This window comes from Sinohyriopsis cumingii, chromosome 5 (assembly GCF_028554795.1).
Source record: "Sinohyriopsis cumingii isolate HCF-2022 chromosome 5, ASM2855479v2, whole genome shotgun sequence".
NCBI lineage: Eukaryota > Metazoa > Mollusca > Bivalvia > Unionida > Unionidae > Sinohyriopsis > Sinohyriopsis cumingii.
The window spans coordinates 121,251,690-121,395,868 of record NC_142965.1 but is presented as its reverse complement, the minus strand read 5'-3'; the positions used below and the strand labels follow the sequence as shown (position 1 = coordinate 121,395,868).

At 37.1% G+C, this 144,179-nt stretch overlaps 2 protein-coding genes across 2 annotated transcripts; one reads left to right on the top strand and one right to left on the bottom strand.

The window, feature by feature from the left end:
- Positions 1-23,261: 23,261 nt before the first annotated feature.
- Positions 23,262-37,673, bottom strand: LOC149800086 (toll-like receptor 6). Its single transcript, XM_089957189.1, has 2 exons — positions 37,193-37,673; positions 23,262-26,439 (listed from the first exon to the last, which is right to left on the bottom strand). Exon 2 carries the CDS (start codon positions 26,413-26,415, stop codon positions 24,217-24,219), a length of 2,199 nt encoding a protein of 732 aa, XP_089813315.1. The 5' UTR covers positions 26,416-26,439; positions 37,193-37,673; the 3' UTR covers positions 23,262-24,216.
- A 33,901-nt stretch (positions 37,674-71,574) lies between these two features.
- Positions 71,575-123,277, top strand: LOC149800085 (ras-related GTP-binding protein A). The gene is made up of 8 exons (XM_089959653.1): positions 71,575-71,725; positions 80,371-80,470; positions 82,744-82,810; positions 93,811-94,033; positions 105,652-105,747; positions 108,894-109,016; positions 117,377-117,584; positions 119,852-123,277. Exons 1-8 carry the CDS (start codon positions 71,714-71,716, stop codon positions 119,962-119,964), a joined length of 942 nt encoding a protein of 313 aa, XP_089815779.1. The 5' UTR covers positions 71,575-71,713; the 3' UTR covers positions 119,965-123,277.
- The last annotated feature ends 20,902 nt before the right edge of the window (positions 123,278-144,179 follow it).

The window sequence follows — 144,179 nt, the reverse complement described above, 5'->3', positions numbered from 1 at the left end:
GTATTTCTGACAACACCATCCGATGACGCCTCGTATCCAGTGATCGTTGGGTGAGATTTAAACTCGCATGTCATTGTTGTTTCTGGAATTACTGATTTCAGACTCATATAGTAATATCTATATGTTTAAATCGTTATTTGCTTTGAATCGATTAATATAATCTTCTTCGCATGTTATGACCGACGAGGATCTTTTTTCATAATACGGCCGCAATTCCCGATAATTTTTTCCTCCACAAGCCAGGCACAATCGAGTTTTTCCTCGCGTGCCAACTTGGCAAACTAAGCAACGTTGTGGTCCTTTACTGCCACGCCGAATCGCATGTATGTGAGCGCCGCAATAATCGCCTCTACAAGATTTATCACAAAATTTTGTTGAGCCGATTAATATCCACTTGCATTGATTCATTATAATTTAAACGTATGTCTAAAATATAATCATGGATGTATTTGATCTTGATGAGGCAGAATATATTATTCCTGAGGTTGATCGAGCTAAGAAAGAGTTCTTCGATGATGGAGCTGTTCACACTTGGTCGACCTGGAAAACAAATTCCATTGATGCTACGATGAACCTGGAACGAGCCAAGAAAATAATCGAGCATATAAAAACCAAGCACAAAGAAGAGCGATTTATCTTTGGAATAAAATTTATCGCACAAATGCCTGATGATACTTGGATTATTCGCGATAAACGAGATCCTGTGCGTGGTGGCAAGAAAAACGTTGTTCTCGATAAGAATTCTAAGCCTGGATTGTTACTTGGAATCGATGGCCCTTATTATGCTAGATCTTACCCGGCCAGCGCTGTTGTTTATGGAATTTATCGGCTAAATAACAACCCGGATGTGAAAAATCTACCTGCGATGAAAGAATCACCGATGATAAATTGCGTGGCCGAGCGTATTATCGAGCACATGAAAAACGCTCGACGTGGATCTGGTTTGACACAATTAAGGCTAGATAAAATTAACGCGTGGGCGAAGACTGTCGCTGATGGTGCATCTGTGGACGATGTAGCTGCGTTGAGTAAGAAACTTAAATTTCCTATCACGGTGAAAACATTATCGGGAGAAATATTATACTCGTCGCCGTATAGATCCCGAGGAGCACCAATCGAGATTGTCGATCACAATTCCCATGCGTGGTCGCAATCGGTGATGATATTTCCGCGAGATCGTATGGTCAAATTTTATTCTGTAGATGCTGCAAAGGATAATTCCGATGATATGTTCAGATTTATCAAAAAATTAAGCGCATCTGATCCAATATCGATATGGTTATTTTCGAGCGAGGAAAGATACGATCAATTTATCCTACCATGTGGCGACATTTACAGAAACGAAATACTACACGAGTCGATGAGAAATCTTGCGGTGAAATATTCGTCGAATCCCGACCAGTTGCTAACGAATTGCTTTACAGTTACGTCTGTGGCCGCTCATGCCGCTAGAGAGAAAAACTCGTGGAAGCCTACAAGGAACGAATATCTTGTTGATATTCAACTTAGTTGTATCGAATACGGCCATGGCGGATTGTGGAATACCAGGTATGATTTCGAAGATATGATCTCCGTTGACATGAGCGCGTGTTATCCTGGAAGTTTTCTTGGATATGGCGATTGTGCAGATTATTTTGCTAAATTCGGTCATCCTACCAGCGAGATGACAAGAGTAGCAATTAACGGACCGTTGCCTGATTTTGTCATGACAGGATTCGCTTGCGTCACGTCGTTTGAGTTTGCTGAAAATTTACATAAAATCTGCTATATTTGGTTCGGCAAGCATTTCTCCCAGCGTCGTTGGGTTCCTACGGTGTTATTGAGATATATGCTAGATTCGTCGATGTTAGTGTCGTTGACAGTGAGCGAGGCGATCATATCGTACAGGAGACAAACAGATGTGTGGTTGCCAACAGATTGTGATAACGCGAAAGATATAGGAAGAAAGATAATTGGTAAATTTACTCAGGGCGGATCTGTTGATCACAAACATCGACACGCTAGATTATTCATCAACGACGCCGAGATGGATTTTATAATCGCCGATACGGTATCACGAGGAATATTTTGTAACAGAGAGAATATTATCATTGATGGAGCAAAGTTAGGTACCGTAATTAGCTACCTTGATGGAGAATCAGCGCAATATACACATTTGCGATCATCGATGCTCGCCTATGTTAGTATAAATTTGCTGTCGATGATAAACAAATTTTCTGATATCGCAGTAAGGGTCGCGACGGATTCATTTTATATCGATAAAAAATACCAAGATAGGTTGGGAAACTTAATTACCGACGGTAGCTCATGGGGAACGTGGAGGATAAAAAACGAGGATATCCTAGATTATTGTGAAGACGCCGATGTTGAAGATTGCGATGAATTCCACCGAGGTAGGTTTGGAGAATCTTCGACAGCCGCATCTGCGTTCGATCCAATTTCACGCAGCAAATTCGTTTACCTAAATGGGCCTGGCGGTAGCGGTAAAACAACGCGAGTAATAAATTTATTTGCGAATTCCGACATGATTGTATTGACTCCGACACACAGATTAGCGCGAGAAATAAAGCAACGTGGCGTTAATTCTTGCACGTATCATAGCTATTTCAAATACAGCGGTGGATCATGGGACTCGGCACGCATAGGTGATAAATATATCAACAAGATCATTATATTTGATGAAATTTGCATAGTGAATTTAGATATATTAAAATCGATCTTGACTTGGCTTGGAGGAAAAAATACCGCTGTGATAATGTGCGGCAATCATGGCCAACCTAATCCGATTGATGGTGAATCGCCTCACGAATGGCTCAGAAACTTCGTTGATTATTACGAGGAAATCGACGCTGATTATAGATCTACAGATATTTTGTTGACCGAATTTAAAAAATTGATTCGATTACAGCCGGATAAGATTCAGTGTGACGTCATGAGGAAAATAATCGACGAAACTCCGATGAGCGATTTTCTAAATTTGTGGCGTCCCGATCATCTGATCGTTGCTAGTAGAAAAATTATTCGTGATATTATTCAGGAAATGTTATTCAAGCTGCATTGTGAGAAATTTCCAACACTGCAGGTACCGTTATGTTATAGGCCCGCTAATACTAGGCTACAAAATATCAACGTTACTCTGCCATGTGGAAGGGAAAAAAACTTGGTCCTGAACGATATTATCTTTGTTGATATCAACCTTATTAATGAAGCGCTAAATGCAGAAAAATCACCGTGGAAATTAGGTTACGCAACAACGATACATTCATCACAGGGATTGACCGTGGATGGTCAAGTTTGGATCGTCGATGATAGAATTTCTTGGTCAAATTTGGTATATTTGGCCGTGTCGAGAGTAAGAAAATTATCTCAGCTAGGACGAATTCGAGTAAACTACATTAGTGACGCTGGCGGTAGTTGAGTATCTTCGGGTACTATTTGTAATTCTTCTTTGGTAAATCCGCGTTGTGGCGCTAACGAATCTAGGATATAAATCGCTGGTCTTCCTGACGATCTTGTTACGGCGGATATTTTATGTGTTGTAACGCTCCAGGTTGGGTCGGTTGCTCTTTTTCTGCCTCCTTCGGCCTCGCCTTCTTTATATAAATATCTGACTGTGACGCTACCTAGTACAGGTTGAATTGTGGAATTTCGCTTTAGGGGTATATTCGATTTTGTGATTGCAATTGCGGGTTTCATTGCTATTGTTCGAGTCGTCTCATTATTCAGCGCGTTGATTACATGAGGCAATCTTGATACCCAATCGTGAGATCGATTATCTTGAATAAATTCACGCGCGTATTGGTATCCAAATAATCGTTCTGCGAGCGTTTTGTGGAATCTTTCGACGATAGCTTGATTGTGATGAACACCTACAATACCGCGACGGATTTTAACATTATTCTTTTTCATCAATGAAGTATGAAGTAACCGCGCCAAGAAATTCTCGACCCGGATCAACCTGGAGAAGATTTGGCCATGTTAACGGGGATCGAGAATAAATTTCGTTAAATGCCTTAGCAATTTCCGTTGCTGTTTTATTCGATAATGGCTCTGCTTCTTTATACCTGCTAGCGATATCAACGATGGTCAGGACATACTTGTATGTGACGCCGTCGACGGTATCGTGAGGAAGAAACATTAGATCAGCCTGATGGACCTCGTTGGGGACGCTGACGGTGAAACTCGCGTATGGTATTTCTTTAGGCGGAGGAAGATATATTTGCCAAATTGCCTGTTTTGATAACCATGATTCAGCGACGGATTGTTTTACTTTAGCGGCTTTAGCGAGTTTGGCAATCGCTGATTTTCCTCGCCAGAATCCTCGCGGAGAATAATATATCTGCTCCATATTATTTACCAGCACCGAACACTAATTTGCCTTTCATCGCACCTTTTACCAGCCAGGTTGCTAATTTCTCTTTGAAACGTTTATTAGGAATCGCGTCTAATGCGTGAATTAGCTTGATATCAGCGAGATGTCTTTGTTGTAAATCTCCGCTGCGATATGCGAGGTCGTGGTAGTAACAAGCTTTATCGATTGCGTTTACCGGATCTTCACCTTGTTTTGGTTGGTTATTATCGTCGAGTCTGATATCGAGCCTCGTTCCGGGTCCACAATAATTATACCCTGGCAGATGCTTTTCTCCGGGATATTTTGCCCAGGGGGTCCCAGGTAGATTTGTCAAGGAGGCTGCGATATCTCCTCCGGTTCTTCTATTTTTTTTTTTACAAATCTGAACTTGCGTGTCTTACAAACTTCGCATTCTCCTGCAATTGCGTTTCTGTTATTGCGTGTAACGATTTCGGTTGGATTTATCGTAGCTGTGTGTGTGCGACACTTAACACAATATAGATCCATGTATTTTAGTAACATGAATGTAATTGATTTTTCAGCCACGAAACGACGCGAACAAGTGAAACATCATGCGGTATTACCGAATTCGATCAGAATGATAATCATTGGTCCATCTGGATCTGGTAAAACGCAATTGTTATTAAATTTGATCATGCGATGGCTAAAATGGGACAAGTTGTATTTGGTTGCACCATCCGTGGACGATCAACGTTGTTATCAAGTGTTAAAGGAATTTAGCGACAATACCGACGAAGGCACAATCGAATTTATCACAGACATCAATGAAGCTCCAACCGTGGAGAATTTGGACGGTGATATTAATAATCTTGTTGTTTTCGATGACGTTATGCTGGACAAACAAACTAATCCGGCTAGGATATTCTCGCGTGGCAGACACAAGAACACCGATGTTATTTACGTGACACAGAGATATACGCAGATTCCAAAGGTGATTAGGGACAATTGTAATATTTTATCGGTGTTCAATGGCGTAGACACGCACACGTTGAGAAATATCCATCAGACCTGGTGCAACGGTGACATGGATATAAATAAATTTAAAAATTTGTTCAGCCGCGCTCAGTCAACGCCGCACGGTTTCATCACGATAAATCTTCATGATCCACGAAGTCGGTATCGAATTGGTCTTGATCAAATTTATTCATGAAAATGCAGCCCCACCATGCAACAAAAAAAAATAACACAAAAAATTATTCCCTGATTTTTATTTTTCCTGTCCTTAACGCTATATTCGCTAACACACACGGCACGACCACCCGATGCATTCGGTCTGAAATGCATGAAAATTGATCTCCGTAGAAGGCTTTATTTCTGCTTTCTGAGGCTTCTACGGAGAAAGTTCGCGTAGGAAGGTTTATTTTGGCTGGAAACTCTGGTCTGTTCAACTTCCCTGCTGCTAGAAGCAGAAGAAGAAGAAGAAAAACCAAAGGCCCTTTTCAGGGCCACCCATATTTCTCGAAAAGAGAATGACTTTTCAATTGCGTACCCCTTTTTTAAATTTAAATTTAAATTTAAATTTAAAAAAATTTTTTTTAAAAATAAAATCCCATGTTCAATTCCCCTTGTCCCTAAAGTAGTTTTTTTTTTTTTTTCTAACGTTCAATACCCCTTGTCCCTAGACAGACCCAAACTCTATTCCCCATGTTCAATTGCCTTTGTCCCTAGAATCGATATTTTTTTTTCCATTGTTCGAATGCCTTTGTCGCTAATCTCAATATTTCCTTTTTTTCCTTTCTCCAATGTTAAATTCCATTGTCGCTAATCTTACCCAGGGTTTTTTGCCCATGTTAAATTTCCATTGTCGCTAATCTTACCAGGGTGGTTAATGTTAAATTTCCATTGTCGCTAATCTTACCCAGGGGGTGTTTTTAATACTAATTCCCATTGTCGCTAATCTCACCCCTTATACTACTCAGGATCACCGATTGAAATTATTGATCATAACTCTCATGCCTGGACTGATGCAGTTACAATATTTCCACGAGATCGTGTTGTAAAATTTTACTCGGAAAACATATTTGATGTTATTTACACGCTGAGTAAAACCGACCCTGTGTCAGTGTGGTTATTTAAGAGTTCCGAAGATGGCGAATATGATCAATTTGTAAAACCCAACGGTGAATTATACCGGACGGAGTCGTTGCAACAACAAATGAAAAACCTCGCAGAGAAATATGATTTTAAAAACACTGAGCAGTTATTGGTTAATTGTTTTACAGTTCCAAGTGTTGCAGCTCACGCCGCAAGAGAACGAAATTCGTGGAGACCAACCCGAAGTCAGTTTCTTTCGGATATACAATTGAGTTGTGTCGAGTATGGACATGGCGGGTTGTGGAATACCCGGTATGACTACTGGGATATGATTTCCGTGGATATGATTGCTTGCTACCCAGGAAGCTTTCTCGGGATGGGCAAGTGTCGCGATTTCTTTAAGCGATTTGGACATTCCACGAACTCGATGACACGAGTTGCTATAAACGGTCCTTTACCCGACTTTGATTTGACAGGATTTGCTCGTGTGACTTCGTTTGAATTCGCAACGAGACTTCATCCGTGCTGTTATGTTTGGTTTGGCAGACACTTCAGTGAAAAGCGCTGGGTACCAATAGTGTTATTGCGATATATCCTTGACAGCCGAATACTGGTATCGTTGACTGTCAGTGAAGCAATCATATCATATCAACCACAGACCTCAGTTTGGTTGCCAACACCGGAGCGTGTCAGTGTAGATGAAGTTATTAGCGAGTATGCACGAGAAGGTCCAAATACCCCGATGGATGTCATTGTCGGTGAGGCTCCTAAAGTTCTCAAGATCAAACTTAGCAATAGTGAAAAAACAGCAAAAGATCTCGGACGAAGAATAATTGGTAAATTTACTCAAGGTGCTGCATATGATCACAAACTACATCACTCGCGACTGATTATCGATGATGCTGAATTGGATTTTATAATTGCTGATGCTGTTGCGAGAAATATATTTTGTAATCGGGAGGATGCGTTCTTGTCCGACGGGAAAAAGTTGGGCACAATTGTAAGTTACATCGACGAAGAATCGCCTCAACACACACATCTAAGATTTTCAATGCTGGCTTATGTTTCTATAAATTTGCTATCAATGATAAATCGATTTCCTGACACCGCAGTTAGAGTTGCAACGGATTCATTTAATCTAAGTAAAAGATACTTAGAATCACTGGCTTTTACAAGCAACGATGAATGGAGTTCGTGGAGAATAAAAGCGGAGATGTTACATGAATATTGTGAATCCGCTGATGTTGTAATTAAGGATGATTATTGTAAATTATCAGAAATGTCTTCGACATTGACAAAGTCAATGTTGCCATCTGTGCATGATCCAATCACCAGACACAAAACTGTTTATTTGAACGGGCCGGGTGGGTCTGGTAAGACAACTCGAGTGATTGAATTATTTGGAAAATCGGATATGATTGTGCTAACACCTACACACAGGCTTGCCAGGGAGATGAAACAACGAGGAGTCAATTCTTGTACTTGGCACAGCTTTTTCAAATACAGCGGCGGTGTGTGGATGTCAGATCGAATGGGAACAAAATATATTGTAACAAGATAACCGGGTGGGATATTTCGGATTAACAACAGAACACGTTTTGACGACACAGATATATGGTTTAATGTGGCGATTTATATGAGTAGTGGATGATGAAGATGTGTGCGTATTTATAATCCAAATATTGGATCTATTTAACAAAACACGCACAGTTTCAAAGATGAAAAAAATATACAAATAAATTTAGTTCAGTAACCCTAAAATACAGGATAAATGATTTCACAAATGATTCAATAATGGAAAGATGAATATAGTTCACTCAAATAGTAAACGATGTAAGTCTTTACACATAGTAAAAAATGTATTCGCTCAGGTAGCGAAATTATGTCCCTAAACAAGAACGGATATACAATCTATCCTTCCAGTCCTGAATAATACACTGGGTCTTACTAACCCAAAATTAGCATACAGCTAAAAATACATGTGTGGAGATGCACTCCGTCACCCGTGCACCATATCCGCTCCACAGCTCCTCCGAATCAATTTCACAACCAATATAGACTCCGGACCCTCGGAATACTATGATCACTTGAAACATTAGACCCTCCGGACACTTGAAATATCAGACCCTCCGGACCCCCTGGTCCTTTGACGGCTCTACAGCTGGGTCACCTTAGTCCGTCTGGACACTCCGGACGCTAGACATTAGACGCTCCGGCACCTTAAACGCTCCGGACACACGGACGTTTCTACACTCTGACAACACCGGACACCCCGGATATTCCTACCATCAAAAACTCAGCCCTACAGCTGGAGTTGTGCGAATCCTTTTAGCAGGCCGCTTGCTGACATATATTCCCGAGAAAATAATTTGGGATGAGATATGTACGGTGCCCTTGGAAACGTTAAAAACATTTCTTGATTGGCTGCTAACGAAAAATACTGCAGTGATAATGTGCGGCGATCACGGTCAACCACCTCCGTTTGTCGGCGCATCTCCACATGATTGGGTAAAAGATTTTGTTGATTATTACGAAGAAGTGTCTGATGATTATAGAGCACTTGATGCAACGTTGAAAGAATTTGAAACATTAATCAGATTACAACCGAATAAAATTCAATGTGAAATTATGCGCGAGATGATTCCTGAAACTTCGATGAGCGACTTTTGGGGCGTGTGGAAACCAGACGATTTGATAGTGCAAGTAGAAAGATAGTCAGAGACACACTTCAACGGCAGCTATTTCAATTACAACAAGAAAAGTTTCCAATGTTGCCAGTGCCGTTATGTTATAGACCAGCTGATACGCGGTTACAAAATATAGATGTTGATATACTGCGTCAGAGTCAGGGAAACAGAATTTAATATTGAATGATATTGTGTTAGTTGATATTAATGCTGTCAAAGACGCACTAAAAATGAATAAATCCCCGTGGACGCTAGGATATGCAATGACAATTCATTCATCTCAAGGACTAACTATCAGTGATACAACTGTCTGGATTGTTGATGATCGAATCGAATGGTCAAACCTAGTCTACTTGGCTGTGTCCAGAGTCAGAAGAATATCTCAACTGCGAAGAATTGTCTTGAAAAATCCTTCGGATTTTGAGTCAATAACTGATAAAATTAATAATGAAAACAACAGCATCACCGATGGTGATGTAATAAAAAGAAAACTCGCCGGTTACAAACAGAGTGACAAAACAAATAATCGCGATTTCGACCGTGATGTTGACTTCGTTGTTGAGCTGAAACAACAGCAGAATAATCACTGGGCGAGCTGTAACTGTATAATGCTATGGCAGTATTCGAGTAATAATCCAAGACAATTCACCGTAGACAGAAAGGATAACAATCGCGGTCATACACGTGATAATATCATGTTGACCTGTCTTGAGTACAATCGACGTAGAGGCGCTAGCGCTAGTTAAGTGATCGCGGTAGTAATTGTGTGTCCTCGGGAATTACTTGTAATTGCTCACGTGTGAATCCGCGTTGAGGAGCAGTTGAATCCAACCTGTAGATTGCTGGTCTACCAGTAGATCTTGTCACGGTGGATATCTTGTGTGTGGTAACACTCCAGATAGGATCAGTCGCTCTTCGTTTACCACCTTCAAGTTCACCCGGTTCATATAAATATCTAACTGTAACATCACCCAGTATTGGTTGTGCTGAAGAATCACGTCGTACGGGTATATTTTTTTGAAAAACACCTTGTGTTTTCGTGATCGCGATGGCAGGTTTCATGCTGGTTGTTTGGGTAATTTCATTATTTAGCGCAGCTATCACGCTTGATAATCTTGCAACCCATTCGCGCGATCTCGTATCTTGAATAAATTCCTTCGCGTACTGATATCCAAATAACCGCTCAGCAAGTGTTCAATTGAATCGCTCAACAATTGCCTGACCGCGATGAATTTCAGTATGTCCTCGTCTGATGGTGACGTTATGTTGCTTCATCAACGATGATACTGCACCCTGAAATTCTTTGCCAGGATCAACTTGTAATAGATTTGGCCATCGCAGACCACTCTGTGGTCCACCACCTCGTTGATAAATTCGTTTAAACGCAGAAGCAACCTCAGATGCTGTTTTAGTGGTTAACGGTTCAGCATCTTTGTATCTACTTGCAACATCAACTACAGTTAACGCGTACTTGTATGTTCGGCGACGAACGGTATCGTGTGGCAGAAATAATATATCAGCCTGATGAACCTCATTTGGCACATTAACATTAAAATGTGCAAAGTGAATTTGTTTAGGACGCGGCAGATAAATTTGCCATATTGCCTGTCGGGATAACCAATTTTTAGCAGTAACTTTTGTAACTTTTCCTGCTTCAGCGAGTTTACTAATTGCTGCGCTACGTCTCCAATATCCTCTTGGGGAATAATAAATCGACTCCATTATAATTAATTACCAGCGCCTAATACAAGCTTAGATTTCAACGCAGATTTTATTAGCCAACTAGCTAACTTTTCTTTGAAAGATTTATCAGTGATGGCATTTAACGCATGAATTAATTTCACATCCGCGAGATGGCGCTGTTGCAAATCCTTACTTCGGTAAGCTACATCGTGAGCATGACACGCCTTATCAATAGTATTTATCGGATACTCACCTGGATTGGGCTGATCCTGAGGATCAAGTCTGATATCAAGTCGGGTTCCTGGACCACAGTAATTATATCCTGGAAGATGTTTTTCTCCTGGGTATTTAGCCCACGGTGTTCCTGGTAACTTGGCTAAATTGGCTGCGATATCACCTCCCTTTTTTTAAAAATAAATTTAAACTTTTTTATGCAACATCGTTCACACTTGCCTGTAAGCGCTTGTCGATTATTTTTTTGTTGTAATTGTTGTCATATCCGCAGTTGGGGTACGTGCTCGGCATTTCACACAATATAAATTCATATTATTTTTATGATATATAAAAATGTCAAAGATATTTCAAATGGAGATTACTGACTTTTCTGCGTCAAAGCGACGAGAGCCAATTAAACATAACTCAGTGCTACCAAATTCTGTCGAATGATTATTATAGGTCCATCTGGGTCGGGTAAGACGCAGTTGTTACTTAATTTAATAATGAAGTGGATGAAGTGGGATAAATTATATTTGATAGCACCGTCAGTGGACGATCAGCGATGCTACAGCGTGTTAAAAGATTTTAACGAAAGTGCAAAATCGATAAGTGAAGAAGATGTTGTTGATTTTATAACTGATATTGACGAAGCACCGGGTATCGGTGATATTGATGGGAGTATTGATAATTTAGTTGTGTACGATGATATCATGTTGGACAGACAATCAAACCCTGCCAGGATATTTTCACGTGGACGACATAAAAACGTTGATGTGATTTATGTAACTCAACGATATACACAAATACCAAAAGTGATCAGAGATAACTGTAACGTTCTCGCGGTATTTAACGGCGTTGACGCACACACGTTACGAAATATTCATCAGACTTGGTGCAGCGGTGACATGGACATAAATAAATTCAGAAATTTCTTTAGTCGTGCTCAGGCAAAACCACACGGATTTGTAACGATAAATTTACATGATCCTCTGACACGGTATCGAATAGGATTAGATACAATTTTTAGTTAAAAGTGCTTGCACTTTCAGAAATCCTAGGATTAGAAACGCTAGCGTTTCCAGAAATGCAAGCATTAGAAATTCTAGAATTAGAAATGCAAGCATTTCGAGCAGCAGAGAGACTGAGCCACCGAGTGTTTCGTCTAGTAGACCCTTGTATCGAGAAGTAGTTATATAGGTAGATATTTTTCATGAGATAACCCTTCTGGTCAGCGAAGAAAGCCTATTTATCAGTGTTTTCTGACTAGAAGGGTTTATTTGTGAAGACAAATCTTCTATCAAGAGTGTTTTCGATAGAAGGTTCTGTTTGACGAAATAGTTGGTGGGCTCAGTCTCTCTGCTGCTAATGTTAAAGGCCAGCACCATATACACATATCCAAAACAATATGTTTTGAATTTCATTCAAACGTTAAGAAATCTCGTTGATTGAAAACTGTTTCTCCTCTCACATCGTTATGTATCGCAACCTTCAAATTAAATAACTACCTGAGTTCTTTCTGAGTTGTCATACATCACGTAAGTTTCAAAACCTCCCGGTTTTCCAGTCAAAGGATAAAGGTATTATACAAGCTAAATACATGTACATTTATTTTCCAAAGGAAATTCACAGATAGTATAAAGCTTAATATCTAATTAATTTATTTTAAAAAGACGAATACGTTATGTAAAACTAGTGATATGAGTTCCAGACGTTTATTTGTTCGATGGTGTAAAGCAAATGGATTGCTACGGTAATAGTGTACGTCACTCTGCCGACACTTTGGGTATAACACAACGCCATCACTTTGAAAAGAATGGTCCCCTGAAAAGAAGGTGAATTTAACATTAGCATGGCACTCTGGCGACACGGAAAAGCGAAAAGTTAAAAATGTCAAGGCACTCTGGCGAAAAAGGAAATTTAATGTTACAACACTAGCTAAATACGTCCAATTTCCAATTATTGGAAGAGAGTAATATTTTGATCACTACCGTCTTTCTTTGCTCCTTGATAGTTTTTCTCTGTGTAAGCATATCAATATCTAGTAAATATGTTTATTGTGTGAAACGACATGATGCTAACACTGTTTACATTATGCCTATAGATAGAATATATGAATAAATTATCCTAGTATTTCAGAGTGATAAGTTGCAAGAAGTTTATTTGTTTAATGCTTCACGGCACATTTGCGCATGAAAAACTACATCGTGCAGTGGCAAAGGGAGAATAACAAACCTTTTCGTGAAACAAAGTATCGGTGTCATTTCTTTACTGTTCTCCGTGTATTTATAAACAACCAATGTCTAGTGATCTAAACAATACATACAAAGATACGTTGTGATTAGTAAATCGATACAACATAATGTACACAAATTATAGTACTTGCTGCATATTTACATGGTACCACAGATTCGAGCTAATAAGTAGTAGCAGTAGTAGTAGTAGTAATAATAATAATAATAATAATAGTAATCATAATAATATACACTTACCAAGAACCAGATTCTCCAGCAATCGAATATAGAACTTCTATCCTGAAATGATGTTGATGTATGTGAATAATGGAGTGGGTTTTAATTCAAGCTCTGTTAATACGAGGTTCTCTCTAATATTTATTTATTATTCCACGTGTAACAGTCGAAAATATGCCCAGAATATGGAGGACACCGAATTCATTCAACAAGAGTTGCAGTGAGAAGGTGGAATATGTTAGTGATTTTTTTAGAATGGTTCATTCTACGTAAAATTCTCTCTCTCTCTCTCTCTCTCTCTCTCTCTCTCTCTCTCTCTCATTTGTTAGAGAACGGTAGAGTGTACACTTCATCAAATTTGTTTTGGGCATCCGGGTGTTCTTGGACTTTTTTCTTCTTCTTATATTGAAGAGTTGTTCCTTCTTTCACTGTCTTTCCACTATCCTCTTTTTGAATATTGCATCTCTCTCTCCTTCTCCACTCTCCCCCCCCCCCCATCCATCTCATATATTGTAGGTATATATCTTAAGCAATCATAGATGCTTTGTCACGATGTGCCAAACACTCTGCATGACTTGCATATCAGTTTTCGGGACACTGATGCACATATCGTCATGCAGTTTCATGTATATATATATATATATATATATATATATATATATATATATATATATATATATATATATATATATATATATATATATATATATATATATATATATATATATATATCACTTCTGTAACACAAGTAGAAAGTTAATTGAGGTTTTAATGACCCACGTTTCTTGCTAAAGTTCTTCTACTCTTTCGGTTATACACAATATAAAGGCAGCCAAGTAAAACGTCAACATAATTTCCTGTTGGATCATTCTTTGGATCATTCTTTGCAGAGACTCCAAATTTTTATCCAGTTCTAAGCGTATAGTATTTAACCTCCAACAACACGTCAAATCGCTGCGAACTGCGCAAAATCAGGCTTGAGCCGCATCATGCGCCAGCAAAACAAGTTCTAAGATGTCTTGTAAATATTTTGATTGACCATTGCTTGCAGATGAATTGGAATCATATGATTTCTGATTTTGTCTTCATATCATTTCCTTTAATAAACTATATGTAAATATTTATTTCTCCCTACGAAGACATATATTTGATTTAACCTGCTTATTTCATTTGCATTGACCGCTCCGGTGGCCTAGTGGTTACAGCGTTCGCCTCGGATGCGGAAGGTGGTGGGTTCGATCCCCGACCGACTCATACCAAAGACTTATAAAAATGGTACTAACAGCTGCCTTACTTGGCGTTTAGCATTAAGAAGTTAGTGTTAGGATAATGTGACTGGGTGAGACATCATGCTACATGTCTGCGGCATGATGCCCCAGTGCTAGACATCACTATAAACTGACACACTGCAGACATCGTAGCGATATGACTGAAACATTGTTAAAGCTACGTTAAAAATCCAAATCACAACAACACAACAGCATCATTTGCATCGATCTTCATCTACATGCACGTGTCGTTCTGTTTCTTACTGTATTGTATACTGTACGCTATTGTTGATGATACCTTGTTGTTTATTGTACATTTTACTATCCGCCATTCAATTCGATTAATGGAACCAAATGTATCTACACAGTCAGTTTGGGTTATTTGAATGAATAATGACTCTTCGTCTTATATTGGGAAACGTCCGTCAATCTTTCCAAAAGCCAGTTTATGCCTCCAGCTGTCTTTCACTGATTTTTCCTTCTAATATTTATTCCATATACACCGTTTAAAGTACGTGTTTGTATTCATTTGGTGCTAGAGGATGATGAGAAGAAAATTACGAAAGTATCGTATCCTGTCATCATGTTGCAAGGGTGGAGAGTGTAGTGTCACCAGTCACTAGAAAGCTATGGTTTTACTTGTTATTTTAGTTTTAGATAGAAACTTCCACCGTGTTAATATAAAAGGTTGATCTGAGAAAGTTCCAACTCTCGTAAATATAATAGTATACGATGGTATTATTAAGGTGCGTATTTTTATACAACCGACTTGAAGATAAGTTTGGTTGTTAAAAAGAACGTGTTTTGAAACGTGGTTCAGAAGCGCATCACAAGGTATTGTGTGAGGGTTGCGATCAGGTGAAGAGTTAGGACGAAAGCAGTGAAATAAATTTTTTTATATATCCAGCTATATAATTCACTTTTAAGACAAATAATTTACGTTATAATCTTCCTTTACATATCAGAACTGAAGCATTTTATATAAAAAAAGGACAATTAGCTTGATTCAAAACATTATCACGTGGCTTTTAGTAGTTTGCACACTAAAATGAACTGTTGGGAATGGTTTTCGCGAAAACAAAATTAAAATGATGTGAACATTTTGCATTTTGCCAAAGATTGTAATATAAATTGGAGGAACATGTTAGCACAATATACGTTTATAATAGAGGTCAACACATACGCAATATAAAAGCACTTTATGTGAAGGAGGGAAAGTTCATGCTTATTGATAAAGGTTATTTCAGGAAGAAAAATCAAAGTTATAACAAGAATTAGCGACTGTTCCAGCTCTGAAACACCGAGGATCAACAGCAAAACTTTTGGCAAGTCGAAATTATACCCAAAGTTGTTTTATTTCAATTTCATCTACACATTACGTTGCCCAGATCAAGAACGATTTTCACAGATAAATTCTTGTTTGTATATTTATAAAGATATGCCAATAAAGTTACTCTCTGTACCTCAGACTAATTTCTGGAATACTGTTATAAGTCAAGTTACTCTAGTTTTTTCAGTAAACATGATGTTGGTTATTTGGGTCATTTAGGTCACCTGGTTAATGTGACCTATATTGCAATAGTTTATGAACTAAAAATGGGAAAATCAAGAATCTTTGGCTACTTATAAAAATATTGTTAATTCCAACAAAACATTAATCCTTTATAGATTTTGACGTACAACACTATAACTGAGTTAAAGTTTAGTATATTCTAATTAAAATATCAACACAAGAAAACTGGGAAGTAGAGTGCGCAATAGCCAAAACCGTTCACTGGACAACAAATTTTTACAAAAGTCATGTTACTGAAATAAAATTAGTCAATTCTTATCAATTTTTATGTGCTGAACACGAATATGACAGTCAAATTGCAAAATTGGCTCTAGTTTTTTTGTAATCTGCAAGAAATTAATGTTTACATAACGAAATGCATTCCAATAGTAAAAGGTCAACTGTAATAGCCTACCTATAAAAAATCAAGTCATTGACTACATCTTAGATTTCTTCGCCTGTCTCTTGTACAGCTGTTCGGGAGCATCTCTGAGGAGTGTCCAGCAGTAGTCAGCCAGCATTGTAGTGGACCATTTTCCCTGGTATCTTTGTTCCATTGTTGCGATATCTTGATGAAAACGTTCGCCGTGTTCATCACTAACAATACCACAGTTGCTAGGAAAGAAATCCAAATGGGAATGAAGGAAGTGAATCTTTAGAGACATATTGCAGCCAAGTTTCTTATACTTCATCAACATGTCTTCTACTAGTTCCTTATAGTTTTCTGCCCTAACATTTCCGAGGAAGTTTGTAGAAACTAGGCGAAAAGCATTCCATGCTTGTTTCGCGTCACCTTCCAGCAAGTTGTTGAACCGGTCATCTTTGAAAAGCTCTCGAATCTGAGGACCCACAAAAACTCCCTCTTTAATCTTTGCTTCGCTGAGTCGAGGGAATTTTTCATGCAGGTATCGGAATGCTGGCAAAGTCCGGTCAATGGCTTTCACGAAGTTCTTCATCAAACCTAGTTTGATGTGAAGGGGTGGTAGCAAGATTTTCTGAGCCTCAACCAGAGCTGGGTGTTGGATATTCTTCTCTCCAATGGCTACATTCTGCCTGTGAGTCCATTCCTTCCTCATGTAGTGCATTTCCCTTGCTCGGCTATCCCACTCGCATAAGAAACACATGTATTTTGTATATCCTTGCTGCAGTCCCATTAAAAGGGCAACTACCTTCAAATCATCACAGAGGTGCCAGCTGTACTTGTTATACTCAATGGAATTCAGTAGCTGCCTTAAGTTATCGTATGTCTCTTTCATGTGGACAGCATACGCTACTGGAATAGATGGAAGAATGTTTCCATTGTGCAAAAGCACAGCCTTGAGACTCAGTTTCGAAGAGTCCACAAATAGTCTCCATTCTTGTGGGTCATGAGTGATTTTTAAAGCATTCATGAGGCCCTCAATATCGGAACAGAATATCAGATTACTTTCCTTTCTGAAGAAAGGCTCCAATTGCTGGTGGCGCTTTCGATATGCAGTAATTGTGACATCTTCTTCTAGAAGATTCCATTGTTGGAGTCTTGATCCTAGCAATTCTGCCTTGTTCTTTGATAAGTCCAAATCACGAATCAGGTCATTTAGTTCTTCCTGTGTTATTCTGTGTGGGGTTGATGATGCACCACAGTGAAAATCTGGATCACTGCATGCTGATGGACCAGGAGAAGAACAGGTCGACTCACCTTTGTCTTCGTCAGATGAATCAAGAGAATATTCTGCTGGAGGTTCTGGAATAGGAAGTCCCTCACCATGTGGAACTGGTCTCAATGCAGACGGAATGTTTGGGTAGACTATTCTCGACTTCTTTCGCTTCGTTATTCCGCCGGAAAGAGGAGGAACCAAGCAGAAGTAACAGTCATTTAGGTGGTTGCTTGGCTGTCTCCACACCATTGGGACTGCAAACGGCATTGATGACCTTTTGCAATTCAACCACTGTGAAAGCTGTGTTGTACATGTAGCACAGCATATATGCGGAGCCCAAGGCTTGTCTTGGTCACCAACCTTGCATCTGAAGTAAAGATGATATGCCTTCTTCACTTGAGAATTGATACTTTTCTTCTGGTTGGCAAATGTCACTTCCCCACAAATATAGCAAAAATTGTCCGCGGTATTAACACACTTTCGAGGCATTACTGTTCTTTATTGTACGTAAATGGATAAAATAATAAGTTTTATGTAACAGTAGCTTGAACTGTCTCGCACAACGTCTAAAATATTTTAAATGCTGAACCTATCTGATTGGGCTTTATATAGTACACTGCTTACGTCAGCTTCAGCAGCCGCCTGGCATTAGTATAATAGGCCTACACATGTATAGTACACTGCTGACGTCAACTTACTTCAGCAGCCGCATGGCATTAGTATTGCATTGCATCAGAAAATGATGCAATCAACTGTGGATGATGTGAGCATGATGGTATTATGCAATGTTACATCATTATTCCGGATGTTGCTGCAGTCCTACTGGAGAAATTTACACAGTGAAACATAGAAAATGAGGTATATGAATATCTTCAAAACGAGAGCCAATACAAATTTTTCACGGTTATATTCGTGTTCGGCACACCAAAATACTACAGATTAGGGCCTTTTCAAGTCAGTAATGATTTCACTGTTGACCAGTGTAAGTTGGGCAACATGAATGATCGTAATGGTACATTGCTGTGGTGGTTATGCAGTTGAGCAAGTTAACCGTTGGTCCAAAGTTTAGTTAAAACTGACTATAAAAAGAACGGAATAAGTTGATCGTTGTCCAAAGTTTAGTTAAAATTGATTATAAAAAGAACGGAATAAGTCGATCGTTGTCCAAAGTTTAGTTAAAACTGACTATAAAAAGAACGGAATAAGTTGATCGTTGTCCAAAGTTTAGTTAAAACTGACTATAAAAAGAACGGAATAAGTTGATGGTTGTCCAAAGTTTAGTTAAAACTGACTATAAAAAGAACGGAATAAGTTGATCGTTGTCCAAAGTTTAATTAAAATTGATTATAAAAAGAACGGATTAAGTTGATCGTTGTCCAAAGTTTAGTTAAAACTGATTATAAAAAGAACCGAATAAGTTGATCGTTGTCCAAAGTTTAGTTAAAATTGATTATAAAAAGAACCGAATAAGTTGATCGTTGTCCAAAGTTTAGTTAAAATTGATTATAAAAAGAACGGAATAAAGTTATATTTCCCATATAGATATATGTATTGATTCGTCGTTGCTTCTTCACACATAGAAAATAAAATATTGCAAACTACGGTCATTAGACAGTCTCTCAATCTCATAAACTGTGATTCTGACATTCTTGTTCTTTATTCGCTCTATATAATGCTTGTCTACTTTCCCAAAATAACACCAAATCACGACATTAAGACCAGAGATAAAAATATCAACTTTAGCTTCTGTTGCTTTCACACACATGTATCCACTTCATCCGTCTTTAAATACAAGACCAAATAAAAACAATTCCACATAAACCACCTTACAATATACTGCAAATAACATGCTTAGACCAGATGAATGCTCATCCATCCGCATGTTGACTTTGTCAAAAAGAGGATGAAGTGCTGGTTTATAATAACACACCTTGGCTGGATCGTGAATTTTCCTGCATAAATCGTCTACGACGTAATTATCTTTCATATTAAATAATTAATTTTGTAATTATGTTTTTCTAAGCATAAAGGAAAACAGATTTTTTTGGCAAAAATAGGAGTTACATAAAAATGAGGCATTGGAAAATAAATCGGTTTCTCAAAGTAACTGCATAGGATCAACGTTCTTGTTACACTAAAAAGCTCCAAAAAGCAAGATCCCAAGTGAAAATAAAGAGACCATTATTAACACACATAACAGTATATAAACAATGGAGCTGATCAGACCAAAGCTATTAATTGGCCATCAACGTTAATGGGAGACTGTTCATACCAGATTGCATTGGAATATGTCGATAGGTTTTTGAGCTGTGCAGGTAACAAGCAACATCTCATGTGAAGATACAAAGTTAATTTTCAGTGACTATAGCTCCTTCTAGATAAGATTGGAGGAGACCTGTAAAGAGGAAAGCCACAAGAATAACATCTACTTGTAACAGGCTATTCACCTACCAAAGAGGGCCCGAGAGACGGAAATTGCGATTTCATATCGGACATAGAAGACGCTTTATTTTGTGAGCTATGGAACCAAGCTATGTGCGATGATATGTTAAATACCGTACTGAAATGGAAAAAAAATCGTTCATGGGCTGAAAATAATGACCAGAATAATTAAAGTAATTCTTCAAAAGAAACGTGTGCAATGGTAAAGTGTACTCATTAGTAGGTTTGAACCCACAACCATTTTTATTTTATCGCTGTAGCCGTACAGGAACCACTGAATGTAAACTAGAGGATCTGAGAGGGCATGAGTTTTATAGTGGTCACCTAAACGAGAATTGTTTTTCTAAAAGTGGCACCCAGTATATCATTCTCGTGGATTTAAAGGTTTCCACATGAATATAGAATTCATAAGATTTAAGCATGATTGTCTCATCTTGCCACAACGCATAGTAATTTGGACAATATAGGCAGTATGTGGGTAAAGAATGACCACTTATGTTTAATATCTGCATACAATTCGAGGTCAAGATTATTTCTCACGCATTTTCAAATTTTTAAAACTCTCAACTGTAATATGTATATGTACGTCATACCAGTGCCTTCTCATATATTAACAAATTAATTACTGTACAGAAACTGCTCAAAATTTTCCCGTTCATATTTGTCAAATGTTGACATAAAGAAAAATTATAAAGAAAAAATAACTCATTCAAAGATAAAATGGATATTATGCCTATGAACAGAGGAACTTAATAAATTCAAGCTGTTTAACTTGAATAGATATCGCATAACTCCCTGGTGCTCTATCCCCAAACATTTATGACTAATGTCTGAAAATAATAAAATGATAATCCGGAAATACATAATGACACGATTGGGTGCGTCGACTTAGATAGCTCTACTGGTAGAACACCCTTGTAAAGTTTTGTTTTTCCGTTATCAAGTTCCAGTTGGGCTGTTCATTTTTTATTTTATTTTTTGTCATTTTGTATTGGCGCTGCGAATACGATTTCACAGTTTTACCTTCAGTCCGGCTAGGAAATGTGCAGTTAAGTGTAAGCTGGACTCGGAGAGACAACAACGTATCTCACAACGGCAGGAGAAAAGTGTAACGGGTAGGACTTGGCGTTTTGGCTCAGATAACTCAAGCGATATAGCGCCCGTTAGGCTCTGCATTTATCCAAATCTACATGTACACGAAAACATAATGCGACGTATGTTTGAGACTAGTAAATTTGATCATCCGCAGACACTGTGTGGAAATAATGCTGCACTTTACACTTAAGATCAATCACAAAATCCTGATATTCTATGATGAACAGTAAAAATGAAAAGAAAGCAAATCAGACATTTTGTATATAACTGTGCCTACTACAATCCTTATGGGCATGACCTTCACTGGCAAATATTTGACTATTTTCCGGCTTGAATTAGTAGCAAAACAGTCCAGTATCTTTGGTTTTGATTTTCGTATCCTAAATTGTTAATTTTGTACACATTTAATATTCTCAAGAGCATGACATCTACTAAATTAATCTTATTTCAGCATATTACATAGATAAATGGATGGGGGATAGGACAGCTCAATGGCGGTCACCATCACACATCATTGCAATCCAACACCCACGTTTGTCATACGGGAAAGGGGCGAATGAGATTGTCACCAAAGCATATAACTGTAAGCACCCCCACACAAACATACTGAAGGTAGGCGATAGATAATTCGCTGGCAAAAGCAAATATTTGTTTTTTTAATAGTTTTAAAAGTCAAACAACTGGATACAATAATCGACATATTTAATAATATTTTCTAACCCCGGCCGAGTCATACGAAAGACTTAAAAAAAAATACTAGCAGCTGCCTCGCTAGGCGCTCAGCATTATGAGGTTAGGACTTGTCGGTCTGGTGTCAGGATAATATGACTGGTGGGACATCATGTTACATTTCTGTGGCATGATGCCTCATTGCTAGACATCACTATAAACTGCCACACTGCAGATATCATAGCGATATGACTGAAAAATTGTTACAGCTGCGTTAAAAATCCAAATCACCAACACACAATAATAATAGTTTTAACCAGACGCTTAAATTTTGATTATATCATTGACAAAACAGTATCGTCCTAGTAAGTAACAAATTAAATAGAAGCAGTCACACACACACACAAACACACACAACTAAGCAAACTAACTCACTTGTAATCAGCCCAAATCAAACCTCGCATAAACAATCTAATATGTAATTATCTATTTTTATGTTTCTAATTCGTCTTTGTTTTACAATATTCGGAAAGCGTATGGTGAATTAGGAGAAAATCAAATAGCAATTCAAAGAATTCGATCCTGAAAACATTGCATACATAATGAATGATGATTTAGATTCATTAGCAAAATAACAAACATGCAGTGTATATGTGATGTGCAAATGTTTTCCTTTATCTGATGAATTGACTGACCATAGGTCAATCTCAGTTGCAGTTGAAATATATAATAGCGGGGAAATATAAGAAAGGAAATAAAAAGAAAAAAAAATTCATCTGGAAACTAATAACGGTCGAATAATACATGTAGACCCTTTTAGCTGATATCATCGGCTTTAATATAACATGATTGTTTTAAAGACATTGTTAACACATTATTGGCTCTATCAGTCCGGGGGAATTGGAGCGAAGTATTTTCCCAAAGACACTCTGTAGCAATTAACCCGGCTTGACCTAGGCGAATATCGAGTCCTGGACTCTTGTAGTCTGACGCTCATTTAACTCGGCTACCGCTGCTCCGTGAAATATTGCAGAATAACTCGTAGATTATCTTTAAATTTACATGTAGGGCTTGAAAGTTGAAATTCATGATTTGAATCTCAAGCAAATTTTACAAAACATACAACAGTAGAAAGAAATAAAAGTATGACCTTTATTGAAAACGTCAATCAAACGGAAAAACTTATATGTTCTAATGACCCTATCAAAATCACACAGTTTAATTGGTTATATGAAGAGGAACACAATAAACAAAAGAGAAAACGAATGATTATCAAAAATGCATGTGTGCCTGTATCCTCCATAATTTTTCGGAACATCTAAGTTCACATAAGAATGAATACATTGATAGAAATTCGATAAAAAATTTTACAAAGCTCGTGTTTTCGAACGGCCTCTATTTAAATCTATCAATGTACTAGCTGGCGACAAGTTATAATTTTCTTGTTTGAAAGTAGACGGATCTTATTACAATTAAAACAATAATATTTTCAAACTTAAATTTAAAATTTAATTCTGATCTTATTCAGGTCAGCAACTATGAAATGCTCATGAATCTGCTATATAGCCTATACTACTGTCTATGAAGCCTATTTTAATGTAAATAAAGCCCATTTATGTATGTGAAACCTGTTTTCTGCAGCAGAAACATAAAATGAACAGTATCGTTACATCCGAGTGGTTAAGTCAAAAAATGATACATTTCTTAATGAAACAAACTTTAAATCAATAGATGCCGCTAACTCCCACCAGGACCCAGACTTACAAACCAATATATCTTCCATCCAAAGCATTATCTCTGACTTTCACGAGCTTGGTAGCCTAAAACGGCTACAGTATTTTAAAACCAGTGCAGACATATATATGACGACAAAATAATACATTTTATCATGAATGATCTCGAGAAAGAATTAGACTGGTCACAAACACAGTGTAGTTTCTTACTGGTTAAGGTTAAACCATCCAGTTCACCTCTAATGCTTAAAACTTACTGATCCTTTTGACAAAACTGGGTTCAAGCTGGATAGGCATTAAAGGAAATACTTTCACTCATATCATTTTTAAATCTCGGTTTATTCAGGCATTCTGAGAAGCTTACCCTGCATCCCAAGACTCATAACGTGTCTCATCGAAATCAAGCTTGATTTCTGCATCCAAAGCAGTCTTCAGTTCTGACCAGAACAGCCTGTTCTTTGTGCTTTGTCGTGCCCACTCGATTGGTTTTGAGGTCCGGAAGAGATGCCGCACGGATTTCTTCATAAAGTTGGTGTCTATTCCTTCCAAAAGGACCGGAATGATAAAGTGTGGACCTAACTTGACAGCTCGTGTTTGGGTCACATTTAATTGGTAGTTACACCATTGGCATGTCATAAAGTTCTTGGACAAGACAAGGATGACTGTCTTGCTTTTATAGATGTTATCAACGATCTCATCACATCTTGCCACGCCCGGGACAGAATAGCGATCTCTGATGTAAACATTGTATTTAGCTTCTCCCAATTCTTTTAAAAGTTCGTGGATGACCCAGGCACTGTCTTTTTCAGCATAGGCCACGTAAGTGTTGTATTCGAATTTGCATGTTAGTGGATGGTATCCATCATGCATTTTGTGTCCCATCTTGTGACAAAGGAATTTGATTTCCCATCTGTAGACGTAAGCTACAACGAGGAACACTGTGAAAAACAAACAAATAGTGGCCGAACAGGCAACGCTTATGATATGTTGATAATTGTTATTATTGCATTGTTCTGGTTTAGCATCTTTCAAAAACGTGTGATACAACAGCATTGGCTTGTAACACCAATACCCATTAGGGTATCGAGAGAATAGATTTGTTTTATTGGGGTCGCTTAGCACATCGTTTATCCATTTCTGCAATTTGACTATCTCGCAATCACATTGAAAATAGTTGTAAGCAAAGTCAAACTTTTTTAGGTTCTTTAGCGTGGCTGGATGGAAAAGTGGTGCTGGGAAATTACTGATGAGATTGTCAGATATGTTCAAAACCTCTAACTTTGTGACATTCTGAAACGTATTTGCCGAAACATTTTCAATCTTATTTTTATATAAATCCAAATATGTCAGATTAGGAAAGTAACCAAGAAAATCATCTGGTAATAGGCGAATACTAGCATCTCTCATAATAAGTGTCTCCAAACGGGATAAGACAACTAGTTTTCTAACGCTGGAATTGCCAAAATCATTTTCAGACACATCTAATGACGTCAAGTTAGGTAAATAACGAAAAATATCCTCTGCAACAGCCATACCGTCTTCGAAGTTCAGATCATTTCCGCTTAGATCTAAGTGTTGCAGTGATTCACTTTTCAGGACATCGTTTTGTATTCTTCTCAAGGTAGTACTCATTTTGCTCAGGATTAAAGATTTTAAAGAGGTCAAGTTTGCAAAACTGTTATTCTTGCTGATGTCTTCCATGTCATTTTGGCTCACATTTAAGGTTTCAAGTTTTTTAAGACAGTTCCAGTTCAGGGAATAAGGAACAATTATTTGATTCCAGGACAAATCAAGAATCTTGAGATTGTTGTAACGTGTTTCTCTAGTTTTGTGGTCACAGAAATTTGGAGGGAAGATATTAATCTGGTTGTGAGAAAGGTTGAACAGTTCTAGCGTCTTAATTCCTGAACGAAGATTAATCTTGTTTATCCAATTGCCCTGCAAATCAAGATGGACGAGTTTCGTGAAATTTTCTAAAACTTTGTCCTCGAAATATATTATTTGGTTTTCTCGAATGCTGAGGTGGGTAAGGTGTCTACCCTCGAAGTATTTAAAGATTTCCTGCAGTCCATTCTGAATCCAAAGACGGTCTAACATTAGTGTATGAAGCGGAGCTCTGTTAAGGCTGCCAAGGGCTCTTTGAATTGATTGGAGATTTTCCTTCTGGTTGAATTTGTTGAAACTCAAGTCTAGAACTTCCAGCTGTGTCAGATTCATAAACACATCCTCCTCAAAATTCGCAATTTTGCAGTGCCTCAGCCTCAAGTGTGTTAAAGTTTCAAAGGAACATGTAAGATTTTTTACTTCATTTGTGCTAAGTATATTTATGTTACAGTTAGAGAGATTTAAAAGTAGTATCCCACCAGGAATGTTTGGAATATATGTTAGATTCCCATCGTGGCAGTTGATACTTCTATCCGTGCAATTGCAGTTTGCTGGACACGTAACATTTTCGCAGTCTCCTTGGTAAGGATTGACCTGAACGTTTGCACACTCTTTCACAATAACAAGAATGATTGTGGCAACCAGAGATATGAAAAAGAACAGTCTCTGGTCCATTTTCTACTGCTGATAGAACGGTATCTGGAAGAGAATAAAATAGTTTCGAAATGGATATTTGTGATTAAACTTCTGGTAAATTAGTAACCAATATAGATATTACACTCAATCAGTAACAATGCAAACTTTATGAAACGAAAACATAATTTGGATCAGGTTCTTTTGCATCTGACTCGCTCCCACATACACAATTACGAATGCATATTTGCATACTTCCTTTGTTGAAATAAACGCAATGCCAAAAGTATTTCGTTATTATACTGATGATATGATTCTTCATAAAAGTCTAATACGGTTTGTTCATTTGCTAGTTGGTTAAAAACTTTAATCTCAACTTTGTGACGAATTGGTCTTCATCATACCAATTTGCCAATAAGTCATCGTGCAGAAAAGAAAACTTCAAGCAGACATAATATTCTGCCAAATTTTGATAGAACATCTAAAACAATTTCCCTCCTTAGTCTTCAAGTATGTCATGTATTAGTTCGCAAATCAAAAAAAAAACGTTTCGATTACGAACTTGACAGAGAGACAGACCTTTATACATGCCCTTTTTGTGGTACATTTGAGAAGGTGTGTGTATAAAATAAACCTTTACATAAATCAACTTCGCTCGTTGAAACTAAGAACTTGATTTTAATTACAATATGTAAACATATTCGGGCACGTTTTCTTAGATGTCAAAGGAATATACTGAAACAAATGTTTACCATCCTACTGACATGTATTTGAGGGCCATAATAGGTTAGTTGTATTGCTATCAAATTAAACATCACTCGTATTGTTTGTCTTGTTTGTCCTTTAGTTGGTACGTCTATCACTCTTATGAATACAACAACCGAAAATAAAGTACTCCTTTGTTATAACGATGTCCTTTCTAGACACAGAGCATACAGACTTATAGTAAGACCGTCTTATAATGAAGTACATGACTCATAATTTTACTGCCACTCTCAATGAAATGGGATCCATTACAACACTCGCCTTATAAATGGAACCGTGTTATAATTACGAGACATATACTGCATGACTGCTGTAATGGGTAACTAACCAGGATTTTAACATTAATCTACCAGCCATATTTCACCTAAGAATTACTGGTGTGATATTTTTTAAAAACAGGAGAAGAAAAATATTTTGTTCTAATAACATATGCAATATCTATTGAACTGTTTGAGGTACCAATGGATTTGATTACAATTTTTAAATGTAGTTGGATCGGTAAAACTAAAAAGGTTTAAAAGATATGTACTGATAGTCCGATCTACATACATGGATCATTTTATTCCTTTATTCAATACATGAAGATCTCCTGGAAAAACCGCCTTATTACAAATGAAAAAGGATTTTGGCAGGATACGGTTACAAGATAAGTTCGAGGAAAATATTGACGTGACTGTACGGTAATGTGAAATGATTGGGAAGCCACACTCGCTTTTGATACACGATTTGATACACTTTTCCTAAAGGCCAAATGACGATTTGGTGTGTGGCTAAACGTACAATCTTGTGCGGTTCGCAGGTGGTCACTCTAAAATTTCGATCCTCTCCACACTGCAAGGATTCTTTCAATACCTCCAAAGTTCACCACTGGACTGATGCGATGATTGAGAGTTAATCCTTTCACTTTACACTCGGTGTGCACTTCTCCTGGTGGGCTCGGAATTTGTAGCCGTAATTAGGACCGCTACTAGCAAAACTTAGAATCTTGTCGTCGGGGTGCTCGTCCTCCAGGCTCCTAAACAGTCTCCCTCAATGAAAGGGTGATAGTGACCAAGGCGATCGATGTAGATTCAACTGTCCGTGTCAAAATACAGCACACGATCTCCTAACAATTCTAAAGCTTCGTACAATTTTAGAGAGCATGGGCTGTCACGTAAACTGCAATGATGACATTTCCAAATGTGTCGGCTTCCACAAAGTCTAGTTCTTCTTCGCAACTGACTAAGATCAAGGTCTCACGAAGGACGTCCACGTATTTCATGTATTTTGTTTTGTCGTCAATCATCTGGAAGTACCGGGAAGGTTCTGTCAAATACTGCGTCTTGGGTAAACACGGTCGTTGTGCCATTTTGCCACACAAGCAATTTAACATCATTTTGGCAAACAATCGTCTTCCTTCGCTTTTCTCGATGTGGCCTAAGTGATGCCTTCCTGCTCCCAGTATTTCTCTTTGAATTTCTTTTGGTCTTCGGGACTATGGCACCAGGAAGTATAGCCATTGGCTTCTTGTTTCAGTTTGAAAAAAGCATCCACGTAATCTGCAAAAATGCCTTTCGGAGTCTCGTTGGCCTTGTGGTATTTGTCTCTCTTGGGAAAGCGGTAAATTTCGTACACTTCTAACAGCTGGTATCCCAGGTCCAGAGCTTTAAACAATTTCACACTGACTGACATTCCTGTCAAGGTGCGTTCTTCCTGGGTGTGTTGACAAGGTCGGTCTTGGTTGCACGTTTCATCACAAGTACGGCACAAAGGAATCGTCAGTTTTCCTTGGCAATAGTGAGGTAAAACGGGATGGTACAAGTCCGTGGGAGGCAAGACTTTGCACTTAATCAATCCTTCGTATTGTCGAATGTTGTCCAGGTCGATGTGTTTCGTCAGCAATTACGGGTGCCCTGCGGACAAGTGACAATATTTGCACACGTAAGGATCCAACGAACACACGTCCAAGTATTTTATTTCTTCTTTGCACTATTCTAACTTCGAAAGCCGCTGACAAGTAGCCTTGTACAAGTCTTCCATGGTCCGTTGTGAAAACTGATCTTCGGTGTCACGTTGAGGGTAACAGATGGGACATCTGTGAAATAAGCATCCATTATACTTGTACACGATCTGGGGGTTTTCAAAGTACCAGCTATCCACCGAATACTTGTAGGATCCATTTATCTTCCTTGTCACACAAGTAATGTAGCTAGCGTAGGGCTTTGACCGAGTATTGACGTTTGAGAAAGTTTTGTCGTTTGAGGGCAGTTGACAGCCATTGTGTTTTCGGGCATGAATCGTTGGCGGTACACTTAGGAACACGCTTTGGTGATGGTGCAGGCTTCTTTCAAAAGATCGATACCTCCGTGCTCCATAAAGAATTTTCGAAATTTGTAAAAGTAACGCCGCAAAATGTCCAAGTCGGAACGACAATACTTAAACATTTCTTCCTGAAAGTTGTTGGGGTCCGAGGCGTGAGTGTGGTACCAAGCGTAGAAAGCCTTCGTTATTCTGTACGCATCTGGTCGGGGTCGTAGTAGTGAGTCTCAGGCAAATGAGGTAGAACGGCATGTTGATTGGCTTCGGTGTTGAAATAACCTTCGACCATTTATGTCATATGCATTCGACTCAAAGGTATGGCCAAGTAACTCATCGAACTTTTAAAATTGCACTTATCCCACTTGCATGGAAATGATTTTGGCTCCGTTCAAAGTCACTTTAGAACGTTCGGTACTTTGTTCCGTATAGTATCTGAGAAGAAACTGCCATTGTAATACGAGAAATTGTGAGCCATCACCGTTGCATGGCGATGACAATCTCCGTAACGTTCGATGTCATCTTGGCTCCACGTCTCTTCGATGGCGTCTAAGATCCAATGGGCGAAATCGGTCGATGTGCTAATTCCTCAAAATATTTTTTCACGTCCTCCAGGAATCTTGCTGAAGTGACGACAATGACTAAAGATAGGCTCTTGGATGCACTTCTCGCACGCTCGGTGAGCCACGCAGAAATTAGTAATGTGAATACCGGTCCCTTGGATACATTCGAAATCGAAAAAGACGAAATTGCCTTTCTTCTGGTCATCTTCCCCTTGATGTTTAGAATGGTATTTTCGAATGAAGCATTCGTGCTCCTAGTCCACGATTTGGCGACAAACGTGACATTGTTTTTTTTTCCTGGATATACCTAAACCTTGTCATTATTGGTATGTATGCCTTGTCCACAAGTAGGGCACAATCTCAGGAGTTGACAAGCACTTTTCCGCTGTAAACCTTGCGTCTTCAAATATTGTTGGTAACAGGTTGGACTGACAAATGTGTGCGCTGCCAAACTGGGCAATGCACTCGTTCTAGTCCTTCGTCAAGACAGGGTTTAGGGGCCAACTACCCCTCACATTTCGATCCGCAATGCTTGTGTTGCTCTCAGTTGTTATAACCGTAGTAACATTTCTCACAATACTATCTGTATCCAAGGAATCCAGTGATACTGGTAATGGTATACAATGTTCATCGTGATGAAAAACGTGAACGTATTTTCCGTCTTAGAAATTTTTGCCTCGAAACAACAGAGGTCCACGCACTTCTTGATGGTGCATTTTCAAGGTATCACGTGGAGATAAGACGTGTTGCAATTTTTAGCATTTCAGAAATGCCATAAGGTGTGTCTTTGGATAGCCCCGCTTCCAGTAACAGGAGTTCTGCTTCTCTTTGATGTTTGGCTCGGTCCGATTGTTAAATAATTTTCCAGGCTCTTTTCCATTCTGCCATGTCGTTCTTCTTGGTGTACGTTCGTCCCACGACGATAGCACAGGCTAAACACACCCAGTCTTGAGGATTTTTAATTCGGACGAGGCTCTTTTTGGTGCTGGTAAGGTCGTCCACCAATAACACCTTTTTGCGTCCTGTCGCTTGGGGAAGGGAAACATGGGTCATGTGCAGTGTTGCTTTTCCGTCCGTGATGTGAAACGTGTCGTTGGATTATTGCACATGTTGAATCTTGTCGATGACTTTGTAAGTTGTCAGTTCTAATGAGCTGCTAAACTCGATTCGAACAGGGGACTTCAAACCGTTCTAATCAATGGAAAGTGTCAAGCGATCGTCTTCGTTGCATCGGCGTCGTCGTTTCAGTGTGGTTAACAAAGAATCCCACAAATCTGTGATGAACCCTTCTTCTTTCTACAACGGTACGTCTGACTTGAATTCTTTAAACTTCACCGTGTATTTGTAGGCCGTAGTTCTAAATTGTCTAAAGGAGCGTTTCTCCGTCTCTGCAATGTGGTAATAATTTTCGCGTGATACTGGTGGACTTTGGTCTGGAATAGGCTCCCTCGGTCTGGTCGCAGACGTGGAAGGTGGTGGCTCAGGTTCGCTCATGACTTCGATTTCAGCGAACACTTCTTTTAATGTGTGAGGCGATACGTCACGTCGCTGCCTCTTACGTTCTTCATCTCTTTTACTGAAATTGTGCGATCGTTTCATCTCTCTCTCTCTCTCTCTCTCTCTCTCTCTCTCTATATATATATATATATATATATATATATATATATATATATATATATATATATATATATATATATATCCAGCACTACCTCTCGTTGTGACGACGACTTGGTATATTTCACAAGGGCAAGTAAAAATGCAACAGTTAGGAACCCTGGCTGACTTATGCGATCGACAATGGTGTGTATTAAATACCCCATGCATCTTGACGACCCATCGATTCAAACCCTACCAAAAAAGAACAAAGTTGCAAAATAAAACACCCCAGGCAGAACTAGAGACAGTACTGTTAGGTCACGTACGTACTCCAGAAAACCACGCAACTTGACTACTTTATCGTTGACCACTATGTCTACCAACCCTGATTTAAAACACATTTTTCCTCATTTCATATTTTGAAAAAAATACTAAACCCGTTTTTAAAAGAACTACCCTTTATAGACAGCATCGATGATGTCTGCTCCTGCTCTTACCACTCTTGCTGCACATACAAAGGTGATCTTTCCTAAGACCAAATTATGAGACAGAGCAACTAAGTTGTGAAGTTGAGCGGAGGTGTCAAAACAACAACTATCAAGCTCATATGGTCTAGTTCTGTTTGTGATAATAATTTGCGATCCTTCACATTTTCAAAAGTGGAAATGTTTACAAGCCGTACAAAAGTTATGCGACTTTAGCATTTGACACTTGCACAGACTATTCACTTCGTAAGTGTCACGAGAAAAATATCTATCCGAATTTGACCATTTTCCAAAACATACACACGCTTGCGATGTGACCAGAATATGTATTTCTTTATTTGTGGATATCCCACAGACCCGTCCCAGCATATATAGCTGGTTAAGAACTGCGGAATTTCATGCCGGTATATCTCGATGAAAGGTCGTTCAAGTTTGCTGGGCCGGCTAGTAAGCGGCTACCCCATGCCGACACCATCTGGTGTCGGCGAATTCCAGCTTTTCGATAGGGAATGGACACTGACCTAAGCTACACCCCAACATAAATGTCCAAATATAAAAAATGGGGTGGAAAGGATCACAGGAAACTCAGACTAACTTGAATTATAAACAAACAATGCGTCACTCATTGTAAGTGACTTCACTGGTAGCCGATATTTTCCACCGCCTTAGCTTCAAATGGGTTTCAGTTGTTATTCACAAAGCGAGGTCAGACGTGTTTTTCTGTACCTGTCCACTAGTCACTTTACAAACAATAAAACTAATGCACAAACAATCGTACCATGGGTGACTCGTGGAAATCTCAGTCTTATTGCGAAATACATCACGGCATGTGTTATTCCTACTTTTGAAAATATCACGATTTTTATGTTTATATTGTATTTTTCCCTTACGAAATTTCAAAAACACACCTCTCATTAAAATAATTACTCCTATAGGAAAAAAACGCTATGTAAATTGTCACAAGAGTGGATTTGAGACATAGCCTACTAAAATCATTCTGTCAAACACGTCATGTGAAGTTCTCACAGAACAGTACATCCCAACATGTCGTGATATATTTCACTCCATGTTACATTTCCCCATGTTAAGTTCCCCTTGACGCCAAAGTGCCCACAACCTTTTTGACTGGGATCTCCATTGACGCCGAAGTTTCCCAGGACCATATTGACTGGGATTTCCATTGACGTCAAAGTGTCCCACGACCATTTTGACTGGCATTTCCATTGACGCTAAAATGGCCCACTACCTTTTTGACTGAGATTTCCATTGACGCTATAGTGGCCCACGACCTTCTTGACTAGGATTTCCATTGACGTTATGGTGGCCAACCTACTACTTCTGTTTCTTGAAATTCAGTAGCTTGACGAGTACCTCAACCAAGCATTATATCTGCTACTGAGTTCTGTATATTTAAGTCTAAGTAACACCCTATTTGTATTGACAAGTCTTGGTACACGTGCATATTTGTGTGTGTCTGACGGTGTGTATGTGCGTGTGTGTATGAGAGAGAGAGAGAGAGAGAGAGAGAGAGAGAGAGAGAGCAAGCTTGCGGTCAGGACTCTGTAACAATTATGTATAACACCCGAAACACTGTGCCAGATGCTATTAAAGCGAATCTATAAGAGCCTAACATGTAAGATTATTTTTTATAATAAATATAGTAAAATTATAACTATTACACACACACACACACACACACACACACACACACACACACACACTCGACTCTGATAAGGGGAGTATTGTTCATACATATACAAACCATTATACTTATATACTATAGTGAAAGGAGAGGATAAGGTAGGAGTGCATACACCTGTCAAATATATTACTACTCCTGAAAAGTGTAGAAATATTCAAGTACGCCATACATTCAATGATACATATATACTATCATGCACCGAGTAAAATCAGAGAAAAAGATACGCGTGCTTACAAATATATATAAACATACTGACAGACTTTCACACAAGACCTAATGGTGGGCTTTAAGGTTCGGTTTGAAAGACATATAAACAATACTGCACACATAGTTTAACATGTGTAATACTGGTTTCGTTTTTCTTTCGTCAAAAGATTGATATCAATCACTAAAGAGCTACAAACGTTTTGCTTCAATAAATACTGGCAGAACGTTTGTCAAAAAATATTTAATGTCAATTTGTTTAACTTTGTGATAAATGATTTTGTAGCTGTACTACGGTACTCCATTGCTGCTGATGAGAGGCAACATAAAGATTGTCACACTATCCAACTACGTCATATTTTTGCGTTAAGCTTAGATTTCTCGTACTGTAAGGGTTTGACATCTGATTTTAATTATCAAGTGGCATGCATGCAAGCGAACAAATCAATAAATCGTTTGCAAAGATATTCTGAACATTCAAAGTTTAAGAATAACTTGCCTGCTTAAAATCGTTGATTTGACCGTGTAAATAAATACTGTTGTTGAAAAATATCTCTAAGTTAATTTGATTGCAGATAAGAAAACGAAATTAGGATACTACAGTCGAAACATTTAATCACGACTCTCACTCCCTCGTACTACTGTGATTGGTTCTAAAGTGTATGTATGTATGTATGCATGTGTGTGTGTGTGTGTGTGTGTGTAGCCATACATTTGCTCTTTCTGATGTTAATAATTTGGTTGACAATAATTAACTTCACTGGATAAACTAATCTCAATTTTCTTCACTAAAATAAAAACTATTCTGCTGAAGGTAATGGAATAATTTATCACAATCACCCTTATTTTGTGCGCGATTTAGGTTTTCTAACTTACTTAAAGATTATTTCCTTACTTAATCAATGTAATCAAATTAGATGTTTATTGAAGTACTACATCGATTTATCCCATTTAATTTCCCTCCAACCTCCACCTACAAAAGCATGGTCGAACTTTGCATGGTTTAGCTCACAGTGGTCCAACTAAATGACCGCGGGTCATTTTTGTGACCAGCGCTGTTACGAAAAGCCAATTCTATAATTATAGTATAAATACTATTACATACATTTAGCCTCATTTATTAGAAACGAAAAATAAACATTTCACAACCAATTAAGCCGACTCCGACTGGAAACTATTCGAACTAACTATATGTGTTCGATGATGTTGCCCTAGTCAATTCGAGAGGCGATTTCGATGCTGTCAATGGCACTGGAGTCATCGGAGTCTACGGCAACGACTAGTCTGCGTTTTATGGCCCGTGACAGCAAATCTGCTGTTTCGTTTAACAGTCTCTTTGGTGCTTAAACGGCGCAGCAACACAAGTAGGATATTTAGTGCCGAAGTAGCTGGAGTGAAGTGCCCTACCCAAGGACACACCACGGTAGCTGACGATAGGATTCGAACTCGCATTCTTTCGGTAGAAAGTCCGGCACTCTAGCCTCTGAGCCACCGCGGCTCCAGATCGTTCATCAACCTTACAACGTTCGTTATATCATTTTGTCTCACCTGATGCGCTATATTGTAATATTTTGTGTTCTTTGCTCTACACGCGTAATATCTCATTACACTGCAGAGGCGCCCTCTGTTCATTCCATCAAATTTTTCATTTGAGTAGCGTGTTTCGTTCATTTGTCAATAGTGTTGCGCATGAGTATTGTATGTGTGCATTTCTTTACATTTTCTGTTGTATCTTTGTTTGATTTGACGTTCGCTTAACTAGCTTGATTTTTGTTTCATTCCAATACCGTTTCTTTCATTTTGCGTTTACTTGTTGCATTTGTGTTTGGGTTTTTTCATTTGACATTTGTCTGTTTCATTTGACATTTACCTGTTTCATTTGACATTTGTCTGTTTCATTTGACATTTACCTGTTTCATTTAACATTTGTTTTGTTTGTGCCTCTTTTGATCCATCTGAGTATTGATCTTTTTTATTTTAAATACCGTGATTTCGTTTGACACTTGCTTATTACAATCTTTTTTTTTTCTTTTTTTTTTTTGAAAGTGCCTGTTTCGTTTGTGCCTGGTTTGTTTTATAGGAGTATTGATCTCATTATCTGAGCTTTAATACTGTTGTTTTACATGCATGCTTGTTTTATCTTTTAGTGGTTGAATTAAAAGAAAATTTTCTTTTAATTTCATAGTTTTGTCTGCGATGGCCTTCCATTATTATTATACTATACATTTTCAGTGCTTTTATCGAAGATAACCCCCAGCCCACCCACCCCACCATGATATTTAGTCTCTCTTCTCTTTTATCGGTCTCGAACAGTCTCTCGAACTAGGAGAAAGACCCGCAATTTATTCTACTAGAGGAGGTGGGGAATTTGAGTTGGGTTGTTTTTTTTCGATTTGCGTACAAATGGTATTCTCTCTCTCTCTCTCTCTCTCTCTCTCTCTCTCTCTCTCTCTCTCTCTCTCTCTCTCTCTGTCTCTCTCCCTCTCTCTCTCTCTCTCGCAGAAACAAATCGTAAATATTAAGGAGACAACAAAATGAAACATCTTTACGTACAAAAGGAGGGTATGGGAGTGATTCTTTTCATACCTTGTTATCCATGAATTTTTAGCAACCCAAGTCAAGAGATCTTGACGATTGCCCTCCAAGATACGTTCCGATTAGGAAATCAATATATCGTGTGGTAAAACAGATTCAAACCAAAAACTACTATAGTATACTAGTATTACTGATATTAAATAATAGCTGATATCCATGAAGTATGCTCTTCAGTATTGAAGCAATTGTTTACAGTCAAGTAGGTTTAATCTAAGCCTCTTTTAAATAAACCCCATCTCACCCACCCACCCCATACCTACCCCAATACTTATTTCCTCATTTTCTCGAGTCGATATTGAGACTTTCCAGAACAATGGTCCGATAAAGGAGAGTTAAAGAGATTGGAGGGATAGTTGACGGCACATCAACACATCAAAGCCTATTTTGTGCCGATTCAAATAGAGAATATAAATATTTTCCAGAGGTTTTGGTGTCAATTTTTACTTTGTTATCCGTGCATTTAAAAACAGTTAGTCATTCGTTCTGTATCATTATAAGCCAAAATAAGTTACGATTAGGAAATTGATAACATCTTATACAAAATTAAATTGTTGCCAATGTACACAGCACGCAATATTGAAAAATCAATAATAATAATAATAATAACTACTTACCAAGGGCCAAGAACTTTAGCAATGAGATTCTATCCCGACCTTACTTTGAAGTAGTTGTATGATTGCGGTGGAGTGGGTGGTGGTGTCTCATTTATATAAGGATCCTCAGATCACGTCGCTGTCGAAGATATCTCCGAAATAGAGGCTGATCCTGGCTGTTTCTACTGATGTTGGAGCATGGAGAGTGAGGTTGAGTTTTCGTCTTGCTTGAAAATGCCTTTATATTTTTGTGGGGAAACAGATAGGTTTTACAATGAATACTGCAGTATCATTGGAATCTTATCACTTCGATCAAGCGATATCTTCACTTCAAAGTCTCCAACTAGTGTCTATTTGTCAAAACACGTATTAAGCCAAGATTTAATATGAACGAGTGCAGCAATTGGTGTGTTAATATTAGCTCCGCCAACCGCACACCACTGCCTCTTTACCTGTGTACTGTAGCGAAATGCACAAGCTCAGATTCGGAGTCGCATCTTGCACCGACATACCAGGTTCTAAGCTGTTCGCTTGAAAATCATTGGTAGAACCAATAGAGTGGACACAGCTACCAGTGAAATGTGCGTCTACGGATCTAAATCGATGCGGATAGCCGTTAAGTATGTGTTGTGCACGAGAAAAGATCGTAAATTGCCGTGTGTTTCGATACTTGAAATAAAGGACCTCAAAAAGTGAACTTGCACCCTAAGTTAGCAAAGAACACAACCCATGACTGACAAACATTCAAATAAGGAAGAAATTAACATTTAAATACAAAAACTCAATATAATTTATTAGGCATATGTTTTGAAAATATAACAGACTCAGAACCAACAAGAAGCAATAAAAAGTAATTCAAATACTTGGATGTTTATTACAAAGGTAAAATAAAAATAAAAAATATCTTGTGCCTACTTGTGTAATATCATTTTTGTTTCCCTATTTGCAAGAGGTTGAATCTGTGTTACTGCTATTAATACATGAACACACACGCACGGATATATATATATATATATATATATATATATATATATATATATATATATATATATATATATATATGGAGAAAGAGAGAGAGAGAGATGTGTGTGTGTGTGTGTGTGTCCATCACCCCAGTAACCCTAACATGGAAACACCATGTTATTTGTGTCATTCAAATACCATTGTCGTTACCGTTAGGTATAATGCATTATAGACCAGAATAGAATTTTTAGATCGAATGTTGGCTATGCTAAATTCGCTGTAATTACCCTTAGATCGTATTTTGACCATTTTAAATAATATTCTTTTTCATGGAATCAATTGCAGATAGAATATATAGGAGACATAGTCAGCAATGTCCAAAATATAGCTGCCGTGTCATATATCAATATCGATGTAAAAATGATCGATTGCAAGTAGAATATTTAGATGGCCCAGTGTGAAATGTGTAATTTGGGAAACAACAGTTAACCTTACCAACTCTTAGAAGAAGTTAATTATTTTTCTTATATTTTTTTATAGAATTAAGATTTATAAAAGAATCGATTGGGAAAAGAATCTTTCAGATAACGCACTGTAAAACGTGCAGTATTAAGGAAATATCATTGTGTGCACTACTTTCTTTCAGCTTCGATAATAAGTAAAAATATTTGTAAAATTAATTACCTGACCAAACTGCATGTTAAGAATGAAAACGAGATAACGACTTCTATAGGACAAACCGAAAGTATTAGTGAAGTTCGGACAGTATCACTAACAAACAGAAACTTAAAGGTTCGATCATCGAGGTTTCTCCAAATATGTGTATTTTTAATCTGCGTTTACTGACTTCGTATTGCAGAGTGCAACGCTTGGAGCATACTAAGCAGGGGCCTGAAAAAGAAAGAAAAAAAAAAACCTGAAAAGTCTATTGTATGACGTCATAACCGGAAGTATACTTTTATTTAAGATTGAAAGTCGGTTGGTTTAACTCCACAGTGATTAAGTACTTCTGAAAAAATGGACAGTGCAATTACAACAAGAACATCAGAGAGAATATTTACATATCTATGTTACTTCCATGTACACCGCTCCGGTAGTCTAAATGGATACAGCGTCCGCCTCAGATGTGGGAAGTTGCGGTTTGAACCCCGGCCGAGTAACACCAAAATCTTTGAAAATGGTACTAGCAGCTGCCTCACTTGGCGCTCAGAGAAAGACGTTAGTGTTAGGACTGGTCGGCCTGGTGTCAGAGTAATATGATTGGGTGGGACAAATTTGATAAAACACACAGGGAACCGATCCAAGTCCCACAAACAAGATTGCAATTATATCTCCGCAAATAGAACGATAAAATAGCCGATGATATTTTTGAGTGGATGGTTACAGAGCCGTAGGTAAATCCTTGAGTTTCTCCGTTAATGTTGATAACCAAGAAAAATGGTAATAAACAAACTGTGTGGAATATGCATACCCTCCTCGTCGAACCGATGATAGTCTGGATTGGCTGTCAGGCATAAGCTGGTTCTCGACATTATATCAGATGTCGGGAAACGGGCATGTAGAAACTGAGAAAGCTGGGCGACCTAAGACTGCGTTCGCAACAGGGAAAGGCTTATAATATCAGCACAACGCGATGTCGTTTGGTTTATTCAATGCTCCAGAGACATTTGAGCGTCTGATGGAAGTCTTTCTTTGACGGGCTCCAGTACGAATGTATCTTGACGATGTGGTAGTTTTTGGAAGTACTTTCGTGCAATGCTTGAGAAATACGCATGTTTTTATGTATCTTCATATAGCTGGGATAAAGCTGAAACCCAGCAGAGACACTGCATCTTAGTCATACGATATAAGCTTCAGGAGTTACCGCCACTCTTTGAAAAGTTGATATATCAAAGATATGGTTTTAAGATTATTTGTTTATAGGGGAGAATGTAAATTAATCGTGTGGTTCTGAATGAAGGGACCATTATTTAATCTTTTGTGGATGCTTTAATACATTAAAGGAATTTGCGCCTTTTTATTAAAAGGATTTCCCATACGCCCAAATTATTTCTTGCAAACTCCAAACTCTAATTCATCGTGGAAATAATAAATATAAAGTGCAAAGAATGCCCCATCGACTGAAATGGGAAAACGTACGGCAGAGAGAGAGAGAGAGAGAGAGAGAGAGAGAGAGAGAGAGAGAGAATCAGCTAAACTGTCACCTTATACCTCTGAACTTTCAGGTTCATAAAGAGATGATTTGGTTATGTGTAAGACAAAGTTTCTAGGTTAATCAGCACTAGTCGGCGTTCTCTAAATCTACCTAGCTTGTACTATGGACCGCGTTTTCCACACAACAACATCCAAAAGAAATGATCGATTGTATGTATGCATGTATGTATGTAGGTAGGTAGGTATATATGTATCTATGTATGTATATTAATATGTCTGCCTGTTTCTATGTATGTTCGCCAAAAAGAATATATGCCAAGTATATATAAGTCGTAGGTGGCATGAATGTTATTTGTTTTCATTTTTGTTTCTTTTTCGTTTTTATTTATGGAATTCGTAAATTTCGCATCCGTCTGACATTAAAAGCACGTAATAAAGATAGCAGGAAACAAAATGCGTATTCTCAGTTCTGCATGTTCTGAAGACTCAAATGAATTATGCCTCTATTTGTGTTTTTGTTCGGTGTAGGGGAGTCCACATTATAGAGGGTACGATATTTGGTCACCAGGGACTAAAATTGTAATCTGGATATCTTGCGAAGATTATATTGGCATTACCTCAAACCATTCTCCAAACACTTTTTAAAAGTGTAAAACAACAGAAATTAACAAGTACGTGAGAAGTAAAATAAAGTTAAACATATTGAATTAACCGTATGAGAGAGAGAGATGGGGGGGGGGGTATATTAAAATTCTTGAGCATACACGTGAAACAGACCATAATTTATGATGATAAGGCGACACATCTCCTTCAGCCTGTATCATTAAAAAAAATGATTTGTATTTAAATTAAACAAAATATTTGTTTATTTGAGCTAAGGGGCCTGTCAGTATTTGTGTGCACTAAAAGTCCGAGTCGCTAATTTGTGCAATAAATTGCTTGAATGATAGGCATGTGATTACGATTATCACGTGTTTGTCAGCATGCTTGGGGCAGTGCCACGTGACATTTATTACGCAAGAGATGAAAGCTTTCTTTTATGTTGACAGCGATTTCAGTTACCATGCAGTCGTGGTAGAAATGTTTACAGTTATTGCAAACAAGGAAGAAGGTCATACCTTCTGACATCGAATCGAAATGTTACGTTTATTGAAACAAAGATGTATCAGTTCTATTTCCTACTTGCGGTTATGTACGGTCATATATTATGCGGATGTGCATACCACACTGAATATATTATCATGGTATCTGATTTTCAATGGAAATTATTCATTGAGAATATACAGTTTGGTAAAATTAAATTATTGTAAACTAGTTTTTGGACATGCCATGCATAGTCATTGATTATTCTTATTTATGAGAATATGGTACCTGGATTTTCTCTACGTGGGTATAACAAATTTTAGACCTCCATTTGGTATAACATGGAATTGTTTGGTTTTAACGCCACTTCAGCATATTAAAAAGTATATGAAATGTCATGACAAGGAAAGTAAAAATACATTACCAATGGTCTTACCACAACGGTCGACCTGATCAGGTCGGTGCAGGAGTCGAACTCGCACTTATTCTGGTCGTGAATCATGCACACTAACGAGTGAGTCACCGCGGCTTCTGGTTGTTGTTTTTGTAGGGTTTAACGCCATTTTTCAGCACACGATAGGCTATACATGGCGGCCAGAATTAATGGTGGAGGAAGAACCCGGGAAATCCACAGAAAGAACTACCGACCCTCGAGAAGCTACTGGCAAGCTTTCTCACATACCCACATTGGCCGAATCCAAGACTCGAACCTACGCAGACAGAGGTGAGATGGCAGTGATCCGTAACGGAGAGCGCTTTAGACCACTCGGCCACTAGGGGCCCCAGCGCGGCTTCTTGCTAATGCAGACATGGTTGATCGCCACATGTTAAGCAAGAATTAAAAAGGAATTAATAATATATTTTATTAAAGTAAGAAACAAAAAGGATCAGTAAAGAATTAAAAGGAAAGAAAGTAAACATAAATAAAGACTGACAGACGAAAATAATGAGTCAGTTATAAAGTTTCATACAAGCTAAGCGACCTACAGATGGACAAGTGCGTTGGTATTTTCTACATTTATTATACGTTCATCTTTTTTTTCCGTTAACTTTACAGTGTCAGAATCGTGCAGTATATTTCCATATTGCATGGATTCATATTGTACGATACGTGTGTCTAAAAATAGTATAGTGTATAAGGAACTACTTTAATTGTAAAAAGAAAAACCAAAACAATTTGCGCTCATGTAGCAGACGACTTAGTTTTATAGATTTGTTTGTCCATTTGAAAGTAGACGTAATAAAGTGAACAATGTGTTCACTGAGTCACATATGAAACTTACAAACAAGCTAATGAATAAATGTGATATTCGCAATGTCCACAACAAACGTGAGAGATTCAATATCGAAAATACGTTTATGATCATTTAAACAAGAGAAATGTTCGTACCTTTACGCGAATAGAATGGTTCAAATTATGACCAGTGTTCGCTATGGTCTATAAGAATAGCATAGTATAGCATACCGAGGCCAATGCTATCGCACATTTATCAGATGCCTACAGTTTTACCAGTCTGTCAAAACACTAAGTTTAGAAATAAATGGAACTGAAGGTTCTGGTTGAAAACTAAGAGTCTTAAAGCCAATAAGCAAGATGACGAAGGAGTTTTATTTCTGGTAGCTTTCACACAGTAGCTGCTTTGCACATTTCCCCGTTTAAGTGTTTTGATTCAATGTTTTGGATGTAGGCTAATGACAGAAACCAATATAGGTCATATACTTAGCTGGGCTTCTCCAACAGAGAGCATGCAAGTGACAGGGCATAAACATATGTCTTCTTCGACTGAAACAAAGAATATCAGTAAGTATACTTACATTTTGCATCTGGAATTTCATGAACATTTACTTCTTAGTTCTGCAAATTCGAATTAAATGGCACATATCATGAGTTCCAAAACATTTCTGCTACATTTACAACAGAAATCACATTCTTACTGCACTCAAAACGAAATGAAAGTGATATTCCACAGCGTCTTTCTGATAATTTCAATTAAATGAATCAACATATTTCGTACATTATGATTCAAATTAACTAATGATTAAACGAAAACAGAGGTATGGTTGATTCAATACCAGTCCACTGCACAAATCACAAGTAAATCGTACGGAATTGACTCATCTTTAAAAGAAAATCCAGTCAACCACAAGCAGAAGTTTCAGTTCAATCAACAGAAAAACAAACTCCATTAATTCCAGATCAACTTGAAAAGTTGAGACCAAAATAATATTTTTTTTTCAAACTAATGGTGAGCGCGCGACGAAGTTCAAAGATCACTAGGTGGGGCTATGTGCGCACTGATATTGTTACAGTGTGTTGACGAATCTACGGTTGTTTATTTAGTTTGGACTACATTATAAATTCGATTACTTTGTTTCTTGTAGTGTATTTTTTATATTAGGCCTTAGGTAGAAAAATAAAATGAGTATATAATAAAAAGATTACTGCATTTGTATTGGAAAATATGAACTCGTTTATTCGAACTAATACTGCACTCCCGAGGTCATGCAGTATTACTCAGAGAGACTCGTTCGTATTTTCCATACCATTGCTGTAACAAATAAATTTACTTTCGTATATTGACACATACATACATACATACATACATACATACATACTTGAGTGCATGCGTGTAGGGCCGTAGAGAGAGATTACGGGCCCTGGGGTAAGGAACACCCGGGCCACTCCTAGTTCTTGTTCAAAAAAAAAAAAAATCTTTTATAAAATGAAAAAATGTTGTTCGGCTAGGACCCCCTTACGGCTTTGTGTGTCCTATGTGCCACGGGAGTAAAATTCATGGCTAGTGGTGGCAGTGGTGGTGGTGGTAATGTGATAATGTGATAGCTTTTGGTTTTCTTTTTTTCCACTTCTGGTTTCCCTTCTTACTTTTTGACTTCTGTCGAAGGAGGAGTTGACATCATTTTTCTAACCAAAGCTTTAAGTTCTCGTTGGGGAGTGGGGGAAGGGGTCAACAATGACTCTGCAATCTTACTAGGAATGAGAGCTGCTGACGGTGTTTGAAAGACTTCTCATACCTCTTCTTCCTCAGGCATTCGTGGCAACGCGTCTGTCTTGACCACCGTAGGTGATGGCGGTGGTGGTTATGGTGATGAACTTTTCATCAGGGCTTTAAAATCTGTCAGAGTTGACAGAGTTGTTTCATCTAAAGCTTTCTGGTGAAAGAGTTGCAGTCGTTGAAACAGTTGACCGTACTTTTGCGATTTTTCTGTTTCGGACAAATCATTGAAATTCATCAACAATTGCAATTCATGTTGTAACTAGGACATCTCGGCCAAATGAGGACTGGGAGGCAAATGCGCAAGTTCTCGCCAACGATGGTATTCTATCCATCGTTTATAAGGCACTAGAGCTAGTTTTCGTCCTTCCATTTGATTCCAAAGGTCACGTCTGAGATCTGTTGAGGTCCCTTTTAACCTCTTGGTCTTTTATCTTGGACTCATAAGTAAAACACCTCCTAGGAGCCCTCCCAGCATGCCTACCGCTATTTCTTTAACAAGAGGTCCTACAATAAATCCTCCGCGTTGCACCATCATCTTTTCTTTTGACGGATGGGTATTTTCGTTTGGACCATTTGGTGAAGAACGTGTCGATGTTTGGCTAAGCATTTTTTCTTATGTGAAGCCGAAGGTATCGTGCCTTTCAAGACATTGAGACAACATTCACTCACGGTATCGATGCCATCTGTTTGAATGAGTTGTTTTGCATGGATATATGAGCTTTGGACAGGAGAGACAACATGTTCCAATATTTGGCTAAGCGAGGAGGAAGTCCTTTCCTTTACTTTCCTTTATTAGCCAGAGAGTGGTGTGTACTTCTTTTAGGGTACATCTTTTTGGGTCAGGAGCAAAAAATACATTGAACTCCATCGCTTGACATGCGTCATCTTATCTTTTTTGTCTCGGAAGGTTTGAAACAAATCCTCCCTTTTGGTTGCTCTTTTTTTTTGTTTTGTTGGACGACGACGTCTTTTCAAGGGGTGACGTCGATGCTCGGCTAAGTGTTTTCTCGGAGGACGAGACTGTCCTTTTCTTTTTTCTTTTCCTTTTTGGACAGAAGAACGACAATGGTGACGGTGTGCGCTTCTTCGAGGGGATATCTTCGGGTGTAAAGGAGCACAAAACACTGATCCCTATCCTTTACCGCAGGTTTTTTTAATTATACTGGAATGCGTCGCCACTGATTGTTTTAACGTCGTATCAACTTGATGACAGGCATCACGCGTCTTGAAGGGGTTCGCATTGAGTTAAATCGGGACGGTTCCTGCTTGGATAAACCCAGTAAACTCTGTAATATACGCGATCTATCTTGGACTTTTATTATTGGGGCAGGTACTTTGTGAGCAGCTGATACTGCAGCTAAAGAGGTGGGGGTGTCACTGCTGGAGGAGAAGTTCTTGGAGACGCTGGTTTCCGTTGTGTCAAATTGGACTTGTAAGGCATCACCAGGAACGGAGAAGTGGAAGAACCTAAGGCTATCGCACTCCACTTGAAAATCACCGAAAAGTGAATGATGTATGTTCAAAAGTATTCATCTTTCTCGCTTCGTCGTAGTTACAATGAACTATCGGACTTGGACGTTGTCTCTTTTTATATGCTGACCAAAATCAACGTGTCCGTAATGCAAAGTGAAGTGGTTGGGAAGTCACGCTAGCTTCTGATACACGATTTGATGCACTTTTTCAAAAGGTCGACTGACGATTTGGTGTGTGGCTAAACTACAATCTTGTGCGGTTTGTAGGTGGTCACTTTTAAGTTTCCATCCTGTCCAGACAGTAAAGCTTCTTTCAGCACCCCAAAGTCCACCAATCAACTGGTGCAATAAATGAGAGTCATAAGTGAGAGTCAATCCTTTCACTTTACACTCTGTGTGCACTTCTCCTTGTTTGTCCCGGTATTCGTAGCCGTAATTTTTAGGACCGCCACTAGCAAAACTTAGAATCTTGTCGTTGGGGTGTTCGTCCGTCCAGGCTCCTAAACGGTCTCCTTCGATTTTAGGGTAACAGTAACCCAGGCGATCGATGTAGATGCAGCTGTTTGTGTCAAAGTACAGGACGCGATCTCCTAACAGTTAGAAAGCTTCGTACAATTTTAAGCGACTATGGGCTGTCACGTAAGCCGCAATGTTGACATTTCCAAATTCTTTAAAGCCCAGTTCTTTACCGCAATTGACTCAGGTCAAGCCCTGACGAAGAACGTCTACGTGTTTCATGTATTTGGTTTTGTCATCTGGAAGTAGAGGGAAGGTTCGGCCAAATACTGCGTCTTGCGGATCCACTATCGTTGTACCATTTTACCCCACAAGCAATTTAACATTACTTTGGCAACCGATCGCCTTTCTTCTTTTTTCTCCACGTGGTCTAAAGTGATGCCTTCCTGCTTCCATTATTTCTCTTTGATTTTTTTGATTTTTTTTTTTTTGCATTCTGGTATTGTAGCAACACGAAGGATAATTACTGGCTTTTGGTTTCAGTTTCTAAAATGCATCCACGTAGTCTGCGAAAATGCCTTACTGAGTCTCGACACCCTTGTGTTATATTTTTGTCTTGGGAAAATAGTAAATTTCGCACACTTCTAACAATTGGTATCCCAGGTCCAGAGCTTTAAACAATTCCACGCTAACCCACATTCCTGTCAAGGCGCTTTCTTCCTGGGTGCGCTGAGTAGCTCGGTCTTGGTTGCACGTTTCGGCACAAGTATGGCACAAAGGAAACATCAGTTTTCCTTAACAATGGTGAGGTAAAACGGGATGGTACAGGTTGGTGGAAGGCAAGACTTTGCACGTGATCAATCCTTCGTATTGTCGAATGTTGTCGAGGTCGATGTATTCCATCAGCAATTTGGGGTGCCCCGCTAAAAAGTGGCAATATCTGCACACGTAAGGATACAGCAAACACACGTCCAAGTATTTGATTTCTCCTCTTTTCTCCTCGTGACCTTGATACAGCAAACTGGTGGCATTCGTCCGTCCTCCGTACAAAATTTTTCCTCGGGTTAAGTGGGTTAACCAGCTTCTAACTGTAAACGATGCTTTTAAACTTGGGATTGGTTTTCAAACGGTGATCGTACTCGTGTTCCCACATTTCCACCACTTGGTAACCCTGCTGTTTGTACTTCAAGCGCTGCTGACAAGTGACCTGGTACAAGTCTTCCATGGTCTGTTGTAAAAACTTATTTTTAGTGTAACTTTGAGGGTAACAAATTGGACATCCATGAAATAAGCATCTATTAAACTTGTACACGATCTTTGAGTTTTCTATGTCACAATTATCCACCGCATAAGTTCCGATGATCTTTTCACCTCCTCCGTTGCGGGAATGTTAATCCATTTGTCTTACTTGTCGCACAAGTAATATAGCCAACATAGGGCTTTGACTGAGTATTGCGTTTGACAAAGTTCGTCGTTTGAAGGCTTATGTCAGCCAGTGTGTATTCAGGAATAACTCGTTGGCGGTACACTAAGGAACAAACTTTGGCAAAGGTGCAGGCTTCTTTCAAAGGATCGATCTCTCTGTGTCCCACGAACAATTCTCAAAATTTTAAACATCAACGCCTTAAAATGTCCAGGTCAGAACGACAATACTTTAGTATTTATTCCTGAAAGTCGAAGAGGTCTGAGGCGTGAGTGTGGTACCAAGCGTAGAAAGCTTCTCGTTGTTTTGTGCGCATCTGGTCGGAGTTGTAGTGGTAAGTCTCAGGCGAATGGGGTACAACGGCATATTGATTGGTCTCGGTAGTGACAAAGTGCAGAAAATAACCTTAGGCTATTTCGTCATTCCAAATATTCTAACCATTCGGCTCAAAGGCATGGCCAAGTAACTTGTCGAATCTTTAAACTGCACTTGTCCCGCTTGCATGGAAATGATTTTAGCTCCGTCCGTTCAAAGTCACTTTAGGACGTTCAGTACTTTGTTCCGCATAGTATCCTATAAGAAACTGTCAATCGTATTCAGAGAAATTGTGAGCCATTACCGTGACATGGCGATGGCAATCTCCGTAACGTTCGCTGTCATCTTGGCTCCTCGTCTTGTCAGTGGGGTCCAAGATCCATTGGGCGAAATCAGCCAGGGTGTTCGATCCCCGAAGGATTTTTTCACGTTCTCCAGGAACTTGCGAAAAAGAGAGGACAATTACCGAATACAGGATCTTGGATGCACTTTTCGCATGCTCGGTGAGCCACGCAGAAATTAGATGAATGCCGGTCTCTTGCTTTTTTCCGAAATCTAAAAAGATGAAATTGTCTTTCTTCTGATCATCTTCCTCTTGATGTTTGGAATGGTATTTTTGAAAGTAGGATTTGTGTTTCAAGTCCATGATTTGGTGACAAATTTGACTTCGTTTCTTTCCTGAACATACGTATACCTTGACATTATTGGTACGTATGCCATGTCTACAAGTAGGGCACAAAAATCAGCAGTTGACAAGCACTTTTCTGCGTCTTCAAATGTTTTTGGTAACAGGCAAGGCTGACTAAAAATTGCTGACAAACATGGCAATGCGCTAAATCTTGTCCTTTGTTCATACAGGGTTGAGAGGCCATACATTCCTCACATTTGGATTCACAATGCTTGTGTTGCTATCGGTTTTGATAGCCATCGTCAGATTTCTCACAATAATAAATGTATTACATGAATGGGACGATACTGGTGATGGCATCAAAATGTTCAACGTAATGATAGACGTGAATGTATTTTCCGTCTTTGAAATCATCGCCTCGAAACAACAGTGTTTCGCGCACTTTTTGAGGGTGCACATTCAAGCTGTAGCGTCGAGCCAAGACGTCTTGCATTTTTTGCAATTCAGGAATGCTACAGGGTTTGTCTTTGGATATCACCGCATGCTGTAGCAGGAGTTCTGCTTTTCTCTGTTGTTTGGTTCGGTCCTATAGTTGAATAGTTTTCCAGGCTCTTTGTTATTATGTCGTGCCGTTCTTGCTGTCATACGTTCGTCCTACCACGATGTCATGGGCTAAACACATCTGATCTTAAGAATTGTTCATGAGAACAGGCTACCCTATGAAGTTCGTCCACCAATAACACCTTTTTGTGTCCTGTCTCTTGGGGAAGAGAAACGTTGGTCGTGAACAGTGTCGCTATTCGGTTGGAGATGTGAAACGTATCGTTTGATCCTTGCACGTGTTGAATCTTTTCGATGACGTTGGAAGGTGTCAATTCTGCTGGGCTGCTAAACTCGATCCTAAAGGGGGACTTTAAACTGTCGTGGTGAATGGAAAGTCTTAAGCGATCGTCTTCTTTGGTTTCACATTGCCGTTTCAGTGTGGTTAACAAATAATTCCACACCTAGGTGATGAACCCCTCTGCTTTCTCTAATGTTACATCGGACTTGAAATCTTTAAGCGTCACCATGTATCTGTAGACTATGGTTCTAACTTTTCTAGAGGAATGCTTTTCCGTCTCTCGAATGTGGTAATACTTTTCGGGGTTTGCTGGTGGTAGTGGTGGACTTTGGTTGAGTGTAAACTTTCTGTGTTTGGATTCGGGCTCACTCACGTCATCTTCAAAATCGCTGCCATGAATTTTGAGCCAAGATTTCGGCTACTGTGAGAGGCAATAAATCACATTTTTGAGTGTTACTTTATTCTACTTTCTCCACGAAATGATGTGGTTTCATTCTGACTGCAAAAAGACAAATGACAGCATTTTAAACGTTATAGGTCCCTATATCAATGTCACACTAGTATCCTCCTTATATGAAGGGTCAGTGTCTTCCCTCACATTATTCATTTCACTCTCAAACCGAGCAGAACTATGGAAGAGCCCACACATATCGAACTTCTGATCAGAGCTTTGTGATGTGTCATGCGAAAGGTTTATTCATACAAGCCGACGAACTACTCACCCTTCTTTCGAGATAAAATTCTTCTTCTTCCTGTCATTTCCTTCTTCTTGCCTCTTCTTCTCGCTGTTGCTGTTGAAGGAGAAAAGCTTTTTCTGCTTCTTTCTGCTGATGTACAAATTTGTTCAATTCCTCTTTCTGTCTCTGTTTAAAATCCTCGACGTGTGGTAAAACAGAAGAAGATGGCGAAGGTGCTGGTACCGGAAAAATTTCTTGCAAAGGGGAGAGAAAATCCACTAAATCCCAGTTAAGGTTAGTCTCTTCTGGAAGTAGGATTGTGTTGACTTTTTTAGCCGCTGATATTCCATCTCTTCTCGTCTCCACAGCCGGTGCACAGCAATTCGTCGTCTTCTTGGTTTCCGACATGTTTGAAAACTTTGTCGCATTGATTCACTGCTCACAGACGCTAGCACATCTATATAGAAATGTGACGTCACATGCACCTCTCCTCGATTTGGAAGACAGACTCCGCACTGTGACTGAATATTGTAACGCGTGCTTGGTTTGGTGAAAACTTCATCCATTTCGATCCGCTCTTCCACTATAAATAACCGCAGTTCATTTCATTCCCTTCACCTGTTCTCGTCGCAAGATGTGGACTAACGTTGAATCATCGTATCGTCGATGTTGTTCCGCACAGACTTACACATATATGTCAAATAATCATACACAGTCATCCCGATAACCGATACGAGCGTTTGGAAAAGAAAGATCTATGTGTAGAGACAGTGCTGTCTGAAGCGTGTCCTCATCTACGGTCCAGAAGTCAGAAGACGTTTGAGGAAAAGAAGACCTATACGAGGCTCTCTGTGGTAACGGGATGGTGTTAACAACAAAAACACAAAGGCCCTTTTCAGGGCGACTCCATCTCCTCGAAAAGATATTTATTCTCTTTGCCTAAAATCTTTATAGTAGATTTTATAGTTTAGATGTGATAGATTGATGTTGATCAATCTATGTATGTATGTTGTATGTGTTATACATTTCTATGTTCCGCTACTCCCGCCAAACGTTCAAGGTTTTTCCTCCGCTGTTTGGTCCGATTTGAGCAGCTCCTTGCAACATTGTTACCATTGTCCAATACTGTTGCGTCACTTCACCTGTTCCATTCCTATTATTCATATACAACAGTCCAACTTTCCGTTGTCGTTATACAGGCCCAGTATTCCTTATGTTAAATTTCCCTTGACGAGATACAGCCCCAGGGGGTCAGTAAAAGCCTCTACGTTATACACCCACGACCTTTTTGACTGGGATTTCCATTAATGCTATACAGCCCCAATACACTACTCAGCGGTTATTACTGTAGTTCTTTAAGAGAGGAAATCTTAGTAGGAGAAATAGCTGCTCAATTTATCGACCTGTTGGTCACTTCTTCTGCATTTTAGAGTTGATGACCTGTGTGTGAATCGGCAATTCAAGAATCAAAAGTAGGTAGATATCCTTTCCAACGCATTTTCTCTTCTTTAAGTCAGTATTTACCTACTTTACGTGTTCTTGTCCAGTCTTGTGTTTGGTTTTTCCCATGCACACCCAATCTCTCGTCTCTAACACCGCTTCTTTCTTTGGTGTGGTATGTTACGTTTCAAACAATCGGTTACACGCCATCACTTCGTTTTCAGGGGTCACTTCTTCGGGTGCACATGCGATTGATTATAAGCTTTAGTGAGACCTGGTTGTTGATGTTTAAAATATTTCCACATAAGTTCTATAAAAGTTCGTCGAAAATGTTAGATTTAGTTTCTTGATTTACTTCAGAAATTTGGTGCCTTTGTCTATTTGCCATCGACGAATGTGACGACCACTTTGATTCTAAACCAGTTTTAAACCTCGCACTAACTATAAACTTTAGATCTACATGTCAAAGGAGCTGCCCAGGCTGATTTTGAAAACACGTCGATGAGAGAAAGCAATATGTGTAACCAGGATTGTAAGCTGCCAACTTAGATACATCGGCTAGATCTGCTTGTTATTAATGGTCGATACCGAAAACTTTGGTTTGACTTCTGGAAATGTTTCGTCGAAGGGTTTGTAAACGTGTACATTGACTGTTTTTGTATTTATTGTCCAATAGCTGACAAACGTACACTTTTAAATTTGGTTTAGGAGCAAGATACAGTTAGGAACTCCTCCATAGCCAGCAGGATGTGCAGAACTGTAGTAAATGCTAGCTAAAAGTGTCTCCGTGATGGAGTCAGCTGTATTATTTGCTGCTCCTCAATAACTCAACCACTGATCGATATTGCTCTTTGATTCGTTCCTTATCGGTTTGAACGACGTTTAAAGTGTCCAACGAGCAATATGAGTAAGTGCCGATTGTGGGTTGGTGATTTTTTATTTATTTTCGTTTGAAGTAGGGGGTGGATGTCTATAAAGAATCTGTAAAGGTATTGGAGACGACGGAGTTTTAATTCACTTCTCGTGTGTCTTCTTCTTCCTGTGGTAGTGTCTGTGTCGATTAATTTGGGTTCGCTTTTCGTGATCATCTTGAAATCTCTCGGAGTATCTCTCAGAGTATCTTTAGTCTAAAGCTTTCGGATGAAAGATGTGAAAACGTTGCAATAATTATCCATGCCGTTGAGATTTTTTATTTCTTACAAGTCAGTTCATTCCATCAACAATTTTAATTCTTGTTGCAACTGTGACATCTTGGTGAGATTATGATTCGGATATAAATGAGATATATGTTGTTCGTACCAACGGTGGAGTTCCGTCTATCGTTTGCATAAAACTAAAGTGAGTTTTCGGTCTTCCATAAGATCCGAATATACAAGTGTGCTGTCTTTCCAGGAAAGGGTGTACTTTGTATCTTTCGTTTTCCTCTTTATCTAATGAATCCTCCTAAAAGTGGTCCAGCAATAAATCCCAACAAAGGAGCAGTTATTTTTAATAACGGTCCCACCAGCATCGATATAAATCCTCTTCGTTGAACCAGGATATGTTTCTTCTAACTGATGCATATGTTATATTTCACTATTTATCAAAGAACGTCCGATGTTTTCTGAATGATTGTCTATGTACTGTTATACGCACACGGGTATTTACTTGACCGAGCGGTTGTCAAACCCTGGCGCGATTCTCGCTAGAAGTCATAAGTTTCCCCGACTTTCCAAAGACTTCCATACAACCTCAGTTGTAAATCAGAAAGCCCGACGTGTCCATTCTATACCTAAATTTTCCTCTAATTAATGCAAGACCACAGATAAACCAAACTGTCAACTATCCATCAACCGTACATCTGCGTGTTTTGGCTTCATTGTGTTTCCGTACCACCAACCGTTCACGCCTTAGAACCTATGTGAGTACTCCCTAACAATGGGAACTATTTTAACTCCGCCACCTTAGGCCAGTCAATGTATGCTTTCCAGGCACATTTCGCCGATATAACTGCACCATATTCGGCCGCATGGCGACATAAACGGTCTCTGCCAAGTCCCTTTTTATTTATGCCCTTGTGTAATTTACCGGTTTAATACCGTAAGTACTGTCCTTGCAGGCACGCTACCAATGTATACCACTAGCTTTTAATATGTACTATTTTACTACAGGGACAGTCATTCGGTTCTGGTCGGAATTCACTACTAGTGAACCAGGACATCATGGAAACACACTAACACTTCACTCCGTGACGTTTGCTCCTATTGATTAGCTCATTAGTTCGGGCCAGGAATATTTCCATGGCGCCAAATTCCAATAATCAAACAAGTAATCACACAAATCTAAGAATTGCTTAAAACGGGGCACTACAACCACGTGCACATACTCTAAATTTACTACATTACCCCCGCCTTTAAAAAGATCACTCGACCTCGAGTGACACAAACGTCACACTTCTGTGGTCTAATCAAAATTGATTGTTTTCCCCAAAATCAACCACCCAACCGATTAATGATTCCCAAAGATGATTAAAACAAAACTCTGAATCAATGACTTGTTCCTAATAACCTCTCACTCAACATCCATAAGTAAACTTTTTTTTTTTTTTTTTTTTTTTTTTTTTTTGTTTGAATCCACTGCTTGCTTATAAGTAACCTAACTGTGAACAATAAGCACAATTTAACCACGTTGAATCTAACATGAAAATGTTCCAACAAGCTGTTCGGGTTCAAACTCTCTCAAAACAAAAACAATCTTCGGAATTCGCTGCAGGAAAGACTTTTCTATACATAGGTCTCTAACAACAAGACAGTAAATGTAACACAGGACCATTCCTGTTTACCCAAAAATAACTCAGGTCTGGAGTTCGCGTTCTCACCAGGATACACGTCTCCAAATAGACCTTGTTATGCGCGTACACATATTTCTTTTTTTTATCATCTCAGTCTGTGTCAGACGATCCTATCTTCTTACAACTAACTCACCACTAATGAACTAATGCTACAGCGTCCAAACATAGCCATAAAATAAAACGTACTCCCAAAAGCAAACGTTTAGAACACCATCATATAAACAATTCAATATACTGTGGTGTGCAATGTCATTACTTCATGCTGCTAATTAATTGACATATTTTCCAAATGGACACTTTTCCATCCAGGCAGACAAATCAAACTACGCATGATGGAAACCACACCGAATCATTATGATTGTCAGGATGGTAGTGAACAATTTTTAACACACACTGTACGAAGCAATTCTCAACTGGCAAGTCTTTAGCAGTTCAATGACAAGAAAACACAGGGACCTTCCTGTGTACAACGAGGTTAGAGAATGCGCTTTTCAGAGAAGAACACGTCTCTTACGAACCTCAAATACAAGTCAACCATGACTCCAACGCCAAACTGGCGCGATACACATTGTCATCCACCGAACGCATGTGACACTGCCTTTTCCATCATCTATTCACCACTTGTACTAACTCTACAGTGACAGAAAAAAAACCAGTCCACTAATCTCCAAACAATCATCATAAAATCACCCTCTTCTCTTCATAATGTAGCTTTGCTTCACATCAAGCACAAACCAAACAAATAGATCTAATTTACCAAACTATGGATTCAAGCAGCAAACAACTTCTACAACTATTTTGAATTAACTCTCCACACGATCAACACATGCATCTTATCCATAGGAACATAATAAAGAAAAAGATTGGATATCTGTCATCACATAATTAATTTACTAGAATCACACTATTTACACAGCCGACGGGCGCAGATTATTATGATTCTAACTGCGCGGCCTTGATTTTCAAACCCGTTATGACAATGTGTCCGTACCCAACCAATTTAATAATCACGGGGACACGATTATTACCCACCCATTTCATTTATCACCGGTCAGTGCTATAAGTTCATGAAATAACTGTACTCAGTTTAAAAACATGTCTGTAACTTGTCACAACACTGTGACACTTCCTCGCCCAGCCCTTCTTTGTTCCATTAGTTTAGTTCTTTGAGCCGTAATTGGATATGGCAATACTTCTTCCTCCTTCTCGGTATCATCATCACTAACGTGTATATCTTCGCGGCTATCGGTGTGTGTACCTTCACTTTCTGGTCGCACCAAGCATGGTTTTAGTCTATTGAAGTGAACAATCTGAGTCGCCTTATGATTGCTTCTTGCGATCAGGTATGTAACATCCGTTACTTTCTTAACAATCCGCCATGGTCCAGTCCATTTGACCTGTAATTTAGGTGACTTCCCTTTCTTTCGTAGCGTATGGTGCAACCACACTAGGTCACCATCACTAAAAGATTGACCATGAACCTTGAGATCATAAGCGATTTTCTGATGCCGAATAGCGGTGCCTATTTTTTTTCGGGCTTCCTCGTTGGCTTCCCACATTGCTTCTCTATAATCCGACACAAATCGAGGCAGATTCTTTGGGGCCTCGTCTGGTGTTTTGCCAACTAGAAGATCCGTGGGGAGAATCACTTCTCGGCCCAGCATTAGCTTGTTCGGGGTGAATCCGGAGGAAGTGTGCTCAGATGCACGATATGCCATGCTCGTAAGAGAAAGGTATTGGTCCCAATTTTCTGGTTTATCATCCACGTATGCTGCTAGCATCTGGCATAAAGTTCTGTTATACCGTTCCACCATCCCATTACATTGTGGATGATAGGGAGACGTTCGCGTCTTCTTAATTCCTAATATTACACACAGCTCTTTGAATACGGCACTTTCAAACTGCCGGCCTTGGTCAGATAACAGCACACGAGGCACGCCAAATCTACAGATAAAATTATCCAGCAACGCTCTTGCGACCGTAGTGGCTTCAATATTAGGTAGAGGTACCGCCTCAATCCACTTAGTGAAGTGATCTCCAATTACAAGGATGTATGTATTTCCTTCCTTCGTTTTCGTAAGAGGTCCCAAAATATCTAGGGCTACCAGCTCTCCTGCTTCCCCAGCCGTTATGCCCTGAAGTTTCGCTCGGCGCTTCTGTTTGGGACTTTTGTGCTGAGCGCAGACGGAGCACGTCGCACAATAGTCACGAATATCATCCCTCATACCGGGCCAATAGTAACGTTGACGCACTTTACTGAGCGTTTTGTCAACACCTAAATGTCCCCCGGCGGCTCCATCATGGCATTGTTTTAGGACTTCTCGCCGCCAACTGTATGGTACGACGATGTATCTTTTAACTGGCTTGCCGGCACGATCTAGCCAAACTCGCACAAGCATGTCGTCTGACATCTCTAATAATTTGTATGCCCCCCATAAAGCCTTAACGTCTGCACTATTCCCAGATATTTCTTCCCAAGCAGGGCGTTTCTGTGCCTCAACCCAACTAATGACTCGTGATAAAGTAGCATCTTGTCTCTGTATCTCTCCGAAATGTATCCCACTGTCTAGCCGTATAGCGGAAAACCCCACGGTACGTTTGCTACAGTATTTGCACCCGTTGCACGGTAAGCGACTCAAACCATCAGCATTGGCATGTCGAGTTCCAGGGCGATGTTCTATCACAAATTCATATTCTGACAACTGCTCCAGCCAACGAGCCAACTGTCCCTCCGGCTCTTTGAAGCTCATGAGCCATCGCAGGCTACTGTGGTCAGTGCGTACCTTGAAATTTCTGCCATAAAGGTAGGTCTTAAAATGGCGAACGAAATGTACGACGGCCAACAGCTCACGACGAGTGACACAATACTGGCGTTCGGTCCTGTCCAGACACCGACTAGCGTAAGCTACTACTCTTTCTTTCCCATCTATGTTCTGGGACAGGACAGCACCTATGGCTTCACCACTCGCATCTGTGTCAAGTATAAAGGGGCTATTGAAATCCGGTACAGACAGCACTGGTGCAGAGGCAAGCGCTTTGCGTAGTTTTTCGAATGCCGCCTGGTGTTCCTCTGTCCAGCGGAAAACAGAATTCTTTGTCGTTAGTTGGTGTAAGGGAGCTGCAATTTCAGCAAAGTGACCTACGTACCGCCTATAATAACTGCAAAACCCAAGGAACCTCCGCACTGCGGTTACTGATTTCGGAGTGGGCCATTTCAAAACAGCAGCTACTTTCTCAGGATCAGTGGCAACTCCGGCCGCTGAAATAGTATGACCCAGATACCGAACCTCTCGTGCACAGAGTGTACATTTGCTGGGTTTCAACTTTAGGCCGGCTCCTAGAAGACAGGTAAAGACCCGTGCTTGTCTTTCTAGCAATTGCTCGAACGTGCTTCCGAAAACTATCACGTCGTCAAGATAAATCAGACAAACTTCATATTGCAGCCCGGCTAGGACGGCTTCCATTAGTCGCTCAAAGGTCCCTGGCGCGTTGCATAAACCGAACGACATGACGTTAAATTGATAGAGACCCCTTCGCGTTGCAAACGCTGTCTTGGGCCTATCAGCCTGCTCAATTTCAACTTGCCAGTACCCCGACATCAAATCTAATGTCGAGAACCAGCTCATACCAGACAGCGAATCCAGACTATCATCGATTCTAGGAAGAGGATACGCATCCTTCTCTGTAACTGCATTTAGCGCCCTATAGTCCACGCAAAACCTCTTCCTCCCATCTTTTTTTGTCACCAATACCACAGGGGCAGCCCAGGGGCTTATGGACGGTTCTATAACCTTTTTTTTTAGCATGTCGTCCACTTGTCTGTCAATCTCCTGTCGTAGCTGGAACGGTAATCTTCTAGGTGGTACTCGAATTGGCGCGGCATTCCCTGTCTTGACAGCGTGCTTGATAAGGTTTGTTCTGCCCAAGTCGTCATCATCTTTAGCAAACACTGTGCGAAAGGCGCTTAACTGTCTGCTTAGGGCGGCTGCTTGATCTGAATTCAAATGGACGCTTGACCTCTCAAATAATTCAGACAAATACAACGGTAGACTGCTGTTCGAATCCTGTCTAGAACAATCGCCATTTTGTGTAGATACGGCTGCACTGGCTTCAGCACAACAAACACCAGCCTGCAAGTTCACCGCCTCTTTAGTCGGGTTTAGCAACCGTATTGGCACTGTTCCGTCTACAGTCTTGAGGACGGCTCGTGCGACAAGAATTTTTGTTTCATGTCTAAATGATGATAGAGGCTCAAGCACCGACTCGGTAGCTACCTTTCCACAGCCGGCATTTGCCATCCAACCTCGCGTGATAATTTCCTTCTCACCTGGGACAATGATGTTTTCAGCCAAGGTGATACGGTGACAGCCTAAAGACCCCGCAAAGTAGCACGGAAGCTTTAGTCCCTGCATTTGCAGTGTACACTGTGTTATGCTAATGTCACATTTATGCAGACGGAAAAAATCTAACCCAAGTATTCCATCAGGCCTAATGTCAGCAACGACGAAAACATGTCGCCTTCTGACGCCTTTCCAAGCAATCAAAAATTCAGCCTGACCATAAGTTTCAATTTTGTTACTGGATGCACTGATCAGTTGGCTATCCACAGTGCTGAGTTTTGGCTTTCGATGACATAGTGCTTCATACCGCCTTTTGCTGATAATGGAAACGGCAGCACCGGTGTCTGCCAGCAAAGCGAGCTCCACCCCATTAACAAGACATTGTGTGTACAGTCCCGGTTCTTCGTTTAAGTAACGTACAGGATTGGAAATGTCTGTACTGCTTATCTTTTTAGAGTCCCCTTTTTGTTGGTCTCTTTTTCTCCACTGTTCGTTGTATTTGTTGAGAGGCTTAGTACATTCGCTTTGGTAATGACCCCATCTGTTACAATTCAAACACTGAACCCCTGATCGTCTTAACTCGCGTTGCCTACATTCCGCCTGGTGCCAACGATCTAATGTTTCCTGCTGTTGTTTATTCAACTTCTTATTTTGTTCCACTAATGTTTCTATCTTTGCCTCAAGTTGTTCTATTGTAGTTTTATATGTACTCTCCTTACACCTGTCTGCAGACTCCTCATAATCCTTACTAGCAGAATTTACTGGCTTCTGCCTTGCACCAGCACGCAGGAAAGCCTCCCATTCGACCCCTACCCTGATGGCTTCTTGCAAGCTGCTAGGGCGATGACGCCAAATTTCAAGCTTCAGATTTTCATCCTGTACCGCCCCTAAGAAGTGGTCTTTTGCCAGCCTATCGCGAATATCAGGTGGGCAACAGGGATATGCTAACGAAACCAGTCTTTGTATTGTTTGACCTAATTCAGGGAGTGTTTCCCCCCTTCTCCTAAAACAGCTTCGGAGCTGTGCCTTGTAGTACTCATCTTGGTTACGAGGCGCAAAGCGAGCTTCCAAGGAAGCTTTCAACTTCTCAAATTCCACTTGACCGGGCTGGACTTGGAGATCTGTTAAGACTTGGAGAGCATCTTTCCTTAAACACGCAGCTAAGCGCAACCCTTTTTCAGCTTCACTCCAATCGTTAATCATTGCGCAGTGTTCGAAATGCGTCATGTAGTCTAGGAAAGGTTGCGAACCATCGTAAGTGTCTGCTTTAACTCTTGTCTTTGTTCGAGTTGGAGACAGAGGGGCACTACACTCTGTTTTTCCCGTGTCATCTCCCTTGGTTACACGTGAGCCTGACGTCACTTTTCCATTGTTTATCTCACTGTGGCTCCTGACCGATTTTTCTCTCAACAAATTATCTATGGTTGTTCCTAATTTTTCGAACTTTTCTGTGATGAGGGTATCTATAGTCTCTAGCAGACTATCAGTGGGTGGACTTAACTGTCTCTTCGATATTGGATACGTAACTCGATTGTAACCGTCAGACCTCACGTTCTCAGGCGTACCCTCCTTTAAAGTTTCGAACTTCAGATCATCCGACTTGCCACCAAATGCACGGGCATCGCCATCAACATAATTGGCCTCGCACGGAGTCGAGGTCACAAGAAACTGGACGTTACTGTCTACGTCCACATGTTTTATCTGCCTCTCTATAGTAGGCGACAAGGGCGATAACAGTCGCCAGTGAACAGACTGTGGCAAAGGCGTATCAATTAAAGAGGTAGGCGCACCTCTGCCAGTAGCCATTATAATAACTTATAATAATTCCCTATTAGCCTGTCGCGATGAACTTTAAAAGAAACTTTCCTACTACCAATTGCTATTTAGAACAGGCTTAGATGTATTTGTTGTTGTTGTTGTTGTTATTGTTTTGCCAAATCAACGACCAATGTGTGTACTTTTCAATTTACTGAGAAAGTACCAGGTCTGTCAAAACAGAAATAAATGAGATTTTACTAATACGAAAATAGAGCGAGATGGACGAATATTTTGGTCTAATCTGCGCTTATGCTATTTCGAAGGGGGGGGGGGTGTCAAACACGCGATCTTACGCACGGTTCTTCTCTTATTATTTAATAATTATACAGCCAAATTCATGAATCGGGAATGCACAGAATTTCATGGCCAAATAAATTATGATATCTTTAGACCATTTCAACTTAGTTATCTCCGGAATAATCAGCTGTTTTGCCCAATTCGATATCCACGTCTCAGCAATGTGACACGATGCTTGTGACTGACCCGCGTTCCTTTTACCTATGAGCCATCTGCAATTTCACTTCCTTAGCTGCATCACTGCTGACATTACGTCCTAGATAAAATATTCCGTCTCGACTGGACATATGTACTCAAATTAAACAAATTTCTTAAGAGCAAATAAATCTAACTACTTTCGCAGACTAAATATTGCGAAATAATGAAAATAATTTTTAAAAGCGTTGTATCATTTATATCTATTTTTAATATTTATGATTTTTTTTTTTTTTTTTTTTTTTTTTTTTTTTTTTTTTTAATTTTATTGGACACGCCTTTCTTTCAAAATTGCGAAGGAATAGTCTGTTCTATACATAGTAAAAAAAATCTAATCACTTTCAACATATCACATAACTATTCACATATCCCACCGCTGCCACCAGAAATTTTCTTGTTATACGCACACGGGTATTTACTTGACCGAGCGGTTGTCAAACCCTGGCGCGATTCTCGCTAGAAGTCATAAGTTTCCCCGACTTTCCAAAGACTTCCATACAACCTCAGTTGTAAATCAGAAAGCCCGACGTGTCCATTCTATACCTAAATTTTCCTCTAATTAATGCAAGACCACAGATAAACCAAACTGTCAACTATCCATCAACCGTACATCTGCGTGTTTTGGCTTCATTATGTTTCCGTACCACCAACCGTTCACGCCTTAGAACCTATGTGAGTACTCCCTAACAATGGGAACTATTTTAACTCCGCCACCTTAGGCCAGTCAATGTATGCTTTCCAGGCACATTTCGCCGATATAACTGCACCATATTCGGCCGCATGGCGACATAAACGGTCTCTGCCAAGTCCCTTTTTATTTATGCCCTTGTGTAATTTACCGGTTTAATACCGTAAGTACTGTCCTTGCAGGCACGCTACCAATGTATACCACTAGCTTTTAATATGTACTATTTTACTACAGGGACAGTCATTCGGTTCTGGTCGGAATTCACTACTAGTGAACCAGGACATCATGGAAACACACTAACACTTCACTCCGTGACGTTTGCTCCTATTGATTAGCTCATTAGTTCGGGCCAGGAATATTTCCATGGCGCCAAATTCCAATAATCAAACAAGTAATCACACAAATCTAAGAATTGCTTAAAACGGGGCACTACAACCACGTGCACATACTCTAAATTTACTACAGTACCATGGGTGAAATTACCATTTCTTTGAAAATATTCAAATCAAATTAACACACAATATCGATGATTTCTTTGGGCGCTGATTGAACGCATTTTTTCTCCTCGGAGGATTGGATTTAGTTCGTACTAACAAAGCTAACGGAGAGGAGATTCCCTATCACTTCCCTTTTTGGAAAACGTATTTGTCTTGGGACGACGAAGAGGGTGGTTGTGTGCACTTATTTGTCACATCTTTTCTCCAGGAGCACACAAACTCAAGTGAAACTTACCCCAGCTTATATCGATTCATTATGCTTACAATTCAACAATTAGGTGTTCTCAGAACGAAGCCGCCATCGTTGCTACCTGAAAAAGAGAAGTTCCTTTACAAATGATTTCCCAGTTTTTAATCATGTCTGTGTTAAATCAGATTTGGCAGTCATCATTGTGATCGGCAAACAAAAATTGGCAGTAGACACCGTTACCGTACGGCGCCCCAGCAACAGTGCCTCTCCTTCTGGTAAGTGATCATTTTTTGTTTTCTTAGAACTTCTTGAATATTTTCCTTTCTTTGCTGCACCGCCCCCCCCCCTTACTGCCGTCTTTCGTACTTCTTCGTAAGTATGAAGCGTGGATAAAGTTCGCTTTATGTCTTCTTCACACGGAGGTATACGATGTGTTTTATCATTTTTCTCAGCACTTTTAACACAATTTGTCTTTCGTGCAGAGGTAAGGCCTTGTCGGCCCGATCTTTGCTGCATGTCTTATTTATAAATAACCCCTAACGAATTAGCCGGAAAATGATATCGGAGAAAAGTAATCACTAGCACACATCACACGTCGTCCAAAATTCCACTAAATCATACGTGGAGACTGTTCTTGTTCAAGAGTGGGTATTCCTCGAAGTCCTGAACACTGTCATTAACATCCTTCCACGGACTTTGATGCAAAATTAATGACAAAAGTGGTTACGTGGCAAAAATTACAACCAAGTAGCATTTTGTGTCAGTGATATTCTTTCCCAAGAAGCTGTCTTCTTATACTGTGATATAGTAATAGATTAAAAATCGAGAATTTGCGTTTCACTTGTATCCTGACAAACTCTCTGTACGAAATTTCTTGCGGCTCCAAAGTCATATTCTGAATGTACTCCTCAAACCTAATTATTCACAGGAATGTCTAGTTTTGTGAAGAAATAGCCATACTTTTTACACAGGGAATGTACAGGAACAGAAATTGTGTAGTCACTAACAAGCACACCGCACGTGTTAAAGAAGTCTCGTCTTGACGTGACGTTTCTCTTAAACGATTGGTCTAATCCTGTATGCCTTGGAAAAATAATTATTTATAGTATTTCAGCCTTGTAGTTAGAATGGCGGCATCTAAATCATTCTCAGTCGTGGGTAATTGATTAATGTCCGAACATTTAACACTTTCAAGGTAATAAGCCCTCTTATAACATTCAGGTACCACTGATTTAGGCGTCTATGTCGTAAAGGATATACTTGTTCTTTGCAATTCACCTTGATTTGAACGAGCTCTTTGTAAATGTATTCTCTTACTCAGTAGACAAACTAATAATGTTCTCTTCTGAAGTATCCATGGGAATAATAATAATTATGCCTCGCCAAAAGAAAGTCAGCGACAGCACGGGGACCATCTGGTATGTTCCAGGAAGCTAAATCGTTATACTCCTATTTCATAGATCGTCACATTACAACTGAAGCACTGTATTCCTAGTCCCGAAAGACAAATCCGGCTCTGGCTAACGATCTGGAAATGGGAATTCCATTCAGATCTTTAGGCCGTTGTTTGAACGAATTGAGCCGACATTCAAAGTCAAAATATCCTGGCAAAGCCACAGGAAACGTGTATTCAATTTTGATTTCTACATCGGAGTGAGTTTGTGGTATCCAAAGCGGTTTTCAAGTGCTTGCATATGATCAATAGCAACGGGGTAATACAAGTGGGTTGTAGGCAAAACTTTGCATTTGATCAGTAGTACTTCGTACTGACGAATTTGTTTCAAGTCGATGTGTCCTGTCAACATTTCAGTGTATTCGGTGGAAAATCAAGCATATTTGCACACACAAGCATCCATACAACACACATTCGATGAATTAAATTTCTTCTCCTTGAGATTCATTCACGTCGTACAGCAAGCGTATTGCACTGAATCGTCCTCCAAATAAGCTGTCGAGTGGATTCAATGTCCATCGCATCTTCACTTTCAGCAATGCTTCTAAATTCTAGATCTATTTTGAAACGTCGATCGTAGTCAAGTTCTCGCATTACTATCACTTGGTATTCTTGTCTTGATAATCTCTGGCGTCCTTAAAATGTTTGCTATTATAACTCTTCCATGGTAAACTCTGAGAAAGAACTTTTCAGGTTTCATCGAGGGAAACACGTTGTGCATCCCTGTAATTCGTAATCTTTCTGTGGATTTCTTAAATATCAGCCATCCACAGAAAGACTTCCAATTTTATTTTTTTTTACCGTTTCTATCATGTTGCGTCTATTTGTCTTCACCTTAACACAAGTAATTGAGCCAACGCAACGCTTTGGCGGAATATCGACAGCTGACCAATTTATAGGAATGAATGCGTATTATGGCTAATTTATTCTCAGGCATGAACTTCTTTCGATAGACTAATCCACCCGCTTTATAAGTTTCATCATCTGAAATCCACAAATAATTGTTAAAATTTTCCATAGAAATGGTGTAAAATGTCCACATCGTACAGTTATTATTTAAACTTTTCTTCTTGAAATTCAAGCTGGCCTACTCAGAGAGATGACTAAACAATTCATGGCACTTGTCCCACTTTCATCAAGACGAGACTAAGTCGCTCTATTCATGGTCACTGTGGGATATTCGGTGACATGTTCTAAATATTTCAAAAGAACTTGTCATTCGTATCCTGCGAAATTGTGAGCCATGACTTCAGTAAATCGATGGCAGTCGCCATAACGCTGAGTGTCATCTTCGCCCGAGTGTCGTCGATGTGGTCTAAAATATATTTGGCAAGATCTGGAAGCGTGTGGGGTCCCCGAATGATTTTCCTCGTCCTCTTGGAACTACACTACGAATGGAACAATAAAGAAATATCGGTTTTTGTATACACTTCTCACAAGTACAATGAGCTACGCAGACATGAGGGATGTCATTGCATGCATTCAAGGTGGGGGAAAAGATAAAATTCACTTTTTTCGTTTTGTTCAAGTGCAGGCCTTAAGTCTTCCTCTAGTTCATCGTCGCATTTTTAATGTAGCGTAGATGCTCAAAGTCACAACGGAATCTTTTATTTTCTGATCAAACGTGCGTCTTTGCGTTGTTGGTTTAAAAAAGATGTCCACGAGTGGAGCATATTTTTAAATGATTTTAAATCCCTTTTTTGTTGTTGAACTTGTTTCATGTGATTGTGTTCGTTCTTTTCTTCAAAAGCGCATTGTTTGGACGCCAAAACATCAACGATATCTCTCACGCAAAAAGAACATGTGTTGGTCCCTACTGCAATAGTAAGCTTATCCAAGAAATCCCATGATAATGGTAATGGCATCTCCGTGCTCTTGATGATGATACAAATGAATGTATTTTCCGACTGTTAAATTTGGTCCTCGATACAAGAGACCTCGACGAACGACTTGAGTATATTCTTGCAACTTATAACGAGGAGCCAACAGGTCTTGACATTTTGCATCACAGTAATGCCAGGCAAGATCAAGTTTTGAAATACCTGCCTAATTCCAAAGGTGTTAAGGTTCTTTTCTTTGTCGATATCTGGCCAATCTTCTAATGTTCATGAATGCTCTTTTCCTTTCTGTGGTACCGTTCTTTTCAGGGTAAGTTTGACCCACGATGATGGAACGGAGGTATCACATATGGTCTTAAGAGTTGTCAATTTGGACGATACTACATTTGGTGAAAGAGACCATTAGAGTAATGATAATCCGTGTTTCTTCTGACCCTTCACATTCCGTTGTTGATACTTGGACATTTATGTTGTGGTATACAGGAACGTCGAAATATCAAAAATGGGGTAGAAATGGTCAGAGGAAACTCGAATTAGGGTAATCAATGACACGAAATATGTCAGGGGTCAGAGATGAGTCCTTTACTCAAAATGTCAAGAGAAAAAGTTCGTTTAGGAAGAACAACGTTAAGGAATAGATTGGCATCAAGACGAAAGGTCTACCTCTATACGAATATCAAGCTTTTGTTATTGGGTCGAATCGAAGCATTGATCTCAGCATACACATTACGGGGAAAGCATATGTGCTCAAAATCTACAACGATATGTATCAAACATAACAAAAATTAAATATGTTTGATACATAGTCAGTTATAATCCATACGAATGTATTACCTCTTCTGAAAGATATCACTGACTCCCTGAGAACAAATACTGTATCCAACCTGTTATTTAATGTAAGATTACAAGGATCGGATTCAATAGCATGTGAATAAAAGTGTGTGTGTTTACTTCATCAATTTGCTTCAGAACATGCACTGACGTATTTTGGACACGACTTCTCCCGAGTGTTGTTTTTTTAAAAACTTCCTGGTTATCTATATTCTTGAGCGTACAAGTTAGTATTCACCGATGGCAAAAAGACACTTCACTAGTTGTCAAACTGTTAAATACATTCATGTTTAATGTTTCTAGGCCGCACAAATTCGGCTTATTTTTTAAACAATTTGTTGATTTTGGAGGGAACAAATAGTATTTCTATATGGATGCGCTAGCTACTCTCTCTCTCTCTCTCTCTCTCTGAAAAGACGTTAGTTTCTGTTCAACAGAGGGTTGGCAATAATCGTAACAAACAGTTGAAACGCACTATCTGACAGACATACCTGTCCTTACAATGAAATTATTTCAACAAAATTTACTGCCAGTAAGGTGGCAAAACTAAACAACAATATTACAAACATTATAAAACGTCTACTTGAGATTCAGACAGGCCATATTCTGAGTTCCTCTGACACTCTAGCATATTCATTTCTTGGCTCAAGAGGTCATGTGTCAAATTTCGTTCATCGTACGAAAAACAACATCCCTCTCGCCATGCAGCCATATTTAGACTCAACAAAAAATATGCAGGACGACCAATGCAACGTCAGTAAACCTAAGTCAATGGGTTTCTCGGTTGGCAAGGTCATAAGATGTGTCTCCAAAACTGAAAATTTAAATCAAGACTAGCTTGACTGTGGTTGTGTTTGTAAACTTCCTGCCTGAAACATAGATAATATTTTTTGGAGATAATCATACAATCTAAGACGATAAAAAAGTCCAAACTTTATTTGATTTCAATAATTATTCAAAATATATACGCTTGTGGTTGAATTCGTCAAAGTTGAGTCAGCTTAAGTTTGTGTGTGTTTGTTCTTCTTTCCACTGTGTTTAATGTCAACAGAAAGTTATTGTCTTTCTCTTCTTTCAATCCCTGCGAGCGATTTGACAATGAGAGTGGTAAGAAAATACAACTTTTGTTTTGTTTTGTTTTTTTAAAAGAAAGGATCATTGAAAACGTAAAGTAGGGATACGGGTTTTACTTTGTTTATAAGGGGATTGTAACGTGTCGAATTTCGAATTTTATCACATTTAAGCCAGAAAAGTCTTTGTGAATGGTCACTTCGACCATTCTTCTTTTCTCCCCCCGTGTCAGTGTTAAAAGTATAAAGGCTATAATTTATGACTCAGTGAGATTGGCCAGTGCATTGTAACTCTGTCTTGAGAAAGTAAACATCTGAGTCCCCAACCATGACCGCTTGATAGGAAACCGTGTCAAGTTATCATTTTCAGAGGGAAATTGATACGCACTGTAATCTGTCTAAGATCTGACGAAAGAAATGATTATCTTGGGAAATATTTCGGAACCGCTGCATACGATTGGCCTGAGTCAATTAAGGCGTACACTTTAGAAGTAATGTAAATTTCAAGTGACAACCTTGGTCGAATTGTTTTGGTCTGAAATCCTGAAAGAGGAGTAGTTCTACTCCGAGGAAGCACAAAAAGAATAGTGCTTTCCTCGTTAAACAAGAAAAGGGAACCAGGTGGCTGTCTTGTAAGAAAGGACAGGGTTTAGTGCTAGGACGTACCATCTTTGAAAGAGAACAGCATTAAGGTACGCAATTTTAATTTCCCACATAATTTTCTTCTTTTTCTATAATGTTTTATTTTATTTATTTTTTTGATTGTTTTTATGCAAATTGTTTGATATGATTAGGATTCATATTATGTATCGCCTATTCAATGTCATGGAAATATGTTGATGCTAGAGTTGTTATGTAATTTATCTCTTTCATTGACAGTATTGATGATTGCATGCTATCCAAGTTTTCATATGTGTAGGATTTCATAGGGTTATATGAAATAATTTGCTTTGTTTGTTAGGATGATTTTGATTATCGTGAGTTAACGATTATCGCATATTTATATCTGATTTTGTAACGTTTAAGTAATCTTGTAAGTTAGGGATTGCTGTAAGCTAGAATTTTGTGAATTGTATGCAATAGTAACTAAGCATGTGGTAGCGTAGGTAAAGAGATACGGTAACGTTGGATATACCACTAACGTGCTAATTATGGCCTGTCACTTTCAAGAGAAGGTGATGTTCTATCGGATTAGTTCAGAATTTATGCAGTGTGGATAGCTATTATGCTTCTGAATAACATAGGTGAGGACATTTTATGTACGTATAGGAAGTGGTACATACAGAGATTATGGGGCAATTTTATCCTTTAAGGAATGGCTTTCTGGGGAGAGACAGGACAGTCCGAAGATGGAAGTCCAAAAAAAAAAAAGGATTGACGGGTTCAGAATAAAGGACTAGGAAGTCAAGGAAGGGGTGAAGGGTACATAATAGGAAGGCTCGAGGAAAAAGGAAGACGTTGATACACGGTCACAGGAGGAAGGTGATGCAATCAATCGTAGGCATATGTTTGTATGTTTGTTTGTGTTTAATATAGCATTTCCCATTGTCTCCACATAGTGATGTACTTTAAAGTTTCATTATTTCAAAAAGATCCGATACTTTGTGTAGTGAAAAAAATTATTCCGTTAATACGAAAAGATATTTTGGAAATGACGTGTTACGGTTCCATGGTCTTAAACTAAGTAACAGAAAGAGCGTGTGTGTGTGTGTGTGTGTGTGTGTGTGTGTGTGTGTGTGTGTGATCTGATTTTTTAACGTGGCTTTAATAATTTTTCACCCATATCGCTACGATGTCTGCAGTGTAGCAGTTAATAGCGATGCCTAGCACTAAGACATCATGTCGCAGACATATAGCATGATGTCCCAACCAGTCACATTAACCTAACACCAGGTCGACCAGTCCTAACACTAACCTCTTAATGCTGAGCGCCAAGTGAGGCAGCTGTTAGTGCCATTTTTTGTAACTCTTTGTTATGAATCGGCCGGGGATCGAACCCACGACCTTCCGCATCCGAGACGGACGTTCTAGCCGCTAGTAAGAGACAAAACCAACAAGTTTAGGCAAAGTCAACATATAATTTAATTCTCCATGTAATAAATGACAATTTGAGAGGAAATTGCAATATTATGAATTAAATCCAAAGTAATCCTAAAAATTATACAAGTTCAAAAGAAGAGTGTACTGAATGAACCCCATGTCTTGAATGTGCTTATGTACCAATAGCATTGAGTGTGCTGAAGTGCCAATAGCCTTAATGAATCACAATGCATTGTCCAAATGGAATTTGAATGAAGTCACAATAATTCCAATATAATGTTTTGTCCAAACAGTCATATCAGCACGTTTTAATTCAAATAAATAATTGTAATAAATGACCACTCTCAAATTATATCTAAATACAACATTAAATACTTTTGCAGACTGAAAAATAACTAATAATATTAATAGGAATAGAATAGGAATATAATTGGAATGGTTACTTCTTCCTCTCTACTCTATGTCGCAATACATCTCGACTTGATCTAAGTTGCAATACATCTCCTAACGTATGTCGCAATACCCAATCATCCCAATGGAAAATTACTGCAAACTATGAACAGGTTCATTTTCTAGTACCTCCTATGGTCATGCTCAAAGCTAGGACTAGATCTGAAACTATTAAAAAAAAAAAAAAAAAATTATGGCTTACAATCTATTTATAGCTTAGAACTGATCATTATTTTAAAATAAATATGATGTTAATAAATGATAATTACAATCTACAGTCATGGACAAGTGTTAAACGCACATTAAAGATACACAAGCCAAACGAAATTGATTGTATTTATAGTGAACACATTGTGTATCGTAATAAATTTAAATGCACGCTTGTGATCTGTCCGGGATATTTTTTCCATGTTGAATATCGGAATAAGTCGTGATATTTCGAGCATTGTGCTATATTTCATTATTATTTTTATATTTTCGCAAACATTGTGACACCGATGTCATGGTTGTACTGTGATCAACTTTGTTAACAGTACTTATATTTTAAAAAAGAAAGGACAACACAAAAACATATTTATTCCTTCGTAAACGTATACTGCGATCGAAATTGTACTTAGAATCAACATTGAACTATATCCATCGCAATGCATATATACCCGCACTTTACTGATATATTTAGAAAGAAAATATAAAACTTTTTGGTTAATGAAAGGTTTCATTTCTTCGTGCTGCATTGGTATCCTAAAGTTGGGAATTGTATATTTCAAAGACATATGTGACATGTAAATGATAGATATACTTAATGATTCAATGAGGACAACGCCCGCGCTGTTTAAAGAGAAATGCAGAATTATGCAATTGGGGATGGGATGAAAAAGTCAAGAAAAAGAGCAATACGAATTACCTTAACCCACTAACTTGGGAGGGGGAAATATACAAGACATAGATAAAACTGCATTACATAATAAGAAACATAAACTTGTTGGAGCTAATTTACTGACTATAAACAATAACATAATGATTAATTTAAACAATCGGACATATCGAACTACCTACCTTCCTTCCTAACAATCTACATACATACATAAACCAATTATAAAAGTCATGTTTTTTTGTCATAAAAATGCATGAACCCCATTTTCTCTCTCGCCTCCTTTACACTTTTTTAATTTTGATTTATTTTATTTTTATACAAGAAAAAACGATTTTTTTAAAAAAAGTAATGCACAGAAATCAATTTACACGAGTTGATTCTACTATACAATTGCATGCCGTGTCAAAGATGTATATGAGTAATGGCTTAGAGCTAGAGGTCATTACTATACATTACGTGTACTCAATTCCTTTCGTAGAGTTCAATCATGTGACTCCGCTACAGCTCTTGCTGCGAACACGAGTTCAGCTAATCCGTCAATCATGTGATCGGGCAGTACAGCGTACAGCATTGGTTGTAAACCTAGTTATGTATATAGTATTCCATTGAAGATACAAGGAAGAATTGTCCTGTTAGTGACCAAACTGCTTTCAAGAACCAAGATGAAGAAAAAGGTGATTTGAGTACTGAAAATGCACACGTCGGTGATACCTTTTATTTTTCGTATATTCCTTATTGTAGCAGTATATAGCTATTTATATTCAGGTACAGTCCTTTTATAAGTGTATATATTTTGTTCTACTTAAATTCACTTTGCAGTACATTAATCGGGATTGTTGTTTTGCCGAAAATCCGTATCAGTCTTGTTCTTATTAACATCAGCGACTTTCGTTTTAAGTAGATCCACTTTATCATTGTTACTAAAACTATTGATTGATTTATAATTTGACAGTTTTATCCCCAACCCCCATGTTGCTCAACAGATAGTTTTAATATCCTTTGTGTTGAGCAAACTGTGTTGGTCTCGGCGGCGCATTTATGCACATGGGATGGTTTTGGGGGTTAGTGGGAATTGGGCCTAGTTCCATCATTTTGGTAAATAATATGACCAGTTGGGGGCAAACATTTGTTAGGAGTGAATTGCTAAAATTGGGAAGTGCACAATTTTGATATTTTTTTTATTGAATAAATTAATGTTTTTGATGGTTACATCATGTTACTCTGACCATATAACAAAGTCTGTATCACAGGGAATAGATTAATGCTTGTGATGGTTACAGCATGTTACTCTGACCATATAATAAAGTCTGGATCACAGGGAATAGATTAATGCTTGTGATGGTTACAGCATGTTACTCTGACCATATAATAAAGTCTGTATCACAGGGAAAGGGAATAGATTAATGCTTGTGATGGTTACAGCATGTTACTCTGACCATATAATAAAGTCTGGATCACAGGGAATAGATTAATGCTTGTGATGGTTACAGCATGTTACTCTGACCATATAATAAATTCTATATCACAGGGAATAGATTAATGCTTGTGATGGTTACAACATGTTACTCTGATCATATAATAAAGTCTGGATCACAGGGAATAGATTAATGCTTGTGATGGTTACAGCATGTTACTCTAACCATATAATAAAGTCTATATCACAGGGAATAGATTAATGCTTGTGATGGTTACAACATGTTACTCTGACCATATAAAAAAAGTCTGTATGACAGGGAATAGATTAATGCTTGTGATGGTTACAGCATGTTACTCTGACCATATAATAAAGTCTGGATCACAGGGAATAGATTAATGCTTGTGATGGTTACAGCATGTTACTCTGACCATATAATAAAGTCTGTATGACAGGGAATAGATTAATGCTTGTGATGGTTACATGTTACTCTGACCATATAATAAAGTCTGTATCACAGGGAATAGATTAATGCTTGTGATGGTTACAACATGTTACTCTAGCCTTGGGGTGATGCTGCTTTCCATGTACCAGCAGTTCAAATTGGATGGATTATCCCTGCCATCTGTATACAATTTTCAGTCAGAATAACTTTATTAATTAGTTGCAAGTGGCCTGATACTTAGTCCTCTTTGTTCTCTCTGGAACATAAGGCAGCAACTATCTTCTGCCATCTTGGCCGGGTTTGAGCAATGGCTTGTGCCTTACCCCAGGAAAGTTCTATCTCTTATCTTTGGCCATCCACATTTGCACTTACCAGCTGGTGTCCATATGAGGGCTACCATTGAGTGTCCAATCTTGAGGCATCCACATTACGTGTCCGAGCTATTTGATTATGCACGTCTTGATCTACAGGGAAATGTTGTTGAGTGGCTTGATAAACTGCCAGAATAGTAAAGCTGACATTTTAGCAGAAATCATTCTTTTGTACAGTTGTTCACCACCACTAGTCATGTCAAAAGAAAAGGTAACAAACAACTTATTGGTCTAACTGAAGGTGTAAGCATATGATTGTTTTTCCAAGCTAGTACTGTGCTTTGCCCATATTTTCAAGCCCATCTCATTTTATGACATGCCCTCATTTTTTCCATGATTGGTGGAGGTTTCTTTTAAGGTTTCCATTTTTGTATAGTGTAGCGCAACATACATATATATATATTTGGATGCCTCCTTTGCTTACTGTTTATTTGTGCTGGAAAAAGAACCCCACAAAATCTATCAAACTGGGTGTTGTTACTGATTTCTGGTCAGGCTAGAATATGCTGCATGGCATTTTCCACCCAAAGTTAATGAAATCAGCAAAATGTTCTGATTATTCTTTTATGTATTTATTACATAATGATTTAATCTTACATGGTTTATTTTGGTTTTCAATACAGATATTCAGACAGTACTGTTAAATTTACCATTTGTATAGTTTTGTGTCAGCACTTTCCTGGATCTGCCATGTTATTTGATGATCTTATGGGTTATGTATTTGACTGATAATGTATATGTTGTACAGCTGATGATTGCATTGGTCTTGCATTAAACTGGTAATGTATATGTTGTACAGTGGCATGCTTGGGTTATGCATTTGACTGATAATGTATATGTTGTACATCGGAGTGCTTGGGTTATGCATTTGACTGATAATGTATATGTTGTACAGCTGATGATTACATGGGTCTTGCATTAAACTGGTATGGTATATGTTGTACAGCGGAGTGCTTGGGTTATGCATTTAACTGATAATGTATATGTTGTACAGCTGATGATTGCATTATTCTTGCATTTGACTGATAATGTATATGTTGTACAGCTGATGATTACATGGGTCTTGCATTAAACTGGTAATGTATATGTTGTACAGCGGAGTGCTTGGGTTATGCATTTAACTGATAATGTATATGTTGTACAGCTGATGATTGCATTGTTCTTGCATTTGACTGATAATGTATATGTTGTACAGCTGATGATTGCATTGGTCTTGCATTAGACTGGTAATGTATATGTTGTACAGCGGAGTGCTTGGGTTATGCATTTGACTGATAATGTATATGTTGTACAGCTGATGATTGCAATGTTCTTGCATTTGACTGATAATGTATATGTTGTACAGCTGATGATTGCAATGTTCTTGCATTTGACTGATAATGTATATGTTGTACAGCTGATGATTGCATTGGTCTTGCATTAGACTGGTAATGTATATGTTGTACAGCTGATGATTGCGTGGGTCTTGCATTATAGGCTGCAAGCCAGACTAGTCACATATAAAATGGTGACTTAATGTATGAACCAGAAGTCTCAAGATTGAAGATTCCATACTTTAATATAAATTGAAATATTGTTGGGATTTTCTTTCGTTGTGTAAAATGAAGAATATATTTGAATAAGAAAGTGTTGATGTCATTTTCTAGTTACTACATTATTATTTTGAAGATCTTTAAAGGGTAAGTAGTTCACAATTAGCTGATTCTGAACTTTCGGTTGCAGATGCTTCCATTTTAGTCACTGATTGGAATGCTGTCAGATTACACCTTTTATCATCATCGGTTTTAGCCCTTTGTCAATATCAGTCTAAATGAATGATTGATAGTACTGTAGGTATTTTAAATACCCCAACCATCCTCAACCCCTGGGCTATGTAATACCCCACCCCTCCTCAACCCATGGTCTATGTAATACCCCACCCATCATCAACTCCATTATAGTGCATATTTAATTCTATTGGCCAGGAGACTTAATGGGATTGTCTGTTTTTCATCATCCATCTGCCCAATAGCACACATCTGCCCAATAGCACACATATGTTATTGCTACTCACTACTTTGTGGATTGCCATTAAACATTACACATCAACCCATGGTATAGTTGGTACTCAATAAATAGGGCACTTCTTTGCCACAAGAGTGGCCATCTTGAAAATGTTGATTTTTGCTACTACTCCTGAATAGAGGGTCATATCAGTGGGGTTTTTTTTTCTATGAAAGATTTTGTTAATGATGTTTATTTGATCCTAAATGAAAAATTCTGAACTGATGTCCAGTATAGCAGTCAAAGCAGCCATCTTGAAAGTTGCCTTGTTACTATTCCTTCTGAATGGAAAGTCATATTGACATGGTTTTCTCTGGTACTCAGTAATATTCCTCCTCCACATCGGTCGCCAGGAAGCAGCCATGAAAGTGTTGGCTAAGGTCTATGCCAGTGAGAAACTACCACTGTACATGGACATCACCTCACATCCAGCAGTCCCCTTGACTTCAGTATGCTCAGTATGGTTAGGTCCGTTGCCAGAAGATATGACAGCTATTTCGGCATGGAGTGTCAAGTGGTCTTCAGCAGATGTTGTAAATACTCCCTCGTAGCTAAACCATCTGTCTGCCCTCCTGGCTTAAACCTTCCACATCATCTGTAGACCACGCTGAACCGCTTTCAGACAGGACAAGGTCATTGTGCAGTCAACCTTGTCTAATGGGGCCAGACCACTGACTGCTGTGAAACTCTATTGAGACCATGTCACACATTGTGAACAACTGTCCACTGACAATGTTCCCTGGTGGACTGCATGCTCTGCACCCAGCTGATGATGACGTTGTTCAGTGGCTAGGCATGCTCTGCACATGATAATAACAAACATCAGGTTTTTTTTGATGTTGCTGGTCCAAAATTAAAATGGTGTCATACTGATGTAAAAAAAATATCCAGAGACTCTATTAGGGTTGTGCAACAACCAGAACCTCATACTGGCAAGGACAGAAAAAGTACAAGGCCAAATATTACCTGTGCAAACGCTAATTCCAGTCTCTTTAATGCACGATTTATTATTTCATGGTTCCTGCGTGGGTCTGGAATTTTTTTTAAAAAGTCTAAAATTTGAAATATGCTTTTTCTGGCCTTGAACATGTCTGGAAAAATTTCAGAATGACTAAAAAAATGTCTCTTTTCATAGCTCTTTGGGCGTTACATTTGAACGCAGCATATCAAGGCATGTATTGCCGATAAATTCATTGGAGAAGGCCGTGCTATTTTGACTCATTGAGGAATAATCTACATTTTCCATTCCATGCCTTATTTCATTAATTTGTTTTGTGTTGTGCTAATAAATATTCATTTTAATTTTGTTGGGGTTTTTTTTATTTGACATTCTTGGACCACTTCTTTTGTGTGCCTGTGTGATATTTAAAGAATACCTGGATCTTGAGTAATTATAACCGTCTGTGGGAAGAAGCACATTTTATATGCAATTTTAAGTACCGGTAGCCTCATTAATTCAATAAACTTGTAACATGGCTAGGTCTGGAAAAGGTCAGAAATCTTTTTCTAAATTTGTGGCAGGAATGCTGTTTTTTTGCATAAAGTTGGAAATTTATGTTGTAAACAATAATTTAGAGAAAGAAAATGACACAAATGAGTTTCTGACATTTACAATAGCTACATTGAAGATACACGTCACAACTCGACACCACAACACTAGTATAATTCCATTATAATATTGTCACCGTCACTGTCAGGTACTAACTTAATCCATGCACAGTCAACTAATTTGTTTCATTCGACATTCGCTTATAAGTAAATAGTTCATATGTTTAAATGTACCACATGAAATCTTTAGGTATAGTGACTTGTTTTGAGTAGGGCTGTCTACTGAATTTCAGGAGTCCAGAGCTCTTCACCCTTGGAATTTAGGAGTCCCCTGCCAATTTCTGACTCACTGACTTAATCTCGGGAGTCCTTCACTTTCAGATAGATAAAAAGGAAAAAGCACATCTCTTTATTCTAATATTTGGATTGAACTTGTTGTGGTGGCCATCTATAATATCACATTAAAAAAAGTCAGCTTATCTCTTTGATGGCTTGTTTTGACAACAAATATGTCACATGATATCAACAATAATCCATTTTCAGAGTTGTTGTACATAGAATTTGAAAATATAGAATGAAAGTCACGTAATGTTTGTAAATAATATAATTCACAGTTAATTCTACATAGTTATTTTAAGAACAACGACCAGAAACATGTTGGTATAGCAGCAAGGTGGAGAAAACTAGATTCTTCATGTACTGAGCATGTGTTGGTGATGTTTTTGTTGGTATCATGTGACTACCATTTTGACATGTGCTCGGTGAATCTGGTTTTCTCTAAGTACAGATATATAGTCTTTGTTTTCAGAATAAATATATTGAGAAGTTTGTTATTTCATTTTTTTACATAAATTATTTGACTTTCATTTATATGTTTGATTTGTATTCCTAGAGCAACATTGGACGTGTTGATGTCATGTGACTATTGACAGCTGATGTCAGTGACATGTAGATTAAGAGATTTGTGAAGTCATGTGACTAAGAATGCAAATGGCAAATTCCTGATCCAGTTTCATCAGTGATGTAATATCATTCATCTGTCAGCACATTAAAGACAGAACGAATGTTATACTTGCAATTCCTGAGAGAAAACCATATTCCTATTGATTTCATGCAGGTATATCTCAATGACAGGTCGTTCAAGTTTGCTAGGCTGACTTGTAAGCAGCTACCCTCTGCCGACACTTCATGAGTGTCACAGGGGCTGGTATCCTTGCATACACTTTATACATTAATCTTACATATAGTGTATTTTTTTGTGCTGTATGTTAAATTGTAAGCAATGATACGAGTCCCTGTGCGTAGTGTCAGTGAATTCCAAATTTTCTATTGGCAAATGACTTGTCTGACCCTACTCCAACATTGACTCGTATTGTTAGTTTCAATTTACCTGTCGTACATGTACTATTTAATAAGTAGTTAATATATTGTACATTTATGACGGGTAAAAATGTAAGCAATGATACGAGCCCCCATGCACCTAAGCAGAAATGTCCAAATATCAAAAATGGGCTGTGAAGGGTCAGAAGAATCTGGGATTACAACTTTGCATGATGAAACTGGCCTCTACGCTCCCTCACTAGAAATCCAGTAGTTTTTCAGGAGTCTGATAAACATGGGAATTCCAATCCTAACTGAGACTGTGTACTTTAATAGCCTAGAGATTTAGAATTTTACTGTACATACATACATATACACTACCTGAATCCATCACTGTTGGTGCTATCATTCATTGATCAAAGACACCATTTTGCCCAGTACTTTTTCCAGGAGTGTAATAAATATGGTAATTCCAATCCTGAGATTGTCTTTTAGGCATTAGAGGATTGTGGACAAGCAAGGTTTACTTGTTTCCGAAATTGAAGGGCTTTACAATGTGCAAAACTATGCACCTCCAAAAATGAAGATTTGACAATGGAATTCCTCCAATAAGAATCTCCAGTTTTATGCTTTGCAAACATCCAAATTAACACACTCTTTTGGAAAGAATTGTGCTTTGTTTTATATTAATTCAAAGAGATATATTAGAGACTGATTTCTGCAAGTCATGAAGATTAACAAAGTAATGGAGTCACCTGTTTGGAACTAATTTGTTGCAGAGTTGGTTGGCATAGCAATAATATCAAAATTAGATAATAAATCACCAGATGGCAGTCACTTATACAATGGTTATGGCCCAGAGCATAGAATCTATGCCGTATGACCACCATAATTGCCATCTTGAAAATCTTATTGTTACTACTCAAGAATTTATGGTTATATCAACATAGTTTTCACTGAAAGAATTCTTATGTCTAGTTGGTCGTAAGTGAAGTTGGTGCCAAAAGGGCTGACAAGAGGGGGCAACGGGTATGTATCCCTGAGGCTAGCAGCCCATAAGGGGGCCCAAACTAAGCAACTCTTTAATTTTATAAAAGAAAATTTTTGTTTGAACAAGAACTAGGAGAGGCTCAGGTGTTTCTTACCCCAGGGCTGATGATTGCTCTCTACGGCCCTGGGTGCCAATTTGTTGGACATCCAGTATGGCTGGCATGGCATCCAACGTGAATACATGTATGTTAGTATTGCTAATCCTAAAATTGGATGCAGGGCACATGTGATTAACGAGGTTTTAGTGTGAGAAAAGTTAAAATAGATGGAAATTAACAGAATATCAGATTTCTAATTAACTTGGGTGTAAGAATTTGGAAAACATATCAATATCTGAGACAGATGTGGGTGAAGCAATGACAAATCTGGGTAAGGTTTTGATTTTTGCTGTGTCAGCACCATTTAGTTTCTATATGATCTGGAGTTGAAGGGGGCTGTCCTTCATTTGGTAATGGTTAGCCAATCATATTCTGTATGACAGGAAAGTGGGTGTCACTGGAGGATTACATGTAGTGTGTATGTGTATGTATATATATATGTGTATGTATATATATATGTGTATGTATATATATATATATATATATATATATATATATATATATATATATATATATATATATATATATATATATATATATATATATTGAGAGAGATATAGGTATTTTGAGTGGACATATAAAGAAGCCATGTAGCTACACTGTAGTGTAGTACTTGAAGAGATGGACAGAACTTTCGAGTGTGTATACTAGTGTTTTAAATAATATACATGTACCACTGAGCTCTACTCACTAGAAGCCCTCAGACAACAAGACCCAAAATGAGGTGTTACCAAGTGTATTAAATACCTACTTTGTACCTATCTACAAAAATTGCATACATACATTCATACAGATAGCTAGATAAAAATATCAGGTCTACACCACTGTATTATAAATATTAAAATTTTTATATAGTGATGCAATGGGTATAGGTAAAAAAAACTAAGATCGGATTAATCCTTCCAGCCAATTGGATTGGTGTGTATTTACCCTTCTTTTGCATTGGATGGGTGGGTCTTGATCCTTCCTCCTACATTGAATGGGTATATCTGGATCTGCCAGTTATGTTACTGTATTTGCTTCATTTCAGGTGTTGCTGATGGGTAAGAGTGGATCCGGAAAGACCAGTATGAGATCCATCATTTTTGCCAATTACATTGCCAGAGATACAAGGCGGCTAGGAGCCACAAGTATGTCAATGCATGGCTTGCCATTTTATTACTTTTATGATTGTACCTGAAGATTTTCAACTTGCCTTTTATTGAGATCTGCATTAAGTTGCACAAAACTTGAATCATTACTTGACATTAATAGTTTCATCTAAAGTTCTGAGCATGTAGCACAAAGTTTCATTTTGCCCTGCACAAATTGAGCCTTGCATGGATTTCAGGATCAGACATTTAATACCCCTTTTGGAATATTTAATTTTTCATTTAGAAAAATACAGTATTTCATGTTTGTATTGGAATCAGTAATAAAGAGTTACCAGTTGCAGTAGTTATCTCATGTCAGTGCAGTGCCTATAGACCATTCTCAGAATGTATTCATGTGACCCTGTGTCAACGAATCTAAAGCGAGGCTAAGTTAGGCAGCAGATTCATTTTACCTTGCAACCATAGCTGCTACAATCAATACTGGCAAGGGAAAAACTCGTGACATATTGTTGTGTTCTGTTGTGCAATGGCGATGTTAGACTTCACATAGATTTAAGCTTCCACCATATTCCATCAGTGAAGATGATGGAGCTTCGTAGAAAATGGATTGTTGCAATACAACATGATGAGGGGCCAAATTTTAAGGTAAGAAACTGGATGATTGTTGGTGTGTTTGTATTTTCTTGCAACTAAATGATGTAATAAAGAGAAATCCAAACGCAAAATAGGTTCTGTTGATGAAGCAAATGAGTGTATGTATGTGTGTATTATAATGGTAGGTTCCTAAAAATGTTACCCCTAGTCTCATTCAACAAAATGGGGTCATCGAAAACTGGGCGTACCTCCACGCAGCGCATTTATATCAGAGATTAGGAATTTATGTATGAGTAGTAATTACAGAAAAAGTGAATTTTGTTATCTCATTGAAAAAGTAAATAGAAACAGTAGAATGAAAATGACCACGATAGCGAAGAGAGATAGCACCAGTACAATGAAAATGATGAGAGGACAAGTTGAATGAAATTGTGAGAGAGAGAGAGACTGGATAAGAATTAATGAAACTGTTGATAAAACATATTGATGTGTGTAAATGTAATAGTTTCATCTAAAGTTTGATTATAAATAAATTGTATTTCTGTTACATGCTTTTTATGTAGTCACGATCACAAGCTGTAACATGCAGCACAGGCCTAAACTGGGGCCCCGAGTGGTCTAAAGCACTCTCCATTACGGATCACTGCCATCTCACCTCCGTCTGCATAGGTTCGAGTCTCTGATTTGGCCTATGTGGGTATGTGAGAAAGCTTGCCAGTAGCTTCTTGAGAGTCGGTGGTTCTTTCCAAGGTTTTCCTGGGTTCTTCCTCCAACATTAATACTGGCCGCCATGTATAGCCTATCGTGTGCTGAAAAATGGCATTAAACCCTGCAACAACAACAACAAGCCTAAACTAATATTTGATGCTTGATGCCTGTTACAGAAATAAAGCTGATTAGATTCAGCAATGAAATTTAAATGAAAATGACATGTTTACCTTAACAACATGTGGTAACTCATTCTTCTTTTGTGATCTAAAACACCGTCCATTGACAAGGCATTAATTTCCATCTTTATAAACTGAAAATTAAAGAGAAAATTATTTTAATAAACAGATTAACAGAATATCCCATACAGAAAATGACAAAATTTATATATATATGAATGGCTTTCAAAAAACTTTGAACAAATAATCCGGCTGTTTTGTGGGTAAATATACAACTGCCAGTCTGTTATTGAAACAACAACAAAAAAATGTGTTCTTATGAATAAAATCATATATCCATATTGTCAGTTGACAAATAATATTGCATTGGGTTCAGACAAAAAATATATATCATTTAAAGGGAAAATCAGTCTCTCCCACCCCCAGACACTAAAAGCAGCAAGCAGCATAACAACAGCCAGGTTGTGCATCTGATACAAATTAAAATGCAAGCATACCAACATTCCATGAACTGCTGACGACACCCATGATGAAATTCTCAGTGAATGCAAAAGAAATATCTGGCAAACAGTTCAGATCGTTACTCGATGTACAGTAGGACGCCATATTTTTTCTCAATCTGCCTATCTTAGCCTCGTTTTCGTGATACATTAATATTCATGAGGATCTCATTAAGAATGGTCTATTGTGTACATTCTTTATAGTCCTTGTATAAATTCAGCTCTATATCCAAACAAATGTTGATGGAAAGCACCAAAACGTCCTTAATGAGTTGCATAAGATATAATTACTATTTTAATGTCTTTACATTTTCAATAAATTTTTCAGTTGATGTTGAGCATTCCCATGTTCGTTTCCTTGGCAACCTGGTGTTGAATTTATGGGACTGTGGAGGGTAAGACTTTAGATTTTTTTATGATTATTGAAAGTATCTGGGACATACTGCACAATTGGGTGCATTTTTAGCTCCCCTCTTTGAAATAGGGATCTATTATGCTTATTTACCATCAGTATCCACACAGAAATGGAGGCATATGCAGTGTTGCACCTTGTGCAATCCCAGGGTACATTTTTCCACACCAAAACTACAGTGTCCCACAAAATTGAATGAATCCCCATATCATATCTTGGTTATTGTGGTCGCTGAGTATATTAAGTATTCATGTGACCCCTCAGCCATGTTGAAAATTTGCGAATGTAATGACCACAATTCAACCATTCTTTCCAGGTTCCAGACAACAACAGGGGTTTCATTGCACCTATCCCCTACAAAATAAGGGTAAGAGAGCTAAGTTTGTGCATACGTGTACATTCTTGGTTAAATTTATTTCTCAAGCCTGGAATCATCAAACTAGATGACTATGTACAAGTACCATACCTGTACAATAAAAGGACTTTCCAGCTTGACATTTTATTTGATAAATCAATGAAAAGACCACCTGTTAACTGTCAATATAGCAACCAGTGGTAATTTTCAGTGCCAAGCACATTATTGATGGCAGTGTCACTAACTGGGTTAAGGTATTAGCATTAATTTTGAGCCCTACCATAATACCTCACTTTGATATTTGAAAGAAGGTTGGTTTTTATTTTTCCATGTATGTATATATCAGGCCTCTGGAATGAGTCTTGTATATAGAACATTGAACATTTTCAGTGGAAAAATCCATATTCAGACTTCATTTAACTATAACTCATAACATTGGTCTTGACCTTCGGGGCCCCGAGTGGTCTAAAGCGCTCTCTGTTACGGATCACTGCCATCTCACCTCTGTCTGCGGCAGTTCGAGTCTAGGATTCAGCCAATGTGGGTATGTGAGAAAGCTTGCCAGTAGCTTCTCGTGGGTCGGTGGTTCTTTCCGGGGTTTTCCCGGGTTCTTCCTCCACCATTAATACTGGCCGCCATGTATAGCCTATCGTGTGCTGAAAATGGCGTTAAACCCCAAAACAGCAACAAAAAAGGTCTTGACGTTCTCTTAAACTTTGTAACAGGTGTAAAATTGCCTCAGGGCTGTCAGTAAATGTGCAGTATAAGCTAATTATAGTTTCCTGCCTTTGCCAAGTTTGGGAGTAGACCTTTCAATCTAATGGGTAAGAAGGGTATTCCCAGCAAAGTGTTTTCGGTCATTTTTGTCCAGACCATGTTAGCAGAAAGACAGCAGTAACCTTTCTGATAACTGCAGCATCAGCAGTTAAGGTTTTGAGTAAAAGATTTCATTTGCATAGATTTCCATAACCCAGTGATAAATTCTCATCATACTTGACACAAATCGTTTTGTAAGCTAAAACATTCTATAAGGATCTTCCTTGACCCTTTGACATTTTGTTTGAGGTGACAGTCGTGGCAAATCTTGACCCTTTGACATTTTGTTTGAGGTGACAGGCGTGGCAAATCTTGACCCTTTGACATTTTGGTTGAGGTGACAGTCGTGGCAAATTTGCATTATGGATATTTTGGACATTTGAATTATTTCAATGACAGGAATTAGTTTAATTATGCATATAATCTCTAATGGCAGTCACCCTTTTTGGAATTGGAAAAATTATACATTTGTAGAATTTCTTTCTAAATTGTTTTTATATTTTTTTTAAATCCACTTGTACATGATTATGTTTATTGTGAGCATGCTTAGATCAATTAAATTGGATACACACAGTAAGAAGACATGGAATTGAGTAATTGGATACACACAGTAAGAAGACATGGAATTGAATAATTGGATACTCACAGTAAGAAGACATGAAATTGAGTAATTGGATACTCACTGTTAGAAGACATGGAATTGAGTAATTGGATACTCACTGTAAGAAGACATGGAATTGAGTAATTGGATACTCACTGTAAGAAGACATGAACTTGAGTAATTGGATACTCACTGTAAGAAGACATGGACTTGAGCAATTGGATACTCACTGTAAGAAGACATGGACTTGAGTAATTGGATACTCACTGTAAGAAGACATGGAATTGAGTAATTGGATACTCACTGTAAGAAGACATGGACTTGAGTAATTGGATACTCACTGTAAGAAGACATGGACTTGAGTAATTGGATACTCACTGTAAGAAGACATGGAATTGAGTAATTGGATACTCACTGTAAGAAGACATGGAATTGAGTAATTGGATACTCACTGTAAGAAGACATGGAATTGAGTAATTGGATACCCACTGTAAGAAGACATGAAATTGAGTAATTAGACACACATGGAATTAGACACACATGGTAAGAAGACATATTTGAGTAACATTACATAAAACATAGAGATGTTATTCCAAAATCCATCTCTCGCCTACAGATCAGCATTGTATCAGTAAAAATACTTGGAAGAAAATACCGTTTGTACTAGCTTATAAGTCAAGTCAAACTACAGACAAAAATACATATGAAGATCAGGGTCCATCTTGTTTGTTCTACTGATTTCTCCTAACAGACAGCACGGACACGAAGCTTCCCGTGATCATGTTTGTTCTACTGATTTCTCCTGACAGACAGCACAGACACAAAGCTTCCCGTCATCGTGTTCTACTTATTTCTCCTACCCGACAGCACAGACACAGGGCTTCCTGTCATCTTGTTTGTTCAACTGATTTCTCCTAACAGTCAGCACAGACATGGGGCTTCCCGTCATTGTGTTTGTTCTACTGATTTCTCCTAACAGACACAGGGCTTCCCGTCATCGTATTTGTTCTACTGATTTCTCCTAACAGACGGCACAGACACGGGGCTTCCCATCATCTTGTTTGTTCTACTGATTTCTCCTAACAGACAGCACAGACATGGGGCTTCCCGTCATCTTGTTTGTTCTTCTGATTTCTCCTAACAGACAGCACAGACACAGAGCTTCCTGTGTATTATTTGATGGCAGATATTTGTCTGTGGAGTATGCAGTTAGACTTGACTTATAAGTAAGTTCAGACATTATAATGGATAGCAACTTTTAGACCTAAGTTTAATTTTTAAAGTAATCTGTCAATTCAAGCAACATACTGTATATAGGTGATAGTTCAATTCCTAGATGTATAACCATATTTATAAATTAAAATATGGTTAATTATCCATGTGTTAAATTTACATGTTGTGGTTAATAGTCCATGAGTTATAGTAATGTCATTGTTATTGTCCAATTGTTAAAATAATCCTGTCGTGTCAGACTGAAAGGTGAATTCATTGGACCTTTATCAAAGAATCATTAGTGAGGTTTGGGAGGATGGAGGATAGATTTAACTGCACTTTTAAGGGGCCCCGAGTGGTCTAAAGCACTCATCGTTCTGGATCACTGCCATCTTACCTCTGTCTGCCTAGGTTCGAGTCCAAGGCGCGGCTAGCATGGGTATGTGGGAAAGCCTGCCAGTAGCTTCTCATGGGTCAGTGGGTTTTCCAGGGTTCTTCCTCCACCAGTTATACTGGCCGCCATGTATAGCCTATCTTGTGCTGAAATATGGTGTTAAACCCTAGAATAACAACAACTGCACTTTTAACATGTTGTAGACTCTATCATGCTGAGGAAAAGGCAACTAAATGCCTTTCCCACAGACAAACCAATGCAGCCAACCAGGGCTGGCCTGGGCACATCTCAAATCTGCAGTCCCTTTGTATCAAATAAACATGTTCATATGTGTAAATAAACTTTATTTACTTTTAAAGCCACATGTGAGACATTGAAAAAGGACAAACGAAGTAAAATATTTCATTTGTGCACTTATTATTCACATGCATTACTACTAGGTGTGTGCAGTATACCTGTTTACTGCAGTAGTTTTTCAGGTGGTACATACCACGGTACATTTTCCTTGCTTCAGTAGTTTCCATCTGTATGGAAGCCCCATTTAATCTTTTTACAAATTTAACGATATTAAAAGCATATTTTAATTCTGCATGACAAAACAATTTTTAAAAATTATTTTTATTTCTTGCAAAACAGTTGTATTTGTCACAAATTAATTTTTAATATTATGCAAATAGACATTTACGATCTTTTAATCACAAGTTTGACGTGTATAACATATGTCACCATGGTGGCCAAATGAGATGTTTTCAGAAATATTTAAGACAGATCCAACTTTTGGAAAAAATTTAAAGGTAAAACAAAACAAAAAAATATTCATTTCTTGGTTCTCTCCTGGCATATGTTAATGTGTGAAAAGTACATGTATTCCTCTGTAAGACTGGCATTGATACTTAGATTTTCAGGAGAACAGCTGCTTTCTATTTGTTTGTGTTTTATGTTTACTGGCTATGACAAATATCTTATCCAGGTGTTGGATTCCACTTAGAGTTTCATTGAATATTGTATCAATAGTGTATCTAGTAAATTGTAGGCTCCACTGTAACAATTCCTTTGTATATCAACTCTAATGTCGGCACAATATATTTCACAGGAAGTCAGCTACTGTGTAAGCTTAATTATTCCAGTTTAATTACAGTTACAATTTAATTACTGTTTACAACATATACAACAATTAACATACACATAACAAATTCATCTACTATAGGGTACTGACCATTTATTTGGGGGGGGGGTATTTCCTATTCAGCTGAGATGCTGTATTTTCTTTTGTCTCTGGATGATTTTTCCCCAAATAATAGATAAAATGTTATTTTGCTATGAATCAGAGTAAGATATTTTTCCAAGTATTGACTGATGGAATTTTTTTAATAAAAGTGTCAGGCCCCTGCCTCTGGACTTTAAATTGTTGATATTTGTGGTATATTGTGGTACATCTCTGTACTTCCAAGCTACCACAGTACACAGCAATACAAACTATTTTTGTGGTACACTGATCTACTTAGTACATGTGTTCACCACCTTAATACAGTCTTTACCACCTTATTGCATGTCTTTATCACCTTAATACATGTTTAATTCATGTTTACCACTGTAATACAGTGTTTACCACTTTAATATGTGTTTACCACCATAACATGTGTTTACCACCTTAATGCATGTGTGCCAATAGTTAAAATGTGAATTTGTATGCTCCAACAGCAGCTCTACCAGGGTCATCTTGTTTTGCTGGCACATTATGTTAATCCGTCTGTCTTTCTGTATGTGGTACAGAATTTGATGTCATAAAATTTGTGCAACATCTCAGACATGTTTAAAAAATTGGAATTTTTATTACTTGTCCATGATAAATTATTGTGATCATTATTTTAATATTTTCCACATTATCAATGAAAAACATCCAAATGATAATGTGATTGTGTGAATGCTGAAGTCTTTGTTCTATTTAACATGCAGTATAGGTTCGGATATGGAATCTGTAGCCATTTATATGTTGCAGAAGTTACAGGATGCCATTTTTGCTTTCTCATAATAATTATGAAATACATTTAGATGGCTATCCAAATGAAAGATTGTCAGTTTGAAATGTTGATTTTGACGTATATATTTCACATCATATTGCAACTTTAGTGTTTTATTACTCTTAAATTATGAAGGGTGCATTTTGGCGTCAACAGATACATCCAAGTAAAAGTTTTTCATTCCTGTCTGGTCATTTCAAATGCTCATGATCTCTGGACATTGAATTTCTTGATTCACCAAGTTGTTATAAAGTCAATTGCCATACTGATCTGACAGCTATTACTCTGTCCCTTGTCAAAAGCCATTACAATGGCTTCATTCAGGATATTCTTCAGCATTTCATTTCATACTAGAGTTGTTCTCCATGTCAGCCCCGGCTGAGTCAAACCAAAGACTTATAAAAATGGTACTAACGGCTTCCTCGCTTGGCACTCAGCATCAAGAGGTTAGTGTCAGGACTGGTTGAAATGGTGTCAGGATAATGTGACTGGGTGGGACACCATACTACATAGCATTATGCCCCAGTGCTAGACATCACTATAAACTGTCATACTGCAGACATCGTAGCGATATGAATGAAAAATTGTTAAAGCTACGTTAAAAATCCAAAATCACCTCACAACACACTCCATGTCAGCAATACCAGTATTAATAGAGTGCCAATGTTCCTCATACTTTGACAGTAATCAACCAATTCTCCATGTACAATTGGAGGCAGTCAGCAGCAGTATTCCAGCGTACATCTTGTGGAAGAACAATCCACTAATGAATGATCAAATTTCAAACACACACTTGACAGTTACAATTAGATGAGCAGATGCCATCATCCTACATTTGTTTATTTTGGAAATGACACTTACATTTTGAAGGTTTTGATAATTTAATGTTCAGGCACACAATTAACAATTACAAAATTAGTTGAGCAGATCCAATCATCCAACTTGTGTTTATTTGGAAATTATACTTACATTTAAGTTTTTTTAATAATATAATGTTCAAACACACAATTAACAATTAGTTTTGCTATGACACATAAATAAAATCCTAATTGCCTTGTTATTGTTACCTGAAAAATCCACAAATAAACAATTTTCGTTGTTTTAAGGAGGTTGTGTTTTTGTGTGCATTTCTGTTCATGTGCTATCAAAGTATAAATATGCAGCAAATTTTATTTAATAAATGGAAATAAATCCCTGTCAGAACATGTTTTTATTACAGTTTGTGAAATTTAATAATTTCTCTGCTTGGCTGAAGATTTATGCATCTGTTCAATAGTTCTGTATGTTTTATTTATTTGCACAGAGTGTGTGTACACTATACTGAATTGTATTTTATCCTTACAAAAATGCATCAGAACTTTGTTGTGCCTGCATGATGTAGTCTACTCCCATTTTTAAAAACCTAGTTCATTTTAACTTAACATGCCTGCATATAGTGTATGGCATTTTCATTGTATGGAGCTTATATAATTTTACCAAAGGCATTTAAATTTTGTAGCATCAAATTTTGACATGAATATTAAGAAATCCTTTATATACATGTATATGTACCCATAACCCATTAACTATGCTGTTTGCCCATAACCCATTAGCTAAAATGTTCCCATAAGCCCTTAACTACACTCTGCCCATAACCCCATTAACTAGTCTCTATCCGCTCATAACCCATTAACTAATCTTTGTCTTCTCATAACCCATTAGCTACCATTTGTTTCCTCATAACCGATAAACTGCTGTCTGCCCACAACCCATTAACTACTCTTTGGCTGCCCATAACCCATTCACTATTCTTTGTCTCCTCATAACCTGTTATCTACTCTTTGTCTGCCCATTACCCATTAACTACTTTTTGTCTGCCTATAATCCATTAACTACTCTTTGTCTGCCCATAACCCATTAACTACTTGTCTACCATTAACCCATTAACTGTTTGTCTGCCAATAACCCATTCACTATTTGTCCACCCATAACCCATTAACTACACTCATTACAGTCATGTGCTATGATGTACATAACATGATGACACTATGGCCAGTGGTTGGGTTTGCTTTATATAGATAGTATTTGATATGGTTTGCTGGTTTTGTTTTAGCACATTTTTTACTTTCTTACTGTCATGCTTATTATATGAGTAACATATGACCATTTACTTTATTAACCATTTTGCTCATACAAAGGTTTAATACAATATGAATGGGGGGGAATTTAACCCAAAAAGAAGTTTCAGAATGAACACATCTTTGTTTTTTCAACATTTGTTAGTTTTATACTATAATTCCAATTCAGAAACAGTATTCTGAAATTTCAACTTCAGCTTGGATAAATGTTTAATTTTGAATATAGATGATCCTGTGCTTAATGACGGCATTTTGTATGTACATGTGTTACCTTAGTTACAAAACCAGATTTTAGCTTAGGTGCATATTTTGCACCAGCTTTCAACATATCCGTGTATAACCAATACTTACTATTCATTCTTGGTTGCCTATTTTTGGGTGCACAGGCCCAAAAGTGGTGAACATTGTATGCATTCACCCAGATATTTGGAACCCTGGTTTTCAGTTTATTTGCCCACCTACACAAAACCCCACAACTTTGCACATAACCATATTGGTTTGGAGTAAGACCAACAGAATGTCAACTGGTATTACATTATGCTGCACTTATCTATTGGTCACCCTTAACTGGGTCTACTTTGGGGTTGATACTTGGCATCACCTTGTCATCAGCAATCTCACTTGTCTATTGGTCACCCTTAACTGGGTCTAGTTTGGGGTTGATACTTGGCATCACCTTGTCATCAGCAATCTCACTTATCTATTGGTCCCCTTTGACTGGGTCTACTTTGGGCTTGATACTTGGCATCACCTTGTCATCAGCAATCTCAGATTCTACCATGGAATTGGTGCTTGACATTGCTCCACATCACCTTTCACTCAACTATTTTTGTAGAGGGCCTCAAGGAAGATTAGTTGTATTTTAACTCCTTGAGTTAACCACTTTAAGTATTATTATTATTATTATTATTATTATTAAGTCTGCTATGGGGTTGATACTTGGCATCATCTTGTTATCACGTATTCTTATAAAATATTGATGGCAACTGGAAAAGTGGCTGATTTTGTCATAATCAAGTCATGTTTTTGTTACAATACACAAACTGTATACTATTGCATAACATTTTGACACCAAACCAATTTAACGTAATCAGGAAAGAATTTAAAGAAAATTCATTGGTGGTTTCTTTTTACAACTTCTTACATGAATTACAATGTACATTAATGATTTCCACTCAGCATGGAACATGGTCAGGAGCTGAAAAGTTTGGCATAAATTTGAAAAGATTAATAATTAAGTTACATTGCCACATTACATCACAGATATGGTTGGAAATAATTTTGTAAGTTGATGACTTTGTTTCTAGAATGTTTTTGTCAGTTTGGATGTGTATTTTTAAATAAATTTAATGATAGTGACCACTCATTTTTAGAGAAGATTGTTATTATGATGGTAATTAATAATGACACCTTCACCATGCACACGATCAAACTTTTGAATGCTCTTAGTCTTTTTACTTGAGAGTTTCAGTTCACTTACCTTAACTTGTGATCAGTTTGATAAATTTCAGTGCTGTCTGTTGTGTTGACTGTAAATGACACAAGCCCTAACTTAAAGTTTTGTTCATTATTTCTGGAAATATTGACATTTTTTGTAAGCATGACGTTTATTTTATGACACTGAATTCTGTACCACATGCAAATCTTACTACCATAACCACCATCTCTACTTACAAGTTAGGTTCAACTGCAAACTACACACTCTTGATCTACCTAAACATTGAGTTTTAGCAGACATGGTCTGTGTTGTTCATGCTGCTGATTAGTAATAATGAACTGCACAGACCCGGATAAGCCAGTGCAGCTTGTGCCAGCAGATTTGGGTCTGTTTGGTTTACAGTTGGATCCAAGTATTTAAGCGAGTATGTATGTGGTAAACAGAACTATTTTATGTATTTGTGTAAAATTGTATGAAGGCCTTGGTAGAATGTTTTTTCAATAAACCACTTGACCTAGGCAAGTGTAAAACTGTATGAAGGCCTTGCTATAATGATTTTTCAAAAACCACTTGACCTAGGCAAGTGTAAAACTGTATGAAAGCCTTGCTATAATGATTTTTCAAAAACCACTTTACCTAGGCAAGTGTAAAACTGTATGAAAGCCTTGCTAGAATGATTTTTCAGAAAGCACTTGACCTAGGCAACTGTAAAACTGTATGAAGGCCTTGGTAGAATCATTTTTAAAAAACCACTTGACCTAGGCAAGTGTAAAACTGTATGAAGGCTTTTGTAGAATGATTTCTCAGAAACCACTTGACCTAGGTGAGTGAAATTTAGCAAGCATCTTTGTAGACATAGAGTATTTGCCATGGATGACCTGATTAGATTTGTATGCCTTTTGAATGAATTTTTAAAGTTTTTCATAATTTTCCCTTTGGGTCATTCGAACTAGACTTTTAATTGCACAATATGGTCAAGACTTTGACTGACATAATAACCAATCACTCGATCCATCAAAAGGGTTTTTATTAATTTAAGTTATGTCCTTTTATGATGCTTGCACATTGTATATGTTTGGCTGCTAATTACAACAACCAGTCTGGTGATGTACTATTTTAAATTTGTGTTTACATGGATTTTTTTTCTAATGGCAAACTCATCATGCACTGGCAGATTTTCATTAGCGGTAGTTTATCCTTTTTTACTACATATTTCAGTATCATTAATTAGGTGATACATGTATTTCTTGGCATGTTTAAAACAATTGTATGAAGAACTTTATATGAAGTTTAATCATGGTCTTATAAAGCGAGACCTGATCTATGCTTGTCTACCATTGGTTTTTAACACAGTATACCTTCCATTGTGTCCATGTACTAGGTTTATTTACGGAATGGTTAAACATGTACTTGATGTACAGTATGGTATGATCGTGCTGGCATTAGAAAAATAATGAAAACATTGAAGAAAAAGTGAATTAAAAAATATTGTGTCCATGAGGTAGAAAAAATCATGTGTCTTTGAGGTAGAAGAACAGTCATGCGTGTCTTTGAGGTAGAATAAGTCATTTGTATCTTTGAGGTAGAATAACAGAAATGTGTCTTTCAGGTAGAATACGTTATGTGTATCTGAGAGATAGAATAACTTGTGTTATGTGTATCTGAGAGATAGAATAACACTCATGTGTGTCTTTGAGGTAGAATAAGTCACGTGTGTCTTTGAGGTAGAATAACTCATTTGTGTCTTTGAGGTAGAATAAGTCATGTGTGTCTGTGACATAGAAATAGTCATGTGTCTTTGAGGTAGACTAACAGGCATGTGTGTCTGTGAAGTAGAGTAACAGTCATGTGTGTCTTTGAGGAAGAAAAACAGTCATGTATGGGAGGTCATTCTGATCATCTTGAAAATATTATTGTTACTCCTCCATAATGGATGGGTCATATAGTTGTGTCATTCATAAAATGACGTATTATGATGTCTAGTTGGTAGCCCCTTTGGTCTGGGAATAAGCTGTTGTTCTTCTTGCAGACAAGAAGCTTTCATGGAGAACTACTTTGCAAGCCAGCGGGACAACATTTTCCGTAATGTGGAGGTTTTGATCTACGTATTTGATGTGGAAAGTCGGGAGCTGGAAAAAGACATGCACTATTACCAGTCATGTCTTGAGGCCATTTTGCAGAATTCTCCAGAAGCCAAGGTCTTCTGTCTCGTACATAAGATGGACCTTGTCCAAGAGGACCAGCGAGAATTGGTACATATATATTTTTTTTTTACACATCTTGTAAATTTTGCATTAGCTAGTCCTATCATGGTTTTTACAGCAGATTCTTGTCTTGAAAACCTCCCCTTCTGCCAAAAAAATGATGGTCTCTCAAGACAGGTGGTCTTCAGTAACAAGCCATAACACTACATAATAAATCGGTGCATGGAGATCATGGTCTCATGGCAGTGGTCTCAATACAGGTGGTGTCTCAATGCAGGTTTTACTGTACTTGACTGCCAGTCAGTATTTGGTAGGATCATTGTCATTGTAGGTTTTAAATTTGTAACAATTCTTTTTGAAGGTTTTGAAAGTCTTGCAACATAATTCTTAGTACAAATTTGCAAGTTAAAAATAAATTTGCAGAACTTATGCAGGAAGTTTCAAATTGAAGATTTTTAAGTATGTTTAACATCAGTTGTAAAGTAGGATTTCACAACTTATACAAAGTCGTTGGACAGTGCTGGTCAAGGTCTTAGGAGGTCTCAGTCCAGTAAAGTTAGCCCGAAAACAGTATTTGTGTGCTGGGTGGTTTGGGGTCTGGCTTCACTTCATAAATTTTGCCTTTATTGCAGACAGTTAAGGCCCTCACATAAAGAGTGCACTTATGTGATATTTTAATACACCAGTATTCCTCAGGGCTATTTAGCTGAAGGGACCACTTGGTGATCTGTACAGCATATTTCTGTAGATGTTTGACAGCTTGTAAACCCACATGGAATATCACAACCCTGTCAGCTAAAATAATAAATAGTAATAAATTCAGAACATAGAAACACCTCATGAATTCCTGTTGTTTAGTATTTGCATTTAAATAATCTGTAGATCGACTGGTTTTAGCTTTGATTTTTTCTTCTTCTGATATTGTGACATCTATCATTAAAATATGATAGTTATGGCAGGTGACTGTGCTAATGACTTTGGCTTGGATGGCTGGATTGTATGCAGATATGGCAGTTCTCTCTGTGCATATTTCCTGGCTTTGACTTGGATGGCTGGGCTGTATGCAGCATGACATTTATGTTAACTTGCCTCTATCAGCATTCTTACATGTAAAAGCATACACATATGTTCAGCCTCACTGCATCTCATCTATTCATTCTTCCTATGACCTAGATAACAGATTGGCAGGAGTTTCATAGCACTTATTCTCTGGGTATGGGGGCTAGTGAGTAGGATACACTTATATATTATGTACATTATTGGTCAGGATTTTTGCATCCTAGATGATTGTAGCTATCTCTTCCAGTAGCTCACCCTTACAACAAAATGTCACTGTGAACTACATTTAAAAAAATTCTGACCCCTTTTTATTTAGCTACATGATCTTTGGCATGGTTTGTACTATTTAAAAACTTTTAGGTGATGCAGCTTGATGAGATCTAGAAGTAGACCATTTTAGCACACACTTGACTCTTCGCTCATTTTAGTTAAATTTTGTATTTAATGTTCATTGAAACTGATGGTGGTTTTAAAAGCACTTCTAAGGCATTATTTGGTTATTTCATGCCATGAAATGGTATTGTAAGCACCTTTCCCAAAGACACACCAAGGCATCAGTATTAATCTCATTTGGTACCACATGAACAAATGAAGCTCATTGTAACCAATATTGCATCTTTTACTGGCTTTGGTTACGGTTTTGCATTGAGCTCATGACCACAAGAGTGTTTGGCATGTTATTACAGTTTTGCATTGAGCTCATGACCACATGAGTGTTTGTCATGTTATTACAGTTTTGCATTGAGCTCATGACCACATGAGTGTTTGGTATGTTATTACAGTTTTGCATTGAGTTCATGACCACATGAGTGTTTGGCATGTTATTACGGTTTGCATTGAGCTTATGACCAAATGAGTGTTTGGCATGTTATTACAGTTTTGCATTGAGCTCATGACCACATGAGTGTTTGACATGTTATTACAGTTTTGCATTGAGCTCATGACACATGGGTGTTTGGCATGTTATTACGGTTTTGCATTGAGCTCATGACCACATGAGTGTTTGGCATGTTATTACAGTTTTGCATTGAGCTCATGACCACATGAGTGTTTGACATGTTATTACAGTTTTGCATTGAGCTCATGACCACATGAGTGTTTGGCATGTTATTACAGTTTTGCATTGAGTTCATGACCACATGAGTGTTTGGCATATTATTACAGTTTTGCATTGAGTTCATGACCACATGAGTGTTTGGCATGTTATTACAGTTTTGCATTGAGTTCATGACCACATGAGTGTTTGACATGTTATTACAGTTTTGCATTGAGTTCATGACCACAAGGGTGTTTGACATGTTATTACAGTTTTGCATTGAGTTCATGACCACATGAGTGTTTGGCATGTTATTACAGTTTTGCATTGAGCTCATGACCACAAGAGTGTTTGGTATGTTATTACAGTTTTGCATTGAGCTCATGACCACATGAGTGTTTGGCATGTTATTACGGTTTTGCATTGAGTTCATGACTACATGGGTGTTTGGCATGTTATTACGGTTTTGCATTGAGTTCATGACTACATGAGTGTTTGGCATGTTATTACAGTTTTGCATTGAGCTCATGACCACATGAGTGTTTGGCATGTTATTACAGTTTTGCATTGAGCTCATGACCACATGAGTGTTTGGCATGTTATTACAGTTTTGCATTGAGCTCATGACCACATGAGTGTTTGGTATGTTATTACAGTTTTGCATTGAGCTCATGACCACATGAGTGTTTGACAAGTTATTACAGTTTTGCATTGAGTTCATGACCACAAGGGTGTTTGACATGTTATTACAGTTTTGCATTGAGCTCATGACCACATGAGTGTTTGGCATGTTATTACAGTTTTGCATTGAGCTCATGACCACATGAGTGTTTGGTATGTTATTACAGTTTTGCATTGAGTTCATGACCACAAGGGTGTTTGGCATGTTATTACAGTTTTGCATTGAGCTCATGACCACATGAGTGTTTGGTATGTTATTACAGTTTTGCATTGAGCTCATGACCACATGAGTGTTTGGTATGTTATTACAGTTTTGCATTGAGCTCATGACCACATGAGTGTTTGACATGTTATTACAGTTTTGCATTGAGCTCATGACCACATGAGTGTTTGACATGTTATTACACTTTTGCATTGAGCTCATGACCACATGAGTGTTTGACATGTTATTACAGTTTTGCATTGAGCTCATGACCACATGAGTGTTTGACATGTTATTACAGTTTTGCATTGAGTTCATGACCACATGAGTGTTTGACATGTTATTACAGTTTTGCATTGAGCTCATGACCTTATGAGTGTTTGACATGTTATTACAGTTTTGCATTGAGCTCATGACCACATGAGTGTTTGACATGTTATTACAGTTTTGCATTGAGCTCATGACCACATGAGTGTTTGACATGTTATTACAGTTTTGCATTGAGCTCATGACCACATGAGTGTTTGACATGTTATTACAGTTTTGCATTGAGCTCATGACCACATGAGTGTTTGGCATGTTATTACAGTTTTGCATTGAGCTCATGACCACATGAGTGTTTGACATGTTATTACAGTTTTGCATTGAGCTCATGACCACATGAGTGTTTGACATGTTATTACAGTTTTGCATTGAGCTCATGACCACATGAGTGTTTGACATGTTATTACAGTTTTGCATTGAGCTCATGACCACATGAGTGTTTGGTATGTTATTACAGTTTTGCATTGAGCTCATGACCACATGAGTGTTTGGTATGTTATTACAGTTTTGCATTCAGCTCATGACCTTATGAGTGTTTGACATGTTATTACAGTTTTGCATTGAGCTCATGACCACATGAGTGTTTGACATGTTATTACAGTTTTGCATTGAGCTCATGACCACATGAGTGTTTGGTATGTTATTACAGTTTTGCATTGAGCTCATGACCACATGAGTGTTTGGCATGTTATTACAGTTTTGCATTGAGCTCATGACCTTATGAGTGTTAGACATGTTATTACAGTTTTGCATTGAGCTCATGACCACATGAGTGTTTGACATGTTATTACAGTTTTGCATTGAGCTCATGACCACATGAGTGTTTGACATGTTATTACAGTTTTGCATTGAGCTCATGACCACATGAGTGTTTGGTATGTTATTACAGTTTTGCATTGAGATCATGACCACATGAGTGTTTGACATGTTATTACAGTTTTGCATTGAGATCATGACCACATGAGTGTTTGGCATGTTATTACAGTTTTGCATTGAGATCATGACCACATGAGTGTTTGACATGTTATTACAGTTTTGCATTGAGCTCATGACCACATGAGTGTTTGGTATGTTATTACAGTTTTGCATTGAGCTCATGACCACATGAGTGTTTGACATGTTATTACAGTTTTGCATTGAGCTCATGACCACATGAGTGTTTGACATGTTATTACAGTTTTGCATTGAGCTCATGACCACATGAGTGTTTGACATGTTATTACAGTTTTGCATTGAGCTCATGACCTTATGAGTGTTTGACATGTTATTACAGTTTTGCATTGAGCTCATGACCACATGAGTGTTTGACATGTTATTACAGTTTTGCATTGAGCTCATGACCACTTGAGTGTTTGGTATGTTATTACAGTTTTGCATTGAGCTCATGACCACATGAGTGTTTGGTATGTTATTACAGTTTTGCATTGAGCTCATGACCACATGAGTGTTTGGTATGTTATTACAGTTTTGCATTGAGCTCATGACTACATGAGTGTTTGGCATGTTATTACGGTTTTGCATTGAGTTCATGACTACATGGGTGTTTGGCATGTTATTACGGTTTTGCATTGAGTTCATGACTACATGGGTGTTTGGCATGTTATTACGGTTTTGCATTGAGTTCATGACTACATGAGTGTTTGGCATGTTATTACAGTTTTGCATTGAGCTCATGACCACATGAGTGTTTGGCATGTTATTACAGTTTTGCATTGAGCTCATGACCACATGAGTGTTTGGCATGTTATTACAGTTTTGCATTGAGCTCATGACCACATGAGTGTTTGGTATGTTATTACAGTTTTGCATTGAGCTCATGACCACATGAGTGTTTGACATGTTATTACGGTTTTGCATTGAGTTCATGACTACATGAGTGTTTGGCATGTTATTACGGTTTTGCATTGAGTTCATGACTACATGAGTGTTTGGCATGTTATTACAGTTTTGCATTGAGCTCATGACCACATGAGTGTTTGGCATGTTATTACAGTTTTGCATTGAACTCATGACCACATGAGTGTTTGGCATGTTATTACAGTTTTGCATTGAGCTCATGACCACATGAGTGTTTGGTATGTTATTACAGTTTTGCATTGAGCTCATGACCACATGAGTGTTTGACAAGTTATTACAGTTTTGCATTGAGTTCATGACCACAAGGGTGTTTGACATGTTATTACAGTTTTGCATTGAGCTCATGACCACATGAGTGTTTGGCATGTTATTACAGTTTTGCATTGAGCTCATGACCACATGAGTGTTTGGTATGTTATTACAGTGTTGCATTGAGTTCATGACCACAAGGGTGTTTGGCATGTTATTACAGTTTTGCATTGAGCTCATGACCACATGAGTGTTTGGTATGTTATTACAGTTTTGCATTGAGCTCATGACCACATGAGTGTTTGGTATGTTATTACAGTTTTGCATTGAGCTCATGACCACATGAGTGTTTGACATGTTATTACAGTTTTGCATTGAGCTCATGACCACATGAGTGTTTGACATGTTATTACAGTTTTGCATTGAGCTCATGACCACATGAGTGTTTGACATGTTATTACAGTTTTGCATTGAGCTCATGACCACATGAGTGTTTGACATGTTATTACAGTTTTGCATTGAGCTCATGACCACATGAGTGTTTGACATGTTATTACAGTTTTGCATTGAGCTCATGACCACATGAGTGTTTGATATGTTATTACAGTTTTGCATTGAGCTCATGACCACATGAGTGTTTGACATGTTATTACAGTTTTGCATTGAGCTCATGACCACATGAGTGTTTGACATGTTATTACAGTTTTGCATTGAGCTCATGACCACATGAGTGTTTGACATGTTATTACAGTTTTGCATTGAGCTCATGACCACATGAGTGTTTGACATGTTATTACAGTTTTGCATTGAGCTCATGACCACATGAGTGTTTGACATGTTATTACAGTTTTGCATTGAGCTCATGACCACATGAGTGTTTGGTATGTTATTACAGTTTTGCATTGAGCTCATGACCACATGAGTGTTTGGTATGTTATTACAGTTTTGCATTGAGCTCATGACCACATGAGTGTTTGACATGTTATTACAGTTTTGCATTGAGCTCATGACCACATGAGTGTTTGACATGTTATTACAGTTTTGCATTGAGTTCATGACCACATGAGCGTTTGGTATGTTATTACAGTTTTGCATTGAGATCATGACCACATGAGTGTTTGACATGTTATTACAGTTTTGCATTGAGATCATGACCACATGAGTGTTTGACATGTTATTACAGTTTTGCATTGAGATCATGACCACATGAGTGTTTGACATGTTATTACAGTTTTGCATTGAGATCATGACCACATGAGTGTTTGACATGTTATTACAGTTTTGCATTGAGCTCATGACCACATGAGTGTTTGACATGTTATTACAGTTTTGCATTGAGCTCATGACCACATGAGTGTTTGACATGTTATTACAGTTTTGCATTGAGCTCATGACCACATGAGTGTTTGACATGTTATTACAGTTTTGCATTGAGCTCATGACCACATGAGTGTTTGGTATGTTATTACAGTTTTGCATTGAGCTCATGACCACATGAGTGTTTGGTATGTTATTACAGTTTTGCATTGAGCTCATGACCACATGAGTGTTTGGTATGTTATTACAGTTTTGCATTGAGCTCATGACCACAAGGGTGTTTGACATGTTATTACGGTTTTGCATTGAGCTCATGACCACATGAGTGTTTGGCATGTTATTACGGTTTTGCATTGAGCTCATGACCACATGAGTGTTTGACATGTTATTACAGTTTTGCATTGAGCTCATGACCACATGAGTGTTTGACATGTTATTACAGTTTTGCATTGAGCTCATGACCACATGAGTGTTCGACATTTTATTACAGTTTTGCATTGAGCTCATGACCACATGAGTGTTTGACATGTTATTACAGTTTTGCATTGAGCTCATGACCACATGAGTGTTTGACATGTTATTACAGTTTTGCATTGAGTTCATGACCACATGAGTGTTTGACATGTTATTACAGTTTTGCATTGAGTTCATGACCACATGAGTGTTTGACATGTTATTACAGTTTTGCATTGAGCTCATGACCACATGAGTGTTTGGCATGTTATTACAGTTTTGCATTGAGCTCATGACCACATGAGTGTTTGGCATGTTATTACAGTTTTGCATTGAGCTCATGACCACATGAGTGTTTGGCATGTTATTACAGTTTTGCATTGAGCTCATGACCACATGAGTGTTTGGCATGTTATTACAGTTTTGCATTGAGCTCATGACCACATGAGTGTTTGACATGTTATTACAGTTTTGCATTGAGCTCATGACCACATGAGTGTTTGACATGTTATTACAGTTTTGCATTGAGCTCATGACCACATGAGTGTTTGACATGTTATTACAGTTTTGCATTGAGTTCATGACCACATGAGTGTTTGACATGTTATTACAGTTTTGCATTGAGCTCATGACCTTATGAGTGTTTGACATGTTATTACAGTTTTGCATTGAGCTCATGACCTTATGAGTGTTTGACATGTTATTACAGTTTTGCATTGAGCTCATGACCACATGAGTGTTTGACATGTTATTACAGTTTTGCATTGAGCTCATGACCACATGAGTGTTTGGTATGTTATTACAGTTTTGCATTGAGCTCATGACCACAAGGGTGTTTGGCATGTTATTACAGTTTTGCATTGAGCTCATGACCACATGAGTGTTTGACATGTTATTACAGTTTTGCATTGAGCTCATGACCACAAGGGTGTTTGGCATGTTATTACAGTTTTGCATTGAGCTCATGACCACATGAGTGTTTGACATGTTATTACAGTTTTGCATTGAGCTCATGACCACATGAGTGTTTGACATGTTATTACAGTTTTGCATTGAGCTCATGACCACATGAGTGTTTGACATGTTATTACAGTTTTGCATTGAGCTCATGACCACATGAGTGTTTGACATGTTATTACAGTTTTGCATTGAGTTCATGACCACATGAGTGTTTGGCATGTTATTACAGTTTTGCATTGAGCTCATGACCACATGAGTGTTTGACATGTTATTACAGTTTTGCATTGAGCTCATGACACATGGGTGTTTGGCATGTTATTACGGTTTTGCATTGAGCTCATGACCACATGAGTGTTTGGCATGTTATTACAGTTTTGCATTGAGCTCATGACCACATGAGTGTTTGGCATGTTATTACAGTTTTGCATTGAGCTCATGACACATGGGTGTTTGGCATGTTATTATGGTTTTGCATTGAGCTCATGACCACATGAGTGTTTGGCATGTTATTACAGTTTTGCATTGAGCTCATGACCACATGAGTGTTTGGCATGTTATTACAGTTTTGCATTGAGATCATGACCACATGAGTGTTTGACATGTTATTACAGTTTTGCATTGAGATCATGACCACATGAGTGTTTGACATGTTATTACAGTTTTGCATTGAGATGATGACCACATGAGTGTTTGACATGTTATTACAGTTTTGCATTGAGATCATGACCACATGAGTGTTTGACATGTTATTACAGTTTTGCATTGAGCTCATGACCACATGAGTGTTTGACATGTTATTACAGTTTTGCATTGAGCTCATGACCACATGAGTGTTTGACATGTTATTACAGTTTTGCATTGAGCTCATGACCACATGAGTGTTTGACATGTTATTACAGTTTTGCATTGAGCTCATGACCACATGAGTGTTTGACATGTTATTACAGTTTTGCATTGAGCTCATGACCACATGAGTGTTTGACATGTTATTACAGTTTTGCATTGAGCTCATGACCACATGAGTGTTTGGTATGTTATTACAGTTTTGCATTGAGCTCATGACCACATGAGTGTTTGGTATGTTATTACAGTTTTGCATTGAGCTCATGACCACAAGGGTGTTTGACATGTTATTACGGTTTTGCATTGAGCTCATGACCACATGAGTGTTTGACATGTTATTACAGTTTTGCATTGAGTTCATGACCACATGAGTGTTTGACATGTTATTACAGTTTTGCATTGAGCTCATGACCACATGAGTGTTTGGCATGTTATTACAGTTTTGCATTGAGATCATGACCACATGAGTGTTTGACATGTTATTACAGTTTTGCATTGAGCTCATGACCACATGAGTGTTTGGCATGTTATTACAGTTTTGCATTGAGCTCATGACCACATGAGTGTTTGACATGTTATTAGTTTTGCATTGAGCTCATGACCACATGAGTGTTTGACATGTTATTACAGTTTTGCATTGAGTTCATGACCACATGAGTGTTTGACATGTTATTACAGTTTTGCATTGAGCTCATGACCACATGAGTGTTTGACATGTTATTACAGTTTTGCATTGAGCTCATGACCACATGAGTGTTTGGTATGTTATTACAGTTTTGCATTGAGCTCATGACCACAAGGGTGTTTGGCATGTTATTACAGTTTTGCATTGAGCTCATGACCACATGAGTGTTTGACATGTTATTACAGTTTTGCATTGAGCTCATGACCACAAGGGTGTTTGGCATGTTATTACAGTTTTGCATTGAGCTCATGACCACATGAGTGTTTGACATGTTATTACAGTTTTGCATTGAGCTCATGACCACATGAGTGTTTGACATGTTATTACAGTTTTGCATTGAGCTCATGACCTTATGAGTGTTTGACATGTTATTACAGTTTTGCATTGAGCTCATGACCACATGAGTGTTTGACATGTTATTACAGTTTTGCATTGAGCTCATGACCACATGAGTGTTTGACATGTTATTACAGTTTTGCATTGAGCTCATGACCACAAGGGTGTTTGGCATGTTATTACAGTTTTGCATTGAGCTCATGACCACATGAGTGTTTGACATGTTATTACAGTTTTGCATTGAGCTCATGACCACATGAGTGTTTGACATGTTATTACAGTTTTGCATTGAGTTCATGACCACATGAGTGTTTGGCATGTTATTACAGTTTTGCATTGAGCTCATGACCACATGAGTGTTTGACATGTTATTACAGTTTTGCATTGAGCTCATGACACATGGGTGTTTGGCATGTTATTACGGTTTTGCATTGAGCTCATGACCACATGAGTGTTTGGCATGTTGTTACAGTTTTGCATTGAGCTCATGACCACATGAGTGTTTGGCATGTTATTACAGTTTTGCATTGAGTTCATGACTACATGAGTGTTTGGCATGTTATTACAGTTTTGCATTGAGCTCATGACCACAAGGGTGTTTGGCATGTTATTACAGTTTTGCATTGAGCTCATTACCACAAGGGTGTTTGGCATATTATTACAGTTTTGCATTGAGCTCATGACCACAAGGGTGTTTGGCATGTTATATGAATACTATTCAAGCAAGAATCCTAACACTTGGTGAAGAGAGGCAGCTACAACCCAATTTCAAACAGATCTTATTGTCCTATATTTCAAGCTTATTTGACTTTTTTATATAATATATAAAAATAAAGTTATTTTATGGGATCTGTTTAATTCATGAAATTTGACAAATGTTTATATGTCTGCTAGTTCTACACCATTACACCCAAGGTACTTTGTCTACGTTTAATGGTGTTTATAACATAAGTTTATGTATTCGCATTTAGGTCACTACAGCTTTGATATCTTTTGGTGAAAGTAGCTGACATAGGGTTGTTCACTGGAGAAAATGCCAGTGATTATTTCCACCAGCCATTTCAGTATTTACATCTCCTGGTCATCTTTATATTACAACATAAATGTTATTTACTCGGTGTCTGTGAATGCTGAATACAATAGTATTAGGTAGGAACTGTTTGGCAGAAAAAATTGCACATGCATGCCTGGTTAATATGAAGAAAGGGACACCCAGTTCAAGAAGCCACACTTAAGTATGAAGCAATTTGATCTTTTCATGATGCAGTCAGATTACAAAAAAGTCCAAATTTGATGTATTACGCAGTTGTATACTGTTAAAATGTTACCTATCATATACTTAAAAAGTTACCTGCCATATACTATTAAAAACTTACCCATCTATACATTATTAAGTTACCTGCCATACACTGTTGAAAACTTACTTTTTGTACACTATTAAATATATCAGTTTATAAACTAAAACTGCAATTCTTGTGTTGGATACCAATTTCATTGAGCTTCAAAAGACAAAGTAAAGTGTTGGCTTACCAATCTAGCATTTAAAATGAAACAGACATTAAAAAAACACAATCCGCTATAGATAAAGATGATACTGAAAAGCTATTTCTGATCCATCTCACAATCTGATATTTACTGACTTGTGTTTGATGTTTTCTAAACAGATCTTCAAAGAGAGAGAAGAAGACTTGAGACGTTTATCTAAACCCCTGGAATGTACCTGTTTTGCCACCTCTATCTGGGATGAGACTCTCTATAAGGTAATGGAGATAATTATCCATGTTTCATGCTAAAGTGTGATGTAAGTAAAATTTCATCCAAAGATGTCTCAGAAGTGAAGTTCATTGTATATTGCCTTGATTTATTGGTATTCCCCTCACCCCATTTATTTTGATACGGTGCATTAATGATCAAATGTTGCAGTTTGTTTCAGTATTATCTTCAGTGGGGAAGGTGGAAACCTCGAGAACGTAGTTTTTAGCTCTGTGGTCTATTTTGGTGCTAAGGTAATGAATATAGATGCCGTAGATTTATATTGATTGCTATGGAATGCATAAACAAAATTCACATGATACTTGCCGAACCGAGTGAAACATACATTTTGTCCTTGTAGGTAGCGAATTATAAATTAGTTATATCAATATCTGTTTCTAATAAAATGATTCATTTTGTTCCCCTATTTTTCCTTAAAATTATGACAAGAACTACTATGGAAACAGTTGCTGATTTGTAGCTGTGACCTGTTTTCAGTTGTGCTGTTTTTGTACAATAAATGTTATACTACAACTATGTTGAAGCAGAATAAGAAAAAGTTTTAATATTTCTATACCATTCCTGTGGCCTAGTGGTTAGAGTCGGCCTTTGGTGGGGGAGGTCAGAGGTTCAAACTCTGGCTGAGTCATACCGAAGACTTATTAAAAAAATGATACCAGCAGCTGCCTCGCTAGGCATTTAGAATTAAGAGGTTAGTGTTAGAACTGGTCGGCCTGGTGTCAGGATAATGTGACAGGGTGGGACATCATGCTACATGTCTGTGGAATGATACCCCAGTGCTTGACATCGCTATAAACTGCCACACTGCATACATCGATGCAATATGACTGGAATTTTTTTTAAGCTACGTTAGAACTCTAAATTACACACACACACACAAAATATTTTTATAAAGTTTTAATAATATTTCATCAGTATTTTTATTATTTAACATGGAAATATGCAAAAACAGAAGTTTCAAGTGAATATTTTAAACATTATGAATTTTTAACTTTCTTTACTCTGTTCTCCTTTGTTTCACCAATTTTGCCCAACAAAATATTTAAGAATGCGTCCATATTTTGAGTTTCTGATGTTTGAGATTACAACTTGTTTTTCAAATGTTCCCAGCAGTAATAGGAGCATGGTTTTCTTTGTAGCTGTGCTAACCAGCAGTCTGGGTCTTGAATTTCTACATATATTTTTGGTTTGGAAACTTGAATGGATTTCGTTGCTTCAAAACCTATAGCATGCTTTCTACTTTCTGTGCTAAGAACAGTTTGTTTTCTCTTTCTATGTGATTTTCTGACTTTTTGAGACTAAACTTAAAGACCAGGGAAAACTTTCAAAGGGACATAATTCAAATTTTATCCTCTGGGCAAATTCTTAGACTGAGTGGTTACCTCCCTTGATATATTATGACAACTTCTATGTAGGACACACAGTACTAATTATACGGAAGAACTGTGAACCAGTCTAGAAATGGGTGAAGAAATAATAGAGTATTTATGGGTTTAGTGGTGCATAATTGGTTAATAATGAAAATTAAAATTTTAGTAAAAATATCTTTTGAGAGCTTATCCTATATGTAATTTTAAAAAAATATAGACAAATTTCTCTTGATGCAATTTTAGTATTTTTACAGGCTTGACTCAGGAGTACTCAATAATGAAAGTAACACCTGACTCATTTGGTGCAGAATCAATAACATGTGTTTCACGCACATGTAGATAAACAAAATGCCGCGACTCATATGGTGTTCTTCACACATAAGCTTGCACCAAGGTTAGATGTGCATGGAGAATTATAGGTCTCATCATCAGCACCCAGAAATTTTAAGTTATTGAATTTTGAATATGATAGTGTTTCCATATGTTTACCTTTGGAGTTGAATTAGTACCTTGAGTCCTGTAGTATATAAGATGGTACATAATTAAAGCAAAACCTGTTAAGACTGAAACCATTGAAACTGATATCTTGTTTAAACTGAAACATTTTTCTGGTCCTTTAATTTCAAAACAGAAACATTCAGTAAACCAAAGCCTTTCTACCCTGAAGACCAAAGGAATTTTTTAGTCCCAATTTTCATTTTTATGCTTAAATGGATCCCATAAAACTGAATCTTACCATAATGTGGCCAGGTAGCTGTCAAATTCATGACAAGAGGTTGCCAGTGGTCTGGAAATAGCCTAGGACCATGTGAGAGGTAAAACAAAGCCTGCCTTGCACATGCTGAATCTCAGCAGTAGGCCAAAATGTATGTCTTTACACCTGGCTAAATGATTTTTGTAATAAAGTGCCAGTGTTTGTACAGATCAATGAAGATTATGTTTATTGCAGATCATCTATATCTTATATTGTAACACCTAAGTAATATTTAATCAACTGACTTTTGAAACTTGCAACTAGGTTCGCACCCAAACATATGACATTATTGCTGACAAACACAAGCCAAAGATTTTTGCATCATTATTCCCACATTTACCAGTTCTATGTCATTTTATCAATGTTGAAACAAAGTGCAAACACTTCCACTTCAAGATCATTGTGCTAATAAAACATGCTGTAATATATATATATATATATATATATATATATATATATATATATATATATATATATATATATATTATAATGTTATAAGAAAGTGGATAAAACTATTTACATTGTATTTTAAGTGAAAATATTTAAGAATCTCGGATAATGGAAAACCCTCAAAACAGAAATTTTACCAGGTTCCAGTATGGTTTTTTTTGGTATTTATAGATTGTGCTGTAGATCAGTAGAAAAATGCTTATCAGTAACAATTGTTTAAATAGTGTCACAGAACATTTTAGAAATTATTGATCAATTTTATTTTAAGAGATAAAGATGAAAGATAAAGTATAAATTTTAGATTGGTTTTATATAGAAGGATACTGGTTATAATCATAAAAAGAAACATGATTATCAACATCTCATATTACATTTATCCCTTTGATCCTGTTTAATGTAGAATTACCTGAAGCCTCCAAGCAATCTCTATTATATCCTTTTTATTTCCATTGCATAAAACACCATTCTATCATATTAGTGTCAACATTCTTACCTTTGAAAAAAACTCGTTGATAAAATCATGACTTGTTTTATCACAGTGTTAAATTTTTCACAACAGGCCTGGTCCAGCATTGTTTATCAATTGATTCCCAACGTCCAACAGTTGGAAAGCAACCTCAGGAAATTCACAGAAATAATTGATGCAGATGAAGTGCTACTGTTTGAGAGAGCAACGTTTTTGGTAAGTACGCTTTATGTTTATAATACAAATGAAAACTTGTTAAGACAGTCAACAGACAAATAAATTTGTCCTTTCTTGACAGCTGTGAATTAAAAGGTCCCTTTTGTTGTTTTTTTTTTTTTTCTACATGACCAGGTATGAAAGAGTAATTTTATTTCAACAGTAACAAATACCCTTTCAAATTTTTATTGCTCAATAGATAGTTTAATGACGATGATAATAATCCCCACATATGCCCACAGTGAGGTAGTGAAAAGATGTGAAATGAAACTGTTCACTGTTTTAACATGCGGCAAAGTAAATTGTTTTTAATATGCAGTATAAATGGATAAATTGCACAAAAATGAACATGTTTCAGATAATAAAAATTAATGCACTTTTTTCATGAAGTTTCAACTTTTACAAAGTTAAAGAGTTTATTCGTGGCTTTTTAGACTTATACATTTTTGGATGTTTTGTTAAAGTTTCATTTTTGATGTTTTCATTGTATGTCACAACCATTTAACATTTGGCATTGTTTTCATTGTATATCATAGTCATTTAACCTTGGCGTTATGAGGCTAAGAAATAGAATTTTGTTTTTAACTAGATTAATACGTGTTTTGAACTAGATAAATACATAAGTTGTCAGGTATGGAATTATGTCATGCAGTGTTTCACCATAGAGATTTTGACAAATAGTGCAGAGAAACATTTCCATGCCTTATCAGATTCCTGGACTCCTAGTTTTAAAATCCTAGGAAGACTTCTGCCTTATACTTTTGATATATTATCTGTTTTGATGCTTCATAACTGTTGTGAAACTATCATAGATAGAGCCTTTCTGTTGAACTTTATTACCAGAGGTTGTTTGTTGACTTTTTGGCTGTGGAGACCAGGTACTGTATATATTAGTCCCCCTTTCTGTAAGACCACCCTTTTTAACTGAATCATCAATAATCTTAAATTGTTATTTAAACCTTTCAAATGCCATGTCAATAAAATTAGAATACAAACATCTGGCTGTAACTATCATTCCATTACTTTTACTGCTGCTGATTGTAGAACTGGTGTTATTCATTGTAATCGATGTGACAAGACATTTCTTAGCAATGATCAAGGTACTCTTTTTTTTTTTCTATTTAGTTGAACTGATGTCACAATTCATTTTAAACAGCAAATGTCTGACATTTTGTACCACTTGCAAAACTTATTCCTTCAGTGACAACTGTAGCATTGTGAAACTAATTTGTAGCTATTACATGAAATACTTTATCGTTAGGTAGGAAGTGAACTTGTCACTTGATCTGCTGGTTTTAGTCTGGTACCCTTTCAAATGCATTTCATAATCAGTGAGAAAGAAGCCTTGAGTGCTAGTGTTTCACTGTTTAGCTCCACAGGCCATAGACTGGATGAGCTCATAGGATGGCCTGTTGTTAGTTTTCCAGTGTCTATGCATCCATTAGCTCAAGACTGTTATTTCAACTCATTCTAAACTACTTGGAGGATTACCATGCAACTTTGTACACATTTGTATCCAGTGGTTTTGTTGGTTCTAAATGAAAAAAGTGCTCCGAGGCATCTTGTAAGTCCACTGCAGCAATCATCTTGACATATTTTTATTACTACATCTCCTAGATAGATAGTTATGTAAACTTGAGGTTTTCACAGAAAGACTTATTATGATGTATTGTCGGTCCTAAATGAAAATGTCACCTATCCGATGTATAACATGGCCACCACAGCAGCCATCTTGAAAATCTTATCGCTGCTGCTCCTAGATGAAAAGTCCAATGCGAATGGAGTTACGACATTTAGTTTGTCCTAAATGAAATTAGTCAATTAGCGTAAATTTGTTATTGCTACTCCCAAACGGAAAGTCCTATGCGCATGGAGTTACGACATTTAGTTTGTCCTAAATGAAAATAGTCCATTAGCATAAATTTGTTATTGCTACTCCCCAACGGAAAGTCATATGCACATGGAGTTACGACATTTAGTTTGTCCTAAATGAAAATAGTCCATTAGCATAAATTTGTTATTGCTACTCCCAAACAGAAAGTCCTATGCACACGGAGTTACATCATTTAGTTTGTCCTGAATGAAAATAGTCCATTAGCATAAATTTGTTGTTGCTACTCCCGAACAGAAAGTCGTATGGGCATGGAGTTTTCACCAGAAGATTTCTTATGACATATATTCATACATGCCAACTAATACACTTTTGGTGTAATGATTATGCCTTTTTTCACCAAATTATGCTTTATGAGTAACCATATTTGGATTATGCATTTTCGGTATGTCCACCTCCCAAACAAATAACATTTCTTTTCTCATTTTTATTAACATCCCATCAATCCTTCAGACCATATTCTAGAAAAGACTGCTTCTACATGACTACAACATAAGAGTATGCTTGTCCGTAGCCTTGCATGCACTTTCCTAACAGTATTATGTTCTATTTATAGCAGCTTCCCTATTTCCAAGAAACATGCTGATTTCTACTTTAAAACTTTTTAGCTCAGTTTCTGTTTATGGGGGCGCTCACCAGTTATGTACTTTTGAGAGAGTGACGTATGTAAGGTTAAGTTGTTTGCATTTAAAACATGCACAATGGAGAGAATGTTGGCATACCTCTATGCTACATTAATGTAATGTGGATGATATTTCTTTGGATATTGTACTTTTGGAAACTGTACGATCTAAGCACACTGCTTACTAAAATGACTGCTCCCTTGTGCTTACAAAATTAGCTTGAATTAGTCTAAAGTACACTGTCCATAGCAGCTATTAAAATAGGAAAAATGAATTTTGCCAGACTAGACAATACCAGCTTCTGAAAGTGCAATGAATGAATTTACTAATGCATAAAATGTAAAAAAAAAAAAATGTTATCGGCTCTTTTTTATACAATTTACCTCTAAAGTTCAGGAAGTGAAAATGACCACGTTAGTACTTTTTTGAAAGGTGCACATCTGGAGTAAGGCCAAGCTCTATACACTATAACCCATATTACAGCCATCAATCATACACCTAAATAAAGGAATTAAAGGTTCTTTGAATTATACCAAAGATATATTAGGTCTTTTTTAAATAGCCAGTATAACCAGTGAGGAAAGCGGGGGAAATTTTTTTTCTTTAAAATCCTAACCCTCCTATGCAAAATGCGAAACTGTAGAGCGCCACCTATAGCAGCTGTGTGTCCTAGTTGGGAGAAAACAGACTGGTTTTCTAATTTTTAATCTTTGCAAGCAGATTCTTTGTTCTAATTCGTATCTGGTACAGACCATGATAATAGTCTGCTGGCATACATTTTTATTGCTACACCAAAATCAGTTTGGGGCATTGATATAAAACTTTACACACATTCATCCCAAGGTCAAGCTGGTCCTAAAATACTTTTTATTGCTACACCAAATCAACTTGGGGTATTGATATAAAACTTTACACACATTCATTCAAGATCAAGCTGGTCTTAAAAGAAGATGTTTTTGCTTAGACATCCATTATCTTATCTTGAAAATCTTGCTATTGCTACTCTTCCTGATTGGATGGCCATATCAAAGTGCAGTTTTCCATAAAAGACTTCTTATGATATCTAGTTAGTCCTAAATCAAAAGGGTACAGATCTGCCATTCAATATGGCCACCACTACAGTCATCTTAAAAATCACACCACTACTTCTGAAAATGGAAAGTCCTGTTAACTTAGGATTTTAACTAGAAGTCTTATTATAATGTCTAATTGGTCCAAATGGAAGTTCGGTTTGGACTTGTCACTACTTGTCCAGAATGGATGGTCATATCAACACGAGCATTTCACTAACATACTTCTTACGATAAAATGATGTCAGTCTGACATCGAATATTTTTATCGCCACAACAGCCATCATGTAAAAGCATCTTCCCCAGAATAGAAGGTAACAGCGATATGACTTTGTTTATCAAAAGACTTCTTTTTGTGTTTAATTGGTTCTAAATGAAAATGGTTCTATCCACATATCATATAAGACCATTGCAGTGGCCATATTGAAAATAATTTTTATCCCCAGAATGGATAGTCATATCAGCTTGGTGTTTTACTAAAAGGCTTCGGTGGCGCTATACAGTTTCGCATTTTGCATAGGGTTAGGAATTTAAAGAAAAAGAATGTCCCCGGCTTTCTTCACTGGTTATACTGGCTATTTAAAAAAGACCTTGTATATCTTAGGTATAATGCAAAGAACCTTTAATTCCCTTTATTTTGGTGTATGATTGATGGGTGTACTATGGGTTATAGAGTATACAGCTTGGCCTTACTTCAAATGTGCACCTTTCAAAAAAGTGCTAGCTCTACTTGGTCATTTTCACTTCCTGAACTTCAGAGGTCAATTGTATAAAAAAGAGCCGATAACTTTTTTTACATTTTATATATTTGGTAATTCATTCATTGCACTTTCAGAAGCTGGTATTGTCTAGTCTGGCAAAATTCATTTTCCCTATTTTAATAGCTGCTATGTATAGTGTACTTTAGACTAATTCAGACTGATTTTTTAACACAAGGGAGCAGTCATTTTAGTTAGCAGTGTGCTTAAATCATGTAAAATTTCCAAAAGTACAATATCCAAAAGAAATATCATCCACATTACATTAATGTAGCATAGAGGTATGCAAACGTTCTCTCCACTGTGCATGTTTTAAATGCGAACTACTTCACCTTACATACGTCACTCTCTCAAAAGTACATATTATCTGGTGAGCGCCACCATAAAGAAGATGTAGGTATTATTTTTTATGATTTAATTATGTTTATATGGCTGAAACATTTAAGTCGCAAGCATCAAAACAATCCTTATGAATAATTCTCCTGCCTTTTTCCCCACAGAACAGTATTTATGAGTGTCAGAGTCTCTAACAAGTCCAGCCTACCCCCCCCCCCCATGATAAAAGTGAGCTATTTTAAGAATGCACATTACATTTTGTAAACATAACAACCAATGTTATGCTGAATGACAGGAACATGAAACTAGCCAGAATTATTTCTGAGATATCAACAATGAATTTTACAATTAGAAAAGGGAGGTAACTCATCAGCTTCATAAAGGTCAAAGGTCAAAGTGTAAAATATTTGCCTATTGTTTAATATGGAAGAAGCGAATTCACTTTCTCTTCATTTATTTTTTTATTTCATTGCAAATAAATGAAAAGAAACATTTTCACCATATATTTCTGTCACTTATTGCAACAGTTTTAAATTTAAGTTGACTCTATTCCTATATTCTAAGTCTTCTAATTTCCCATAATTAAGGTCACTACTCACACAAACATACCTCATGGCAAATTATGTAAGCAAGAGAAAAATGATCATAATTAGCTTATTTTCATGCTTAAATGCAATATGAATGTACCATTTTATTCAGAACATCATACATAATTATATGAAAATAAAAAAAAATAATTGCAAACATTTTTTTATTTTCTTTAAGGTGGCGCTATACAGTTTCGCATTTTGCATAGGGTTAGGAATTTAAAGAAAAAGAATGTCCCCGGCTTTCTTCACTGGTTATACTGGCTATTTAAAAAAGACCTTGTATATCTTAGGTATAATGCAAAGAACCTTTAATTCCCTTTATTTTGGTGTATGATTGATGGGTGTACTATGGGTTATAGAGTATACAGCTTGGCCTTACTTCAAATGTGCACCTTTCAAAAAAGTGCTAGCTCTACTTGGTCATTTTCACTTCCTGAACTTCAGAGGTCAATTGTATAAAAAAGAGCCGATAACTTTTTTTACATTTTATATATTTGGTAATTCATTCATTGCACTTTCAGAAGCTGGTATTGTCTAGTCTGGCAAAATTCATTTTCCCTATTTTAATAGCTGCTATGTATAGTGTACTTTAGACTAATTCAGACTGATTTTTTAACACAAGGGAGCAGTCATTTTAGTTAGCAGTGTGCTTAAATCATGTAAAATTTCCAAAAGTACAATATCCAAAAGAAATATCATCCACATTACATTAATGTAGCATAGAGGTATGCAAACGTTCTCTCCACTGTGCATGTTTTAAATGCGAACTACTTCACCTTACATACGTCACTCTCTCAAAAGTACATATTATCTGGTGAGCGCCACCTTCATATGTCTAGTTGATATTAAATGAAAATGGTGCTGATATGACATCCAGTATGGTCACCAGCACAGGGTTTTCACTGAAAGAAATGTTATGCTGTCTGGGTAATCTTTGATATCTAATTTTGACATTGGTGATTATGAAAATTGTATCTCTTTGCCAAAAGATGGATAGTCTTGTCTGTATTGGGTTTTCACCAGAAGACTTTTTATGATGGCTAGTTCATACTAAATGTCTGTATTGGGTTTTCACCAGAAGACTTTTTATGATGGCTACTTCATACTAAATGTCTGTATTGGGTTTTCACCAGAAGACTTTTTATGATGGCTACTTCATACTAAATGTCTGTATTGGGTTTTCACCAGAAGACTTTTTATGATGGCTAGTTCATACTAAATGTCTGTATTGGGTTTTCACCAGAAGACTTTTTATGATGGCTAGTTAATACTAAATGTCTGTATTGGGTTTTCACCAGAAGACTTTTTATGATGGCTAGTTCATACTAAATGTCTGTATTGGGTTTTCACCAGAAGACTTTTTATGATGGCTAGTTCATACTAAATGTCTGTATTGGGTTTTCACCAGAAGACTTTTTATGATGGCTACTTCATACTAAATGTCTGTATTGGGTTTTCACCAGAAGACTTTTTATGATGGCTAGTTCATACTAAATGTCTGTATTGGGTTTTCACCAGAAGACTTTTTATGATGGCTACTTCATACTAAATGTCTGTATTGGGTTTTCACCAGAAGACTTTTTATGATTTCTAGTTCATACTAAATGTCTGTATTGGGTTTTCACCAGAAGACTTTTTATGATGGCTACTTCATACTAAATGTCTGTATTGGGTTTTCACCAGAAGACTTTTTATGATGGCTACTTCATACTAAATGTCTGTATTGGGTTTTCACCAGAAGACTTTTTATGGTGGCTAGTTCATACTAAATGTCTGTATTGGGTTTTCATCAGAAGACTTTTTATGATGGCTACTTCATACTAAATGTCTGTATTGGGTTTTCACCAGAAGACTTTTTATGATGGCTAGTTCATACTAAATGTCTGTATTGGGTTTTCACCAGAAGACTTTTTATGATGGCTACTTCATACTAAATGTCTGTATTGGGTTTTCACCAGAAGACTTTTTATGATGGCTACTTCATACTAAATGTCTGTATTGGGTTTTCACCAGAAGACTTTTTATGGTGGCTAGTTCATACTAAATGTCTGTATTGGGTTTTCACCAGAAGACTTTTTATGATGGCTAGTTCATACTAAATGTCTGTATTGGGTTTTCACCAGAAGACTTTTTATGATGGCTAGTTCATACTAAATGTCTGTATTGGGTTTTCACCAGAAGACTTTTTATGATGGCTAGTTCATACTAAATGTCTGTATTGGGTTTTCACCAGAAGACTTTTTATGATGGCTACTTCATACTAAATGTCTGTATTGGGTTTTCACCAGAAGACTTTTTATGATGGCTAGTTCATACTAAATGTCTGTATTGGGTTTTCACCAGAAGACTTTTTATGATGGCTAGTTCATACTAAATGTCTGTATTGGGTTTTCACCAGAAGACTTTTTATGATGGCTACTTCATACTAAATGTCTGTATTGGGTTTTCACCAGAAGACTTTTTATGATGGCTACTTCATACTAAATGAACACTGTGCTGATCTAACATCCAGCATGGCAGGATATATGGTTGGTTTTAAATGCCAGTTGGACCTCAAATATGGCTGCCATAATGAAGCATTGCAAATCTTGTTAAACTAATTCTGTTGTAAGGATGGTTATGTGGTGATTTCACCAAAAGCTTTCTAGTGGTATCTGTGTTTTCCTGAATGAAACTGGTATTATTCTTGCATCTAATATGGCTGTCACAGTGGCTAATTTGAAAATCTTATTGCACAAGAATATCAGGGATGGTTTCAGCACTAAGCATTTTTGAAGAAAAAACAGTCTTATTTTTCATTCCTATAAAAAATTTTGACATAGCATTCCAGTCTATTCGAGTTGCTCTTATAATTCTGCAAACATTCTCTTCTTGTGATCTTAAAATCTTTGTGCCATGTCTCAATTTTATATTGCTGTCTGCATGAGATTATTATTATTATTATTATTGTTATTTGCATTACTATTATCATTATTAATAAGTAATATTAAAATAGTATATTATAATATAGAAAGGAATGTTGGTTGGGGTGGATAATTATGATTATGTAGTTATAAGATGAGAACTTTTGAAGTGAACATTGTCATTTACAGGTAATATCTCACTGTGAGAGAAAACCCCATCGTGATGTGCACAGATTTGAAAAGATCAGTAATATCATCAAGCAGTTTAAACTCAGCTGTAGTAAACTAGCTGCCTCCTTCCAGAGCATGGAGATCCGAAATTCAACATTTGCTGCATTCATTGATATCTTCACACAAAATACATACGTTATGGTGGTTATGTCAGATCCAGGAATTCGTAAGTTTCTTGCCATTTATCATTAAGTGTTTATTTATAGAGTTCTTGTAAATTCATTCAAATGACACAAATTAATTTATGTATCCTTATTTTGAGATAGAGATATTTCATATCTCTTATTAGTATGGATAGAAATTTTCTGGGTGGAATGCCTATACAGAAATTCCAGTTTGTCTTATTGGAGTGCTCTCCTTCCTCACACGTCATAATAATATTTAGACTTACTACCATTACTACATTGGCTTGTGTTACGATGTTATGTCAACCATATTTTGTATGCTCCCACCATTAAGGGTGTCCCTAAGCAAACAGCTTTGAAAATCAGACTGCCCAACATAATTTTCTAGTTGCCCATTATATCACTGTCATTGCTTTCTTGATAGTTGGAATCAAACATTTGATTTGTAGATATATGTATACGAGTTTACCAACTCTTCAAACCAAATGAACATTTGGCATGGTGCTGTCTTGGATCCATTGTTCATCATTTGTTGTCTCTCAACATTTGCTTGATACCATTCTGGAGGCTGTTTATTTTTTTTTATTGGAATACTTGCTTATATCATGAAGGTAATGGGCATGTTCATTAATGAATGAAGTCAATGCATATTAATGAAGTGATCTTGCCTCTGATTGGCTGGAATTGTAACCATTCTGGAGGCCATATATGTTTTTTTTATCAGATTGAGATCAGACTTGGAATATTTGCTTACATCATCAAGCAACCGAGTTTGATAATGCTTGAAAATAATGATGTGAGATAGCATCTGATTGGCTGAGCATGTGACCAATCTGAAGGAATATATGCTTATGTTCCAATGCCCTAGTGGTTAAAGTGACTGCCTCAGATGTGGGAGGTCACGTTTTCTAACTCTGGCCGAGTCGTATCAAAGACATAATAAAAATGGTACTGACAGCTGCCTCGCTAGAGGTTAGTGTTAGTACTGGTGTCAGGATAATGCGACTGGGTGGGACATGATGCCCCAGTGCTAGACATAAAAATAAACTGCCACACTGCAGACATCATTGCGATATGACAAAATTTTGTTTTTTTCAATCGAGGTTAAAAATCCAAATCACACATACACACACACACACATATTTATGTCATCAAGATCTCAGATAAAAAGCTGGATAATAGGCAAGGTCCACTTAATAATGAGGTGATTTTGTATCTTTTACCACTCTGCTCAGATTTTGATTCAACTTAAAATGAAGGCTTATATGATCAAGATCTAAAAAAATTATCAATAATTAATGAAATCCACAAATATTAACACCTTCAGTCCTGGAGGTTTTTGTCATTTTTGCCTGAAATGCGAGGAGGAAAGACATATTGGAACTATTTCTGAATACATCATAATACATCAACTTTCAACAGATTTTCCGTGAAACTAATGCCTAGTGGTGTTAGAAACATTGTTTTCCTTTGGTTATGTTGCTTGCGCATGAGCAGAAGGGTAAAAGTTGGATTTTTTTTTTTTTTTGCTTAATGGACCCATCATTTTTGTATGGGGACCACTCTTTATTCCAAATGCCCACCATATTTGCAAAGGTTCACCTGTCTGTGTGCAGTTCAGACTGGTCTGCCTTTGATCTGAGGCCAAAAGGCCTAAAATCCGGACACAAAATCTGATTCAGACTATGAGCGAATTTTGGGTGAAAATAAAACAAGTCCAAAAAATTAGGTTTTCCCTCTGTATTTTGTAGTGCAGTTAGAATGTCCAGATTATTTGGTATCATTGTAGAGCTATATCATCTGTCTGCTTTTTTGTAATACCACCCACTTTGGTTTATCTTAAATGACCTTGATGCTGCAGAGCTCGAAGTAGGGTACAGCCTCATTGGCCTATTTTCCAGGTGTTGCAGTCAAATCTGTTACAGGACCATTAGCCTATTTGCCATGTGTTACAGGTCCTATCTGTCAAATGACATTTTATAGCCAGTTTGCCATGTGTTACAGGTCCTATCTGTCACATGACGTTTTATAGCCAGTTTGCCATGTGTTGCAGGTCTTATCTGTCACATGACGTTTTATAGCCAGTTTGCCATGTGTTACAGGTCCTATCTGTCACATGACATTTTATAGCCAGTTTGCCATGTGTTACAGGTCCTATCTGTCACATGACGTTTTTTTTATAGCCAGTTTGCCATGTGTTACAGGTCAAAGCAAAATTAGTACAAAATAATTATGAAAAGTCATTTGTGAGTTCCAGGAATTAACTTTTATAAATCAATTTTGTAATTTCATTATTTTACCATTACAGCCTCAGCTGCCACGCTAATCAACATAAAAAATGCAAGACGTCATTTTGAAAAATTGGAAAAGATTGATCAGCCACAGGGGTCATCAGAATTTGTTAGAGCCACAACTCACTGAGGACAACAGTATGCATAATGGAATGACCCTACAAGGACACTGAACATTAGGCTACTTCAGTATATTTTTGGCATCAAAATTGAGCACTGATAGAATAGTTATGAAAATCCTCAAATCTCTGGTCGTTATTTTATTCTGAGTTCTGCATGAATAGCCATAGCAAAATAATGTTTTATGAGCGAAGCAATCCTATTTTGAATTAACAGTATATTGATTTTTAGGGAATGGTGCCAACATCCATAAGTAACGTACTATCTTAGATTATAAAATTATATATATGCACTTTATAATTTGTTTTATGTTTATTGCCTAGCATGACAGTGATAATAGTTGTGCTACGTCAAGAAATGTGACACAAGTATTTGTCTATTTGTATAGCTCATTTCATATTAATCATGCCAGTGCATCACCACTCATTAAACTGTCATGTTTTTCTGAACCACACATTGAAATATATCTCATGTTAATGTAGGAAAAGAAAATGTCCTCTGTATCTTTCACAGACATTTATTTCCTCAAGCCACAGAAAAATCCCCAAAGCAAGATGTTTGGAATATTGATGGTTAGTAGGTTACAGTGATCCTAATGTTAACAGAAAATTAGATGAAAGAATTCCCATTTTTATATGTGCATGGTATTAGTGGGGTACTTCAGTATTTGATTCCGGTGGTACATACCACAGTACTTGTTCACTGTACTGGTATGTCAGTAGTTTCTGTTATTAAAGGAATATATGGAAATTCCCAAGGAATCTTCTTACATCTTTAATAGTAACAGTATGTTTTCATTATTCATAACAAATTAGGTTTTAAAAGTCTGTATTTTACAAAACAGTTGGATCTTTTAAAAACGAATGGCAAATATTACAAATAATTATATTCTTTAATCACATGTTTGATACTTTTTAAGCATACAAATGCAGTGGCCAGATGGAATGTTGTGAATCATTTGGGCCAAATCCAACTTTTAGAAAACTTTCAGATTAAAAATATACTAAAATATAAATAAAAAAACATGTTTTAGTTATCTAGTAGCATATCTGAATGTATTCATGACTGCAGACCCTAAAATTTTCAGGAGCGCACTTGTTTTCTGTATGAACAAAGTAATTTATCAAGTTGACTAAGTATTTATTGTTTGAATAAGTGTGTTTTATGTTTACGTACCCTTTGGTATCCCACTCAGAGTTTCCTGCAAGTTATATCAATATTATAACTTGAAACTTGTAGGTTTCAGTATCAACACCTTTTTTATCAGTATGCTCTTTAATATCAGTGCAATGCCTTTCACAGTATCAGCTATAGTGAAAGCTTAAACCTCCCACTTTAATATCAGTGCAGTGCCTTTCACAGTATCAGCTATAGTTTAAGCTTAAACCTCCCACTTTAATATCAGCTTTTGGATTTCAGCTCATACAGTAATTAACATACACATAACAAATTCATCTACTAGAATGTGCTGGCCGTTTAAATTTTGGGGTATAGGGGTCTGTGATTTTCATTTGAACTGAAATATTTTCCTTTCATTTATCAAGATAACTATATTTTCCCAAAAAGATCATGGATATAATTTGGTATTATTTTGATATAAATCAGCAGTTTATTTTTATCCACCTATTGGCAGAGAGAAATTAAACAAAAAGTATCAGGAATCATCCCCTGAACATTGAATTGTTGGTCCTTAGTATATATAGCAGTACACCTTTCATGGAAGGTTCAGAAGTACCCCATTATAAAAAATGTTGCGCACCCATCTCTATTGTTTATAATATTTTTTCTAAATTTTCTTTTCTTTATATGTCACCATATATTTTATATTAATATGGGAAAAGTTATTTTGAGAAATTTATGTGATTTCCTTTTAAAAGTATTTTCAGCTGTTCATTGTTTTAACACGGGGGGGGGGGAAATAACCATGGGAGATAACATCTATTAGGTCCAATCAGTTCGCTTAATTTCATCTGCCTGCCTTGATATAAGAAAATGAAGGGAACTAATAATTTTTGTAAGACCATTAAATTTGTTCCAGTTATTAGTTACGCAAACTCTGCTTTGGTAGATGAGAATGGACAATTTGCCATAAATTCAAACTCCGCCAAGCCATCAAGAATTCTCATTCATTGATAAAAGCTACATGCCCAACCAGATCATAACTCTAGCTTGGCATTGTTGAAGAAAAAATAGAATTCAAAGATTGCAAATCCACTTAGGAAAAGAGCAGCCAATAGCCTATGATTATAAGTTGGCTCAGTCTGCATCTTGAGGTAAACTGAAAGTATAATTGGAGTGCCTGGAAAAACAGCATATGTTTTGTAAATAAGTCTGAAAGTATAATCGGAGTGCCTGGAAAAACAGCATATGTTGTGTAAATAAGTCTGAAAAACACTTTTGTTGCATGAGCATTTAGTATCTGTAATATAGATAGTGCTTCCAGAAAATATTGAAAATGTTGCAAAATAATTATGATTATTACTTTCATGACTTGGCAGAATTGGTGGAAAAATGTCTTTTGCTTTTATTATTTACATATTATGGGATGGTTAGATAAAGGGGAGCCATGTGCTTTTCTCCAGGACACACAAAGGAAACCAACCTTGTGCTCACTGAAAATTATTATCAGTCATATATTTGTTAAATGTTCCAGAATAAATTATGCATGTTTAATAGACTTCTGTATCTAGATTTATTACTATTTTGATGTCTTCTGCATTTATTTAGTTCATTTATTTTAAAGAGTTGAAGAGTTCATGAATATGGACAGGCATCAAACCTGAGACCTGTGCATAAGAAGTCTGATGTTCTGCCAACTCATCCTGCCACAGCTGATGTGAGAGAGCTACAGGAAGTGTCTTTGCCAGTGTTCAGTTGTTTTGGCTTGAATGTAATACACCAGTTTTACTTGTCCGTATATATTGCACATATACCCATGTGTTTGCATGTGTGCAGATGCTGAAAGACTCAGAAATGAGGGATATGATCAACCATAGCTGCTTACTTAGTGTTTTTCAACTCATAAATAGATTGCTTGCTTGCCAGAATTGTGTTACAAATTTCTGTTTATCCCTGAAGACTGTACCATTGAAAAATATACTGATATCCCAGGACTCGTATGTGCATGCATGTGTTTATGTTTTCTTGTATGGACTCAAATATACATTCGTGTGTGTGTGTGTGTGTGTGCTGTATGTATTCATGTTGTGTGCAGAATCCTTTTGATGCACATGGAAAGCATCAGTTAATTTTTTTACTCATGAAAGTTTTGATTTCCCTATATTGTGAATTAATCTTATGTTATTAAAAGTGATGCGCATGTATTCAGTTCTTAGTTGTATATTTACATGCTTACAAGAGAGCCAGTGTTATTTGCCTGTGTTTTATTTGAAAAACAAGGTTTGGCAATTCAAATTGTCATCATCAATGAGACATTACTCTGTTGTGTCTAGATATTTGCGATGGATATTAATTTTAGTATCTTTTAATACTATGAAGTTACAAAAAATTGGAGAATAAAATAATGGCTGTTCCATTAAAGCATACACAGGACATGGGGAAGGCACTTTTAAAGTAGGGTACTCACCCATCAATGCATTTTTAGAATTTTATTATCATTTAATATCATTCTCAAGACAAGTCCAGATGTAGACGGGAACTATAAATGGAAGCATGCTGTTAAATCCAGACTACCTTGTGTGTGTAAAATCATCTTGGATCACCAACAAGGTCAGTGCCACTACTGTCTGGAGGAGATGAGTCTATGTTGTAAGGCAAGAATTCCTGAAGGGAGTATTGGTCTATGGCTCTGCGATTCTGTAAAGTCTGCAACACAGAACGATGGAGCAGTGTTGTAAGTGTTAACCATCTTAACAACCACAAGGTCTTTTCAGGGCCATTTAAATTTCTTTGAAACAGATATATTCTATAAAATGATTTCCAAACATCTGCTTGTGATTGCATTGTCTTATGTTTAATCTTTCACAAGTAAAACTTGAATCACATCTCCACTCGTTTTTGTGCCATTTGATTTAAGGGTAGGTAGAATTACATTTTTGCTTACAATTTATGGATATTCCTAACCTTTTCCTCTCATAACATTTCTCTTCATATGTGGTTGCAGGGGTAATAAGTCTAGTAGGGGTGATGGCTTTGTTTATAAAGGGAAGTTACAGGTGATGGGGATAATATTGGTCAGTAATTGTTAGTATTGGTCATTTGTTGAGTGGGTGATGGTCTGACAAATGTGTAATAGTAATTTTCCTTGTCTGTATAAAACTTTATCCTTATAACTGACCATTTTTAACAGTACATTTTTCATTGCATTTCCCCCACACATTAATTCTGTGGTCATGTTTAACAGTACATTTTTCACTGCATTTCTCCAACACATGTTAATTCTGTGGTCGTGTTTAACATTACATTTTTCATTGCATTTCCCCCACACATGTTAAATCTGTGGTCATGTTTAACAGTACATTTTTCATTGCATTTCCCCCACACATGTTAATTCTGTGGTCATGTTTAACAGTACATTTTTCATTGCATTTCCCCCACACATGTTAATTCTGTGGTCATGTTTAACAGTACATTTCTCCTTGTGCGTATAATGGCCCATAATGTTTAATCATATGGCCTTGTTTACATTAAATTTCCATTGCATGTGTTAAGGACAAGTTCAAAATGGCAAAAGTAATAGATGTTATCATCAAGATAAAATTAATACAAATCTTGAATGCTTTATGTTCAAAATAGAAATGAGATCGTCTTGTGAGTAGTTTGTGAATAATTTCAAACAATTGCCTTTTCTATCAAATCTTGATTCACGTTAAACCTGGGTCCCTTTTCATTTGATATAACTTTAATTTATATGAAACAAAAACTTTTGTTTAGGAGAATAAAAGAAGCTATTGAGTAAAACAAGATGTACAACAAAATACTGGGAAAAGATGATAAAGTGATTAAAAATGGTATTGATAATATATGGGATGGTTTAGTAGTTGTAAGTAACTTAAAAGACTACAGCGATCATTACAAAGTTCTTTTAGTTGCTGTAGCTGATTTTTCATGATATTGTGTACAACCCTTGGGGCGAAAAAAACTACTTGTATTATTGAGGCATTTAAACTAGTTCTTAAGCAAAACAATAATATATCCACAGATAAATTACAAACGGGTCTGATGAATTTATTACTCACTTTTTTCCAAACATTTACAGAATTAAGAAAGCTTTCTCTGAATGATATGTTATCATTACTATGTAGATAAATAAACATTTAAATATGTGTATTACAAGACTTTTGCTCAATGACTATAAAGCTCATTCTAGTTTGTTTGGTTATAAACTTAACTGATATACATAATATTGGTAAAATAGGAGCGTCCGGCAAAAGACATGTAAAAATATTTGGTTAAACAAAAATTTCAAATTGGAGATCGTGTTCATTTATTTTCATATTTTTAGACAAACTTTTAAAAGACATTTATTTAATTTTAAAAATATTTCAATACCAAAACAACTTGTTTGCAATAGAAATAATTAAGTTTGGATCATTTCAGATCCAAATCCTGTCTCCAAAAACTAATATTGATATGTTGAATTTACTTTTTGTTTTTAATCAAAATAATACATTTTTGTTACTCTTAACGAGATTAAATTACTATTTCAGCTACTGACATATTATGGGGGTGTTCCTGATTCTACCAACGCTGATATCAGTAAGAAAGATACTTTAATAGGACTTGTCAATAATTTCCTTCACTATACACAAATTGGCATTTTGTTTGATAGCAATACTTTCAAGTCATCAGTGATCGTATAATTACGAAACACATCGCAAAATATTTTCCATTTGAAATTAAACATGATTTTAGTCATACCTATGACCTTTTAGAATTTCTGATGATACGCATGCACCCAATGATTATGATTTTGATGATGATAATAATGCACCGTTTCTAAGATCTATTTATCTATGGCAGGCATGGATTATTCTACCCTGATGTGGCTGTAGTCTTGAATGTGCCACTGTGCCAATGGCCTAGAATATGGCAATGTTTTAACTGTCTTGATGTAACACGGTATTATAATCCGAAAGGTCCTTGAATAAATTTCACAGTAATTCCAAACGTATTAATGGGCACTTAATAATTACAGTGATTAAATACAGTAAATATATCCACCCGGATTAAAACTGAACACAATAATAAGGCTGATTCCACTTCAGAAGTTATGGTAGGAATTAGTAAGTTTGAAATAAACCACATTAATATAAAATGCTCAGATACAAATACATAGCCATGATTAAGGTCAGTTTCCTTTCTAAAACATTCAGAATTGTTAAAAAGATCAGCAATTTCAAAGTTAAACAAATCCTTGTATCTTACTCTAAGATAACATAAACATGTTTACCTCCAATATTAATGATCTGAATATTTAATGTATAATCATATAGAAATATTAGCTATGTCTTATGTTGTTTACAAAATAAATGTCACTAGTCAGTTTGACCATCTTGTTTTGGGAGAAAATTCAGTATACAAATAGACCAATAAAAATCATCGAGAAAAGCCAACAAACAAAAACAAATGAAAGATACATAACACTTCATTCAGTATTAATATAAAAAAATATTTCTATGCCAGCAATTGTTCTTATAAGTGGAGTCCATATAGAATGTCGATATATTCTAAGTTTTTTTATTCAAAAATATTTTATGCAATTTCCAAATTTCTACTTCTTTATGTGGGGCAATATTTTAATAATTATGCACACCATATATTGTATTTCTGTTTTTGTTCAAGTGGTTTCAATGACATTCTATGTTTGTTTACCTTTTGTGTTTGTGTAGGGTTTTCTATTTCATTGTTTTTATTTGTGTTGTTTCTCTAAATTTATTATTTTATTACATCATTTAATGTTTATGCAAATCATCAATATTAGATGGTGAATGTCTTAAACTATAGTTTTGATAAGAACTGGAGAATTTATATTAAAAATTAGAGAATTTTTAAGAAAATATAATTCTTAATCATGGTTTGGAATTATTCCAGACAAATAAATAGCACAAGTTTACAACATATGTCCTTATTGCTTAGATTATAACATTTGTATTCAGTTGTAAGAACGATTATTCTTTTCTCAAAACGGGCAATGTGTCATAATATCTACAGTTTGCATTCGCATTTATAAATCACCAGTCTGTTCCTTATTAATGTAACATGATTATAAAAAAAATACATCGGCTTTTAACTATTATAAATTATGCAAGACACATTTGGCAAAGTCTATTTTGACAAAACTAAAGAATATTTTTAAACAATTAGAAAACCAAACATCATATCTTATTTTTTTAATAAAAAGCGTTTTGTTACTATTCATTATTTCGATAAATGTTTAGGAAATAAATCATAGCAGCTATCGTTCTATATTAACATCATCTTTAAATCAATTTAGGAATTAATCTTGTACTGTTTAACTCAAACTTGGAAATACAGTTCCTTTCCTAATATTATACATAACATAAATACAGTAATCGACAAAGTTTAATTTGTGTGCAGTGTGATGCATTTTTATCTCAGAAAAGATGTCGGTTATTAAAAATCCGTTTCATCAAATTATTAAGCTTATGTCCAGCTCTTATAGGAATACGTTATATGTCTGCTAAAACTACATTTGTATTCAGTGTTATTCAAAATAAATATTTAACATTATAAAGGAACCTATTAAAATTGCTTATTGTAATACAGGTTGGCAAGGGAAAAGGGACACACTCCGAATGAACGTATGATTTGTTTAAGGATAACCACCCCTAGAGACAACTGATCAATTATTTACAGGGCATTAGATCTCTTTATTAATTTGATACGATTTAATGGAAATGGTTTCAGATATGTGTACTTCCTGTCAGTTATGACGATGAACTCATTTCCGTTTTCTTTATATGTTACTCATACTATCATTTGTAATGGTAAATCAAGTAGAACCATTTGTTTAAACGTCAGTTTTGAAAAGTACTAGAGATGTAAGATAAATTACTTTTCTTGGGATCCCAGGTATTAATCAAATAAGGGCAAACCTTTGGTACAAGCTTTTCTAATAGGTTTGATAACTGTAGATAGTAGACAACTCGAGATATTTAAGCCAGAATAGGTAATAATGGACGACCGGACAGACGGACAGTGTCATGTCTTCGGGCGGGCACGTAAAACTCTGTTTTATTTTAAAATAATTGTCATGCTGAAAAAAGGGATAGTTTAGAAGGAATGCATGAGCGAGTCCAGGAGAAATATGCATGTATGACAGTTGAAAAGTTTAAACATTTTATTAGTTTATTCACTATTTCACCATGAGATAAGTGAATCTTTTCAAAGATTTCCCATCAAACCTTACAAAAATGTAAACGTGTGCTGATGGAATTTATTCTCTTGTTTTTGTTCTGTTTGTCACGACAATTAGCAGTTTTTACTTTGTTTAATGTTCTTTAAAGTTAACATAAATGATGACTGGACGTTGCATCTGATTTTCAATTTTGTTTTAATTTACGAGTTTTCCTCACGTGAACTATTTGCTCGCTGATCCGATTCACACACATCTTTGAAACAGAATTGATAATCATTTAATGAATTTTGGTAACAAAATAAATTTAAATAATGGATGCATGCATTTTGTTGACTCTTCTTAGCATCGTTTGTCTGCAAAAATTTAGATAGGGCTTTGAGTATAACATAATGGTAATTTGATTTTCTAAAAATATCCAATAGTAATAGTGATAATAATAATAATAATACAAGTTGTTTCCTATTATGATTATTAATATTACTTATTCGTAATGGAAAAGAAGAAAAATGATAACCAAAACCTTTTATTAGCAAATTATTTTGCTTTCCAAATTTTGTTAATGGGAGTTTATTTGACAGGGATGTCTATCCCATCAAAATTTAATTAGTTTGTATATTTGTATATCTAGTTACTCCCTTAGAATAACTGTTAACTGGGTGGATTGCTATTAACGTAGAACACATTAAATGGTTAGAGCGTCCGCCTCGGATGCAGGAGGTCGTGGGTTCAATCCCCGGCCGAGTCATACCAAAGATTTACAAAAAATGGTACTAACAGCTGCCTCGCTTAGTACTCAGCATTAAGAGGTTAGTGTTAGGACTGGTCGGCCTTGTGTCAGGATACTGTGACTGGGTGGGACATCATGCTACATGCTTGCGGCATAATGCCCCAGTGCTAGACATCACTATAAACTTCCACACTGCAGACATCATAGCGATATGACTAAAAAAAATTGTTAAAGCTACGTTAAAAATCCAAGTCACACACCACATTAAATATTCATTGTCCACATTTTTAACGATTTTTGTGGAAGGTGTTTTAATAAAGTAACTTCATGTAAGAGGAACCTCTGAAAAAGAAGCACATATTGTAATATTAACTTTAAGAAATATTTTTAAAAAATATTTTGTCAAACTCCTAAACACTACAATTTTTTTGTAAAGCTTTCAGTTTAATGTTTAAGCAATTATACAACAAACTCATCTTTACTATCACATTCAAAAAATACGATATCGTCGTAGCTGATATATTCATAACATCTGTGCAGGCACAGCATTATCGCCACTTGCTTTTATAAGCAAAACAACCAGCAATAATCGAAATTTAATTCTCGTTTCTCTTAAATTCATATTTAAGATACTGATGATTTCTACAAATCTTCTTTTAATTCAACTTTTTAAGTTCTATATTTTTTCTTCCTTCTTTGTGCTTTACTTCTGAATATTTTAGCACATTCTTTGTATACATTTTTAACATGATAAAATAACCTTGTCAGGTAATTATTCAAGTTTATGTATGTTTGCATGCCTTTGTAATCGTTCATTTTGCTTATTACTGAATTCGTTCTTCATCTTTTACTTTTTAACTGAAGTTTCAAACAAGCAAATCACATCGCCTTAAACAACCCAATCACATCGTTTTAAACAAGGCAACTACAATGTTTTAAACAAGCCAATCACAGTCTCAAACAAGCCAATAACATATTTTGAAACAAGCCAATCACATAGCATTAATAAAACCAATCACACCGTATTAAACGAGTCACTCACATAGTTTTAAGCAAGTAGCTAGCATCAGTCTTTAACTAAAGCAGAAGCGAAAGATTTGTCAGGAAGCCTTTTAATACAATGTGCTTCCTGGTTTCAACAATAGTTTATATAAGTGAGGATTTGATCACTTATACTGTTGAATTTATTCTTGATACTGTAACCTATTTTTCAAATTGCTTGACTAAAGATAAATTTATTCAGTTTATTAAACATGTTTATCTGTATATTTTAAGCAACTTGTCCATCATGGAGCGTATTGTTTTGTTTTTTTGTGGTATTTTTTTTGTTTGTTAATGAATCAATTCTCTTTTTTAAATCTCATTTAAATTTAACAATAATTATATAATAGATGGTGTGCTTGAATTTGTTCATGCCCGTTTAATTTAATAGACAAATATTAAAACCTTTTTGTTTACTTCTTTAGATGTTTTCCTGTATTTTAGTCATTAAAGGAACACAAAGCATAATATAAACATACAAAATTCCAGAAAACTCTGGGGAATTGTAGTCCTAGTAAACACAATAGTCTGACCAAAAACATACTGTCAAACCTTTGGGTTTACATAGATAATCGAAGTCAAACATTCAGATTTGAATAGTGCCAACGTCAATTTTTTGTTGTATCACTAGTGCGCAGGAGTAAGTTATACACAATCGAACATTTGCCGCTCTTACAGCAAAACCCGAGATTCCATGTAAACATTTGACTGGCGAAGACCAACGTCCCAGAAGAAGACATATGTTTTATATAAAAGCCGTCTGTAGAGATTGGATCAGAGACGGTGAAGAAACAAATGGCAGAAAGTAGACAAGATACAAAGGAACATGGCGCTTCCAACCTATGGAAAAATTACTTTAAACTGATATGAGAAAACGAGCGTCTCAAAACAGCTTACTACAAACGCTCTATTATTAATGATGTAGTTTACATCATGATTTCGAACAGTTGTATCACATTTCAATCACAATAGTATTTTTACATAAATTAGTGATGGAGGGATTGCTATGCTTTTAGTATAATGGATAAAGCTATCGTTACTGGAAATTAACGTGGAGTGTGAAAGCGTATATTCATCTCTTTTACCTTTAGTTACGTACATTACTATGGTCCACGCTACCGCTACATACAAAACCAAAAATTATCTCGAATTTCATTAATTTTGTTTAATTCAGAAAGAAATAATTAATGTTACTCAACATGTTGCGTATTACATGTACTACAGATGCAGGGTACCGTACTTCATGAATTTGTTTTAGTTTAATTTCTGTATTCATTTTATTTCAATCACTTAAAGGACCTTAAAAACCATTATTTAACAGAACTATTTATGCGACATGACCGACAGTGACTCGCATACATTAGAATCCACAATTATTTTGTCTGTTCAGTCCCATTTTGAACTTGGCTTACAATGAGAGAAGTTTCACTTATGGACAAAGGATTAGATGTGTATTTTTTAGCAAGATCAGATCGATACTTTACCTACAGTGTATCTAATGAATAGGTTTTGTTTCTGTTTTCAAAATAATTTAAATCTGTGTTCTTCGAAAGAGGAAAATCATGGTTTGTATGAATGTTTGCATGAGTGTTGCTGTAAAGTATCATAATGTAGATGATATAGATAACACATTTCAGTATCTTTCTATATTATTACCTGAACGGACGAATTAAAACTTTCTTGTTGCCAATTTTAGTTGACTATTAATGCCTAGTAGTTTCAAGGACTCTGCAATTACGAATGCCATGAGATCGAATACAGGTTCAGACAAACACCACAAAGTGTAAAAGCATTTTTTGTCCTAATTACGTAACTTGAGTGATAATAATAATGACAATATTCACCTACAATGTCCATAGTTTGCTATTTGTAGTTTTCATTTTCCCAGTTACTACTGGTAAGACTTCCCAACCATTCTTTCTACAGGCATGACAATTGAACGAAATATTTATACAGTACGAAGAATCGGAAGACAATTGGAAAGTCATAGTGTTAGGATAGATGGAAAATAATGTTTCAGTAAGAGTTTATGCCATTTGTAGTTTTAATGAAAGTATAAATAGAATTGAAATTTAAAATAAAATGCGGGTCGGTATGGATAATGTGTGTAGTTATTACTTACTCCTGTCACGAAAAGATGTTTCATAGACGGTGTACATTGCAGACCAAATATTGTTCACTAAGTATCGATAGCATTTGAAATCAATTCATAATTATTATCGTCAACAGTCATGATGTTTAGTAAAACATAAATTTACATGATTTTCATCCCCATGCATCTTTAAAAACGGTTTGGGGTTATGTCTTCCTGTCTGTATGTCTGTCTGTATATCCCTACATTAGTAATGCAATGTGTCCCTGGGAACGAGAGTATGGCTGATAAACCGGAAACTGTTAAGATCCACAATCCTAGAACTATATACACACTTAATGAGCACAAAGGAATATATGCAATTGTACATCAAACACATAGACTGGATAATGCCACGGAGTATGGGACTTGCGCTCGATTCATAACTTGAAAACAGTCAATATTCCTACCATATAACATTATATAGACTGACTGGATACGAAAATGGAAATACACATTTACAGTACTGAAACATTTTTCCCTGTGTCAGGTCATACCCTTGTCACATAGATTGGAAGCATGCCAATATGCTATGGCATGTCATGTACCTAATTCTATATATAATCCTGTATCTCACTTTGGATAACATTGATTTGAAGCTTACGCAAGCAATTATCCATTGTGAAGTCTGTAAAACTGACACTGCTCACACGCTGCTTATAGACAATATAGAATTCAGTAATTTGCTTCAAAATCTTCCATTTTTATTCTGCTTCGAATTTTAACTGAAACTAGCCAATTTTAGAACTGTATAACCCCCAAAACAATAGAACTGCATATTGCAATTTTAAACTGAGTGAATAGTTCGTGATAAAGCCATATCTATGAGAAATAAATGGAAAATGACTACTTTTCTGAGGGATGGGAACTGGATAATTTCTAGACAATCTGCAACTATGGCAACTATCTCGTGAATACAAAGCAGATGTCAAATGTAAATGTTAAACATTTAATACATATCGAATACGTCATATAAAGAGAAATGGAGAGGTTGCATACAACTACCCTTATTCAGAATAACCATTTCTCTGGCATTTAATGCACACTTTTTGGGGCATGGTTGGGTGTTAAAGTGAACATATTTTTGTCCCTGACGCTCCCATTTCACATGACTGACGCTCCCATTTCACATGACTGGCGACTGACGCTCCCATTTCACATGACTGACGACTGGCGCTCTCATTTCCCATGACTGACGACTGGCGCTCCCATTTCACATGACTGACGCTCCCCATTTCACATGACTGACGACTGACGCTCCCATTTCACATGACTGACGATAGTGTTATTAAAAATAATAGCACGTGTCAAAACTTCTGCAAGTCATCCTCTTTCTGCACTGGTTGCAGCGTTCAGTTAAAAGTTGGCTGCAAAAGAAATATTTAAGTTGAAATTTAGTACCCTAATATATTAAATACTTCCTTTTTGTCAACTTGACCAAGACGTTGTATCATCATCACGCGACCGCAGAGAACTTTTATTATTTCGCCACTGATTTCCTTTTTGTATAACACGCATCGTTCCATTTAAATCTAAATGATCTAGATCACATATTTTGCTTATCGACAATCTATTCGTATATATTCCTCTACTTATTGAATTTCTGTTAGTCTATATATTCCACAGCAGCAGAGGAGGTGAACAGACCTTTTGTTGGAGCGTCATTTTCTGGAACAATAAAGCTTCCTACGACAATGGAAATAGAAGGTCAAGAACGCCAAACCAAAGCCTCTAACTAACCGAGAGTTTCTCTAATTGAATTAAATTTTTTGGTTACTTTATTGTTGTCGTTAGTGGGGTTTCTTAAAGTATGCGCGAGTGTTTACCCACTGTGACGCTTCACTGAAGTCGTACCCCCTCTCCTGCTGTAATTAAATCATTGTTATATCAATAATGACGCCAGCTATGGAGTTTAATACAGCTAGATTAGTTCGAGAGAGATTAGAAGCAATCAAAATATTTCATCCTGTTCGTGATTCTGTCAGGCGAAAACTACAAGAACGACAAGAATCTCAAGTTGAATTTGCAGAGGGTACAGAACAATTGTTGAAACCTGTTACAAAATTAAATGAAAGAGTTGCAGAGGCTACTGAAGGTCTTCTTCCATCTGTAAGACAAACTGATGAGCAAACTGAAAAAAAAACAGCAAAAAGAACTAAACCAAACAAAGGTTGTACGAGATCTTCCAACTGGGATACATGCAGCACAACCTCCCCCTGTAGATGAAGAAATACTTGAAGGTACTGGCAAAATTCGAACTGAAATAGCCGATGTACAAAAATGTATTGCACCTAAAGCTAAAGTAAGAAAAGAAAATATTGATCTGATTAATAAATAGAGAGAGGATTTTATCGAAGAACTAAAATACTAAAGAAGAAATATTACCTAAAAAAATATTAGAAAGTATATTTAGTAAATCTGATATTTTAAAACCCAGTTATGAAAATGTAAATCATGATAATCTTATTAAACGTATTAATAATAATCTTATTATCGCGTATGTCACAACAAAAACAAGCCATATATGATGATCTAAGATACAGGAAACTTGCTAATGACATTAACAAAAAGAACTTTATGATGAGGCACTGAAATAAAAACCTCTTCCACCGCAATCCCCCAGCTAGAACCTTCCTATCAAATTCCTCCACCTCAGCAACAAATAGAACGACAAGCACAAATGTGAAAAAACGCATAAAAGAAGAAATGAAGCAAAGAGAAAAACAAAGGAAACGGAGAAAAGAAGAAATGAGACTTAGCGAAACTAAGCGACGGGAGGAATTGCGTTCTTTACAAAGTAAGAAAAAAAATCCTGGCGATGATTCTTTTGGCGCTACTACAAGTGGTTTTACTTCCATAACTACAAAGGGAAGTGGTTGTATTGCTAGTCCTAGCAATGTTCTCTCTGACGTAGAACGACTAGAAATCCTCATTGGAGGGACACGTGCTGGAAATAATTCTCCAGAAATTAATAATGAAGCAGTGATATTTGTCGAAGATTATTTTTCAGGCGGTATCATGCACATCGATGTTTATCGGTCTCTTATTGATGAAATCGTTGATGATTATCACAGTGATTAGATAAATAAATAACAAATAAGATGATCGTACATAATGCTCATGGTGATGAATTCGCGATTACCTACTTATAAAACCAACTTACGGCGATGGACTCGGCGATGTTATTCAGGGTTGATTTAGAAGGATAGCCCCAAAAGCAATACCAATTGCAAAACAACTAGGAATGAAATCCATTGACTTTGTTCGTTAAATAATTCTTTGCGCAGTTAGTAATGTCGTCGGTAACGCGTTTTCACCAATCAAAGAAAGACTAGAACGATTAAAACGACGAAAACCTCAGCCACCAGTAAAATTACCCAGTACCGGGTAACACTAAATGCAGCTGGAACTGAAGTTGCATCAATGAATGTGCAATTCGACTGTCTCATATTTTTGGATTTTGCAGAATTTTTAGAAAGGTTATACTTGGCGCTAAACACACTGTGGTACTTGTTAGAAAAGCCACTGACAATGATGCAATATGGCGTGATGCTGCCGTTGGTGTTGGTAAAGTAACACTAACAAAACTGTCTCTGTTGATACTAATAATGACTCCATTGCTTCCTGAAGAACAAACATTCCTTTCTTTAATGAACTCGGGTGGTAAATCATTATTTGACTCACTTGGAGTTTCTGATCTTTGAGGATAAACGGACATCAAGAACCTTCTGAAGAAGTGTTGCTTAATTTTGAACTCAATCATGTAGCACGTATATATCATCGTTTGATGACATTCATGGGGCATGATCAGAATGTTGATTCTGGTTTGCAGATATCTCAGCGGGATTTCACAACGCTATATTCGATCTATTACTTTTCAGTTGGAACATTTAGGTTTATTCAGGCAATCCGTCGTGCAGTATTCCATCCCAAAACTCGTTCATATTTTCCCATACAAATGCAGTAACCTATAAATCTGGTCCATCTACGATGTTATAATCCGCTATTATCACGGATACATTTCAAACTAACCGACCGGACTAGACGCTTGCTTGATTTAAGAAATGATTTTCTGAGTATAAATTTATATGTAAGATCAAAAAGATTTTTGATCATAAAGAGTGTTTTACAAATTAAGTATTTAATTAAGAGGTATTATATAATGTACCAACATGTGATAGTTTTTATATACGATAAAGACGTACTTGAAAATGCTATCAGAACAATAATGACACCGTCCCAAGTCAAGGCAGAACTGTTTAGTGTTAATATAATTCTTGATGAATACGGTAATGAAAAATTGTTGTTGACGCGGGAACAATTAAATGAACTGCAGCGATAACATATTACTATGATTACGTGTGATAGAGATCAGATTATGAATTATGCACATTCTTGTATTGAATTAGATCAGCTTAAAAAATATTGTCTAATTCTGAATAAAAATATCATCTCATCAAAAACAGAAGAAACAATTAGATAATTATCCTTGACAATTCGAAGGGTCAAAACTGACGCAGTACTTTAAATGATATTTGTATGTACAATATGCCTACCAATTTTAATAGTATCGTGTGGTAAAGATAATATATCCGCCTGATGAACTTCATTTTGGCACGCTGACATCAAAATAAGCATGCTGAATATTTTTAATTGGTGATAGCTAAATTTGCCACATTGCATGTCGTGCTAACCAATTTGCAGCATGAGAACGTGTTACATTTGCTGCACCAGCGAGTTTAACAATCGCTGCTTTACCCTTCCAATATAATCTTGGGCTATAATAAATCGATTCCATTATTTCAATAATTGCCTGATTAATTACCGGCTGTGAATAATAATTTACCTCTCGTCGCAGATCTTATTAGCTAATGAGTCTCTGAGAGATTTTCTTTTATGGAATTTAATGAGTGAATCAACTTTACATCTGCAATATGTCGTTTCTAAAGATCTTTACTTTTATAAGTTACATCATGAATAGGACATGCTTTATCAATAGCGTTTATTTGATATTCACCAGGTTTTGGCTGAACTTGCTTATCAAGTCGAATATCAAATCGTGTTACAGGGCCACAATAATTATATCCAGGAAGATGTCACCGCCTGCCTATGTCAGGGAAATAAATTTATATTTTCTATACCACATCATACACACTTGCCTGTAACCGCACGCTTTTAATTTATTGTTATTATTGTTATTAATCCACTTGTGGGGGTGTACGTTCTGCATCGAACACGATATAATTTCATATTATTAGTATATCGATGTAATTGATTTCTCAGCGACAAGAAAGCAAGAATCATTATCCAGCGTTAGCAAATTCTATCAGAAAAATTACATAGGTCCATAAGGGTCTGGTAAACCACAATTGCTACTTAATTTAATTAATCAGATGGATCAAATGGGATAAGTTGTTTTAGTAGCTCCGTCAGTTGACGATCAGCGATGCTACGAAGTACTTAAAAGATTTTAATGAAAATGCAAATTTGTTAGATGAGGACGGCAATGATATTACTGAATTTATTACTGATATTGATGAAGCCCCATCTGTAGATGACCTCGATGGATTTATTAATAATCTCGTAGTATATGATGATGTGATGCTGAACATTCAAACAAACAAATCCAGCTAGAATATATTTCAGAGGAAGACATAAAACAGACGTGATTTATGTTACTCAACGATATACACAAATGCCTAAGTGACTAGAGATGACTACAATATTTTAGTTGTATTAAATGGAGTTGATACACATACTCTGCGAAATATTCATCAGACTTGGTGTAGCAGTGACATGAATATAATTAAATTTAAACATTCTTTACTCGAGCACAGTCAACTCCGCACTGATTTATAACAATAACTTTATATGATTCTCGATCACGATATCGTATAGGTCTTGATAAATTTTTTGGATGAGAGTCTGATTTAATTACAGCAGCAGAGGGGGTGCGACCTCCATGAAGCATCGCGGTGGGTAAACACGCGCGCATACTTTTAAAAAAAAAACCGCTAAAGACAACAATAAAGTAACAAAAATTAACTAACCCAATTAGAGAAACTGTCGGTTAGTTAGAGGCTTTGATTTGGCGTTATTGACCTTGCATTTTCATTTTTGTAGGAAGCTTTATTTTTCCAAAACTGACGCTCCAGCAAAAGGCCTATTCACCTCCTATGCTGCTTCCCCTCATTCGACCTTCTGTCTGTTGATATATATTCTGCATTAGTGGTGAATGGGGGTAATATAGGGACAGTGGGACTTACCATTAAAATACCCCCTGGACCTGTATAGGGACAAGGGACTTATCATTCATATAGGGACAATAGAAATGGAACAGTGAAGGTGACCTCACGGTACTGACAATGAGCAACAATGTAGCAAGGGTCTGACCTCAATCGGAGCAAATAGCAGAGAAACAAAACCAGAACGCTTGGCGAGAACGGGACTGGCCGGGACAGAGACAAAGATAACTCACACAATAGGCAACAAACAACTATATAATAGAACAAAACAAGTGAGCAATAAAGCAACTCTTTTCGAGGCATTTGAGTGGCACTGAAACGGGCATTTGGATTCTTCTTCTTCCTCCAGTTGTTCCACCAGGTCCTCACTTTCTCCATGATCCCTTTCTTCTTCTTCCTTTCCTTCTCTGGCATCCAGTCAGGATGGCCCTTCAATCTAAATTTCTTCTGTATCTTGATCCAGTTTTAACTCAATCCATCAAACTCCTCTTTCTCTTTTTTGTTTTCCTTTTCCTTTTTCTCTTTTTCCCAGGTATCTTTAATTTTCTTTACTTCTTTTTTCATTACCTTTTTCATAATTTCTTCTGCTTTCTTTTGTCTGAAAAGTCAAATGACCACTCTGTCAAATTAAAGGTATCATCTAAAAAGATCTCAATAACAATAGCAAGGGTCTGCTTCAACGTTCCAACTCTTACATATTTTGGATTGATGAAACCTCTCAACCTCCCCACTTCCTCTTCTATCATCCCTTGTATGTTGTCCATGGCTAATTTCAGATTGTTCGCAAAGTCCAGGCTGCCTGGGAACCTCCATTCTCTTTCAAGTCTTTCTACTACATACTCCACATCTACCATCCGATACCAAATATCCTTCAAATTATTGAATAATCGTATTGCCATCTTGGTTTATTCAAAGTTGAATGGCGCGAACGACAAACGCTTGACTTTATATTTGTAAAGAACGGACGTGAAAGAAAACAACCCTTACATTCACTTTACATATTATATACTATCCACACACGGGAAGGAGAGAAAAAAAACCCAAAATATACTATCCACACACGGGAAGGAGAAAAACAAAAACAAAATATACTAACTACACACGAGAAAGAGAAAAACGAAACCTTATTATACTATCCACACACGAGGAGAAAAACGAAACCTTATTATACTATCAAAAACCAACATATACTGTCCACACACAAAAAGAAGAAGAAAACAAACCCCAAATTTACTATCCACACAGAAGAAAAAGAAGAAAAAACTAACCACAAACATACTATCCATACACAAGAATAAGAAGAAAAAAACAAAACAAATATACCATACACACAGAAGGGAAGGAAAACACCACACACTCTATTATCCACACAAACCCCAAAAATCTATTATCCACACAAGCCTATGCTCACTTACACGAACACACACTACTATCTACACAAACGTACGTCAGCTCATCCAAACACATACACACACACACATCAGTAAAGGAGTGAGTGTTTATATTCACACTACTCCACATTCACACAAATTGGCAAATTGAATAGTGCCTCTTTTCTAGAGCAATGGTTAGCCCTGAAAAGGGCTGTTTCTAAAATTCCAGATACACCTGGCTAATAGTCACATCTCCCAGACCTGGCACCACAGACCAATTTCCGGGCCCAATCGTTCTCCCAAGTGATTCTTGTGGCTGCGAGAGCTGCAGGAGGATGACTGGCTTCACTCTCCCAGTCTTCACTTTTAGGGATAACGAAGACTTCCCTCCTTCTCCTGTTCTGCACACGTGGATGTTGCTTCTTTACTCCTGTAGACGATGAAGCTCCCGCTCTTGCCTCTGCAATTCTTTGTCCCAGATCTGTATTTGTGTGACGACAGGCATCTGTGCTGGTTGTCTGTGGTGTTGGAAGTGACTGTGGAGGTGTCCTCTTCATAGACTTAACTTCACAACTCTGTCTTAGCATTAAGTGAGGCAAAATTCTTCTTTTATTTTCCTCTTCTTCTTTCTTCTTCTTTTCCTTCTTCTCCTCTTCTATCCTGGCTTCCGCTGCAATCGCCTCCATAGCCAGCTCATATAATAAACGCCTGACATATTCCAGATGCATCTGGAGTTCCAGTAACTTTGCTGTTCTGCTACTCATTCTTCGTATTTTACGAATCAACAAAGGTAGCCAGACTGACGAGCGTTCCCTTTATATTGTTCAAGCACGGACGTGAAGGAAAACATCCCTGATACCAAAACATACAGGGCCATATCATCACCCCAAAGAAACATGGAACGCGCAGACTTAAAGTACATACTCATTCACCTTTTTCCTAATAAACATTTATTAAAAAATTGACAAGCTACTGAAAACGAAGTGCTTATACACGCACTTTTAACAAAGTTAAAGAAACAAAGTGCTTATAGACACACTTCTATTTTTCTAACTTACTAATATACCAATTGGCAATTGAATTGGTATCTCTTTTCTAGAGTATTTGGTAGCCCTGAAAAGGGCTGTTTTTATGGACTGATGGCAAACGATTTTTTCAAAACACAACAAAAATGTTTGTAGTTTATTGAATTGTTAGTTTAAAAATTTGTTGAATAACAACCAACAATCAACAAATTTTTAAATTAACAATTCAATAAACTACAAATATTTTTTTTCAAATAACAATATATTTTGGACAAGGTTGACAACGTTGTCAACTGATGTGAGACTTCCACTTTTGGAAGTCATTTGGCCATTGATGTACACTTCGTTTCCCAGCTAAAGATGAAATATAGCCATAATAGTCACAAAACCATCGATCTACTTTCTCATCGATTTTAGATGAGTGATGATCAAAATAAGTCACTAAATGTTCTAAAGAATATCCAAGACTGTATTTATGAAGAAAATTCACACAATATTTGTAACACAGAATGGAATATGTGCCTGGTAATTTCACATTATTGAATCGTGTTGTCTGAGCATTACTTCTCATAAAGTCAATGCTGTCGTCTTCCAAAGGTGACAATCCATAATAATCGAAATACTCCACACATCCTTCTTTTGGAAAGTAGACGGCTACCCAATGGGTTCCTGTGAGATGACGGTCGTCCGTGTTGATGACATAAGCTTGATGGTCTCGAGTTTTGCGATGAGGTACTTCATCTTTACCACACATGACAGGATTCCAAGAACAGTATACGAAATGTGGTTCAAAAGGTAATAAAGTTCCCAGGTATCACTTTTTGTGTTGTTTTTTTTTCACAGGTAATGATAATTCAATCCTGACTTTCAGTTTGAAAATGTCTGACAAGTAATCGTTTCTTCGCTTCGTCTCCGCACTCTGAGCCAAGAGAGCCTCGATGCGATGGACAAGTCTTGAATCCAATCCTAACTTTTTGTTTGAAAATTTCTGACAATATCCGTTTCTTTGCTTCGTCTATGCAGTTTGAGCCAAGAGAGATTCGATGTGAGGATCTCTAGAGCCATCAATGGAGGAGAGGAATGTTCACGCAAGTCCTTATACTAATGATGCAACAGGGCTTCTTCCGAGATAAGATTCCAACATTCGTCCTGATATTCGTCCAATTTTTCTTCTTGACTCAGCATCATACATTTATCATATTGAATTTGACTGGTGTGATTGTTTTGACACCCACAGCAATCTTTCTTGATCAATTCTGAAATTTTTTCTGCCACATGTTCGGCAAAACAGGAGACTAAATGCTGTTCTTTTTCTGACCATCTGGACTTCATCACTACGTACTTTTCGTCTTTGTCTTGGGGGTCAGCTTCCACAATGGTTGATTTTGTAGATCTCGCAGAGAAGAACTGCAGTGGTAGCGATAGCTGAGGCTGTTTGGAAGGGTATGATGGTCACTTCATTTTACAGTCGATGACTTGTGAAGCGTCGATCCAAGAATCAGAACTTAGAGGATATCCTTTCCAACGTACTTTGAATTCTCTCACACGTTGTTTTCTCACTTTACGGGTTCTTCATTTGAGAATGCTTTCGAGTCACTTCTTGTGAGGCACGTCCAATTCTTCGATGGTACGATTGGTTGTACGATTGAACCAGGTGTGGTAAGACGTCGATGTACTTGAGAGTGTGGTGATGCGTAATATATTTCCACATGTGTTCTTTCAAGGTGCGTTGAAAACGTTCCACGATGATATCTTTGGTTTCAATATTCTCGGTGGTGAACAAATGAATGTCACGTTTCTTTAATTCATTTTGTAAAGCTTGGTTCAGACATTCGGTGCCTTTGTCAGTTTGCTATCGAAGAGGGTAACAACGACTTTGGTTCAACACCAGTTTTAAGGTTCGATTTGGGAGTCCAAGGCACCACCCAGGCATTTGTAGAAAAGACGTCGATGATACAAAACAAATATTTGTAGCCACGATTGTAGGTGGCCAAATAAGAGACGTCAGCTAAATTGGCTTGCCATTGATGATCGATGCCCACCACTCGAATGGTTTTGTGTAAGGTGCACGTAGCTTGTTCGTGTAAACATCGTTGCACTTGAGGTAAACGGAGACATTTTCGACGCGCTTTGGCAGCAAGATACAATTTCTGAACTCCTCCATAATTTGTATGATGAGATGGATCGTAGTAAATGGTGGCTAACACCTTCTCCATTTTTAATAAGTCACCCACTCTTCGCTGATGCTACATTGGACGGGGCGAAAGGGTGGTTTGGAAACGGATTTACGTGTCCCGTGGGCCAAGGAAGTAGAAGTCGAAGGTAGTGGAGGTGGTAATGGAATGACTGGTCTTCTTTTCTTTTTTAACTTCTGGTTTCCCTTCTTTCTTTTTCACTTCTATCGAAGGAGGAGTGGACATCATCTGCTTAACCCAAGTTTTCATTTCTTCTCGTTTGGGTGTGGGGGAAGGGGTCAACAAAGACGCTGAGATCTTACTGACGGTGTTTGAAAGACTTCTCGTACTTCTTCATCCTCGGGCTTTCGTGGGGTTGTGTCTGTCTTGGACGCTGGGGTGGTGGTGGTGGACATTTCATTAAGGCCTTAAAATCTTTCATAGTCGGTAGAGCTATTTCGTCTAAATCTTTCTGGTGAAAGAGTTGCAGTCGTTGCAAGAGCTGACCGTACTTTGCGAATTTTCTGTTTCGGACAAATCATGGCGATCCATCAACGACTGCAAATTGTGTTGTAACTGGAATTTCTCGGTCAAATTTGGATTGGGAGGCAAATGTGGGGTTCGTTGTTCTTGCAGCGCAAATTTGGATTGTGGGGTCCGTTGTTCTTGCCAGCGATAGTATTCCATCCATCATTTGTAAGGCACTAAAGCAAGTTTTCGTCCTTCCATTCGATTTCAAGGGTCACGTCTGAAACTGGACTCCAGAGGTCCCTTTTATCTTGCTCCCACGAGTCCTTCCAGCATGGTTCCCAATACACTTTTCAGCAAGGGTCCTAACATTATAGGTAAAATTCCTCCGCGTTGTACCATCTGCTTTTTTTGACGAATTCGGATTTTCTTTTGAACCATTCTTAGAAGAAAGTGACGATGTTTCGCTAAGCATTGTTTCTGGTGTTTAGACAAAGGTATCGTGCCTTTCAAGACATTCAAACAACATTCGCACACGGTATAGATGTCATCTTTGGAAAAAGTTTGAATGAGGGTTTTTGGCATCGGTGGAGAAGCTTTGGACAAGACAGACATCATGTCCCCATTTTTGACTAAAATAGGAGGCAGTCCTTTCCTTTTCTTTCCTCTGGGTTAAGAAGAGGGATGACTTCTGGAGGAT

Excerpts from the sequence above, each read along its gene's own strand:
- LOC149800086 (XM_089957189.1), bottom strand. The coding sequence starts at position 26,415 with ATGGACCAGAGACTGTTCTTTTTCATATCTCTGGTTGCCACAATCATT.
- LOC149800085 (XM_089959653.1), top strand. Across the intron at positions 80,471-82,743 it reads AAGGCGGCTAGGAGCCACAA|TTGATGTTGAGCATTCCCAT; the intron begins GTATGTCAATGC and ends TAAATTTTTCAG. Across the intron at positions 94,034-105,651 it reads AAGAGGACCAGCGAGAATTG|ATCTTCAAAGAGAGAGAAGA; the intron begins GTACATATATAT and ends TTTTCTAAACAG.